Source organism: Sceloporus occidentalis, unplaced genomic scaffold (assembly GCF_023333645.1).
Source record: "Sceloporus occidentalis isolate IW3139 unplaced genomic scaffold, rSceOcc1.0.p SCAF_4, whole genome shotgun sequence".
NCBI classification, from domain to species: Eukaryota; Metazoa; Chordata; class Lepidosauria; order Squamata; family Phrynosomatidae; genus Sceloporus; species Sceloporus occidentalis.
This window is the reverse complement of record NW_028316984.1, coordinates 199,574,130-199,690,149: the sequence shown is the minus strand read 5'-3', so window position 1 is coordinate 199,690,149 and position 116,020 is coordinate 199,574,130. Positions and strand designations below refer to the sequence as shown.

The 116,020-nt window shown below is 42.5% G+C and overlaps 1 protein-coding gene across 2 annotated transcripts; it reads right to left on the bottom strand.

The window, feature by feature from the left end:
* Positions 1-18,748: 18,748 nt before the first annotated feature.
* On the bottom strand, positions 18,749-104,829 carry LOC149315279 (FERM domain-containing protein 6). 2 transcript variants are annotated; one of them, XM_089523637.1, is made up of 14 exons: positions 104,718-104,829; positions 58,031-58,284; positions 52,304-52,394; positions 50,763-50,842; positions 47,316-47,392; positions 46,005-46,191; positions 36,370-36,525; positions 31,838-31,903; positions 30,871-30,939; positions 29,281-29,455; positions 24,724-25,062; positions 23,709-23,843; positions 22,501-22,592; positions 18,749-21,094 (listed from the first exon to the last, which is right to left on the bottom strand). In XM_089523637.1, the coding sequence occupies exons 2-14, from the start codon at positions 58,127-58,129 to the stop codon at positions 20,810-20,812; spliced, it is 1,851 nt and encodes a 616-aa protein (XP_089379763.1). In that variant the 5' UTR covers positions 58,130-58,284; positions 104,718-104,829; the 3' UTR covers positions 18,749-20,809. The 2 variants fall into 2 exon arrangements, with proteins under 2 accessions (XP_089379763.1, XP_089379764.1); XM_089523638.1 differs by lacking the exons at positions 46,005-46,191; positions 47,316-47,392; positions 50,763-50,842; ... (1 more) ...; positions 58,031-58,284; positions 104,718-104,829 and adding an exon at positions 43,157-43,199.
* Positions 104,830-116,020: the final 11,191 nt, after the last annotated feature.

The following is a 116,020-nucleotide window of genomic DNA, read 5'->3' as shown; positions in this document are numbered from 1 at the left end:
GGTCCAGGTAGAGTCACAGCTGGCATATCAACCGAAAAATTAGTCATGCCAGACTAATCTTATCTCTTTTCTATTATAATTACAAGCTTGGTAGATGAGGGGAATGTTGTGGATGTAGCGTATCTTGATTTTAGTAAGGCCTTTGACAAGGTCCTCCATGATATCCTTGCAAAAAAGCTAGTAAAATTTGGGCTAGACAGCTGTTAAGTGGATTTGTAATTGGTTTACAGGCTAAACCTAAAGGGTGCTCAGCAATGGCTCCTTTTCATCATGGAGAGAAGTGACCACAAGGGTCTGTCATGTGCACAGTTTGCATCTTTCAACATCTTTATCAATGACTTCTACAAAAAAATAGAGGTCCTGCTTATCAGATTTACAGATGACATTAAATTAGGATTAGTGGCTAATACTTCAGAGGAGAGGATCAAGATTCAAAATGACCTGAATAGATTAGAAAGCTGGGCCAAAGCTCCCAAAAATGAATTTCAACAGGGAGAAGTGTAGGATACTACACTTGGGCAGTAAAAAGGCACAGATATAAGGTGGAGGACATCTGGTTTGACAAAAGTACATGCGAATGGAATATGGGGATCAGAGGGTCAGAGCAGATGGGCAAGAAAAAGTGGCTCAATCTTGTCCCCCCCCCCCCCCCCCCGAAGTAGGTTGAAACCCTGCTGCCCACATGGCCCGCTTCCAAGGCTGGCCAAATATGCATGCCCCGACCACATGGGGTGGCATCAAGCCTTGCCACTGGGTAATTTTTTTGTTTCTTCCCCACCATGCATGTGCACTGTCACACAAACAAACCACCTGTGACCTCCAAATACCTCCTGCACCTGCCCAGATGCCATCCCATTTCCTTAAGACTGGAGCATGGCTTTGGCATGGCTTCTGGACTCTTAGGACGCATGCATCATTTTAACAGCATACTTCCAAAGTGACCTGAAGCAGCTTTATTTTGACCTGTCTGTATGGCGCACCACTTGTGGTTCACATTCACAAATGAATCGTTTCAAAATGGACCCACTCCAGTCGGCCGAAGGGCAAATTAAAATTGATTCTGATCCACATCTGGTTCACACTTGCGCAAAATCGATATATCCAAAAAGATGCGGAAAAAATCAGCATCAAGAAGATGCGGGTTAAATGGGTCTAGAGTGTAGCCCCCTCTCAAGTGGGAACCAGGGGCATTTGAACAGGTTCAAACCAATTTGTGATCTGATTTAAAACAGGGAATCAAGCCTCAGTATTATAGGTTAATAATAATAATAATAATAATAATAATAATAATAATAATAGTTTTTATTTATATATATCCCGCCTCTCCCTGCAGATTGAGGCAGGAGTACAACAAATTTAAAATTACAGTTAGTTAAAATACATTCTCATATCATAAAATCTTAAAAACACATCAAAAAACCTATACAGGTACAATATCAGCATCTAATTTCCCATACTTGCTCTGAATGAAGTGTCATCTTAAAGCTATTATAGCAGATCAGGGGGATAGGCTCGCCGGAAGAGATCCGTCTTGAGTGGTGATAAGACGGATCTCCTCCGGTAAGCCATTCCACAGTTTGGGGGCCATAGCAGTGAATGCCCTGTGGGAAGTAGACCTTAGTCTGGTCTTTGGATAATCCAATAGATTCTTCCCAGTTGTTCTGAGAGTGCGGGGCGGATTGTGTAGGGAGAAGCATTCCTTCAAGTAACTTGGGCCCAAGCCATGTAGAGCTTTAAAGGTAATAACCAACACTTTGTATTGCGCCCGGAAACTAATCGGCAGCCAGTAAAGGGATTTTAGAACTGGTGTTATATGGTCTGATCTAGATGTTCTGGTGACCAATCTGGCTGCCGCACTTTACACCAGTTGAAGTTTCCAAACTTGATACAAAAGTAGCCCCATGTAGAGCGCGTTACAGAAATCAAGACGAGAGTTTAAGGACTCATTGGCTGTACTAGACCACAATAAGGTAACTTTCTGGAGTATTCTTGGAGCTTGCTGGCTGGGAGAGTGCAGGAAATAGCTTTCCAAAGCTTGGCCCTAACCAGCTCCATCTATGCAGCTACATCCCTCTCTGAGCATCATGTTAATTAGATACCAATGACACTTACAGATGACCTATCATGGGGAGGTGACCACATCATTTTTAGACTGATTTTAGGAGGTTTTTCAAAAGAGTATTTTAATGTGTTTTAAAAATATTTCAGTTCAGTTCATCTTATTATAGTCAAAGACCAGCATAGTTTTTATTTTTGTATTGTTTTAATTGATTTTTATTTGTACAGGAGCCCTTGTCCTTGAATGTCATGGAGTGGGGTGAAGGAAGAGTTATTTATATGATGATCTGATGATTTCTTAAAATATTGATGTTCCTCCTTGTACCGTCAGATCTCTGGGCAGTCTGCCAGAAAATCAGTGTAAACCACTAAAAGTTTAAAGCCACAAGAATCATGGAAGGAGTCTTAAAAGCACACTGAGCAATGGAATCATTTTTCTTTAAAAGAACAATTAGGCAAGCATGCACAAGGAGAGGATGTCTGTCTGGAGTCCAGAGGGTTTTGGTTCCCCTTTCCCCCCAAGGGTCATACTCCAGGTTCTGGAAGCCTCATAGAATCCTAGAGTTGGAAGAGGCCCCAAGTCTCATCTGGTCCAACTTCCTTCAGCCATGCAGGAAGACACAATCCAAGCACTCCTGACAGATGGCCATCCAGCCTCTGCTTAAAAACCTCCAAAGAAGGAGACTCCATCACTCCAAGGCAGCGTCTGAAGTGTTTACTATCAGGAAGTTCCTCCTAATGTTGAGGTGGAATCTCTTTTCTTATAGCTTGCATCCATTGTTCCGTGTCCTAGTCTCTGGAGCAGCAGAAAACAATCTTGCTCCATCCTCAATGTGACACTCCTTCAAATCCTTAAACAGGGCTATCTTATCACCTCTTAAGCATCTCTTCTTCAGGTGAAACATACCCAGTTCCCTAAGTTGTTCCTCATAAAGCATGGTTTCCAGACCCTTCACCATTTTGGTCACCCTCCTCTGGACATGATCCAGCTTGTCAACATCCTTTTTGAACTGTGGTGCCCAGAACCGGACACAATGTTCCAGGTGTGCCCTGACCAAAGCAGAATAGAGTGGTACTATTACTTCCCTTGAATGTTTCAGTTACAAGCTGTAAGCAACTGTGGTTGGTACTTAAAGCATAATGCTTAAGGCCATTACCAGAGACATTACCAGGGACAGCTGGTCTTAAGGTGAGTTACCTTTCAGGCCTCCCTTCACAGCATCCTCTGAGCTCTGACTTGCTGGCACCAACCAGGGTTGCTCAAGTCCTTCTCAGAGGGCTTGGTTGGTCTTAGTTGGCCTTCAGACATCTGCTGAGTCTCTTCCACTGGTAAATCTGCTTCTTACTCTTAAGGTGAGAAGCATGACAGTCTGATCATTGGCCATTTAGTTTCAGTTTTGGTCCATTTTGTAGTGCAGGGCTTGACAGGGGTTTGGACATAATTCTTTCCCAGCCTGAGCTGGAAATCAGTAGCCTTCCATGTTGGTGGTCTCCCATCCAAGTTCTCACCAGACCTGATCTTGCTTACTTTCCAAAATCAGAGAAGATCCAGTTTGTTTAGAATGGTGGCATGGAGGTGCCAAACGGGGGACATTACCCAGGCATAATAATACCACCTTGGCCATGTATATGGGGGCTGGGGGCATTGTTAGGGGAGAGAAAAGCATAGAAAATGGTGGAGTCAGATATTAATGTATGCTGAGTGGGGGTGTAGTTTATAAGCTCCTTATTGAACCTAAAGGCTAAAAAGTCCTTGCTGCATTCTTAGGATTAGCCACTGCTGAGAAACTGCCTTCTTACAAGGAGTCTGCTCAGCATGGATTGGCTTGTGCCCCCCTCCCCTGCTGAATAAATTTAACACCCCCTTCCTTTGATCTGATGCTTCTCAGCAAACATATTCCTTCTGGAGCACAGCATGAGACCACTGTAGTTTGATGTGTCTCCAGTTCAAAGCTGTCGCAGCAAGACTGCTCTGGGCTGTGCCTCCACTGTTTCTTGCAGCAGAGGAGCTTTGCAAGGAAGGCAGGAGAAAAAACAGCAACGCGGACTATTCTTCAAATGGTTTGGGGGAGTTCTGAAATCTTTTTGCTACTCAGGCAGGTTTCACACTGAAGAACAGCTTCACTGCAATTTATGGGGTTAGATTGTTCCTGTTGGAGTTTATCACCTAACCATCTAGACAGCAGGCTTTTCTGTTTCAAAGCATGCCATTGAACACAGTGGCCAAAATCCTACATCAGATTTGTGTAGTATAAACTCAAAATATGGAGTTAGGTGTTACTTCTGCTATGGAATCCTTGTGTTTATCAGTAAGGTTGCACAACTGAACACACCCAGAGGAGGTAAGGGGCCCCTAGAGAAAGGAGCTGGGATCAGAAGTTCTAATGCAAACAACAGAACTACAGTTCTGTGCAATAATCCTCTATTTTCTGTGGAATGCACGTCTATTTCACTCCCATTCAGTGCAGTTTCACTCCTTTATTCACCATCTGGAAAACCGATTTCAACCCATTTAATCTTTTCCACCCTTGGAATCTGCCCCCAAGTGACATGTTTGGGTATAAATACTGACTCTAGACTGGCTGGTCTTTGGCTCAGTCTAGTAGCAGGCAAAATGTTGGTTTGCTTGGCTAAGCACCTCAGTACACTTGCCCATCGCACATGGTGCAGGAGCTATTGAGTCCTCTCTTCTAGAATCATAGAGTTGGAAGTGACCCCCAGGGCCATCCAGTCCAACCCCATTCTGACATGCAGGAAATCACAGTCAAAGCACCCCTGACAGATGGTTATCCAGCCTCTGTTTAAAGACCTCCAAGGAAGGAGACCCCACCACACTCCAAGGGAGTGTGTCTCCTTGTTGAACAACTCTTACTGCCAGAAAGTGCCTCCTAATGTTAAGGTGGAATCTCTGTACCTGGAGCTTGAATCCATTGTTTCTTGTCCTCATCCTGGACCCTCAGTGATCAGAACCAAGATGCGTCTAGATAAAGTGTCACCGTTAGAGAAGCCTCACCTCTGTTCCAGCCTCCTAGCTTTGATTTCATTAGTCCCTGTGTGTATGTGTGATCACTTGCATGAGTGTGTATATTTCCCTCAATAAAGTTAGAATTGTTATTTGAATATGCCTCTGGACTTCTGTGTGAATTTGGACCCCATAAAAGCTGGGATAGATCCCTAAGGCTATGTTAACCCAGGCAGTTAAGACTCTCTTTGAGCTAATTACAAATTCCCCTGTAATGAAGTACATTGGTTTTAGGGTGTCCTCCCAGGACCCTGAGCATGTAGGGTATCAGGCTGCATCCACATTGCAGACATAATCTATGTCAACACCACTTTAACTTCCATGGTTCAATGCCATGGAAATCTGGGAATTGTAGCTTATTGTGGCACCAGAACTCTCAGACAAAGAAGGCTAACTGTCTCACAAAATTACAGTTCCAACGGATTGAACTATGACAGTTAAAGTGGTGTCAACATGGAATATTTCTGCAGGGCAGATGCAGTCTAGGTGTGAAGAGAATGAAGGAATGAGAGAGGGTACATAAACAGAAAAAAAATCACCAAGGATTGCACACACATGCTGGGGAACATCAGAGCATGGGAAGCATTGTGCATGTATGTGCCTTCTAGTTACCTGTCTACTTATGGTGACATCATGAATTTCATAGGGTTTTCTTAGGCAAGGAATATTCAAGAGATGGTTTGCCAGTACCTTCCTCTGTGGCTGTCTCCCATCTGAGTACTAACCAGGGCTGACCCTGTTTGGCTTCCAATATCAGACAGGGTCTGGTCACTGGTGTCTTAAAGCTGGTGTAGACTCCTGGTCTGATATCGCCATCTAGGGGTCAATGGTGGAATTACAGACAATCTCAGAGAGATTTCCAAGATCAGAGTTTGCAGTAATAGGTGTTAAAAGCAGAACCAGATTTGTTCTTGCATGTTCACCTATTTTATTTTATTATTTTATTTAACAGGAGAGGACAATCAGACGCAAGAGGATAGAAATGTAAAGAACACTCACAAGTTTCCTCGATCTTTATGAGAAATGATATCTTGACACTTTGAGGCATCTGATAAGAAAATCATCAGCTGCCAGGGGATTGTTTTTGCATTTCAGAACTCCCCTTTTTGTGCAAAAAAATATCATTGCTGTTAAAAATACGAGCACCAACTGCATGGGGACATCGTGCAGAAAACAATGCATTTTGCTAAAAGAAATAAATGTGGTGTTCCCCCCGCAAAAAAATGACCTCCCTAGTTCATTGGAACAGAGGTGAGGTTTCACTAGCAGTGATACTTTACCTAAATGGATCTTGGTTCTGATCACTGAGGGTCCAGAATGAGGAGAGAGGACTCAATAACCGTTTGCACAATAAAGTCCCAAAGTATTGAAAGGTCACTGCAAATTTGCAAAACCTTCTGAGTCTTCCCTAGCAGGGGAGAACACTTTTGCAATTATTCATTTTTGCCTTCAAGAGTGGAGTAAGTGAAGATTTTCAACCCACTCAACCAAGAAAGGCTTTCTCTTGTGTTGCTCTGGAATGATGGCAGTCATACCTCTCAGAGTTGGTATCACCTTTCCCCCCTTCACTACATTTAACCTACCACTGGCCCTTTTAAAGTCTTTTGAGATTGTAGGGGATGGGGCCCCAGTCAGCAGGCAGATGGGTTTTAAAATCCTTCTCTGCACTGTGGCCAACCACTGAGAGATGCCTAGTAGTAGCAGAAGGTTTTAACCATCCCTGCTAGATGAAGTTCAGGCTACAGAGGCAGCTGAGAAGAGGCATGGGAGTAAACATACCATGTAGTAACTTGCCTGCACAGTTGGCCCTCCTTATTCACTGATTCGACCATCCACAGCTTGAAAATATTACACACACACACACACACACACACACTCCAAAAATCAAATATTGATTTTGCTATTTTATTTAAGGGTCACCATTTCACTGCACCGTTGTATTTAATGGGACTTGAGCATCCACAGATTTTGGTCCTGGAACCAAACCCCAGTGGATACCAAGGGCCTACTGTACTGTTATCATATCTGTTAAGGGTGGAGATGGGTCACACCTGCACAGTTCAGTTTCCTTGGTTTGTTTCTGCCCTTTCTATAACACGAGGGACCCATCTTCCAGTTGCTTTTCCCAGCAGGAGCTGTTCATCTCAGTCCAGGTGATCCTTTCTCAAGCCTTGGGGACCCACAACGCTGGCTCTGGAGTGCTCTGACTGGCTAGAAAATGTTTTCCCCTCTTACTTGCTGCAAGGGTAAGACTGGAAGGATTCCTTCTGCTGTGGACGGTGAGGTTCTGTTGTGGACTGTTATACCTCTGCTGCCACCTAGGACTTTTATCACACGGGGGAAAATTGGTAGTTTAAACTGTGATTATCCCATGAAAACCACGCAATCGCGATTAACATTTTCACACACAGCACGATAAAATAGCCATTATCCCGGGAATAACCAGCCAATAAACATCAACAAATGATTCACAGGATTTTCCTGTGAATAATTTCTTGCTGTTTATTGCCTGGTTATTTCCAGAGTAATGGCACTTTAACTGCAACATTGTGTGAAAACCTTTATCGCTATTGCATGATTTTCATGGGATATTGGCATTTTATGTGCGACATTGTGTGAAAATCTTAACTGTGAATGCGCTGTTTTCATGAGATAATCACCATTTATACTTCCAATTTTCCCTGTGTGATAAAGTCCCCAGTGTGAAGATTTCCATGGCATCTAATGCCAGATAAATTGTCAAGTTCATAGAATCATTGAGCTGGAAGAGACACCAAGGGGCATCAAGTCCAACCCTGTTCTGCCATGCAGGAAGACATCATCAAAGCACTCCCTGCGATATATGGCCATCCAGCCTCTGTTTAAAAACAGCCTCCAAGGAAGGATACTCCACTCCTCTTTGAGGAAGTGTCTTCCACTGTCAAATACCATCAGGACATTCTTCCTAACATTGAAAGGGAATCTCTTTCCCTGTACTTTGCAACCATTGCTCTATGTCTTATTCTCTGGAGCAGCAGAAAACAAGCTTGCTCCATCCTCAATATGACATCCCTTCAAATACTTAAACATGGTTATCATGTCCCCTCTTAAATTTCTCTTCTCCATGACTTATAGTGCTATGAAATAAATAGCACTACAGGTCCTGCTGTACAACGGGACACTGCGTGAAATGTCCCGCTGTGCATTGCCACCATTTTCTAGAGGAGTTGCACTTCATGTCAAGTATGTAGCTATGTTATTATGAAGTTATGTAGCCTCTTATACAGGATCTCAGCCTTTTGATTTCTCAGCAGCTTGTCAAAATGGTCTCCAAATAGTTTTCATGCCACCCAGCATGACTTCTCTCATTTATATCTGGCCACAAGATGGCAGCAGACACCCAAGTCTCCTCTTCCATTTATGCTTGGAACAAAGATGGGCAAAATGGAAAGCCTACCAGATGTGGTTGGACTCAACTCCCAGTAGACCTAGACAGCATAGTTTATGGTGAGGAATGCTGGGAGTTATAGTTCAATACCATCTGGCTGGCCTTTACCTACCCCAACATACCATGTGGCTAAGGCTGGGTGAGGATTTCATTTCAAGGTTGTTGTAAAATTGAGTATTTTTGAGCATGGTGAAGGTGTGTAATGCACCAGTCTACTTATGGTGATTCCAGGAATTCTTTCTTAGGCAAGGAATGCATAGGCCAGGTGGTTTTGCGAAATATAGCCTACAACACCTGCTACATTGGTGATCTCCCATCCAAGTACTAACCAGGGCTGATCCAAGATCAGATGGAATCTGATGCCTTTAGCCATCCAGCATGGACTACCACAGCATAAATAAATACAAATGCTGACTTCTTTGGTGGATCTGGAAACCACTGTTGACTTTTTAAGGAAGAAATTCCAAGCAGCGATGGTTCTCATGTCACTGAAATGGTGACTCTGCCCTGGGCTTTAGTTTGGACTTTTCAAGGACTAGCTGAGAATCTGAACTATATCCCCCCAAAGAAGTCCAGCCTTTTGAATCAGTCCAGCACTTAAAATCCACAGCACTCTCGCTCATGGACAAAAGTCACCTGCTGCTGCCACCACTGACTGTAGCTAGTTGGGCCACTCTATTCCACTTTGGCTAGGCCTCACCTGGAGTCCTGTGTTCAGTTTTGGACATCACAGTTCAGGAAGGATGTGTACAAGCTGTTGCGCATCCAGAAGAGGATGAGTAAAATGGTGAAAGGTCTGAAACTATGCCCTATGTGTAATGACTTATGGAGCTGAGTATGTTTAGCCTGGGGAAGAGGTTAGGTGGTGATATGAAAGCCTTGAATATTTCAAAAGATGTCATACCAAGGATGGAACAAGCTTGTTTTCTGCTGCTCCAGAGACTAGGACTCGGAACAATGGATATAAGCTACAGGAAAAGAGATTCCACCTAAATATTAGGAAGAACCTCTTGACAGAAAGGGCTGTTCAACAGTGGAAGACACTGCCTCGGAGAGTGGTGGAGTGTCCTTAGGCTGGATGGCCATCCATTAGGAATGCTTTGTGTATTCTTGCCTGGCAGAATGGGGTTGGACTGGATGACCCTTGGGGTCTCTTCCTACTCTGCAATTCTATGCCTAAACTAAGGTGTTGTACTTTGGACATATCACTGGAAAAACATAATGCTCAGCAAATACAATAGGAAAAGAGGGTGACTGCAATAAAGGTGGATGGACTGTCAAGAAAAGTACAGCCCTACATTTCTAATACCTGAGCGGGGCTACTGGCAACCAAGGTGTCTTGAAGGGCTCTTTATTAATTCTGCAGATGCAGCTGAAGTCTTTTATGCCCTGGTGCCCATCACTAGAAGGACTGCTTAAAGAATCAGCATGAGAGGTGGTCTGGCTGAGCACAAACAGGTGTAATGGAGTAAACTCCTCCAGCAGGGAATTCCAACGTTTAGACAGTGGATGTTAAAATTGTCAGAAGCCAGGACCCTGTACAGATGGTACTTCCAGCTGCCCTGTGGGTTGGTTATGGCAGGGATGGGCCACTTTCCTTGGCCCACCAATTGCTCCTATGCTCCCAGCTCCTTGTTTCCTCCACAGTCCAGATTTTTGCCTCCCCTTTAACCTATTGTTGAATTGCTACTCCTGAAGATGTCCAGAAAAACCAATTCATCTTTTCTTGAGTCAGAAAAAAATGGCAACGTCCTAGAGGCATCAAGGAGCACAAAAATTTCTTTGGCATCACAGGTAGGCCACATCTGGCCCACTCCCCTACTTCACATGTTTATAGATCAGATCAGTGGCATTATTAGAGTTGGCATCACTTGGTGCAGTGGATGTAATCCACGGTATCACGCTGTACTTAACAGTGACTCATAAATTGTAATTCCCATATACCACTGAATGTAAGGGCAATAGTTGTGATGTAAACAATTAACAAAATGAAAATTAGACCTTTAAATTGCAATACCATGCACACAATCTAAATGTATTTACATATACAGCTTCATGTACTTGAAATGAAAATTTTATAAGGTATGGTGTTTTTAAAGAAAAATTATTTCAAAAGAACCTGGAGCCTCTTCTTTCTCTTCCTGCTGAGCCTCACTCTACTCACCCATCTCTTCCACTGAGCTCCAGCATTTTAAAGTGATGCAAGTGAATGCAACAGCCCCTTTCTGCCCAAAGGCAGTTGTCCAGGGATCAGTGATGTCACCCCCTCTTAGGGGGTCAACGGATGCCGCCTTCACCCCCCACAACCGCCTAGTGATGCCCCTGGCTCAGATTCCTTTCCAGGTGAACCCACTGCCTGAGATGAACAGCATTTCTAGCATTTATGTGACTTTCATTCACTGAAGGCAGGAGAGAGACATTACTCAAATGAAGACCAAACAGAATACGGTAATGTAAACAGAGACTTTTATTTTGTCATTTCTCCGAACTGTACCACAATGAATGGGGAGCCACAAATGTTTTTGGTGTTTGCAAGAGAAACCAGGGGCACCCCTTTTGAAGCGCTCCTTCGGTTGCTCTGGACACTGCTGCTCTGCCGACAGGAAAGGCCTTTCACAGAAAGGAGATGTCGGTGCTTTAAGTGGGCCACGGGCCACTCGTGGCTAGCAGCAAAAAACATGAGCCCACGGCAACAAGCAGCCAGAGACACCCCGGATCAGCTAAGAGTTCCCAGAAATGCCAAAAAAGAGAGATTATATAATATATTTATATTTATGTATATAAAAATACAGCCTCATATCATACTGCCTCCTTGGACAACATCCACAATACAAAAAGATCCACTTTTTTAAAAACTCCTGCTTCACTTAAAACTAAAGCTTTGGGGAAGTTCTTTTTTTGAACTAGAACTCCCAGAATCCCTCTGACAGACCTCCCCCGAAGCTTTGCTGGTTAAAACACACCTGGCAAGAGCTACCTGCACGTCACCAAGGTCTACTACAAGGTGCAGGGCCATTTTAAGATGGCAAGGACTCACTCCATCCCATGCTACCAGGCCTGAACTGCAAGGACAGTTAGTCCATGCATAAAAAGACAGGGTCTGCTTTCACAACAAAAGAGATGCACAAGTGAGTGAGTGAAACAATCTCCTTTCCTTGCTTCCATTTTACTCAGTTTTTAGATGGTGCCTTCTACGTCACATGGGGCCAGCAACTCTATTCTTGGGTTTGGTCCAAACTTTAACGGTGCAGCACCTCTCTGCCATCCATAGGTCCCTCAACGTGGAAAGCTAATTTCAAGTTCTAGCTAAAGCCAGGCAAAGACTCGCAACCTCCACTGATATGGTAGCCAACAGCCGCCATGGCTTTGCTCTTCTTTTGCTTTTAGTGTGTTGAGAGGGAGAGTACAGTGGGTCCTCCAAATTTCCTGGGGTTAGGGATGAGGATCCCCATGAAAATGGAAAAAAACACAAATTTACAAACACATTTTTTAAAAAACCTGAGAGAACACCTCTCTTGGAATCACTAGGTCCTCCAGTGCAACTCTATGGTCTACATCTGCGAGAAGCTGACTATAGAATAGCGCTGGAGAACGTACAGACGCCTAGACAAGTATTTTCTCCAGAAATCTCTAGGTCCTCCAGCACAACATCTGGTGGAAGTTGGCCTTAGGGTCACACTGGGGGACCTAGATATTCCTAGAGAATATAGTAATCCAACCCGCAAATAATCAAATCTGCAAAAGTCAAAGCCGCAAATGTGGAGGGCCAACTGTAGAAGGAAAGTGACTGAAGAGAGAGGGTGAGGTAAGGCAAGAGCACACGGACCTTTGCTGCTGTCAAGAGAAAAACCAGACTATCATGCTTTGTATATTAATATGGCGGACAACATGGATAGTCTTCTCTCTTCTGACAGCTGATGGCTCTACCTAGCTGTTTTCTTACCTCATCATATGGGCTCCCTCACTTTTCTTTTAGACATGACATCCTGCAGCACTGGGCTATGAATCATGGGGCTCTATTGAGGTCACTGAACTGCAACTCCTAGCATCTACCACCCTTGTCTATGTTGGCTCAGGCTGCTAGAAATTGCAGTCCAATATCTGGAGGGCCCCAGGTTTCCCACCTTTGCTTTTGCAGTGCGACAGGGATGGTTCCTATTAATCTTCTGACATCCCGCTTTTTTCAAAAGCTTTAAAAATGTCCCATGACTCCATGCATCTCAGGATAGAGTCTATGAACGCTTGTGCTACAACTTCTTTCACTCATTCTCAAAGGTGCTACAATATTCCTTTGCATACAGATATTCCAGATTAACACAGCTAGGACTCCGAATTAAAATATCTTGGTTTCTCTCTCTTCCTCCACCCATCTCCTGCTTTTGTCCTCAACTTACTTCAGTTGCTGCAGATTGATGTCCAAAACACACTGCAAAAATAATCTAGTCTGAGATCGCTTTAAGTGCCCTGGCTCAGTGCTAGGGAATCCTGGGAATTGTTTATTGGGGTACCAGAGCTCTCTGACAGAGAAGACTAAATGGCTCACAAAGCTACAGTTTCCAGAATGCCCTAGCATTGAGCCAAGGCATTTAAAGCAGCCTCAAACTGGGTTATTTCTGCAGTGTGTTTTGGACCTGAGTTCAAAGAGCAAAAGTAGTTTGCATCACTTAACTCAGTAAAAGGTAGGAGAAAACAGGGAGTGAAATATTGCCCTTCTCACTAAGCTCAGGCAAAAGCAAACCGCTGTTTTCACTTTCTCATTCATAGCTTCTGCCACCTTGACCACAGTCTGATGTTTATAGGCCACATATGTCCTGGTTTTCATCTGTGAAATGTTGGGTAGTATGGAGATGTCTGGATTTGAAACTACTAAAGGGCAGAACTCCAAATCCTTTACCTGGTTCAGCTTTGGTAAAATGTGCAAGCAATAGCCTTCCTATCAACAGCTGGACCAGCGAAAAATCAAACATTTTAACATCCAGATTGGAAATGACCAAAACTACATTTCCTCACATTTGCAAACAATCTACACTAGTGTTTGTAAATCCAAACCAGCACCCCAAGCCCATCCCTTGAAAATAAAACCTGGATTTGTTGTGATCACGTTTTTCTGTTTCACTGCATTTCACTTGTGTCTTCTGTTATCCCTTCCTGATGGGATTTGTATTGGAATTCCTTTATCTTTGCTGCTTACAATCCTGACAACTAGCCTCTAAACTTTATCTACAAAAATATGACACACTCTTTGTCCAAGAAATGTTATCACAACCATTATTTCCTTGTGAAGTGAGGAGGCTTAATGGTGGCAACTACACATGAGCTGCACGTTCGAGGTCTTGGTTCTGTGCAACTATGAAAAATGGCTTCTCGGTTTCCTCACAAGGCACTGCACACACAACAGGCCTATGGCTGTATCTACACTGCAGAATTAATATGATTTGACACTGTTCTAATTGCCATGGCACAATACTACAGAACTCTGAGATTTGTAATTTTGGGGGGGCATTTCGCTTTCTCTGTCTGAGAGCTCTGGTGCCACAACTACAAATCCCAAAATTACACAGGATGGAGCCAGGATTCTGGAGAACAGGGTTCGAATCCCTGCTCAGTCCTAAAATCCATTGGGTGACCGTGGGCAAGTCACACTATCTTAGCCCCAGAGATGGCAATGCCAAACCTCTTCTGAAGAAACTTGCCAAGAAAATCCCTTGATGGGTTCGCCATAAGTCGGAAATGACTTGAAGGCACACAACAACAACACCTTTCATCTGTGCTGCTTACAAACTGGACAAAATATCCACACAACCTGGTTCAACATAATCCTACTATCATTTATAAAATGCAAACTGGCTTACTGATAAGAGTAACCTTATCAGCAACTCACACCAAGGTGCTAACAAGAGAAATCACCCAAAAGAAATTCATTCTAAAGATTTGAGATGGAATCACAGGCTTGGGGACATCTGCACTCATTTTTATTGCATGTCTCATATTTATGACCCACTTTTTTTCCTGGACAGGAAACAAAAGGTTGTGTAAACTTGGAAAGCCAACGTGCAATAATGCGATGCCATGGAATGCACAAGTCTTAAGAAAGGACTGACTGGTTTCACTCCTTCTTTGTGACACAGAAGAAACTCTGAATAAACTGCCACAGCAGTATAGCTATCATCTCCTGTCTTGGTCTACAAAGGCCCTTTGCTAAAGCAGAGTGCATCCACATTGCAGAAATAATGCAATTTGACACCACCTAACCTGCCATGGGAAGTATAGTTTGTTGCGGTGCAGACAAAGAGGCAGCCCTTCTGATGTGTGAGCCAAAGGAGGAAACAAAGGTCTGAGACACACTGGCCAAAAGTGACGTGCCGGCACCAAAACTAGTGTTCCAGAGCACGTGGCAACTGCATGCTCCAGAACTCTAGTCTGTATGGGCGGTGGCATCATGGTGGTGTCCTGTCCACATGTGCGCCACCATGATGATGCTGCCGCCGCACAGCATCTGCACGTTGATGCACGTTGCATACGTCACGAGTGTGCCAATGGCACCACAAAAAGAACCCGGAAGAACCAGGTTCTTTTTACCGCGGAGGGACGCTGCGTGGTTTGGCAGCTGCAGCATCCTTTTGCACTTAAAACAGGCGACTCCAGAAAGCCATTTCAATCTGTACTGCCCCTAAGACTGGAAAAACAGGCTTCTCACTTTTTGCATAAAATATCTTATCAAGAATACCTCCCAGGCCACAGATATGGACAAAGCACTCTTGAGAGTGTTCCAAAACATGTGAAGCAAAGGTAACAAGCAAAGAGGACAAGACCACAAATTGCTTTATTGCTCAATTTCAGGGCTTAGAAGCCACCTAGCTTAGCACGGGGTGCATCTACACTGCAGATATAATGCAGTTTGACACCACTTTAACTGCCATGGTGCCATTTTACAGAATTCTGGGATTCGTAATTTTGTGAAGCATCAGGACTCTCTGGCAGAGAAAGACTTTTAAAACTTCAAATCCTAGAATTCCATAGGATGGAGCTTCAGAGGTTGAAGTGGTTTGAAACTGCATTATTTCTGCAGAGTAGATACACCTCTGGTCTGCTGTCCATGCATTACGACCTGTCAGATGGTCAAACACAACTGTTTATGAAGCCCCCGGTTAGTTGTTACAACTCACAAGATGCCAAGGTTTGTTCTACTCCAAGGGTCTTTTCATACTCCACAGTTACAACACTGTGATTCCATTTTAAGAGTCAACACAGTGAAATGGTTTGAGTGCTGTACTCGGACTCTGAGAGACCAGGATTCGAATCTCTCCTTGGCCATGGATACCACTGGGGGATTGTAGGCAAGTTACAGTCTCTCAGACTCAGAGGGAGGCAATTTCAAACCTGCTCTAAATACATCTCACCAAGAACATCATGTGATAGGTTTACCTTAGGGCCAGTGTAAGTCTGAAACGACCTGAGGGCACACTACATCACTCAATTTCATTTTAATTGCTATGGCTGCATCCTACAAAATCATGTCTTTTGTAGTTTGGTGACACACTGGAGTTGTCTGGCTGAGAATTCTACATAGCTCAGGAAGCTACAAATCCCAAGAATCCAAAGTATAGAACTATGGCAGTCCAAATGTAATCATAATGCTATTATTATGTCGTGTGGAAAGGCCCTAGATGCTACAGAAAGGAGCTGATGCCAAACTGGACAAGACTAGTAGTGCCATGTGAGAGCCAACAGTGAAACATCCCACAAAGACTATCCCTGCAAAATTCTTGTACAAAACATACACACTGACACTCCCACTTGTGTAAAAATATTCAATCTGTTTCAGCAAAAAGAGATATAAAGAAATCCTACAACACCTGCCTGGTATTTTCTCCCTCTCTTCATAATTAGGGGAAAAAAACATTTTTAACATAAATCTTTCATAGAGTCCAGTGCTTCTGATGAAGACTGGAATTTGACGCTAGAAATTTCTTTTTCTTGTCTTGTCTCACAGATGCCACAAGATTCCCTTGTATCTTTTTAACTGTGTAACAAGATGGATTTTGTCTGCTGCCACACTGCAGAATTAATGCTGTTGACACCGCTTTAACTGTCGTGTCTCCATCCTATGGAATCCTAGGATTTTTAGTTTGTTGTTGCAGCAAAGCTCTCCGACAGAAAATGCTAAATACAGTCAGCCCTCTATATCCACAGATTCTTTACCCACAGATCAACTATCCAAGGATTGAAAATATTCCAAAAATATATAATTTCCAAAAAGCAAACCTTAATTTTGACATTTATATAAGGGATACCATTTTACTACTCCAATGTATATAAGAAGATTTGAGCATCCATGGATTTTGGTTTCCACAGCAGGTCCTGGAACCAGACCCCACTGGATAACAAGGGCCCACTGTATCTCACAAAACTACAAATCCCAGGATTCCATAGCAATGAACCAAGGCAGGTTGCACAGCAGTTAGGAACACAAGATAAGCCCTCGAAGATAGATCATGCCAAAAGCCTCTCTTCCAACATTCAAGTGACACATTCCACACTTAGGCACAGTCCAGAACATGTTAAATGCATTAAACATGGATTTAAAAAACCAAGCAATGATTTGCAAACCCTCATCTCTCTCTTTGGTTCTTTCACACCGAGATTCCTCACCCAACAAAAACAATGATCCATTGATGTTCCCCTTTGAGACTTCCTCCCATGCATACCATTTGATAAAAAAATATCCCCATGCTTTTGACTTTTTCATATATGTGTATACATTTTAATATATATCTACATATGTGTGTGTGTATTCTTTTAAGAAAGTCTCCCATTAGAAAAAGATGGGTGTATCAAAATATGGCAACGGTTATGGCTGTGAATACAAAATCCCTCAAAAATATTTCTCTATTGTATTTTTTAAAGGCTCTGTGCTGCAATTTTTTTTGGTGGGGAGTAAATGTCCCCCCCCCCCCCCCCCCGCCATACAATGGCTTGGAAGTATTATTCAGAAACCAAAAATGTTTCCATACAGGGGACAATCCTTACCCATTGAAAGAAAACACCAAGTAAGTCATGGCTAATCTCCTGCAAATAAAACCCTAGAGTAAGGGTGGGTATTATTTGGTCTGGGGGATACATGTAGACCCTCCTGTGGGGGAATCAATTTATTTCAATTCCCCAAGTTCCTACTCAAACATTCTCTAGGGGGGATTTTTCACCATGTTTTTAACCACTTGGTTCACTTTAGCCCCTGGAGGCTAAAATGGACAGAGCCGCCACAAACGTACAATAAAATTGTTCCCAGCTTCCCAAAATGAGTATTTAGGAGCATTTGTGGGGGACATAAATATATATGTATATATTTGCAGGGGTATATCCAGGTCTCCTGGAGGACTAAATTCACTCCCCCAGATTCTGACAGTTGCCCATCCTTACCCTACAGTAGTGATTCCCAACTCTGGCCTTCCAGGTGTTTTGGATTTTACTTCCCTGAATCCCAGACAATTGGTCAAGATGGCTGAGGCTTCTGGGAGCTGAGATCCAGATTTTGGGAATCACTGTCCTAGAGTAATGCTTACCCCCTAAAAATAACTGGGGAACAATTATGGAAGGGTGGACCGGACCCATAGGGGCCTGTCTATGCTTGGATTCCAGAGTTTAATAAGCTTGGCCACTTAATATCTTGGTTGTCCACCAGAATGGCAAGACAGCTAGGTTATGAGCCACACCAGATTATTATTCAGCAGCCAGTGCATTTTGACCATCATCAAAGTTCCCCAAAGGAGGAAGCTTTGGCCAATTCCAGCTCTCTACCATAAGTACAGGTTGATTTTCATTTATATCTGGAATTCCAAAATCCAAAATAGTCCACAAATCAAAATCTTTTTTTCATGGGTGGCTGAAAAAGTGACACCTTTGTTCTATGATGGTTAAATATTTACAAACTTTCTTCATGCACAAAATTATTTAAAACATTGTATAAAAATACCTTCAGGCTCTGTATACAAGGTGTGTATGAAACATAAATGGATTTTGTATTTAGACTTGGGTCCCATCTCCAAGATATCTCATTATGTATATGTAAATATTCCAAAATCCAAACCACTTCTGGTCCGAAGCATTTTGGATCAGGGAGACTCAACCAGTACCTGTCTGATGTTCCTCCCACTAAGACAGCACAAATAAATAGTTGTATTTGGAAAAAAGAAGATCAAAATGTGTGCTTGTTGCATACTATTATTACAGTCTGAGAAAGTGGGAGGGAAGATTTTAAAGGACTATCATGGGAAAAGCATGGTGGTGAGTATGCAAGAAACCCTACTTGTATACTGGTAAAGGCTGAAAACCCCACGTTGGCATGCCGTTTGCTAGAGAGAAGCAAGAATTGTAGAAAATACGTTGATTCTTCTGCAGTGTCAACCTCCTCCAACCTGGCATCCTCTGGATGTGTGACAGTCCAATTCCCATCATCCCCACAGTCAGCTCTGTAGCAAACAGGCATCCTCCTTTTTCAGGACATGTTCAACCTTATGTCCAGGAAGAATTTCAAAATGTCTTCCATTTTGAGCACGGCTAGGAAGCATGAATTTATATTTCTATGAGTGTTTTTAGCTTTTATTTGGGAATGCCCTACATTTTTCTTGACGGTCCAGCCTTTTGCAGTGCCTTGTCCTCCTTTGTGGTTAGGACATCTAGTCACCCTGAGCAAACTACAGTCAACTTGGGGCTTTCAGCCTTTTCCAGAACTGAGAATTGTAGTCCAGCACATCGGGAGGATGCCAGATTGGAAGAAGCCGAGCTACATATTTCTGACAGTTTCCCCTCCTGATGTGAGCTAAGCTGGGCAAAATGGTGCCCACATATGAAGCCAGCGAATACTTAATGCATTGGCACCTCTTGTGTAAGCACAAAATCAGCCCTTCCTTCCTTGAGGTGCACATAGAGAGAGATGCATAAAACCTTGCTAGTGTGCCCTTTAGTGGTTGGATGGCAGCTGGCACAACTTTTGCTTCAGCCACATGCCTTCCTCCTTCAAAGTTGGAACCTCTCTCACTCTTTACAGAAGGAGAGAAGGGATATCTCAAAACGCAAGGAAGATCCACTTTCAAACATAACTCTATCGCCCTTCAGAGGGGAAGCCATATTGAACAGTGCAGCAGCAAAACGCCTTACTATCAAATAATAAAGGAGACATTTTGCCTCACCAGTGGGCCACGCGAGAGCTTATACGGTTGTCTGCTTGTGTCCTGTGAACGCAAGGATGCATGAGTTAACTTTTTCTACAAAAAGGCATTTAAAACAGAAGAAAAACAAAAACATAAAATGGGTTCGTAAATTAAAACATAAAAGATATACTCCTCTTTATAGACTTATATATGTATTTTTTATATCCTCTGTCTCTAACTTAAGGTACTTTGGTCAGCAAATCTTATTGCTACATCCTCAGATTTTTTTTGTCCTTCAGGGTTTGCTCCCCCCCCCCCCCCACAGGAGAAATTAAAAAGCTTCCAGAAGCTTTCTGAATTCAATTTTTGCAACACCGATTTCTGTTGTCTTCTTTTTTTGGTAAACTTTTACAAATCATCAAACAGAAACTCCTCTCGAGCTTCTTTTTTCTCCTCCAAGAGGTGGAAAATACACAAGATTATTGTCATCCTCACACAGTCATTTCAACATGCAAAGTCTTCTCCTCATGGTTCTTTATTGCTGACATCTTTGTCTTGATGTCGTCCACTTGGGATGTGTGTATTTCTTTGGCTTGACATGGTGCAGCAAGTGGAGGAAATAAAATAAAAATAAAATTAAAAGAAACAGAAAGGATGTTCTTACTTGGAGCATCTATATCATGACGACGGAAACTGAGTTGCCAAAACTGATGCATGAAGTCTATGCTAAGTGTAGCCTGGAAGACTTTCAGATGCTTCCAGGAGGTGCAGAAGGCAGAAATAAAATGAAGAAATTAAATCAGGTTGTGCATCCCTTTTCTTTTTGTCAAACGAAGAGCAAATAAAATATCCTCAGGGTGGGATGCTTACAAAAACGAAGACATCGTGTCTCCTAAGTCCAACTGATTTAAACTCAGACCAAATCCTGCCATGGGGCACAAATACGAACGCCACAGATTTCACCTTTGGGACGGGCATTTGTAAATAGTGCAACAGTTTACAAGGCCATTTTTAAGTATCCAAGAAAAGACATTGAAGAGAGGGGGGAAATTCCCTACATGGCACCAAAAAACAAAAACAAGAGTTCTTGGAAGCAATGGCACCTTATTGGGTTCTCTCTCTCTCTCTCGTGTACCCAGAGATGCAGCTGCATCAGACAACGAACTCTGGCACTTCTTCGTGGGCAAGATCCAAGGAGAAGTATTTGCTGGCCCTTTTGACAGGGAAAGCCTCTTGGATGTTGATGCACTGCTGAGCCAAGCAGCCATTGCAGTAGAGCCCTTCTTCAGCCAGCGCATGGCCGCACCCAAATGTGTAGCTTTGAGCTGTCTCCTGGCAGAGGCTGGCCAAGCGCAGAAAGTCTTTTTGGTAGAGCCGGATGTCGTCCAGGCTCAAGCTGTGCCGGTCAGTGGAAGTCTTTGGCTTTCTACAGACTGTCTGGAAGGAAGACATTTAAGAAAATGCTTGTTATTGTTTATTCATCAATCCTCAAGGGAAGGTATTGGTAAAATTCTTCTGAACAGATCTTGCCAAGAAAACCCCATGATAGGTTCGCCTTTGCTGTTGTTGTGTGCATTCAAGTAATTTTCAACTTACAGCAGCCCTAAGGTGACAATAGCACGTGGTTTTCTTGGCTGGATCTGTTCAGAGGGTCCATGTACTGGCAGGAAGGCAGGATATAAATAAACAGGATAATAATAATAATAATAATAATAATAATAATAAGGGGGTTTGCCACTGCCATCCTTTGAGGCTGAGAGAGAGTGACTTGCCCAACCAAACTGGGATTCAAACCCTAGTTTCCAGAGTCATAGTCCGACTCTCAAACCAGTATGCCACATTTACCTTAGGGTCACCAAAAGTTGGAAATAGCTTGAAGGCACAAATCCTCCCTCCCACCCCACAGATTTCTGCATTGCCTCCCAGCCCACAAGAACTCCTTAGGTGGTGAACAAATCAATACCACTACCAACAATAATGTACCAAGGCTTGAGGCAAGGTACAACATAGATTAGTGATTCCCAAACTTTGGTCCTCCAGGTGTTTTGGACTTTAGCTCCCAGAATTACTAACTTAAGATGGTAGAATAAGATGTCATCTTGACCATACCAATAAAAGCCTCTGTCTACGGAGGCTGGGGCATCTTGGGAGTTGAAGTCCAAAGAAGTACCAAAGTCTGGGAATCACTAGCATTGATCAAAACACTTGAAATGATTTAAACACCTAGGTTAAAATTCATAAACATAGGACACCTTAAAAGCATCCAGACACAAAATTTAAAATTCATAGTTCAAAATCAGCTGGGTAGGCCTGCTGGAAGATAGAAGATAGGTCTTTAATACCATTTTAACTTCAGACAGCATTTTTAGATGTCAAATCTCTCCCAGCAGGTCATTCCACAGCCTTGAGGAGGCTGATGAAAAAGTTCTCTGGGTGACAGCTGCCAGTCTAGTCCTGGCTGGGTGAAGTAAATGCCCCCAGAGGATCTGAGTGTATGGGGTGGATTATATGGGAGAAGGCAATCCAAAAGGTAACCTGGACCCACATTAAGCAACAGTCCAATGTTTTTTCTGCATTTCTTGTCTTTTGGACTGCTGTAAATGGGGATGGAGGATATACCTTGGGAAAAGAGATCCACGTGTAACAGAATGCTTTAAAATGCAGCAAGTGGATGAAGACAGATGGAGGAGAGGTTCAGTCAAGGACATCCACTTTATCCCTGTCCTTGTACAAGTGGAATATTTAGCTGCCATGCCCTGAGAAACACCCAGCCACCCATCCAACAACACAGTGGCTGGACTGTCACATCACATGACTCAGTTTCCCTGCTGTAAGTCACAAACCTGTGGCAATGAATCGATGCTCTGGCCATGAAGCCTGACCACTGTCTCTGAAGAGCTGGAAGTGGACGAACTGACCTCTTTGACGACTAAGCCTGTATAAGGAGGAAAGCATGCAGGAAAAAAACAACAACCCAAAGAAATTAGATTAATCACTGTTTGAGAACAGTTCAGGTTACTTTTTTTTAAAAAAAATATATTGCTCACAGCAAGTTACATTAGAAGTTCACTTTTTGCTTTGCACTGGAAAAATCCCATTACTTTATCACCATCTTGCTGGTTTTACAGAATATGGGATGTGTCGGTTATGGCTCAAGACAGAGAACTTCATTTTGTGCAGAGATGGACAACACTGTGGCTGAGAATCTACACTGTAATTGTATAGTCCACATCTCTGCACATGGAGATATTATTGGTTGTGTTATGCAACTCTTGCGCTCAGTCATGCAACCAAGATACCAAAAGTGGAACTGAATGCACAACCAAACATGTGCATATACACCTAAATGAGCAATAGCACTGCACACATAACTCTGCTTTCATGTCTCTAAACTGAATGTGGATGTTGTGTATCACTAAAAAATTCTCCAACGGCTTCTACAGGGAAACTTTGCTTGTGTAGCTACAGCAACAGAATTCCAACCCCCTTGTAGTTTGGAACCACAAATGTCAAAATGACAACAGCAGACTCACACACAGTTGTACTACGTAGCTCTGGTCCATTACTGAATCATTGGAAATCTTAACTTTGAATGTACTGCTTATTCACTGAACATGAATACTGCTGTTTAATCAACTCCTTATATGTACAGTATATTTTTAAAAACAGGTTTGCTGAATTTCTTAAAACAATATAAGCAGCTTACTTTTCATAGAGTTGGCCACAGAGCTCAACCCCTTGCTAAGTGCAGGGTTTCCAGCTAAAACATCCGCAGCAGATAGCTGTTCAGCCTCTTTCTGAAGAAATCCAGAGAAGGAGGCCCCACCACCCTTGTAGACAACTGGTCCCTTTGCTGGGTTGCTCTCACTATCAAGACGTTCTTCCTAATGTTCAATTGGCATCTAATCTATTAAAACTTCAAATCATTGGACCTGGTCCTACCCTGTGAAGCATCAGAGAACAAGCCTACCTCCTCCTCTCTGTGACAGCCCTTGAGGTATTTAAAGAGTAGTTTATTTGTTCCTTGCTTATACTGATCTCTACAATTTACCTGAGTGTCCATTGAACTTCCTGGCCATCAGCATGTCCTCAGTGATGTAAATGCATACATCAGGACTAACATCATCCAGGGAGGTTTCGCTCGCTGGCTCAAGGTCTCGGGGGTCATCAACCAGCATCTCGATTTCTGAATTGGGGGGGGGGGGGGAGAAAGAGTAAGAAATAGCTTGCAGAGTAGGAAAGCATCAGGAAAATGACTTTGGATGCAGCATGTCATCTGCAAGATTGCATAAACAGGGATCTGGAAAATAAAAGCAGATGCATTCCCTAATTTGATTCAAATGCTTCTAGGGCCAAAGTAGGTAAAACATGAGCACAAATCTCCTAGAATCACAGAGCTGGAAGGGATCTCAAGGGCCATCCAGTCCATCTCCCTGCCATGCAAGAATACACAAATAAAGCACTCCTATGGCTATCTAACCTCTGTTTGAAAACCTCCACAGGAGGAGGCTCCATTATCCCATGGGGCAGGCTATTCCACTATTGAACAGCTCTTACAGTAAAGACGTTCTCCAGCTACAACAGTAAGAAAATATTTGAGGGGAGGCAACAACTGAAAGCAGAAAAACAGCAAGCGAAGTCAATGCTTAATTCCTTTTCCTGGAAAGCTCTTTGTTGACTCTCCTCTCCCTCAAGTCCATGTGAGCATGAGGCCAAAATGGAAAGGATTAAAAAAACCTCCCCGCATCTTCTGAAGTTCCTTCACTCCAAATCTTTTCTTTGTTGAAGATACATTTCAATCCATGAGTGGGGTGCAAAAAGGGACTCTTCCACACTGCACATCTAAAATTATATGACTCCATTTTAACTGCTATAGCTATATCCTATGGAAATCCAGAGCTTGTAGTTTGGGGAGGCACTAAAATTCTAAACACTTGTTCCTAAACTGCCAATTACAGGATTGCATACAATGTTGCTGCAGCATTAAATCATAGTGTCACACCTGTACATTGTGATAGGACCCCAGCTGTGATGTGGTAGTGAAGCTTTGCTGTTAATGGACTTACCATCCTCCTGTGAAGAGTCCTCTTCCAGACGCTCCTTCTCTCCACTCTCCACGCCAGAGGTGTGTGAGCTGCCATGACTGGTCATGGAGCTGCAGGCCCTCAGCTTTCGGTGGACAGCTGCCACCAAGAAGTCGTCTTCTGCCCCTCGATCCCTTGGCTTGGGGTCAGCCTCAATCCCAGAGGTGTGGGAGCTGCTGTGGCTGGCGGTGGAGTGGCGGGAAAGGCGCTTGTGTTTGACGCTTCCTGAGCTACTCCCGCTGGCTCGGGAACGCTTCTCAAGTTGGTCCATGTCAAGGTCCAGAGCATCGCTGATGTAGGACTCCCGGTACTGCTTCTTCTCTAGAAGGAAAAGCCAAGAACAAAATCCATGAAAGAAGATTCTTGTTTCTATTCTTCCAAAAGTGAGCTCAGGAAGGTATTACAAGTAAGTGAGTTATGGACCACAGAATCATAGAATAGAATTATAGAGTTGGAAGAGAGCACAAGGGCCATAAAGCCCAACCCTTTGCCATGCAGGAACTCACAATCAAAGCACCCCTGACAAATGGCCATCCAGCCTCTGTTTAAAGACCTCCAAAGAAGGAGACTCCACCACACACTGAGGGAGTGTGTTTCACTGTCAAATAGCTCCTACTGTCACGACACTCCTCCTAACATTTAGTTGGAATCTCTTTTCCTGTAGTTTACATCCATTGTTCCTCAGCAATTTTTTTATGGAATGACTGGTTTTAATAATGTAAACAGTTTGATTCTATTTTAAAGCTCTCTTTTTGTATGTTCTGTTTGTATTGTATTATAACAATAATTGTATTGTTCTGTTAAATCATGAGATGCTTTGAATCCTAATTTTGGGAGGAAAGCAGGATATTATAATTATTAATAATAATTATTGTAGCATCTTATCTCCTGAAATTCATTTTGTTAGTTTTGGCCCAGCTTTCTAATCTATTAAGGTCATTTTGAATTTTGTTCCTGTCCTCTGGGGTATTAACTTCTTCTCCTAATTTGGTGTCATCTGCAAATTTGATAAGCATGCCTTCTATTCCTTCATCCAAGTCATTGATTAAGATGTTGAATAACACTGGGCCCAGGACAGAGCCTTGTGGGACCCAACTGGTCACTTCTCTCCAGGAGGAAAAGGAGCCATTGCAGAGAACCCTTCAGATTCAGCCAGTCATCCAGTTACAAATCCACCTAACAGAAGCCTTGTCTAGCCCACATTTTACAAGCTTGCTTGCAAGAATATCGCGGGGGATGTTGTCAAAGGCCTTACTGAAATCAAGCCCCAGTTCTTAAGCCCATCTGCCTAATCTAAGGTCATTTTGAATTTTGATCCTGTCCTCATGAGTATTAACTACTACTTTGGAGTCATCTGCAAATTTGATAAACATGCCCTCTATTCTTTCATCCAAGTCATTGATAAAGATGTTGCACAGAACCACATCAAGAAGGATATTGATAAACTGGATAAGCTACTTAGAAGCACTCTACCAGTCACTTCAGAAACATCAGGCTCTTCTCAACCTGCCGCCCCAGTTAGCTGGCCTAATGGAGGATTTTGGGAACTGCAAAAAAGAAACTTCCCCCTCATCTTGGCATTATCACCATTTTTCATCTTATTTACATCTCTCCTTTCCTTCCCACACCTGTGATTCAAAGCAGCCTGAAAATACAATATTGCTAACATGAACAAAAGGTTAGAACAAAAATGCAATTAAACTGCCAATAACAATAAATCAATTTAAAGCATACATTTTAAATAATTAAAAGCAATTTAAAAACAGAAGTGTTATTACGTTACGGATGGATTATTTCCATATCCCTCCCCCCCCCCCCCCCCCCCGTTCCTGGAGGGAAAAACAAGTTTTGGGATTAGAGCCATGGGAACCATGGAAATCTGTATTTGAGTTAGACTTAAAAGTGATTACATATGTATACAGTTCTAAGAAGGGATTACAATCAGAGGGTGACTAGGATTGCAAGAAAGAAGAAAAATAAGTGGAGGTTAATGGGGAATGAATAGAGAGTTAAAGAGCCAGTCTTCTCCACATTCCTCCATTTTAGGAGAGGACCTTCTTTTGGTCCCACCACCATCGCAAGCATGGTTGGTGGGGACAGAAGAGAGTACCTTCTTGGTGGCTGCCTCAGACTCTTGACCTCCCTGCCCAGGGAGACCAGAACAGATGCATCCTTCAGGTCGTTCTGTCGGCAGGCAGAGACATTTTCATTCCAACAAACTTTTAAAATTTAAACAAATGGGCTGAAGATGCTCTCTACAGTTCCCCCCCCCCCCCCCGCTTTTAATGGTATTTTATCTTTTTAAAGTATATAGTGGGTGCTTGGTATCCACTGGGATTTGGTTCCAGGACCCCTCTGTGGATAGCAAAATCCATGGCTGTTCAAGTTACACTAGATACAGTAGTGTAGTAAAATGGTGTTCCTGTATATAAAATAACAAAATAAAGATTTGGCTTGAGGAAACACACACACACACACACACACACACACACACACACACTTGGCCCTCCTTATCCACAGATTTTTTTATCCATGGATTCAAGCATCCATAGCTTCAAAATGTTTTAAAAAGTATAAATTCCAAATAGCCAAGCTTGATTTTGCCATTTTATATAAGGAACACCATTTTGCTGTGCCGTTGTATTTAATGGGACTTGAGCATCCATGGAATTTGTTATGCACAGGTGTTCTTGGAACCAAACCACAGTGGATAACAAGGACCTACTGTATATATTTTCAAACTGTGGATGTTTGAATCTGTAGATGCAGAGGACCGACTGTAGTTTTGAATCATGTTAATATGGCCAACAGTTTAATTCCATTTCAATGTTATGTTTATGTATTGTTTTAACTATTAATGTTTTTAGAATTGTAACCCTCCATTGTGTGGCACAGTGGTTTGCGAGTTGGAGTGTGACTTGGGAGACGAGGGTTTATTTCTCCTCTTGGCCATGAAACTCATTGGGTGACCCTGGGCAAGTCACATGCTCTCAGCCTCAGGAGAAGCCACTGGCAAACCTCCTTTGAACAAATCTTGCCAAGAAAACCCCACAACAGGTTCGCCTTAGGGTCACCATAAGTTGTAAATGACTTGAAGGCAAACAACAACAAAGAATCCATGTGTCCAAATTTTGGGGGGATATGAGATGATTGATTATGATGATGACAATCATAATTCAGTGGGGCCTTGGTATTTCCAGCGGTTTGGAAAATAAGAAAATCTGTGGATGTACAAGTCTCATTAAATACATAGAAATATAATGGCAAAATTGAGGTTTGGTTTTTTAAAAATTTATTTATTTATTGTATTTATAGCCCACCGAATCCGTGAAAAAAGAATATGCACATATGGAGGGCTGAGTGTAATAACAACAATAGAATCCTAGAATCATAGAAGCATAGAGTTGGAAGAGACTGCAAGGGCCATCCAGTCTTCCCCATTCTGCCATGCAGGAAATCTAAATCAAAGCATCCCCAACAGATGGCCATCCAGCCTCTTTTTAAAGACCTCCAAAGAAAGAGACTCCACTACACTCCGAGGGAGTTTGTTCCACTGTTGAACAGCCCTTACTGTCAGGAAGTTCCTCCTAATGTTGAGCTGGAATCATTTTTCCTGTAGCTTGCATCCATTGTTCCAGGTCCTAGTCTCCGGAGCAGCAGATAATAATGTGAAAAGATTTCGTAGCACCTTTGAGACTAACTGAAAGACAGAAATTGGCAGCATGAGCTTTTGTAGCCTTAAGCCTGCTTTCTCTGTTGCATTTGGTCATCTGCATCTGAGGAAGTAGACTGAAGTCTACAAAAGCTCATGCTGCCAACTTCTTTCTTTCAGTTAGTCTCAAAGGTGCTACAAGATCTCTTCACATACTGATTTTTCAGACTAATGCATCTATTTCTTTGGATGATGATGATGATGATGATGATGATGATAGAAAAAGAAAATGGCACATGGGAAAGAGAGATAGATTTCCACAGCACCACCTACACTCTTCCTAGTTCAGTGAGGCTGCACATTGATTTTTAAATAACCACGTACCTGGAAAAAACAGAAAGAGATGGGTTTTCCTCTTCTCTTGGTTCCACAGCAACAAACAGTTGAGAGCTGGGGTGGGGTGGGCAGAGGAGAGCAGACTGGATATACAAAATGTTGTAGACTAATAATTTAGACATGCTTACTGGTACCAAATGTGAATGGTGGGGAAAACAGGACCAAGACAAGCTAATCTCGGGATGCATCCACACTGCAGAAATAATCCAGGTTGACACCATTTTAACACTTTAACATGACTCAGTGCTATGGATTTCTGTGATCTGTAGTAGTTCTGTGAGACATTTAACTTTCTTTATCAGAGAAATCTGGTGCCACAAAAAACTACAAGTTCTGGAATTCCACAGCATTAAGCCATAGAAATTAAAAGTGGTGTCAGCCTGGATTATTTCTGCTGTGTGGATGCAGCCTAAGAATGAGTGCTGAATGTGAGAAGAGGGCAAGAAATGTAGGCCAAAGCAAAACTATGTCCAAGATAAAGGGGCATCTACCTTCATTCTCTTCCAGTTTCCTAATCTGCCGCAGGACCGGCTGCAGATTCATGTAGAGGCGATGGCTGCTGCTCAGCAGCTGCAGGAGGTGGCGAGAACGCATGGGGCAGCCTGTGTAGTATGTGAGTTTGCGGGCTGATGGCAGTCCATCTGGCAGGATCTCGAACCTCTTGCCCTGAGAAGACAAGCAGCGTGTGAGGAAACCAGCTGGTATGCAAAGGCTGCCAGATTAATCCATTTGATGTCCCTTGCTTCCCCCAAACCGCCAACCTCCACCCCTTGTATACCACCAGAATCTCCCATAATAGTCCTGCTATATACCACCCTAGTCTTGTAAGACAGGGGATATTTTGCTTAGCAGCTGTACATCTCAAAAGGACCTTGCAATTCATGTTCATTATAAGGTGAACATGAGGTAGCAGCGTGATGCTGCAGCAAAAAAGGGCAAATGTTATCTTTGTGATTGCCATTGTGTGCCTTCAAGTCTTTCTGACTTATGGCAACCCTACCACAGGATTTTCCTAGGCAGAGAATGTGTGACTTGTCTGGTCTCCTAGTGGGTTTCCATGGCTGAGCAGGGAATCGAACCCTGGTCTACACTACTGCACTACACCAGCTCTCAAACACTATTTTAGCTTGCATTAACAGAAGCCTAGCTTCAAGTAATAGTCCCACTGTTTTCTGCACTGGTCAGGCCTCACCTGGAGTATTGCTTTCAGTTCTGAGCTCCTCATTTTAAGAAGGATATAGACAAGTAAGTTCAACGAAGGGGAAGAATGATGATAAGAAAGATGGAGAACAAGACCTATGAGGAAAGGGTGAAGGAGCCGGACATATTTAGCCTAGTGAAAAGAAGTCTGAGGGGTGACATGACTGCAGTCTTTAAATATCTCAAGGGCTGTTCTAGAGAGAAGGTGGCAGGTTTCTTCTCTGCTGCTCCAGAGGGAGGACCAGGGCTGAGCCCGCATTGCAGAAATAATTCAGTTTGACACTACTTTAACTGTCATGGCTCAATGTTAGGGAATTCTGGGAGCTATAGTTTGTTCTGGCACCAGAGCTCTCTGCCAGAGAAGGCTAAGTGTCTCAACTTGGGCCAAAAGTATGATTTTTCTTTCTCTACCCAGGTTCTCAAGTCTCTCCACTGCTCTTATTTTGGAAATTGGGTGATGTCTTCCTCTTCTGTTGCTAGCTATTATTTCATGGAGGGGTGAGGTCTGCAATTCCCACACCTGGGGTAAATCCAGTTGTTCATCACAACTAGAATTGACATGTTTCCTTTAGTACTGCAGAAAGGATGCAGTTTGACACTGCTTTAACTGTCATGGCTCATTGCTATGAAATTCTGGGATCTGTAGTTTTGTGAGATATTTAGCCTTCTCTGCCAGTGTGACAACAAACTACTGATGCCAGGATTCCACAGCATTGAGACACAGCAGTTAAAGCAGCGTCAAACTGCATTATTGCTGCAGTGCAGATGCAGCCAATGGGAACTTGGGAAGCCAACACTTGTGTGTAAGTTACCCTGAAACAATGGGTCTACTCCAGTTGGGTCTATTCCAGAGGGGCTGATTGTGAGTGCTTTCTACTCACCACAAACACAAGTTTTCCAACATTCGTCCAAGGGAAGTCATAAAGCAAGTGCCTTTCGCTGTTAACATTCTGAGAGGGAGAGAGAAAAAAGGAGAATTAGTTGACTGTGAGTTTTTCAAGGTGGAATAAGTATATCATTCAAAGCAAACATGACTTCAACAATATTTCTCTCACCACACATACAAGTTCCTGCACATTGGAAGGATGTACACCATTCTCTCTCTCTATACACACACACACACACACACACCCCAAATCTCAAAACTTGGAAAAGCTTGGAGTACAACTCCCAGACTTCTTGAGCCAGTATTGGGAGATTCTGAAGATTATAATTCAACAAAGGAACTTTTCCAAGCTCTGCTCCTGATGACACTTTTTCTAGGGTTTCTGCATTGACACCGTGCTCACACTGTACATGGGATTGGAGGGAGAGAAACTGTGGTGGGACCAGGGTCCATGATACTGGAGACCAGGGTTTGAATCCCAGCTCAGCCATGGGAACCCTCAAAGAATGGAAATGGCAGAAACTTGGGATTGCAAAATTCCCAAATCCAAAATTGTTTGCATGGGTGGCTGAGAGAATAACACCTTTCCTTTAGTCAGAGTCACTATACACAAATTTTGTTTCATGAACAAATTGATTAAAAATATTATGCATAAAACTTCCTTCGGATTATGTGTACAAGGTTTATACAGAACATAAATGAATGTTATGTTTAGGGTTGTGTTCCATTTCCAAGGTATCTCACTATCTATATGCAAATATTCCAAAATCCAAAATACTCCTGGTCCCAAGCATTTTGGATAAGGGAGACTCAACATGCACTTTGTCATAAGCTGTCCTGGATCCTGTGGCAGAAGAAAGGTGGGAATAATAATAAACAAAAGATGGAATGAGAGAGAGAGAGAGAGAGAGAGAGAGAGAGAGAGATGGTTTGACACTTATGTAATATAAAGGGATACATACTTGAAAGATCTGGATCCCCCGTGTGGTCAGCCCAAGTGTCAAGGAGGCCTCAATTTCTTTCTTGTCCTACATAAAAGGAAACACAAGGAAATATTTTCACATCTTCTAAAACACCTGCAGAATCCTCCCCATGCCAAATGAGGAGCATTCGTTTGCAGCAGCTGATGGAGAAAAGAATGCAAGACAAAGAGATTTTGCTTCCTCCTAGGCTTGGTTTTAGTGTTGGGGTATGAATCTTGAGACCAGGGTTTGATTCACACACACGCAGCATGGTGTGAGCACTGGGTCTGAATCCCTGTTTGGCCACAGAAACCCAAAAGGTGATCTTGGGAAAGTCATGAACTCTCAGCCTCAGAGGAAGGCAATGATACACCCCCTCTGAAGAAACTTGCCAAGGAAACCCCATGATATAGGGTCGCCCTAAGTCAAAAATGACTTGGAGGCACACATCAGCAACCAACAGATGCACAGACATAAAACTGATTAATATAAAACTGTTAATACCAACACATAACTATCACATTAACTCTATGTTAATATTCTCATATGTTATAACCCATATGTTAATATTCTCTCTCCTATAACCTATCCTCCCACTCCCTTGGGGAACAAAGTTATCATTTATTCAAAATCCGCTTCCTTTGGGGAAAAAATTTAAATAAGTTTTTAGTCAAGCTTTGCTTTAATTTTTTCTAAGATGATTTGGCTCCGCAGGCTGGGAGGAAGATGGGCTTTAAGCACTCAATTAAAAAAAAAACAATTAATAAATAAATAGGCTGAGTGTCCACTTAAAACATTACAAGGAGGCCTTGCAACCAGATTAAAAGGTGAATTGCCACACCTTGAGGCTTCCAGGCACAGCAATTCACCCTCTCTGTTTGGCCACTAAAAGCTTGTTTTGGGGATTCTGGAGGTCTCAGGAGCCAGAAAAATGTTCTTGTGGGTGCCACATGTAGTCCAAGGTATACTCTTGATCCACAGGCAATCTGCAATGCAGCATTAATCCAGTTTGACACCACTTTAACTGCCATGGCTAAATACAATGGAATTCTGGGGGCTGGAGTTTTATGAGATATTTAGCCTTCTCTGTCAGAGAACTCTGGTGCCACAATTAACTACAACTCCCAGAATCCCACAGCAGTAAGCCATGATAGTTAAAGTGGTGTCAAACCAGATTATTTCTGCCATGAAGATGCAGCCACTCTTGCACTAGACACTGCCTGTTAAGAAAGACACGGTTTGGTGTTGGGATAGTTCATAAGCGTCTGACTTGAGCTGTTAGGAAATATTTGACAAAAGTATGAGGCTTGGAAACTGTAGTGAGGCTGAAAAATGTCACTTTTTGGACTGCAACTCCAGAATCCCCCAGCCAGAATTGCTGGGGCATGTGTGTCTTTCCAAGAAGCCAGGTCTGTGTATGGTAGAGCTGCCTGGAGGATTCTGGCAGTTGTGTTCCCTAAAAATGGGAGCAATGTTTCTGAACTTTGGACACTGTGATGTCAAGTCCCAAAGTAGCAGAAGCATCCCTTGCTGATGCTTGTCCTCAAATGCACTTCTTGGTTGACTGGCACTGCGCCCAACTCCCTGAAGAATCCATTTCTGCCTTTTGTTTTGCAGAAAGGCTTCAAAGGTGTGAAAGCCAAGTGCCAGCTTACTGCTGGCTGCCTCCAATGGATCCTGTGCCAGGTGGAATCACAGCCTTCCTGAAACTCAGATGCCAGACAATATCCACGCTGCCACAACCACTCACAAACATGCAACACACATACAACACAGCTTTGTCCTGCAAAGAGACATGAAAAACGTTGCAGCTATTTGAAACCCAGCATTCAAAGACACCATTGGGACTGCATCTACTTATGCTGTTTGACACCACTTTAACTGCTCCATATTGTAGAGATCTGAGATTTGCAGTTTTGTGAGATATTTAAGAGTCAGGATGGTACAGTGGTTTGAGTGTTGAACGATGACTTTGTATAACAGGGTCTGATTCCCGTTTGACCATGAAAACCATTGGTTAACCTTGGGTGAGTCACATGCTGTCAGCCTCAAGGGAAGTCCTCTGAACAAACTATGCCAAGAAAAGCCGATAATAGGTTTGCCATTGGAAATGACTTGAAGGCATATAACAACAACAATAACAACGAGATATTTAGCCGCCTCTGTCAGAGATCTCTGGTGCCACAACAAACTACAAATCCCAGGATGCCATAGGATGGAGCCATGACAGTTAAAGCGGCGTCAAACTGCATTAATTTCATTGGCAAGCAAAAATAATAGAATCATAGTTGGAAGAGACCGCACGGGCCATCCAGTCCAACCCTCTTCTGCCATGCAGGAAATCTAAATCAAAGCATCCCTGGCAGATGGCCATCCAGCCTCTGCTTAAAGACCTCCAAGGAAGGAGACTCCACTACACTCCGAGGAAGGAGTTTGTTCCACTGTCGAACAGCCCTTACTGTCAGGAAGTTCCTCCTAATGTTGAAGTGGAATCTCTTTTCCTGCAACTTGCATCCATTGCTCTGGGTCCTAGTCTCTGGAGCAGCAGAAAACAAGCTGGCTCCCTCCTCAATATGACATCCCTTCAAGTATTTAAACAGGGCTATCATATCACCTCTTAACCTTCTTTTCTCCAGGCTAAACATCCCCAGCTCCCTGAGTCGTTCCTCATAGGGCATGGTTTCCAGACCTTTCACCATTTTGGTCGCCCTCCTTTGGACACACTCCAGTTTCTCAACATCCTTTTTGAATTGTGGTGCCCAGAACTGGACACAATATTCCAGGTGGGGCCTGATCAGAGCAGAATACAGTGGCACTGTTACTTCTCTTGATCTAGACATTATACTTCTATTGATGCAGCCTAAAATCACATTGGCTTTGTTAGCTGCCGCATCGCACTGTTGACTCATGTTCAAATTGTGGTCTACTTGGACTCCCAGATCCCTTTCACACACAGTGGTTTTATTTAGACAGTCTTTTAATACATAAGCCATGGAATGGCTTTTCTATGGGGTTTTTGTTATATGGGGTGTGTATAGTAGTTTTTAATGTTTGCAATTTTATACTGTTTTTATCTGATGTTTTTATTCTTCTCTGTTTTAAAGTCTTTCAAATGAAAGTTCTCCCTTCTACTATTTTATCAAGATCATTACACTTTGTTTCAATTCCTTTTTGTTTTTGATCATTTTAAAATCTCTCTATAACTTGTTTGTAAAAGTAGACAATCTATTTTTGATCTAAATTTCTTATTTCCTCTTGTTTTTCGATTCCAACCTATGGTTTTATTTTATGTAAGGATATCTTTGTATCTTAACCAATTATCTATTTTAGTCCATGTTCTAAAGAATGCTTCCTGAGGCAATACCCAAATGGGAATTCCTAAATAAAAGTCTTCTAATTTGTAGCAAGTTCTTTATTATGGCTTTACACAGGAAGTGATGTTTGAATTCTTTATGAACCTTGGTTTTATCGTATCAAAGGTAAGCATGCCAACCAAAAACGGAGGTTCAATCTCTCCAGATTAGTAGATTAACATCGTCCAGATTTATCCACTCTATCTACCAATTTAAGCTATTAGCCTGATAGTAAAGATCCAAATCCAGAAGGGTACAGCCAAAATGATATATTAAAATGATAGCTTTTCTATAAAGAGACCATGGCCACTTGCAAAGACACGCTTGCTGCCGCTACCTCTGTACCTGTTGCTTGTTTCTGGGCACAATTTTAAGTTATGATCTATAAACCCTGTTTCAGGTCCAGCCTAACTGAAAGACTTTATCTCTCTATTAGGGTTGCCACTTCCAGTTATCATAGCTCCTCCCCAGAGGAGACAAGGGTGCAAATTCTCCACTTTTGAGAGGCTGAGCTCCAGGCAAGAAGAAAGGCTGTGTGCAAATCTCCAGCTCAGCTAGGTGACAATTTGCAAGGATAAATTTGATAGGTTGCTGCAACTTGTAAAGGAGGTTGATGCATTTTCAGTGGGTCCTTGGTATCCACTGGTGTATGGTTCCAGGACCCTCCATGGATATCAAAATCTGTGGAAGCTCAGGTTCCATTAAGTACAGTAGCATAGTAAAATGGTGTCCCTTATAAAAGTGGAAAAATCAAAGTTTGCTTTTGGGAATTTATATATTTTTGGAATATTTTGAAGCCATGGATGGTTGGATCCATGGATACTGAGGACTGACTGTACTTGGTTAGCTTTCTCTTTCCCTCTCAGTCACTGTGGTGCCAGTATTCAGCCTTTGCTTTGCTCTGCCTCCACCTTCCACCCAGACGGTAAAGACCTCTATTCACAGGTTAACTGCTTGTGGAAAGTTTTTTTATGGTGCATGCTGTATCTTTAATGCAATGTATTTAAACAATTTCACAGCTCTTAAAATTAGGATGTATTTGATATATCCTGTTTTATTGTATTTTAACTATTTTATCACCGGGATCTTATGTTTATTTTGTTTTAGCCTACTTGCAAATCCCCTTGGGCCCCATGTCAGGAGCAAGATACGACATAAAATACACAGAGACACACGTACCTTGTATAATCTGTAGTAATGCACAGCAACATCATCCAGCCGCACAGCCTCCTTGATGTACTTCAGATGGGCTTCTGAGGCGGTCAGAGCACATTGGTCCTTGTGCATGATAGGGATGTGTTTGAGGATGTAGTCCTTCCCTCTCTTTGCGACCACCTGTCCAGAGACAGAGAAGATATAACTAATGTTGGTGGAAAGTCAGGAGAAGCAATTGTCGCAAGGAACTGACCAAGGGCCATACAAATCCCACAATTTCGATCCATGATTTAAAGAGCTTCCACCATCACTGCTTCAACACAGATGGAACCAATGCATCATGTATATATGCCACCCACAACCACCCAGAACAGCTGTTGTTGTTACTTTGCATTACAACGCCCACAATTTTCTGTCATCGTTTTAAAAAACCTTGGGTAACAGAAATGGGAAAGAAAATCAATGGAGAGTTGCTGTTGGTTGTAACAGACAATACTGGGCAAGAAATAAACCCATGATCCTGCACTGTACACAGCAGCTTCCTATATCAAATGCTGACATTTTTTCCATGAAATATCTTGGCTTTGCCTGTTGTGGGTTTGTTAAGGGCACTGAAACCAACCCCACTTGCTTACTGGCCCGTGAACCAGTGGGATCCTATACATTTTCCCCAACAGCCAGGTCAATTCACCAGAATCCCTTGGCTTCTGACATTACTAAGGAACGGGAGAGGCAATCTATCCCAACATGTCATAATACTTCTCCTCTCAAGATTGCTGTTTTCTCTTGCTATCAGATGTGGCTTTCAAGAACAAAAAGATTGCATATCCTAGCTAACAAGCCATATTCCTCGCAGCCATAAAGATCTGAAATTTTGTGTTTTTTAAAAACTATTGCATAGTTTTAAAGCTTTATTCTATGAACCACTCACAGAGCTTTGGCTGTATGGCTATATAGAAATAACAACAACAACGACAACATGTTGGAAAGGACTTGAAGGCACACAACAACAACAACATGTTGTTGTTGTGTGCCTTCAAGTCCTTTCCAACATATGACAAACCTAATATGGAGTTTGCTTCAAAGATATAGCTGTGTTAGTCTGTAGAATCAGTATATATTGAGATCTTGTAGCACCTTTGAGACTAACTGAAAAAAAGAAACTGGCAACATAAGCTTTCGAAAGTTTGAGTTTACTTCCACTTTTTGGATCTACAGATCCAAAAGCATTAAATTAGCAGTGGTCAAACCCCTGCTAAAGAAGCCCTCCTTAGACCCCCTGATTCATAACAACTATCGGCCCATCTCGCTGCTGCCTTTTTTGGGGAAGGTGATCGAGAGAGCAGTCGCTTTCCAGCTTCAATCGATCTTGGATGACACCGATTTTCTGGACCCATTTCAAACCGGCTTCCGGGCGGGCTATGGAGTTGAGACTGCCATGGTCGCCTTAGTTGATGACCTCCGTCTGGGCATGGACAGGGGGAGCGTGTCCCTGTTAGTGCTCTTGGACATCTCAGCGGCCTTCGATACCATCGACCATGGTATCCTTCTGGGACGCCTGAGGGAGTTGGGAATTGGGGGCACTGCTTTGCGGTGGTTCCGTTCCTACCTCTCGGGCAGATCCCAGATGGTGGAGCTGGGGGACTGTCGCTCCGACAGGAGGGACCTGACATCTGGTGTCCCTCAGGGAGCGATTTTGTCCCCTATGCTATTTAACATTTACATGAAGCCGCTGGGAGAGATCATCCGGAGACATGGGGCGAGGTGTTATCAGTACGCTGATGACACCCAGATAGTTTTCTCTATGTCTCCGACTGATGCAGTAACTAAGGATGGCATCTCTCCTCTTGATGCCTGCTTGGCGTCGGTAATGGGCTGGATGAGGGAGAACAAACTCAGTGTGAATCCAGGGAAAACGGAAGTACTAGTGATAGGTTCCCCGGCTTCGGGTAGTGAGATCTGTCACCCGGTCCTGAACGGCGTCACGCTCCCCCTGAAGGACTCGGTGCGCAGCTTGGGTGTACTCCTTGACTCGTCGCTCCAGCTGACTTCTCAGGTGGATGCGACGGTCAGGAGTGCTTGTTATCAGCTTCGGCTGATACACCAGCTGCATCCCTACCTGGACCGTAAGGACCTTGAATCTGTTGTACATGCTTTGGTAACCTCTCGATTGGATTTCTGCAACGCGCTCTACATGGGGCAACCCTTGTACCAAACCCGGAAGCTGCAATTGGTGCAGAACATGGCAGCCAGACTGGTCGCTGGTAGTTCCAGGTCAGACCATATAACACCTATTCTAAAAGATCTTCACTGGCTGCCTATTCGCTTCCGAGCTCAATACAAGGTGTTGGTTTTGACCTATAAAGCCCTAAATGGCTTGGGCCCAGGGTACTTGGAGGACCGCCTCTCCCCATATAATCCGCCCCGCACACTCAGAACATCCGGGACAAACCTGTTGGAGGTCCCTAGGTCTAACCTTGTACGGACCTCTCAGAGGGCTTTTGCCATCGGCTTTTGCCATCGCTGCCCCTTCATCTTGGAATAAGCTCCCCGCAGAGCTTCGCTCCGCCGCCTCACCAGCTATCTTCAAGAAAAATCTGAAGACGTATTTATTTCGGTTGGCCTTCCCGCCTTAGTTAGATTGTTTTTTCCTGCCCCTTATTTTTCCCCTTTTGACCCCGGTTTGCTGTAAATTAACTCTTCTTTTTCTCTGCCCTTGACACGCGTATTTTATTAATCTCCTGTTCCTGTTTTTGTAGTAATGTTTTTAACTTTTATATTTGAATTTTTCTTTTCTATTGTACTGTTTTTAAACTTTGTAAGCCGCCCTGATCATATCTATGGAAGGGCGGGGTAGAAATAAATTTATTATTATTATTATTATTTGAGGAAGCAGACTTATGAAAGTTCATGCTGCCAATTTTCTTTCTTTCGGTTAGTCTCAAAAGTGCTACAAGTTCTCCCTACATGGGGTTTTCTTGTCAGTAGATTTCCAAGGCTGAGTGGTGATTCAGCCTCTGGTCTCCACAGTCATAATACATTCCTCAAACCACTACCATACTGGCTTACTATGATCACCATCACAATCATCATCATCAAGTGGAATAATAATGTACAATTAATTAATTAATAATTGTTAGTATCTATTAATAGTTATTAACAACCATTATAAATACACTATTAATAATTAATCACGATGTTCCTTGTGAGTCAAAACATTTTTCTTTAGGAAAGCTTTATTTAAAAATAGTCCTAGAGAGACAGCTGAGAGCTGCTTAGTATTAAATAGGCATTTTATTGTTCCTAGCTTTAAATTTCTGTTAGTTTTAAAATGTTGCATGGTTCATAAATGATACAGTGCTTTAATTCTGTTTTTATGTTTATTGCTTTGGGCATTTTTTATTTTATTTTAAGTCGAGCAAAGAATAAGCTTTACAACTAAACAAATTCTACCATCATTTTAATTTCTGAAAAGCAAGTTATGCATGCACACACACAATCAGCACCTCTCAGATGTAGACTTTGGAGTTTCATACTTGTGTTTTGATGGCACCAGGACAATTGAGAGATCCTATTATGTCTTATTTTCCCTGACCTATATGGCCACTGAGCCTGTGTAGTGTAGTGGTTTGAGGCCAGGATTTGATTCCCTTCTCTGCCATGGAATTCTACTAGGTGACCTTGGGAAAGTCACTCTCTCAGCCTCAAAGGAAGGTAAAGGAAACCCCCCTATGAACAGATCTTGTCAAGGAAACTCATGATAGGTTTGCATTAGTGTTGCCATAAGTCAGAAATGAATAGGGCTGCATCAGTACTGCAGAAATAATGCAGTTTGCACCACTTTAACAGTCATGGCTCAATGCTGTAGAGTTCAATGATTTGGAGTATGTTGTGGCACCAGAGCTCTCTGACAGAGAAGGCTGAATAGCTCATAAAACTGCAAATCCCAGAATTCTATAGCACTGAGTCATGGCAGTTAAAACGGTGTCAAACTGCATTAATTCTGCAGTATGGATGCAGCCATGGGGGCACACAACAACATAATGTCACTACTAAGACACAGGAGAGATGCCTATAGCATCCAAAATCCTAAACCTGGAGAAGGCTTCAGTTATGTTTTGATCCATTCCTACTACTTAGTGAGGTAAGGGCTGCATCTGCAATGCAGAAATAACCCAATTTGACACCACTTTAACAATGATGGTTCAATGGTACGGAATTCTGGGCACTGTAATTTTGTGAGTCATTTAGCCTCCTCTGTCAGAGAGCCCTGGTGCCACAACATGTAAGTTAAAGTGGTCTCAAACTGGATTGTTTCTGCAATGCGGATGCAGCCAAGGCACTGAAAACAGAGTTTATCCTTTCACCAGGGGGCAGTTTTCAGCTTCAGAATCATTTTGTTTGTTTCACAATGAGTGTACAATTCAAGGCATTGTATATAATATCGGAAGTCTGTGTGGCCTGGAAGAACAACCCCAAACAGAAGAGATGTTAAACACTCCTGGGAAGAGGAGCTTAAAATGGAAACGGTGAGTCAACATTGCTGTGAGCATCTAATCCTCTTACCTGGCAGGTTTGCACTGACAGTTACCTTGGGAGTTGGTTGAACCTAAAGCAATAAGCGCTGAGACAGGTCCCTCAGATCAGAGCTTGGAAACGTCACTTCTTTGGATAACTCCCAGCATCCCCATGCCAACATGGCTAGTGGATTTGAACTTTTCCAAGTTCTGTATCAAGGCCACAAGAAAATCCAACCACTTGCTCTTTTCCCTTGAGGTGACATCCGAAAGATTAGCCCAGAAACATCCACCCCATGCAACACTCAGTGGGATCATTAATTGGTATGACAGTCTTTAAAATGTGAAATCTGTTTTAATATTGCAATAATTTTATTTTATTTTAATGTGTCACTTCTGTATGTTTTTAATGGTACTGTTTTTTTTAATATTGTAAGCTGCTCTGAGTCCCAGTTTTGGCAAGCAAAAACATTTTTATTTAGCAGGCATTTTAACATATAATCAGGACAGGCTGCTTTTTTATATGGAAGCATTCAGATATAGTTATGTTTTTAACTTTTGCATGTTTTTGTATTTTGTGCTATTTTAACTAAATGCTTTTAATTGTTTTGGAATTTTTATTGTGATGTTAGAATAATGTTTTATCTTGTGAGCCACCTTGGGTCCCATCCTTGGGAGAAAGGCGATACACAAAAGTGAAATGAAACAAAATAATATAAAAAATAAAATAAAATATAACCGCCACCAACATCATCCTCATCAGTCCATTTATTGCAATATGTTCTCCTGCCAGTTTGTTTTTAACTCTCCAGGCTTTCTAGACTCTCCCACATTCCTGTTTTTATCTAGCAATAGAAAAAGAAAAAAAGAAAAGAAAAAAGAATAAAATAAAATAAACTTATGTTGCCGGACGCCTCTAGGAATTCCTCCTTCAGACATTGCTTCCCTCCACTGCTTTGCATTGCTTTAAACCAGCTCCCTCTAGATTCCTTTTTTGCTTGGTTTGGCATTTTTAGCCATCTATACAATCTCTGGGGGGATCTAAGAGGCCAAAAATCAGCACCTAGACCTGAAGCAGTTGTCCATCTTAATCTACCGAGAGGGGCAGAGGTCTTTCCAACATAAGTGTTTATTGGAAGAGAGAACATGGGAGAAACCCTTGGCTAAGGAAAACTTTCCCAAGGGTAACTCAGTTGGCCCTTGCTCTGCAATTTTATTTTATTTATATGCTGCCTTTCTTGCATCCAAGGTGGCTCACAAAAGATGCTTAAAAACGATGACAATAAAACAACTGGGGGTGGGCAGAAGGATGTTCAACGGGGATGCTGTATCATTTGCCACTACAATCCAACTTTCCTTCGGCGTAGCATAAAGATCTGCATGCAGAGGTAACCCTGCAGCAGCACAACTCCCATGCAGCATGGCACCACTGCGTCACACACTGCTGAGTTGGCCTCCTTTTTCAGAAATGCAATCTTGACAAATTGCCTATAATTTAATTTTTAAAAACCTAACTTTGTGCTAGTCTTTTCTAGTTATTGAAATGCCAACCCTATCTCCATTTTTCTTCATCTATTAAAGCTGACTTGAGACTTGATTTTAAAGTATCTTGGAAGGATTTGAGACGTGTCTTGAAACTTGAAGGCAGAGACTTCAGACTTGGAGTAAAAGACTTGAATACATCACTGCCCCAAAGTAACTTTCCCAAATTCTGTTTCTCAACTGCTTCCAGGTCTCTGACAGTGGAACACATTCCCTCGGAGTGTGATAGTATCTCCTTCTTTGAAGGTTTTTAAACAGAGGCTGGATGGCAATTTGTTGAGGTTGCTTCGATTGTGTGTTCCTGCATGGCAGAATAGGGTTGAACTGGATGGTCCTTGTGGTCTCTTCCAACTGATTCTATGAGACCACATATTTTATCCATGTGTATGGCTGAATAATATTGTTCCATTTGAAATCTACTGTGCGCTGAAAATGTGGGTGTATATTCCTTGTCATATAGCTGGCAATGGATGAGAGTCCCAAGGGAAATGGGGTATACCCAACACTTCAGCCTGGAGAAACTGATAGTCATAAGGCTGCCTTTGGAGCGTGTCTGGAAATTCAACCAGTCCAAGGAGCTGCAGCCAACTACAATTGGGGACCTTTCAGAGACCATACTATGTCACTGTTGAAATAGCTCCACTGGTTGCCCATCCATTTCTGGGTACAGTTCAAAGTGCAGGTACTGAACTACAAAGCTCTATATGGATTAGTTCCAGGTTATCTTAAGAACTGTATTCTCCTTTACAAACCTGCCCCTGCTTAGAGATCTTCTGAGGAGGTCCTTTTCTTTGTGCCATTACCCTCACAGTTTCAGGGGAGGCGTTCCTCTTGATCCCACCACTGTTACAGGTGGGACAGTGCCATAAAACAATATCCATATTGTTTTGCATCCACATGAGCAACGGCGACCATGCCTATGTCCACAGAGAAAGGGGGAGAGCTAGCGTAGGTATAAGTGTTGGACAAGGATTTGGAAGAGCGAGCTTCTAAAAGTCCCTGCTGCACCTTCAAAACTAACTGGGTGATCTTGGGCCTTTCTTTGATTCTCACTCTCACCTGCTTCACAGGATTGTTGTGATGAGAAGGAAGACAAGACAGGCACATTGCAGGAAGTTCACTGATGGAAAGGCAAGATATACATGCAAATTACAAAAATAATCTATGAAATAAATAAGTGAGGTGCATGAGAGGCTAAGAACATGGACACAGCTAGTTTTGTTCCTCTTGGCTCAAGCAGCTTCACCATCAAAGGGCAGTGAAAGATCTAATGGTCACACTGGCACCCCTCTCCACTTTCACCCATGCGGCCCCACAGATCACACAACAGCAACGAAAGGAGCATGAATGCCTCTGTTATGCATTCTCCATGACATCACCCGCTCTTTATAACTCACAAGCTATTCTGGGGATGCCCAACAGCTGCTGTGGCAGCTATTATGTACTAGAAATTCTGCCCCCCCCCCCTCACACACACTCACACCACAGTGCAGTCAGAAAGAGATCCCTAACAAGCTAAGCCAATCACCCCCAAATCCTTCAGGACTGCTTAAATTAAAATTGGAAGTCAACCTCTGGTCACTTCTGCTTGCATAGATATCCCTACACAGAACAACACCCCAAGACCTCAAGAAAACGCAGGCCTGTGACTACTACTGTCATATTTCCCCCCCTCATATATGATTTTTAACACCTTTGTGCAATGAAGAAGTTAGTGGAGCTTTGAAAGCTTGCAATGTGTATTTTGTGCATTTTGGTTGGGCAACTAAAGGTATCACTGTTTTGTGGATTTTGAATGCTGTGGTACTCTGGTCACTTCTAGTACTTATTTATGGCTTAGTTTTAGGGCTAGCATGGCCTGCCAAGCGTTTTGGGGACAGAAAACTCTCCTCATCCACTGGGTAGTCTGATGTTATTTATAGAGCATTATATAAAACTTGAAATGCTGTATTGTGTGTGTTTGTGTTGTACTCAGGACCTCCTAATCTGAGGCCCTGAACTTTGTATATATGTATGTGTCTGTGCTTAACAGCTTTCTTTTATCAAAGCTACTAAAGAGAGGTGAAAAGGAAGGGACTTTTAATTTCTACTCCTTAAGTAGGCTTGAGAGTATCTGGGCAATTGTTACTTAGCTTGTGCAGAAATCCCACACTAGTCCCAGGGAGTCCTGATGCTCAAATGGGTTTTCTTTACTGTGCCCCCCCAGGTCACACAGAAACTGATGAGGACTTGGCTAAAGAATGCCACTCACAAGATGAATATGAACAGAGTTGCTAGATTGCAGGGCCTGGCCCACAGTCTCTTGCTTTCATGGGTCAATTTCAGGTGGGAGACTAGGGTGCAAATTCTCCAGTTTTTTGGGGGGAGGGAGGCTCAACTCCAAATCAAAAGGGTTGGGGCCAAATCTCCAGCTCAACTAACAGAGCAGCTGATTGCTACAATTTGCAAGGATTAATTGGCACCAGATCCGTCTGATCTTGCAAGTTAAGCAAGATCAGCCCTGGTTAGTACTAGGATGGGAGACCACCAATGACTATCAGGCGCTATAGCTTATATTTCAGGAGGAGGAACTGGCAAAATGGCCTCTGAGGATTCCTTGCCTAGGAAATTCACCAGGGTTGCCATATGTCAAAAGGTGACTTAAAGGCACATACTTATGAAACGAATTGCATTTTGGGAGAAAGACAGGATATAAATTCCATATTAAAAATCTGTTGATTTTCTTCCCTTCAGCTTTCACCATTATACACAGAAACGGGAAATATGATGGCATGGACAATCCTTACAATCCTAGAAGTAGGTAGGCTAGGCTAAATCTTCCTTATCTTATTTCCCACGTAAGTGAGAAAAAATAATCCCCTCACTTCCCCTTGATCTGGAAATAACCCCTTTTGTTATAATTTCCCCCTTAATTTCCAATCAGGAAAATACGTTCTCTGTTTGTGTGTGTTTGAATGACAACAGTGAGCAACTGTGGTTGATGTTTGATGCATATCACTTAACAACCTTACTAGGGGTCATCCCTAGGTCTCAGGTTTTGGCCCTGAAACCTCAGGGCCTGAGACAATCCTGAACTGGCAATCCTAGAAGTGGACATCAGAAAGGACCCCCTGTTTCTCAGTCCCATTCCTAGGGAGACATGACACTCTGAAAAGGCAATTCAAAGCCAGTTTCAAGAATGCATATCACTTTCCTGGCACATCACAGGTGTTCCAAAACAACACTGTCACACAATAAAAACATGGCGGGGGGGGGGGGGGGGAAGCAACTTGTAGCACCAGCATACAAAAATGAAAGCCCAAAAAGGAAGGAGACTCCAAGACCAGATTTCCACCATGGCTGACTTTGTTTGGGCCAAGCTAGAAAGCCCTCCCTTTGCCCAATCCTCTGCATTTTTTCCACTTGACGGGAAAACACAACACCAGCCCAGCCCAGCACTGACATGTCGGCTGCCAACTGGAACAGTTTGGGGCCCTTCCTGGCTATGACAAGGGAAACAGCTCATATTTCTGGGCCTTAAAAATAAAGAAAACAAACGAAGAAGGCGGCTGGCTGGCTGGAGAAAGGCGAGGAGAGAAGCCCTGCGGAAGGCATGCCTACCCAAGAGGGGAAGTAGGCTTCAGGCTCAAAGTATTTTCCGAAGTGTTTGGTCCTTTTGAAGTTGCCCAGGTCAGCTTGCAAGGCAAAGGCAGCCAGGAGGAAGTATGCTTCTTCCCGCAGCATGCACTGGGAGCGCAGGACCTGTTTCCTTAAGTGCCAGTAGTAATAGTAGCGGGCAGTTCGGTCGCTGGAAGGAGAAAAGGGGGAACGGAAGAAAAATGAAAACAATATCAGGAATCAGAAAAAGTTAGCCAGGGCAAAAAACTGTAACTCAGGTCTGGGAAGACTTGGGATCAGGTTGGTCATCTCTCCAGCTCAGAAACTGTTTTGATGCTAGATGCTAATTTATTTTCTGTATCTGCAGCCTTTTCATTGAGTTTTTTTTTTTTTTAAAAAATTGGCTAGAATCCTCTCTCACTCTGTTTAGATTACGTAACTTTACATATACTACAGCTGCATCTGCACTGCAGAAAGAATATAGATTGACATCATTTTAACTGTTATGGGTCAATCTATGGAACCCTAGGATTTGTAGTTTTGTGAGATATTTAGCCTTCTCTGTCAGAGAGTGTTGGTGCCACAACAAACTACAGATCTCAGGATTCCACAGGATGAAGCCATAACTGTTAAAGCGTTGTCCAGCTGCATTATTTCTGCAGTGTAAATGAAGCTTTAGTAACATAGCATAGGTGCTAAAAAACCCTGTTACTGAATTGCAAACATGTGTAATGGGATGCTGGCAAGAGTGTCCTGATGCCCATTGGGCTCTGTCCATGTATATCGGTGCACTCCAGCTAGTGTCCCAATGCACAATGGGACTGATGCATATTGGTCTTGTTCTGAATTGATCCCATTGCTCATCAGTTACTTCGCCAGCTCTCCTACTTAATAACGTAACATCAGCCTTTTACTAGATATGGCCATTACATAACTGCCCAATTCTAATTCCCCCAGATATAAGTCCACTTACAAAGAAGTAACTCTATAAAAGCTCATGCTGCCAACTTCTTTTTGTCAGTTAGTCTCAAAGGTGCTACAAGTCCCTCAACATATGATTCTATAGACTTATCACTATATAACATTCTGTAACAAAGTCCATACTAGTTAAAATGTACATGACTTAGTTCCAGATTATCTGAAAGGCTGGATTGACTAAGACCTTAAACCTTAAGTCCAGTTTATCCAGTTTATCTGAAAGACTGTGCTCCTAGACGTTAGCAACTATTCCTTGCTATCTTTTAAACTGAGGTTTTGGATGAAACCATCCCATGTTCCTTTTCTTCCCTAACCTAGGATGTCCAGCTTCCTTACCTGATCAGGCGGCCATTTTCCACATAATACTGCACTCGAAAGTGAATGATCATTGGAGGACCAAACTGGTCTATTCCCTGTGGCCAAAGAAAGAAATAAAGAAAGAGTCAGTCTTCTATAAAGAGACAATGTGATGTTGTGGTTTGAGTGTTGGACTAGAGGCGCATTTATACTGTAGAAATAATGCTGTTCGGTTTTAAATGCTGTAGCTCTGTCCTATGGAATCCCAGGATATGTAGTGTGAGAAGGCCATTAGCCTTCTCTGTCAAATTGTGCTGGTGCCTCATAAAACTACAAATCCCAAGAATCTATAAAATGGATTAAGTGCTGTCAAACTGCATTATATGTACAATGTAGATGCACTCAAAGACTCCAGAAAACCAGAGTCTGGAACCCCACTCAGCCATAGAGATGTACTCAATGACCTCGGGAAAGTCACATTCTCTTAGCCTCAAAGGAAGGCCAATTGCCTCTGAAGGAAACCCTATCTAAGGTTATCATAAACTGGGGTCAGTCTGAAGGTACAAAACAGCAGCAACAGTCTTCTGGTTGAGGACAGGCTCATGGGGTGGGGAAGTGTTTGCCAAAGAAGAGCGCTGCTGGATGGGACCCAAAATCTACTCATTCTATCATTCTCTATCCAACAGTGATCATTCATATGATTCCAGGAAGGTCAGAACCAGGACCTGAATGTAATGGCAACCTTGCATTCATGTTCTCAAAGACCAGCTGGAAGAGGTTGAATCTCCCTTATTTGAAATGCTTGGGGATTTTCAATTTTTTTATTTTTTGCATTTTGGAATATTTGCATATACATAATGAGATATCTTGGAGATGAGGCCCAAGTCTAAACATGAAATTAATTTATGTTTCATATGCACATAGTCTGAAGGTAATTTTATACGTAATATTTTAATTAGTTTTGTGCATGAAACAAGGTTTGTGTACACTGAATCATCAGAAAGGAAAGGCATCACTCTCTCAGCAAACCCATGTGGACAATTTTGGAATATTTTGGAATTCCAGATAAGGGCAACTTAACCAGAAGCCTTACTGCATTCACCCGGAGCAAACTATCTGCACAGATTTTTAAAATAAAAATACAGACTCCCTCCTTCCCTAAGCCCCAATGACAAAAATACTATCCAACATGGACATGAGTAGCCAGAAAGTATCTACTACCAAGCAAGGAACAAGGAGGAGAAAGAGACATGTGAACAGATTTTGACAACTCTTTTGCTCTTAGTCCAAGCATGTCTGGTGTATCAAATGACACACTTTTCTCCTGTCTGCTTTGCTTGGTTGTTTTAAGCTGACAGGCCTCTGTGTATCAGGGCCATTTTAAAATGAGCAGAACAAGTGTGCATTTTATGGTTTGATCATGCCTTGAGCAGAGATATTGGAAACATCACTTTTTGGGACTTTAAGGGACCAGCATGATCTCGTGGTTTGAGCATTGGACTAGGATATTGAGAGACCAAATCCTGTCTTGGCCATGGAAACCCACTGGGTGAACCTGGACAAGTCACACTCTTTCAGCCTCAGAGGATGGCAATGGCAACCCCTCCCTTAATTAACCTGCTAAGAAAACCCAACGATAGGTTTGCCTTAGGGTCACCATAAGTAGGAAACGACTTGAAGGCACACAGAAACAAACAACAACTCTTAAAAAACCTGGCCACTATGCCGGTTGGGGGATTCTGGGAGTGACAGTCCCCCAAATAAATAAATAAGCTCACAGTTTTCCAAGGTATGTGCTCACAATCATCTGCTGAGCCTCCTGGTAGGGACAGTAGCCTATGCTTAAGCTTCACTTCTAAGTCATTTCAAATTTGGTGCCCTCTTCTTGGCTACCAGAGAACAAACCCTGACTTTTTGCTGTCTTGACATAAAATCCATCTGTCTGGATTTAGCTGATGGAGGTGGGTAATGATCTGATTTGGAGGGGAGGCAAAATTATCTCCCAGGGGTCTTGACAGGGAACCTCTGAGACATCTCTCACATGTCTCCAATTTATCTTAACGCCAAGCCAGCCATGTCCGCAAAGACTGGATGGCACCTCATCTTTTCAAATTGCCCAGCATTAAATCACTGAGCAACATAAAGCTTTCAGCCCCTTTTTCTTACAGACAGGGAGAAGATACCTTTCATTTTCACACATATGAAATTCATTGCAGATTTAGCATCAAATGACATCTCCTCCTCTTTGAGAAAAGGCATTTATTTATGGAAGTTGTCATGTTTGTCAGTCCAAAACTGTCTCAGAGGTCCAATACACACTGCAGAAACAATCCAGTTTGAGACTGTTTTAACTGCCCCTGGCTAAGTGCTAGGGAATCCTGGGAATTATAGTATATTGTGGCACCAGAGCTCTCTGACAGAGAAGGATAAATATCTCACAAATCTACAGTTCTCAGAAGTCTCTAGCAATGGAGCCAGGGTAGTTAAAGTGGTCTCAAACTGGATTATTTCTTCAGCGTGGACTGAACCAGAGGAAAAAATTAAGTCTAGGATTCTTGATCCTGGTACAAGCAGCAGAGGGTGGAAAAGTTACTTTTGGGGGTGACAATTTCCAGAATTCCTCAGTCAGCAGGAGCCATACTAGCTGGGGAATCAGGGGGCTATCCATAAAGAAATAACCTTTTTGGCTCTGACCATAAGATAATCCTAATGCTTCTAGAGGCAGTTGTCACAAAAGAAACATACTGAGAACTTGTGGCAAGTGTCAGTTTCAGGGTGGGGAAGAGCTGCTTGTAATCTCCTCCTAATATTGCTAGTTGCTGTATCTTCTGCCCTGTCTCTGGCTGCACACGCAGTACAGAATAAATGCAGTCTGACACTACTTTGGGGTCGTTCACACTATGTTATAAACTGGTTTGCAAACTGGTTTAAAAGGGGGTTGTTCACACTTACGCCAGTTTTTCCTGACACAAATTCCTGGGGGGGCGGTGGCGGCGGACATTGCAAATTCCCCTTAATCCAGTTTGGAACTGGGAATTTCCCCACGTCTTTTCAAATGAAAGTAGGGAGGGAGAGAGGAAAGTATTGTACTTGATTAGACACTACTCCAACTTCTAGAAGTCATAGAATAGAATCCTAGAATCTTAGAGTTGGAAGACACCACAAGGGCCATCCAGTACAACTCCCTGCCATGCAGGAAATCACAATCAAAGCATCCCTGACAGATGGCCATCCAGCCTCTGCTTAAAGAAGGAAAAGCCCACAGCAGGACAGGGGGGCAACTGTACCCTCTTGCACTCTTTAGCAATCTATACACAGACATGCTACCTGAGTCTGGAGGTGATTTACTGATAACCATTGATGCCTACAGCCTCAATGATTACATCCAATCTCCCTTTAATGACTTCTGAGCTTGCAGCCATAACGGCATCTTGTGGCATTGAGTTCCGCAGTTTAACTCCGTGCCGCACAGAAAGGTGCTCCTACCTTGCTTGCTTCCTTCTTCCATTCTTTTGGGCAGTATTTGTAGAGCTTCTGGGATAATTCCATGTACACATGCTCATTGTCTGCCAAGAGAAAGAACAGGGGAAGGCTGACTGAGACAGCAGGCTAGGCAAAGAGTTCTCTGAAATTCCTTTAAAAACAGTAACAATGACACACTTGCCGACTAAAGCAGCTACATTTTTCAAAGCTGCCTTTATGAATTAGCTTAACTGCCTCTGCTGAGTACAGGGAGAGCAGGAAAGAAGGACTGACTCACACATTCCTCTTCAGGATACTGACATTAAATATATATATGTATTAGCCAAAATCGTATATCAGGGAGACCAAGTGTAACTCACAGAGTAATGTGATGATTATGCATTCATGAACAGCAAGACTGAGCAACTGAATGTGTGGATAAATGTGAACTGCATGACTGCAATGCAGAGGAGACATGCGATGCTCAAAAAAGTTATGTTTTAAACTTTTGTATGTTTTTTGTGTTGATTTTATACTATTTTAACTAGATAAATTAATTTAAAATTCTTATTCTACAGTTTTTAAAAGTGTTTTCATCTTATGAGCTGCCTTGAGTCATGGGAGAAAGATGGCACAGAAATGAAATAAATAAAAAATAAAATAAATGCAGAATGAACATCAGTAAAGCAAACTGGCACCGTGTGCACTATGGGACCACATGTTCAATTCTGCTTCTGCAAACTTCAACTGAATACATACATTACATTACAGCCCCCCTCCCCCAAATACAACCACATGCATGCATGCATGCCTAAGTCACTAATAAGCTGCCAATAATGTTTTATACTTTACTGATTTGTTATTAGCTTGCCAACTTGAAAAAAATTATTAATATGCTAGCTGCAGAAAAAAGAATCCATATTCTGAATGTGAAGATCGCCAGGAGAGAAGGCTAATGAAATGCCTTTGTTCATTTACGGCTATGTGAAATGTTCCATTCTTTAAATAGAATCCTGACATCAGCTTCTTCTTATGTTCATGATTTGATGCTCATGCGCTCAACACCCAGGACAGTGTGATGCTATCCGATCTCCTTTCCACGGGCACAGAATTCCCTTCCCTCTTATTTTTTCAATTCCCTCTACCGTCTATTTTAACAGCAAGACATGGATCATCATGTCTGTCTTCAAAGATGTTAATGTCAACCACAGTTAATGGCACACCAACTTCTAAACTTGGTTCAGAAGGTGGAAGTCTGATTTTTTGGATTCCTATTCCTAGAATCCTCCAGCCAGTATTCAGGCTGGGAGACTCTGGGAGCTATAGTCCAAAAAAGTGACTTTTCCATAAAGTGACCTTTCTGTAGTTGATGGCTACAAATGATGCTTTATGTGAATTATTGTTAGCAAACATGCAGATGCAGCCCCCTCCAAATTTGAAAGAGTGCCCAGTAGAAACTAAGTGGAAAAAGTCACATAATAAGAGAGGCACAAATACAAATAGTGATGAATATAGATGCAAAAGCAATCCCAGTGTAAAGGCAAATCACTCCATTTGGCACTTACTCTGTATGACACTGAGTCCAAAGAGGTGACAGTCCTTCAGTCGCAACAGGTCACACACCTGGACAAGTAACTCGTGGCACAATATTTTAACCTGTAGTATACGGTAGGGGAAAAAGAGCATTATATTCTCCGATTATTTTAGGAACAATTTTTGCAGAGGCAGCATAGTTCAGGTTCAATTACCAAAACAAGCCATGCTTTTTTTAAAAAAACAAACTAATTGAGGTTGGGCTTTTAATACGACACAGTGTTGTTTTTATGTGTTTAAAGGGTTTGTACAACCAGCCCTCCATATCCACAGATTCTTTATCATGGATTCAATCATCCACGGGTAGAAAATATTCCAAAAAAGAAAAATTCCAAAAGCAAACTCCATTTGGCTAAATTTAGTGCTTTCCACAGAATTCAAAGAAATAGCTGTGTTAGTCTGTAGAATCAGTATGTAGAGAGATCTTGTAGCTGAGGAAAGCATCTGAGGAAGTAGACTGAAGTCTACGACAGCTCATGATGCCAACTTCTTTCTTTCAGTTAGTCTCAAAGGTGCTACATGATCACTGTACATACTGATTCTACAGCCTAACACGGCTATATCCTTGATTTTGCCATTTTATATATGCCACTGAATTTAATGAGACTGATTATCCATGGATTTTGGTATCCCCGGGTGTCCTGGAACCAAACCTCAGTGGATACCAAGGGCCTACTGTATATAATGTTTAATGCATTTTAATATTTTAAACTTTTAACTCACAATGCTTATTTTTTAAAAATCTTGTACAGTCAGCACTGCATATCCCTGGATTCTACATCCCTGGATTCAACCATCGACAGCATAATAATAATAATAATAATAATAATAAAAAGAGGCAAACCTTTATTTTGAGATTCTATACAAGGGACATCATTTTACTATCCCACTGTATATAAGGGACTTAAGGAGCCATGGATTTTTTTTGGTGGGGGGTGGGTCCTAGAACCAAACCCCAGTGGAGACCAAGGGCTCATTGCATTTATAGTTTGACTTTTGTATGGTTTTTAATTTGTATTGTTTTAAATAGGCTGTTAGCCTCTCCAGGAATCCCAGTATAGGAGAGAGGTGAAATATAAATGTTAAAAATAAATAAATATATATTTTTAAAAAATTGTTCCTCAATTGTATAATTGACTGGGTTTTGTTAAAGCTATTTTCTGTTTTTAACGTATGTCTTAAGTGGCCTTGGGTTCTGCACTGGTAGAAAGCTGGGATATAAAACAAATGAAGGGAGGGAGCGAGAAAGGGAGGTATTGTTCTGGATTAGACACTACCCCAACTTCTAGAAGTTTGAAATAAGTACAGTACTGCAAAGTCTACTTGCTCAAAGACCTTATAATTTATGGACTGCATTAGACGTTGACAACAAGGCTATGTCTCACCTTGCCTGCGTCTGTGTCCCTCTGTTTCATGTTATTCCCAATTAATTCGCCAGTGGATTTCAGCAATAAAGAACCAAAAATTGGGATGGGGGACAAGTATTATTGTTGCTGTGTGCTTTCAAGTCCTTTCCAACTTATGGAAACCTTAAGGTGAGGCTATTGTGGGATTTTCTTGGCAAGGTTTGTTCAGAGAGGGTTTCCCTTTGCTGAGAGTGTGTGTCTTGCCCAAGGTCTCACAATGAGTTTCTAGGGCTCAGCAGGGATTTAAACACTGGTCTCCAGAGTTGTCATCCAATGCTCAAACCACTACACTACATTGTCTCGGACAAGTATATATTTTGCATTTAAAAAGCACTGCACTCCCAGGAGTCTCCTTCTAAATGTTAACAGTGTGACTACAAATTTGGCAGCATGAAAACAGCAAAGTTTGGCTTGGAAGAAGGCAATGTGTCCCCTCTACTTTCAGTGGTCCCACCTCTGGGGTACATGGATTATGCAAATGCTTTTCATCAGTCCACTAGTATTCTGTTTAGCAGAAGTCATGGTCATCCATGTATTTCTATTGCATAGACAGTGAAGAACATCTGACAAGAAGAGAAACAAATCACTGGAAATGTGGTTCTGGAGAAGAATTCTGTGGAAAAACCATGGACTGCCAGAAAGACAAATAAATGGGTGAACGCTGAAATGACTAAACCGAGAGTGTCATATTTTGGATTTATCATGAGAAAACCTGACTCATTGGAAAATCTGATAATGCTTGGTAAAGTAAAAGGCAGTAGGAAAAGAAGGAGACCACATTACAGATGGAATGCCCTGGCTATGCAAGGCCTGAGGTCCTGAAGGTAACTTAGGGCCTGTACAAACAGGCCAAAATAAAGCTGCTTCGAGTTACTTTGGAAGTATGCTATTTAAATGATGTATGCGTCCTAAGAGGCCAGATGTCGTTCCAAAGCCACACTCTAGTCCTAAGGACTGAACCACAGCTTTGAAACAGCTTCTGGCCTCTTAGGACACATGCATCATTTAAATAGCATACCTCCAAAGCAACCTGAAGCAGGTTTATTTTGACCTGTCTATACGGGCCCTTATTCACTGGGTGGCCATAAGTTGAAGCTGACCTGACAGCAATTAACAATTACAATCTAAAGGAGGACTGAGAAACTTTGAACTGAATATTTAAAAAGTTTTCTTCCATTTACTTAGTTTATGAATAAAAAGCCACCAATCTTGGAAGACTTTATGATCAGAGAAACCATTATCTGTCAGTTACAAACTGACTCAGAGGATGGTTGTGACTTGTGATGGCTCTGGTGTGGTGTGGGCCACAAAATAGTGCTGGGAACTGCAATAGTTCACTGTGGCCATGGCTGATTTAAAGTGCAGTTCTGTCTTGTGTTTTCCAAAAAAATCACAAAATTTGATATGCTGCAGCTCTCTCTCTCTCTCTCTCTCTCGACCTTTCTGTTCATCTGTGTGCATGTATTTAAAGTAAGTTTCTAGTCCTTATCTTTTTTAACGTGGATTTTGCAGAATTCCAATAAGGCAGACAAGGCACAGAGTGCAATAAATGTTAAATCATGCATTGCTTAGTTCTGTATAAATGTAATGAAAAGCTCAAACCCCAACTATGTACCTCACAATCAAGAAAATGTCTAATCAAAGACCCCTTATGAAGATTTTGGAGAAGAAAAATCAGAGCACAAGATCTAAAAAGTCTCTAGCAGACATCCTACCTATGGAATGAGTATCATAAATCTTTGAATGCTGAGTTATGCATTGATTGTGCTATGCAACCCTTCTGCTAAATGGCAAAATTATGAAACAGCAAAGGTGCAACCAAACTCCCAATGAAAAGTGTATGCATGAATAAAGTGCATGTTCATCCATGTGCAATGCACATTCATCTTCAATGGTTCCACAAGTGCAACTCTACTTCCACAACCTTGAATTGGATGTGGGCATTCTACACTGGATAAAAATGTCCAATTGTTTCAAGGAAGAAACTTATTTTATATATTAATTCAACCTAAATAAATATATCTATTTGTTTATAGACTCTAGGATCATAGACTCATAGAGTTGGAGGAGAGCCCAAGGGCCATCCAGTACAACCCTCTGCCATGCAGGAACTCTCAATCAAAGCATTCCCAACAGATGGCCATCCAGCCTCTATTTAAAGACCACCAGACTCCATCACACTCCAAGCGAGTTTTTATTTATTTATTTATTTATTTATTTATTTATCTATCTATCTATCTATCTATCTTTCTAAACCTTGCTCCTAACATGGGACCCAAGGCAACTTTTTAAAACAAAGTGGAACTCAATGCCTGATGATGAAACATCTGGGGGAAGGAATGATTATATTAGCCATCTATAGCACCAACAATTTAAAGCAGTACAAAATTGTTTTTAAAATGGAAACAACAAAGATAAAAGTGCAACACACACAGAAGCCAAAAAAAAACCTTGATGCATAAGTAATCAGTCACCTGGTGCCCATACAACCAAAAGATTCCTGCTGGTAGAACAAGAGGAAAGAGGCAAGCAGTGTAGTGAGGTGGGCCTCTGCCACCAGGAAGATGGGTTTTAAGAGTCCTTAGTAGCATCATGGCCAAGCATCCAGTTGTGTGAAAGTGTTAATTTGTATCAGTGACTTTGTTGGATACTTTTCGCATTCACTTTGCAAACTGAACCTAGGAAGATACGTAGTCGGAGTATTAACTGGGGAAGTGAATTTTCCTCTTGCTGCTAACCTGCTTACACTCTTCCCATTGCTATGGGAGGGGGAGATAGGTCACACTTGTGAACTTTTTATTTCTTTGCTTCTACGTAACCCATGGAAGTCCACCTTCCATTGGCTTCATATGCGTGAGTGTGGGGGAGGATGGATGGTTGCATGCCAGCCCAAAGGCTCCTGATATGTCCAGATATGTGGACTTTGGTTACTGGCTGAGGATAGACTTGGGGCCCAATTCTACTTTTGGCGGTGATGGGATGCTGAATCCCACCAGTGAAAGCAGTGGCATGCTTCTCTGCTGTGTGTCATCTTCTGTATCATTTCATAGATTTTTAAGAGTTGGAAGAGACACCAAGGGCAATCCAGTCTAACCCCCTGCTGTGCAGTGATACACAACTAAGACATGCCTGAAGGATGCCAACTCTTTTTAGAGAACCCCAAAGATGGAGAGTCCACCACACTCTGAGGCAGGCTATTCCACTGCTGAACAGCTCTTACAGTAAAGTAGTAGTAGTAATAGTCCTTCCTAATGTTTAGGTGGAATCTCTTTTCTTGTAATTTGAATTCAATGCTCTGTGACCTAGTCACTAGAGCAGCAGAAGACAAGCTTGATCCATGTTCTACATCCTCCAAATATTTAAAGATGACTATTACATCACCTGAGAGCCAGTATGATATAGTGGTTTGAGCACTGGAACAGGAATCTGGAGATCAGGCTTTGAATCCCCACTTGGCCATAGAAACTCCATGGGTGAACTTGGGCAAGTCACAATCTCTCAGCCTTGAAGGATAGCAATGGCAAATCCCCTCTCAAGTAATGTGCCAAGAAAACCCTGTGATAGTTCAGTTGAGGGTTGCAACGAGTAAGAAAATATCTTGAAGGCAAACAACACCATCTCAGTCTTTTCTTCTCCAAGTTAAATAGATCCAGCTCCCTAAGCTATTCAGTAGCAAAAGCTTTATTGAAGTAATGTATGTGTCAGTAAGTGCATCTACATTGTAGAAGTAAATAACTTTGGCACCACTTTAACTGTCATGGTTCCATCTTACAGCATCTTGGGATTTGTAGTTTGGTGAGGCACCAGCAGTCTTAGGCAGAGAAGACTAAAGACTTTGTAAAACTTCAGACACCAGGATTCCACAGAATGGAGCTACAGCACTTAAGGTGGTGTTAACTGCATTATTTCTACAATGCCAGTGCTTGGCACTGAAAGAACCTCTTGGAGAGGCCTGGAGCTACATAAAGTGCTGGCACCAGAGAGCCAGTCTATCATATGGGAAGGAAGTCATAGATTCATAGAGTTGGAAGAGACCTCAAGGGCTATCCAGTTCAATCCCATTCTGCCATACAGGAAGTCCACAGTCTGGGAGCAGTCACCAAGAAAGCTCTGCTCTGTGTTCTCATCAGATGGCCCTGTGACAACAGTGGGAGTAGGAGTCAACCTTCTCCCAAGGATTTTAAGAGATCTAGTCTTTCATCAGCATGCATAGTATGCCAACAGGAATTCAGTTTCCATCTGCAACCAGTCCCTGGGAAAGAAAGTACCCTCTTGGGGTTCCACCAGACTTACATTGATGATGATGTTGAGGGAATCATCATTTGGGAGGAAAATGCAAACGCTGCGTCGGTCCTGCATGACTCTGTTATTGTGGAAGTTCAATTTGTTCATTGTGTTCCGGGCTCTCCCCGTGGATCTGTGTGTGAGTCGCTCCAAGACCAGGTAGAAATGTCAGGATAAGAGCTTTCAGCAGGCAATGGCTCCTCTCCATCATCCAAGGCACAGTGGGCAGGGCATCCTGGCATTTCTTCCTCTGGGTACCATCTCTGGGAAGAAAAGGAGGCAGAGATATTAAGATGTTATGCACTGCCAGAATAACATGGTCAAACTTCACCAGACAGTTGAAAATGACAATAATGGTGATGATGAATGACAATAATGATGAAGGTAAGACATTTGACAGTGTAGTGTAGCAGTTATAGCAGGGATGGAAACTGTGCAGCCCTCTAGATGTTGAAAGACAGCTCCCAGGATTCCTAACCATTGACTTTGCTGGCTGGGGCTGATGGGAGCCCAGTTCAACAATATCTGGGGAGCCATACAATTCCCACTTTGTGAGGAGGGGTTTTAGAAAATCAGGGAGATTTAATGTATGGCAGGGGGTTGGACTGGATGGCCCTTGTGGTCTCTTCCAACTTTATGATTCTATGAACACTAAATCAATGAAAAAATAGGTTATGAAACAGGGTGGAGGTCAAGACTTTATTTCAACTTTAACAAAAGTACTGTACTTTTTTCTAGTTATAATGGAACCAAGGCCATAACAAAGCATTAGAGACTTAGCAAGTCATTTTATTATGTTTGTATTATTGTGTTTTGTAAATATGTTATTGTTCTTAATGTTGTTAGTGTGTTTTCTATTATTTTTATGTTAAATGTTGGTCTGTCTGAATTTATTATTATAAATATGTTACAAAAAAATAAAAAAGAAATTTGGAGAGATTTAAGTGCCTCACATAGGAAATAAGCTTACTGGGTCACTCACTTTCTCATACTGGTCAACCTCATGGGTTTGCAGTGAAAATAAAGTGAAGAAAAGAACCATGTGAATCATCTTTTGTGCTCACCCACAGGCCGTATGTTCACTGGTTTTGTTTTAGATTTAGAAAGAGCATCTTGACATGGTCTTCCAGTGGTGGTGGAACTGGTGGTGTCAAACCCCATTATTTCTACAGTGTAGATGTACCCAGTGCTTGGCATTGAAAGAACCTCTTGGAGAGGCCTGCAGCTAGACCCAGTTCTGGCAACAGAGAGCCAGTCTATCCTATGGGAGGGAAGTCATAGACCCCACCGCTCTTTATTTTCCTAACTCTACCGTGCCGTGTGCATACAAGTTTTTATTCTATTTTATTATTTTTTTATTCTGGCAGTCTCTGATTTTGCTGCAGAGAACACTGGATTTCTTTTTTTTTTTTAGGGCAATTTTAAATATTTAATTGTTTTAATTTAAATGTTAATGATTGAATTTTAAATGATTATTGTCAGCCATGGCACATGCTTCTATTGAGCGACGAGATATAAATTATAAATAAATAAATCACAAACCATGCCTGCCATCATAGCACCCTTACAGAGCTATGGAGGCAAAAGAATTGGCAGGGCTCAACTTGCAAAGTCTAAAACTGAAAATGGAGCCCAAAGACCAAGGAAAGGATGGAGGAAAGTACCACTATGTGTATTATTTATTAATCTCAACCTTAATCTGAGACTCAAGGTAATTCAGAACAGATTCAAAATGAATGCAAGTAAAAACAGATGCAAATAAAAACCAAGATGAAGTTAGAAGACAAAGACCAAAATCCTGCTTGGTCACTATGCTGGTGTTTACTCTTAAGTTATGTTGGTGGTTATATTTTTTACACACTTGCCTAAAGAGGTATCTAGTATCCCTTTACGCAAACAGTTCCCTATTTGCCTACAGCACAAGGGTCCCATTTAAAGGCTGGTTTAGCATTCCTGCACACAGTCGCACCTTCATGACCCAGAACAGACATCAAAATTGCCACCAGAATGTTGCCCAGAATGTTGCCATTATGTAGAGCAGGGGTAGGCAATCTTTTTGAGCCGGGGGCCGGGTTGCTGTCCCTCAGACAACTGGAGGGCCGAAGCCAAAAAATAAATAATTAAATAATTTTTTAAAAAATTAAATATATAAATAAACCAGGACAAATGTAGGACAAAATTTTCAAATGGAAGATGCTTTTTTAAAAAAAATGGAGGACATGCGGAAAAAATTGCTGATTTTAAAAAAAATGTTAATGTAAATGCATGTTTCTGAGGCTTCTATAGACAATTGCCCCCCAAAGGCCCCGGCGGCAATCGGCAGCAGGACTGGGCTGGGGCCGGTCCCAAGGCCTTGCCGGGCCGCATCCGGCCCGCAGGCCGCAGGTTGCCTACCCCTGATGTAGAGCTTTCACTGCTGGTGTTGAGAGCAAGATCTCAGCTTAAAACTTTAGTTTTAAATAATTATAGCATTAATTTTTTTTTAAAAAAAAATCCACTTGAATAACACATCAAGGGAAAAAAAGTATGGCTCTGTTCTGTTAAGAACTGTTTCTCCATAGCTAAAAGCCTACCTGCATTTTAACTAGGTCCCAGGCAGAAATAAGAATTAAAGGGAATCACAGAGTTGGAAGGGACCCCAAAGGCCACCCAGCCTCAGTTTAAAAGCCTCCAAAGAAGGAGGCTCTCCCACTCTCCAGGGAAGCATCTTCCACTGTCAAACAGCTCTTACTATCAGGATGTTCTCTTTAAGGTCTGGGTGGAATTTCTTTTTCTGTAATTTGAATCCATTGCTCTGGTTACTATTCCCCGGATCTGCAGAAAACAAGTTTGATCCACCAGCAATATGACATTCTAAATATTTGAAAGAGTATTGAAGATGAAGTGAGCTTGTTTTCCGCTGCTCCAGAGACCAGGACACGGAGCAACGGATTCAAGCTACAGGAAAAGAAATCCCACCTAAACATTAGGTAAACACAAAGCTACATGTAAAAAAACTGTTGAGAGGAAAAGAAGACAAAAGGAAGAAGCATTTCTTTATTAGGACATAAAGTTTTAGGAGGCCTTATGACTTGAGCAAAGGCACCAAAATGGTCTCTGCAACATTTGCCCTCGTTGTTTTATTTGTGGCTCTCTGACCAAGCCACAGCCTTTTCTCCAAAAACTCAATAAAGGGATCCACCCAATAAAAATTCCACAGACTTGGACAAGGCCGTTGTTTAAACTGAGGGCTCTTTGTCCTGAGAAACCTTGAAGCCCATCACAGCTTCTATAAAAGCAACCAAATATGCAAAGGAAGCAATAGTCTGGTCCCACAGAGTTGGAGGGGAAAAGTGGTGAGGTGTATTTTAAAATTTTCTGTCAAGATCCTATTGATTTACACTACTGGCACCATGGGCCACAATGTGAGAGGTTTGGCCTTTTCATCGCTTGCACAATAAGGCAACCAGGAGATCAGTTTGCACACAGAAGATGCAGCTCCCGAGTAGATGTCTGCATGCACAACGGCAAGCAGTGGTAATTTTATTTTTATTTATTAAAATATTAAACGAAGGACACCCAGGTGCATACCTAAGACATGAAAAGAGATCCATGGGGCCGAGCTGTTGTTTTTCTCACTAGCCTTATTAGCAATATTGCAAGACAGATCTCTTAAATTTCCTCATCTTTGTCAAAAACTTCAGGCGCAGTGCCTTAGTCCTCTCCTGTTTTCTTTCCCTTTTTTCACCATTCCTCAGATGTCTTGACATCAGGCATCTTCAGATGCCAGCCACAGGTGCTGGTGAAACGTCAGGAAGAAACTCTTCTAGAACATGGTCACATAGCCCGAAAAACCCACAAAAATCTATGGATGCTGGCCATGAAAGCCTTCGACTTCACATAAGAGGGTAGTTGTATGCCAGTTCAGAGGTTGTTCAGCAAGTCAGTAGTCCAGATAAACAAAGCCAGCAAGAGGTGAAACTGAGTCATAAATTGAAGCCGGTCCAAGGTCAATGAAATATACGGAGACTACTGATAGCCACCAAGAAAGGAGGTTGATAGCAACCAGCAGGCAGGGAATGGCGTGGAGATTTATAGGCAGCTGCTGCAAGACCCCAGATGCCTAATTAGGTCAGTGTCTCCTACTTAATAACTACAGGGAGAAGCACAATCTTTCTTTGTCCCCTCCTCGCTAGATGAATGATGACAATTGATCTTCAGCCTCTGCAGCCTCTGATTCAACCTCTGGCTCTTTGACCTCAGATAAAGCCTCAGGAGCTGCAGATTCCTAGCAATCTGCCTCCTCTTCTCTCTCTGAATTGTCTGGTTCTAGCAGTTAAGTTATAACATCTTAGTGTAAAACAATTTATTTTGCACATCTGTTACTTTATCAACAGAGGTTGAAGCTGCCCATCAGCAGCTGTACCTCACTGGTTGAGAGACCTTTCTATCAGTCCTACATCACCACCATTATATTCATTGATATCCCTGCCTTTCTCCCAATAATGTGACTCAAAATGGTTAACAACATCTTTAAAAAACAATATAGATTAATTTATTTCCTAAAACTTCATTAAATATAGAAGTTATTTAAAAAAATAAATGAACAATTTATAAAATCACAGAATCATAGAGTTGGAAGAGACCACAAGGGCCATCCAGTCCAACCCCTGCCATGCAGGAAATCTATCAAAGCATCCCCGGCAGATGGCCATCCAGCCTCTGTAAAACACAAATTAAAGAGCTTTACACTAACCATAAAAACAACAGCTTAAAAGCCTAACCCAGTCAGGTTCTAAAAGCCTGACAGCATAAAAAATGTAACTTGGTGACGGAAGGTGAGCAAGGATGGAGCCATTCCGGCTTTCCTAGGGAGGGAGTCCCAAAGTCTGGGAGCAGCCACTGAGAATGCCCTCTCTCTTGTTTCCACCAAAGGTGCCAGGGAAGATGGTGGGACAGAAAGGAGGAGCTCTCAGAAAGATGGCATCTGCCATCTAAAAGGCAGACCTTGCCTTCCTGAAGGCTTTCTAGATCTGTGCTTCTCAGCACAGCCTATCTGTTGTGGGAAGCCAGCTATGACCCCTAGCACTAAATTTGTGCCCACTGGGTACAACTGTTTCTTTCCTGGAAACTCACCAGGGACTGGCAGCCTGCGTGGCTCGGGGACTGGCACTAATCCAGGGACCACCACTTTGAGCAATGGTGCTCTAGACCTCTTGGTTTTTATATGGTGCCATACCTGAACCCGCAAGGCCTCTTTTAAAATCTGACAACCTCAGCCATTTACCTAAGAGGATGGCAGCCAAAACTGTTTTTGCTGCTCTGTGTTTTTCAGTTCCTTAATCACTCTCAGGCATTCTTGTGACGAACTGCATTCTCATGAGGTTTCACTGCCTAGCATGCAGTTCTCCTCACACTATTCTCTTTCTCTCTCTCTCTCTCTCTCTCTCTCACACACACACACACACACACACACTGGCTGGCATCCTGTTAGCAACACAGGCATGCATAAGTGGTGGAAATGAAGCTGTACATGCAGTAATGTTATGCATTGCAGCTGCACACTGATCACTTTACACTGAAGTTCCATACTGAGCACTGTGACTGTGCACTGCACACTGAGGCTTCACAATGAAGTAGCCCATTGCACATCATAGTTGCATGTTGCAGTTGCACATTTTGCAACGAGGTTGCTTATTATTACTGTTGCATACCAAGTTTGCATACCAAGTACCTTAACTGTGCTTTGCATGCTGTGGTTTCACACTGTGCACTACAACTGCTCATTATACATTGCAGTTGTGTGTTTCACATCAGGACTATCATTGATGTGTTGCACAATGTTGCTATACTGCACGGGGATTGCATATGGCTGATGGAATATAATTCTGCATGCAGATATGTACACTATGCTGAGGTAATGTTGGGTTATTGGAAGATAGGAACAGGATTCAAAAGAACTTTGATAAACTAGACAATGAGCTGAAATTAATAAAATGAAATCCAATTGAGACAAATGCAACATTCTATATTTAGGCCACAAAGACCAACAGCACAGGTATAAGATGGGGGATACATAGCTTAGCTGTGAAAGAGATGCTGGTATTATTGTGGATCTTACATTGAACATGAACCAGCAGTGTGATGCTGCAGCAAAGAAGACAAATACTATTTTAGCCAGCATTATTGGAGGCACTTTACAGACCGCCCAAAAAGGGCGGTCTGCCGGCGCTGCTGGTTGCTGCGTCCGGGAACTGCAGCGGACAACCTGCGCAATTCCTGGACGCAACAAAAAAGAAGCTGCAAAATGCAGCTTCTTCTTGCGGTGTAGAAATGGCGCTGCAAGCCACCAATTGCGCACTCACGGAGTCATTTCCGCCGCACAATGTGCGGACGCTAGGCGTCTGCGACGTCAAAATGGCGGTGCCCGTGTAGAATGGGCGCTGCCATTTTGTATGCGCTGAGTGCATACTAGGATTAGGGGCGTCCGGAAAGGACGCCCCTTTCTAACCCTAGTACGTGCGCAGCATGTACTTTTTGCCCATTTGTAACGGGCCATAGTTTCCAAGTCAAGGGAAGCAAAAGCATCACTATATTCTGCACTGGTCAGGCCTCAACTGGAGTACTGTTCTGGACACCTTATTTTAATTCTATGATTACACAGCCTTTATTGAGCTTGGAAAGGTTCCATTTTTGGACTATAGCTCCCAGAATCTCCCAGTCACCTCAAAACCTCACGGGGGAGAACAGAGCAAGCAAGGGGATGCACAGTCATGGTTATTTAGATATATATAATCATGCATCTGCTGCCTCCCATGCCAGTGAGGCCAGTGAATCCACTCTGGGGTTTAATCCACAATTTCCAAGGAGTGATTTGGGATGCTGGGCCTCTGTAAGAGACAATCCAATTGCCAGAGTTTTGAATTTACAGACTTTCCAGAGAGACAGAATTTCCACAGTTTTGGGAAGAACAAGAAGTGGAGGGGAAATCAAAGCACTAATCAAGGTTTCTGAACAGGCTTTTGTCTCCCTTTCCCCTTTTAAATAAAGGAATAACCATTCCTTTCATATTTGTGCATCTCAGCTGGCCTCAGTAAGAGCTTTCAGACTCCTCATTGCACTGTGTGTCTGATAAAATTATTACAGCTATCCTGAGAGCAAAAGAGTGAGAGTGAGCAAAGTAGCAAAGTGGGGTATTCTGTTTTGTAAGCCAGAATGGCCTCCGTAAGAAATGCCTTTGCAACATGTGTTCCCTGCACTCCACCAACAAAGGCAAAGCAGCCCTTGATCAATCCCACATGAAGGAGATACCGAGAGAACAGAAGGCGATTCATCTCATACAAGTGGCCTCGGAGGCAACTAGACATTTTCTCGGTCCATGCAACAGCACAGTGGCACAGTGCAGTAATTTAGCACTTGTGTGATGGCAGGTCTTGAAAAGCATCCTGTTTTGTCACAACTACACATCCTTTACTATGTGTATGGGAAGGGCAGAGAGATCACATGCATTGCATTTACTTTCTAATGAAGAATCCCAAATCAAAGCGTGCCATGGACAAATACACCAGGGAGGAGGACCGTCACGTGTTAGGACAAGCAGGCATCTCCTGCTTATAGTTTTATGCTAGAGTTTGTTACTGTTGTGTGCCTTCAGGATGGTTCTGACATGGCAACCCTAAAGCAAACCTAAAGCTTTTCTTGGCAAGATTTGTTCAGAAAGGTTTGCCATTGCCTTCCCCTGAGGCTGAGAGAGTGTGACTTGTCCAAGGTCCCCCAGTGGAGTTCCACAACCAAGCTGGGAATCAAACCCTGGTCTCCAGAGTCATAGTCCAACACTCAAATTACTATGTCATACTAGATTGCCTTAAATGTGCAAACCTACTGCTATCTCTTTTGCCCTAAGGGAAAAATAACTGAGGCAGGATACAGACCGCCCAAAAAGGGTGGTCTCCCACCGCCCTGGTTTGCTCCGCGAGAGAGCCGCAGCGGACAAACTGCACGGCTCCGTTGTGGAACAAAAAGAACGCGCAAAAAGCATGTTCTTCTTGTGGAGCCTTTGTGATGCTGCAAGGCGCCAATGGCACACTCGCAGCATCACAAAGGTGCCTGGACATGCAGACGCTATGCGTCTGCCGCGTCAAAATGGCAGCATCTGTGTGTACTGGATGCCGCCATTTTTACGCCCCTGTCACATGCTGGGGTGAGGCCGGTATGGATGCTACGTCCTTGGCCAATCCCTAGCACGTGACGGGGGCAGCGCAAAGGCCCATTTAAATCGGGCCTGAGATACTCTAAGCTTTATTTTGTAGAATGGAGCTATGACAGTTAAAGTGGTGTCAAACTGCATTATTTCTACAGTATGGCAGCAGCCCAAGTTGAATACCTTAGGGCTTAAGATATTCAACTTGGGCTGCTGCCACACCGTGGAAATAATGCAGTTTGACACCACTTTAACTGCCATAGCTCCATCCTACAGAATCCTGGGATTTGTAGTTTGGTGAGGCCCCAGCACTCTTTGGCAGAGACAGCTGAAGACCTTGTAAAGCTGCAGATCCCAGGATTCCATAAGACAGAGCTACAGCACTTAAAGTGGTGTCAAACTGCATTACTTCTAGAGTGTAGGTGCACTCCAGGAAAAGTTAATTTCTGGACTACAACTTCCTGAAGTTGCCAGCATGCACCACCTACACCTCAAAATACGTTATTTCACTAGATACGTCTCAGAAAGCGCTGCGCCATTCCTGCAACTTGCACTGACGACACCCGCTGCCTTCTGCGAGGGGATACAAATTCTCACAACGTTTTGCTCTATGCAATGATTATTTTATTTATATCCTGCCATTCTCCTAACATGTGATCCAAGGTGGCTTGTGACTCCTATTAAAAGAAACTAGAGCGCAAATCCAAGCATAATTCTGCAAACAATTTTAAAACTACAAAATAAATTGTCCTCTTAAGAACTTTCCCTAGAAGCCAGGATGAATAAACTGAGGCAGTATCGTGAAACGGCATGACTCACTAGAAAAGACAATAATGCTTAGAAAGGTAGAAGGCAGAAAGAAAAGAGGAAGACCACATTCCAGCTGGATAGACTCAACTGAGGAAGCTGTGGCTGCCTTGAATCTGCAAGAACTCAACAGGGTTGTTGAAGATATGGTGACTTGGAGGTCTCTCATTCATAGGGTCTCCTTAAGTCAAAGTTGACTGTACAGCAATTAAGAACAACAATTAAAAACAGCATAGAATCACAGCATCCTGAAGTTGGAAGACACCTCAAGTGCAATCCAGTACAACCAGATTCTGCCATGCAGGAACACATGGTCAAAGCATTAGGAAGAATTTCCTGATGGTAAGAACTGTGTGACAGTGGAATACACTGCTTTGGAAAGTAGTGGAGTCTCCTTCTTTGGAGGTTTTTAACAGAGGCTGGATGGCCATCTGTCCAGGGTGCTTTGATAATTTATTCCTGCATGGGAAGAGTTGGACTGGATGACCCTTGGAGTCTCTTCAAATTCTATGATCATGACAGTCCCTATGGTAACACCTCCCTGGATAATCAAAATATGCAGACAGGTATGTTGCCTGTTGTTATTTTTAAAATTCTTGCAGATTTTACTTGCTCCTACTGCGAGCAAGTTTTTTGTTTATTTGTTTGTTTTGGTAAAGCTAACAGGTCTTGACTATGCAAGATCAAGCCACTCCAGAATATTTCAGATTAAAACAGGGACAGCTCATACACAATTGATAGGGGAAATCCATTTTCCCTTCCAGCTGTTTTGGGGACTGCAGGGAGGAGGGACAGTGGAAGCCAAAGGAATGGAGTGGTGGATGGTATCATAATTCCTGATCATATAAACAAGGTCCTGGGCTTTTGACCCCATGAGTCTACTGCACCGCTGCAACTGGTATAAGACAGTTTCTGCCAGGAGCTGAACGGAGCACCAGTGTTCCTTGGAAGGGGTGTGTGTATTTTGAGAGGAAGGGTGAGAGAGCTGTCACAAGCAGCCTGCCAAATACCTGCAGTTGTAGCACCTCAGGCTGCGTTCCTGTCATGTCTGATTAGCTTAAGCCAGCCTAGCAATTTGGGTAAGTTAAAAATAGAGGCAGCTGCAGAGGAGGCAGGTGAGAGACAAGAGTTGGCTCAGGGACCAAAAGAAGGTGCCAACTCTGGATTATTATTTTTTTCTGAATGAAGAGATGAGCCATAACACTACTCTATGTGTTTGGACTCCATGTAAACACAAACATGGATTGACAATCCATTGCAATCAATTTCAGAATACTTTCATGTGTTGCAGGTTTAAGAATTCTTAGTGGGTTTTCCCACAAAGGTGAGCATGTGTGTGACACATTTTCATTTCGTCTCTTTGGGTTCTTGCTCCTTCCTTGTCCCTTTAGTGCAGTGATTTCCAAACTTTGGTCCTCCAGATGTTTTGGACTTCAGCTTGCAGAGTTCCTGACTGTTGGCTAAGTTGACAGGGACATATGGGAAATGAATTCCATAACATGTGGAGGACCAAAGTTTGGAAACCAGTGCTTTAGTGTTTCCCTCTTCACTGTACTGGAATGAGCGACACCTAGCTTGACAGCTGCATGTGTGGAGAGAGATCGAGGAGTCTTAATAGGCCATGAATCATGAGCCAAAAATATGATGCAGCGGCCAAAACAGCCAATGCCATTCTAGGCTGCATCAACAGGAGAACAGTGTCCAGGTGGAAGGAGGTACTAGTGCCACTCTGGTCAGACCTCATCTGGACTACTGCATTCAGTTCTACGCCAGATGAAGAATGTGTGAAAGAGATGGGGATGCTTAGCCTAAAGGAGATAAAGAGAGAGAGGCAATATTATTAACTCTATAAGAATGATTTAGATGTTGGAATAGATGACACACTTATCAAATGTGCATATGACACTGATTTAGGAAAAGTACCTCTGTGTCAAATCAGTGTCAGATTTGCATGTGACACTGATTTGGGAGGAATCTGTATCCCAGAGAACAGGATTAAAGTTCAAAAAGACCTTGACAGAGTGGAGAGCTGGGCCAAAACTTGCAAAAGGAACTGCAACATGAAAAATAGTAAGGTATTACATTTAGGTAGCAAAAATTAAATGCACACACACAAGATGGTGACACCTGGCTTGTGAAAAGGATCTAGGAGTCTTAGTAGATGACAAGCTAAATATGAGTCAACAGTGTGATGTGGTTGCCAAAGAAAGGTCAATGCATCAGCAGGAGTATAGTGTTCACATCATGGAAAGGTGTCGTCCCATCTGATTCTGCTTTGGTCAGACCTCACTGGGAATATGGCACCATAGTTCAAGAATAATATTGACAAGCTGGAGTCTGTCTAGAGGAGGGGAGGATGAAGATGGTCAAAGGTCTGGAAACCAAGTCTTACAAGGAACACGGGAGGGAGCTGTCTATGCTTAGCTTGGAGAAGAGAGAGCTTAGAGGTGACATAACAGCCACTCCGAAATACTCAGATACTATGTAGAAGTTGGACAAAGCTTGTCTTCTGCTGCTCTAGACACTAAATTTTGAATCAATGGATTCAAATGACAAGAAACATAATTCCACCTAAATATTAGTAAGCACTTCTTTACTTATTGCAGCCCTTCCAACTCTATATGATACTAGGATTATATGATCTGTCTTCAAAGATTAGAGGAGCTGCCATGCGGAGGATGGAGTGAGTTTGTTTTCTGCTGTTCCAGGGGACAGGAAGTGGAAACAATGGGTTTGAGATACAACACAGGACATTCTGACTAAATATTAAGAAGGATTCAGAGACATAGCTGTTTGAGTCTGGACTATCAGTATCCCAAGTGATCCTGTAGTACCTAGGAGACTGGGTGAAAGAAGTTGTAGCATAAACTTTCACAGATTTGGTCTATTTCCTGAGATGCATAGAAAGCTTATGCTACAACTTTGTTGCACAGTTAGTTTGAAAGGTGCTACAAAATACCTTTGCATTGAGAAGAAATTTCTGATGGCAAGAATTATTCAACAATTGTAGATTTCTTGCAGCTGCACAGGGTTGCACTAGATGACCCTTGGCACCCCTTCCAACCCACTAATCGTATTATCTGTGCAGAAGTGTCACAGCCTAGAATCTCCTAACCCAAAAGGAACCCCCAAAGAGTAAATTTTACAAGCTCTGTCTATACTCCTCATTGCTTTTTGCTCAGGATCAGAAGTGTGTTTGAATGCCAAAATGTCCCCAAACGCCACACAATTCCTACTTGTTTTAAAATGGCTCTGATAAACAGAGGCCTGTCAGCTTAAACTACCAGGCAAAGTAAAGCCAGCGAGAGGGTAGAAAAAAAGTTGTGTCATTTGATGCATTTCTAGCAATTCATACCCAAGGGTGTGTGTGTGTAGAAGAAGAAGAAGAAAAGTGCTGGAGTCAGGGAAAATTCTTTTCAACCATCTGCTTCTCATTTCCACAAAGAAATCTTTGATTCCCTCACACAGAGAACAGGCCAGGCAGCCAAACTCTCCCCCTTAGCGCTGTGCAAAATTCTCGGCAAATGCAACTTCACTCCAAAAATTCCTACTATTGGGCCACAAAAGAAGAAAACTGCGAGTTTAAATGCTCCTCAGGCCATCCTGATGATATTTCTGCAGCCCTACTTTGCAGAACTATTCAGGGAAAACAGCCAAAATCACAAAATGGGCAACATGTCAACCCAAGCCTTAACTGGGCTCCCAAAAATGGCCCTTCAAGCCCAGAGTGGCTTCATCCTGTTCAAAGGAGGATGACGCCAATAAGTCTCCTTCCACCCCACAAGCAGCGACAGAGGATTTTGGCCAAGAAAATACATTCCCTTTTTAATATTCTTTTTCTAGGAGTGGGTCTAGAAGGGAAAAAAGCAGAATTTCTTAAGCAGAAATGTGGACCACTCCTCAGCTGGACCAACTAAGGTGTATACCAGGAGGCTTATCCACCCTATTGTCACCTATCGATAATTCTTAGGAAGCAGGGTAAACATGGAAAGAAAAGGGCTATGCATTTTATTTATTTAAACTTCTTTATCCTGCCAGAAATCACTTCCTGTTTTGATTTATTTGATTTTTGGCATAGCTATTTTTTGACGTTAAAATTGAGGGAGTCATGGAATTTAGTGGGGTCTTGTGTACATGTCTTCACGTTGCCGACTCAAGATTTGAGCAAGATTATAGATGACAAGTAATTAACAGAAATAAGGTTCTGAACTAGGGCAGCAAGGAGGGTTCTTTGTAGTGGCATCACTTGGGGGTGCGGACCACACTACGTCACACGACTGCTCCTCAGACATCTGTTTTAGCATAAATGAGCTGCCACATTTGCCTGTGTCCCTTTAAAATGCTTTATGAGATGTTGGGAATGGGGCTAAGCCCAGTGGGAGAAAAAAAGAGAGCCTCCAGGAGATTTTTAATTAAAATTGCAAATTGCAAAAATTTATTTATTTATTTTAAAAAAAGTTTTTCTTTAAAAACATCACATTTTGTCAAATCTCCACTATGTATGTAAATACATTTAGGTTGTGCACATGATACTGTAATTTGAAGGTATGTTTTTAGTTTTGCTAGTAGTTTACATCATAACTATTACCATGATGTTCAGTGATATAGGGGAATTACAATTTACGAGTAAATTAGTGCAAAAAACATTCTGTAGCATGTGGTATGGGAGGTGGTCAATGGGGGGGAGTGACACCATGAGTGACCGCACCGCATAATGCCAACTCTAGTGATGCCACTGGTTCTTGGATGCCACATCTATTTCTGGACCCTAGTTCCCATCAGTCCAAGTCACAGCGGGCAATGGTCTGAAATAATGAGAACTAGAGTACAACAATATCTGAATGACAACCCAGCCTGAAACAATGCAGAGATAGCAACTCATGCATGTAATATAACACCAATGGATAGCTCTGCTTCAAAAGAGACAAACCTCAATGAAACCAAAATCCATCAGTGATACCATCAGGTATCACTGATGGATTTTTGTTTGCATTTGTTAAATGGCCAACACAGCTACGGCTGCATGTTTTCTCCATGAAACCAGTACTGTAACAAAGAGAAGTTGATGATTTCTAGAAAAACTGTGCTGGATGAGAGATTCTGAGATTTCTATTCCAAAAATGTAACCTTTTCCAAGCTCTGATGGGTAAGGAGCATATGGCTCTTTAGCTGTTGGACTGCAATCCCCAATAGAGTTGGCTTAACTGGACAGTGCTGAAGGATCATGGAAGCGGCAGTAACATCTGGAGAGTCATACATCACCCAGAAGTGGTATATAATTTGCAACATCCCAGTTTAATTGAGCTACTGAGCTCTCAAGGGAAGAAGATGTCTGGGATCTTGATAATGCATCTTTTAAATCTGGTTATAAAGAGGATTGGGCCCAAGAGGCTACTATATAAAGAACCCCTGCAAATTGGCTTTGTGGTCCAGCTGCGTTAAGAGAAAGGTTGCCCTTTTTTATGGAATGACTTGTAGCTTCCGCTTTATGCATACACTCATGGAAGAAGGAGAAGGAAAACAAAGAACGTGTTATTTTTAACTCCAGTGCTCCAAGACCAGCCTCAACATTAAGACACCTGGACGGCAGACGCATGACGTTCACTGCAAGAATGAGTAAAATGAAACACGCTGGAGCAAAAAATAGTAAAAATAATAACTTGCACACAAATCAGAAGGGGGTCCAAATAGGGTAGCAACTAACCAGGCAAGAGAAACCTGGTATCAAAGAAAGACAGTGAAAAGGTGATCCCTGAAGGAGGAGGAAAAGTGAACAAGGCAAACACCAGGGATAGGGATTATAAAGAAAGGGACTGAAAATATGCTGATACGTTTGTATTAATCTGCAATATAACAACACTTGGGGCACACTTTACAAAATAGATGTGTCCGAGTACTTCAGTTCTTTAACAAAATATCTGGTACCAAAGGGAGAAATAACACAGAAAGAATAGAGATAAGTTTGTACACTACCCTAAAGAAAAATAGTTCAACAGGTTTCAGAAAATTTTTCATGTAAAACTAACAACATGCATATATGAAATGAAACACCTGGGTCAGGTAAGCCTTGAGTAAAGGAACAAAAACATTTTGAACCTAGAGACATCCTGAAAGCTATATCCAAAATGCATCAAGGGATGATTTCCTCCCTATCACTTGCCTCAAGTTTTATAAATAATCTCCATTTTTGTAGCCAAAGTTATATACTTTGTGTTCCCCCTTTCTCTCTGTTTTGCTCTTCATGTTGGCATAGTAAGGGCCTCTCAGGGCAACTACTGTTTGCTTTGCCTGTTGTAGGCAGGTACACACATCTATAGTAGGAACAGCAGAATAACATCCCATTCTTTCCTAGCTCAAGCTTTGTTGCACTGTTTACTGCAGACAGACTGCTGCAACTCAGTACCCAAAGTCTGTGTTCCTAGCCTTTCTACGCCACCCTCCCAATGGTGATATTATTTAAAAACATCCAGCTAGACAGAGGATGAGAAGGGGGCTGGGCATGCATAAAAAGACTTTATAGAAAGGAGCTTGTTTGTCAGAGGTTTCGTTAACTGAGACATACCTGTATACTGTATAACTGCGGTTAACACACACCAAAAAGGATGCAGGTTAACTCTCCCTTATTCGGGATTCTGAAATCCAAAATACTCCAAAAATAAAAACTTTTTTTCATGGGTGCTGAGATAGTGATACCTTTGCTTTCAATGTACACAAACTTTGCTTCATGCACAAAATTATTTAAAATATTGTATAAAATATGTGTCAAAGGTGTATACGAAACATAAATTAATTTTGTGTTTAGGCTTTGGTTCCATCTCCAAAATATCCCAATATGTACGTCTATGCAAATACAAGAAAATAAAAGCAAAAATTCCCAGATCCAAAACACTTCTGGTCCCAAGCATTTTGAATAAGGGAGGCTCAACCTGTACTGTAGACCTAGGTCCAAAACACAGTGTAGAAATAATCCAGTCTGAGACCACTTTAACTGCCCTGGCTCAGTACTAGGGAATTCTGGGAACTGTACTTTACTGTGGCACCATAGCTCTCTGACAGAGACAGCTAAATGTCTTACAAAACTACAGTTCCCAAAATTCCCTAGCATTGAGCCAGGGCAGTTAAAGTGGTCTCAAACTGGATTATTTCTGCAGTGTGTTTTGAATCCTAGAAATGGGACAGAAAACAGCGGTCAAAACAATGCAAGGGACTGGGGCAACTGCCATGCAAGGATGAGAGAAATACAAAGCAATATTTCAATTTCTTCTATTATCATAATCATCATCATCCACTAACTTTATGCTCAGACTTTCCCCCAAAACTGGGACTCAAGGAAGATTAGAATTTAAAACAAGTGTAATATAGATAAGTGTAATGTAGATAAGGCAAAAATCCACAATGAAATAAAAATACAGTAACTATGCACAATGTTACAATTTTAAAATACATCTAAAAAGGACAAGAAAGACTTGTTTAAACAATCATTCTGTTCTAAAAGCCTATTGGGGATGATGATGATGATGATGATGATGATGATAATAATAATAATGTATTTCCTCGGTGAGGGAAGAAAAGCAAGAAAGGGGCTATTCTGGCCTCCTTGGGCAGTTCCAGAGTTCAGGGACAACCACTGAGATGGCCCTAAATCACCTCCCTACCAACTGGGCCCATGAAGGTGGTAGGGCTGATAGAAGGGCTTGTTCTGGAGATCCTAGGACTCAAGCTGGTCACAGGTTCACTCGATACATCTAAGAAAGTTGACCAGGTCTACAGAAGTGTATGCTACAACATCTTTCACTCAGGTAGTCTCAAAGATGCTACAAGATCCCTTTGCATGCAGAGAGATACAGTGTGTTAGACAGCTTGGACAGATGCAATTTCTACACAAACAGCTTCATTTATATACCACTTCATACTGAACTAACAGTGTCTAAGTGGTTTACAACTGTAAGCTAATTGCCCCCAACAAGCTAGGTACTCATTTTAGCGACCTCGGAAGGATGGAAGCCTGAGTCAAGCTTGAGCCCTTTCGCTGGTATTGAACTCGCAACCTTATGGTTTTGAGTGAGTGGCTGCAGTACAGGCATTTAACCACTGCACCACTAGGGCTCTACAGAACTCACTGTCACAAGATATGACTGGCACCTTAGAGAGCCAGTGTGGCACAGTGGTTTGAGCATTGGACTATGACTCTGGAGACTAATAGCAATAGCAATAATGAGTACATTTCTATAACGCTTCTTAGTGAACTCAGCACTCTCTAAGTAGTTTAAAATCTGTAAGCCAATTGCCCCCAACAAGCTGGGTACTCATTTTAGTGACCTGCAGAAAGATGCAAGGCTGAGTGGACCTTGGAGCCCCTGGGATGAAACTCACAACCTTGTGGCTACAGTACAGACATTTAACCACTGTGCAACCAGAGCTTCTTATAACCAGGGTTCGAATCCCTGTTCAGCCATGAAACCCTCGGGTGATCTTGGGCAAGTCACATTCTCTCAGCCTCAGGGAAAGGCAAACCTCCTCTGATCAAATGTTGCCAAGAAAGCCCTATGATAGGTTGGCTTTAGGGTCACCACAAGTCAGAAATGTCTTGAAGGCACACAATACACACACCCCAACTTGGACAGCTTTAAAAAGAAATCTGAAAATTTTCTGATGGCTAAGACTATCAGTGGCTACTAGTGAGAAGAGATATGTGTCACCTCAGGTCTCAGAGGCAGCGTACCTTCATGTACAGTGGACCCTTGCTATCTGCTGGAGTTTGGTTCCAGGAACCCCCGTGAATAACAAAATCTGTGTATGCTCAAGTCCCATTAAATACAATGGCATAGCAAAATGTTGTCCCTTAAATAAAATGGGAAAATCAAGGTTTGATACTTGAAATTTATACTTTTTTTGAATATTTTCAAGCCATGGATGCTTGAATCCGTGTATAAATAATCGGTGTATAAGATGGGCCAACTGTATTAGTTGTTACAAGTGTGAGATGCAGAGTGTTTCATACTCATCCCCTGCTGGTATCCTTTTTTGATTGGTAAATGTGACAGCCAGTATGGTGTACTGGTTTGAGAGTTGGATTACAATTCTAGAGACTTGGGTTTGATTCCCAGTTCAGGCATGAAACCCACTGGGTGACCTTGCGCAAGTCACCTGCTATCAGCTTCAGACGAAGTAATGGCAATCCTCTGGACAATTCTTGCAGAGAAAACCCCATGATAGGTTTGCCTTAGGGTCGTCATATGTTGGAAATGACTTGATGGGACACAACAACAGCAGCAAGAAATGTATGAACAAAATGCTGGTCTAGAGAGGACTATCTGAAAGGGCTACCTTTGGGGATTTTTAGTCCAGAGAAAAGTTGACTAAAGAGCAAGGACCATGATAGATTATATGTGGGGTTGAGAGTGCACCTAACATAGGTATATGACAGCAGACAAATGTAAGACAAATCCTAGCAGATCAGACCAAACGTCTTGGTTAGCATTCCTGCAACATGATGTTTTGCTGGAGAATGACTGAATGTATTGTCCAACGTATCTGGAAAGTACCAATTCAGGAAAAGCTGGACTATGTACTCCAGCATCCTGCTTCCTGCAGCAGTCAGCCAAAACTGTAAAACGCTACTTATTCCCACATCAAAAATACTTATTCTAAGCAAAATCCAAGGAGTACTTCTCAATGTAATTTCTTGTCACAAAATGTAAAGATGGCCACTGTGATTATGTCAATTCTAACTTATTGCAACCCTATGAATGCAAGACCTCCAAGTCACTGTGTTATCATCTGCTCTGGTCAGGGGCTGAACAGAATTCATGGAAAAGGAACATATTTATTCTATCAATAATTTTATCATCCATGAGAGTTCTATGAAACATTTAGGTCAGAGGCAGTCTATCCCTCAATAGACTGCTGGGAAACCATGGCAGGGAAGAGCCACTGCCTTCATCATTTGCTTATGGTCTTCTTGAAGGCAGGACTGGCTATTCTTTTGGTCCAAGTCTGATTCTTCTAACGTTTGGTGCATTACAGAGTGCCCAAAATGGGCGCTCTGCCAGCGCTGCTGGTTGCTGCGTCCGGGAACCGCAGCGGTCAAACCGCGTGGTTCCCGGAAGCACCAAAAAGAAGCCGCAAAAAGCGGCTTCTTTTTGGGCCCCGGAAGTGGCGCTGCAAGTGCCAATGGCACACTGGCGACGTCACTTCCATTGCGGGACGTGTGGACGCTATGCATCCACAATGTCAAGATGGCGGCGCCCGTGTAGAATGGGCGCTGCCGTTTTGTACGCCCCTAGGACGTACTAGGGTTAGGGGCATGCGTAAAGCACGCCCTTTCCTAACCCTAGTACATCCTGGGGACGTACTTTACTTCCTGACTTCCTGTTTTGCATTTTCTATGCACAAGATTTGCTCTGTTCTGCTTCAACGTGACATCTTGACTGAAACCACTGTTAAGAGAATCTGCAAATCTTCAAACAAGGGGGGTTTCAGTCCTCCTTCTTTCGTGATCTGCCTCTCTTTGTTGTGCAAAGCTCCTTTGATTCATTAATTCCTAATTACCTAATTACAACTCCTCCTCGGTATTAACTCGAGCTTGGGGATCCCACTTCAGCACTTTTGATCCACTGATCTCAAAATGAAAAGCTTGGAACGTGTAATTTAAGAATGTGTGGGCTGCAGCTAATCACCCCGCGAGTCTCTGCGCTGGCAGTCTTGAAGGTACCAGCAAAATATGGTGGAAAAACAGAGCTTTCCTGGGACTGTATCGTGTTCAAAGGCAGGTGAAGTGGATTTCTAGTTTTGTTGTCACTGATTTTCTTCCTGGTTTTGAGAACAAGGGGACATATGTCAATTGACACTTCAACAAGGCTATTCTAAGCAAGATACAATTCAGTGGCTCTGCTCTGCAGTCTCCTTTCAGCTTCTAGATCTTTTAGACTTCAGCTCCCATCATCCCCAATGTAGGCCCACGCATGGAGGTAGACAGGCAGGGCCACAAGGCAGCCATTAGAGCAGGGATGGGAATCATGTGGATGATGCTGGACTGCAACTCCCAGCATTGACTGCCATTGGCTATGTTGACTAGGGATGCTGAGGGATGCAGTCCAAGATGACTGTAAAATGTCTAGCTCTTCCTCCTGATGTCTGGGGATACAATTCCACAATGCCATACCACTTGCTATGTGGAGTACAACTGATGGGGACTCGAAGTTCAGCAAGTGAAGTCCCAAAAGTACCCCAGCCCTGCAGAACTGAATCTTGATTTCCATTTTATATAGAATAGACCTGTTGGAAAAAGTAACTAATGTATATTCCACTGCTACAATTCAGATTATGGACTAAACGACCTGGGCTGAGATGGATTAACTTTTTAGCTCCAATTTATCTTACCATTACTACTACTGCTACTACTATAAATATTTTAAATCATAAGTTCTTTTCTCCCCAAATATGGAAATGCCTGTGAGCTGTGGGAATATTTTTTTAAATCAAAAACAAATGGAAGCAAAACTCTGTTCATTTCCTAATGCCCACAAGAGCTAAAACATAGTTGTGCTACACATTACACTTGGTCTGTAGTCTGGTGAAGCATTAGAGCTCTTGGGGAAAGAATTCTAAGTACCTCTCCCTGAACTGTAAATCCTAGAACTCCACAGAATGGAACCATGCCACATGTTGAGCCACCCTTATCCAGAATTCCCAAGTATTCCAAAAACCAAAACTCTTTTTTGTGGGTGACTGAGAAAGTGACACCTTTGCTTTCCGATGGTTCAGTGTACACAAACCTTGTTTCATGCACCAAATTATTACAAATATTGTATAAAAATACCTTCAAGCTATGTGTAGAAGGTGTATATGAAACATAAATGAGTTTTGTGTTTAGACTGTACATGTATGCAAATACAGGTGTTCCAAAGTCCCCCCCCCCCCCCCCGAAATCCCAAACACTTCTGGTCCCAAGCATTTTGGATAAGGGAGACTATAGTTAAAGTGCAATAATTGTGTGATGCAAAAGGACTTGTAGTCTGTAACTTTTCTAAGCTCAACCTCTACAGATGGGAGAAGCAAGGCCCAGCTCTTAAGGAACACCACCCAAAGGCTTTCCCTTCCTCACCCTTTCCTTGGGACCACCTGAAATAACCCCCAAAGAGTCTTGTTTTCTCTTTGTTCTCAGCCCTCTGCCCTTTCTCTGCCATGGAGGCCTCAAGACAAAATGAAATCGGAAAACATTTCTCCTCTGCCTTGGTTGCAAGCTGTTCTGATTTATTTTCTTAAGGGGAAGCTGGGCTTCTCATTACCACATGCAATACACATACAAAAAACATTTTGCTCTCTCCATGGAAAAAAAGCCAGCCTGATCCCTGGGGATTACAGAGGAATCTGGTTAAGGACTTCCAGTTTGCAGAGGCCCTTAACCGCAGACGCATGAGTGCCAAAAGTTGTGCTTTTCTGCTTCCTGTTTCAGGTTAAATTTAGGAGTCTTGATTCTCCATGATTTAAAGTAGGTGTAGCGAAGAGCAGCAGCATACACCATGTTGGGTGTAATTAAGCAAAGCTTAGGAAAGTTCATTTTTTTGTATAACAACACCCAGAATCCTCCAGCTTAGCCATTTCCAAGCTCTGAATCCCAATGGCCAGGGGCAAGTGAGAAAATTTGGGAAGCTGAAGTCTATTTTTCCAAGGGATATGGATGGAGGCTCATAGAGATTTTGGAAAGCTGGGGAATTCTGTTTGACCCTCATTGTTTCTAGAATGCAACATTTCCAATTGCAGACCTGTACTCCTTTTGCTGACCAGAACGCTGTTCCTATCCATGTTAATTGTCAATCAACTTATTTTTGCTCGTATGTGGCTGATTCCCCTGAGCTCACACTGATCTGAAGTTATACATTTTTTGCTGTAATCAGTTAAATGGTCCCTCTTAGAAATGACAAGCACCTGATGTGTCCATGCTTCTTTTGGGAGCCCATCCCCCCCCCCCCCCGAGAAAAGGCAATAATGCTTGGTAAAAGGTAGAAGACTGTACGAGAAAGAGAAAGACCGAATTGCTGGTGGATGCACTCCATTAAAGAAGCCAGAGGTGCCCTGCATTTGCAAGACCTTAGCAGGGCTGTCAATAATAGGGTGACTTGGAGTTCTTCTATTCAAAGGGTTGCCATAAGTTGAAGTCAACTTGACAGCAACTAACAACAGTAAAGGAACCTATGCCAACCCTTTCTGTGTGATTTCTGCCACTGGTTCCAAATGTTTGTTAAAGTAGTAATGCCCAGGAACACCTATACTTTGTTAGAATTCAGTGCCATAGCTTCCAACTTTATGATTCTATTATTCTAAACGATAATGAAATGTGATGCCAGGGGAGAATTTTAGGGATACCATGGTCTGTCAAAAAGACAGGGCCTGGCATCGAATCAAGGCTGAACCCTGATTAGGAGCCCGAACGACTACACTAAAGCTATCACATTTTGCGCATGACTTGCTGATAAAGACAATGCTCAGTACGTTAGAAGGCAGTAGGAAAAAAGGAAGACAGTATTACAGAAGGATTGGTTCAATCAAGGAAGACACAGTTGCCCACATGTTGAAAGATCTGAGCAGGGCTGTTGATACCTAAGGCTCTTCAAAGACACTCGTGCATTACTGAATTTCAATTCAAGGTGCTGGTGTTGACCTACAAAGCCCTAAATAACTTAGAATCATGGAATCATAGAGTTGGAAGAGACCCCTATCCAGTCCAACCTCATTCTGCCATGTCAGCAGACACTATCAAAGCACCTTTGACAAATGGCTATCCAGCCTCTGTTTAAAAACCTCCAAAGAAGGAAACCTCTCCACTCTTTAAGGCGGCAAAGTCTTCCACTGTCAAACAGCTCTTACTGTCCAGAATTTCTCTCTACGGTTTAGGTGGAATATCTTCTCCTGTAGTTTGAATCCATTGCTCTGTGTCCTGGTCTCTGGAGCAGCAGAAACAAGCTTGCTCCACCCTCAATACGACATCCCTTCAAATATTTACATTTGGAACCAGGGCATCTCAAAGAGCCCTTCCCATATGATCTTGTCAGAAATGTGAGATCTCCAGAACAGACCCTGTTGTATGTCCCAACACTTCGTGAAAGTTCAGGTTAGACAAGGTTAGTAGGTTACACATAATGGGCCTTTATCTAACAGCATCACCTTGACTATGGAACTCCCTGCCCAAGGAAGTTAACTTGGCTCAACTCTTTAAGCTTTTGGCAGGCAGCCAAAACATTACCTTTCCACCTAGTATTCAATCTTTGAAACTGGTGCTTTAACTGTTTCAAAATCAAAGAGCAACACATCTGGAGGGCCTCAAGTCAGGAAAAGCTGCAAAGTATTTATAAAGGGGGAGGGAGAGAGGGAAGAAGACACACACATGTGTACGAATGCATGCACAAAGATTCAACACAGACATCTGGGTTGTAAATGTCAGTGACCAAAAGGGAAAAAACATTAAAATAAAAGAGCAGAGAAAATGTGCTGCAGAGGAATTTGGTTCTGAGTTCCCGGGAATGTTCTTTAGAAAAAAAATCTTTCTGAAGGAGATTGTCCAAAGCAAGGATTCTGCACTACACTTTCAAACTCAAAATGTTTGCAGTTCACTTCTCTGACCCGGCAAAAACAAAAATGCAACTGCAAAATAACACCATACTAAATGGTCAGGCCTGGTCAGGAATTGGATGGGAGACCCTAGGGGACAGAACATCAGAGTTCTAGGAAAGAATCTGGCCTGAAACTGCACAGACATGGCTGCCAGTCAGAGTTGACAGTTCTGGTCTAGAATGATGGACCATCTGATTTAACATGAGGCAGCTTCTCATGTTTTTCCTTGTCAGCTCAATGTGTGACACTTGTCTCAGGCTTTGTCAGGTATCACCTTCAAACACAGAGATACTTGGGTTTTACCTCCTGCGAGCACCATGCTTTTTTGAACTTATTTATTTATTGAATTTATACCTCACCTTACTGTATGGGATATCCCTTATTTAAGTATCACAAAGTATGTGCCATATGAGCATTAAAGAGGATGCCCTAAATCCTGTATCGTTCAGGTTTGCCAGCAGTTTAGGGATTCCCAAAAGATCTGGTGCCTCCCAGGAGTACCAAAGTCTCATTGGAGACTTGAGATGGACCTTATATAGGCTTGCCTCACATATTCTGACCAGTTATGTCTTATTGCTACGTTGAACTCTTGGCAAACCTAAGCATGTGCCCATCTCTGCCCTAGGTCAAACAAGCCTGCCTCTATCTCCAAACCACACAGATTAAGAGGATCCGCTTGTTTTCTGCTGCTCCAGAGAACAGGACTCGGAACAATGGATGCAAGCTACAGGAAAAGAAATACTACCTTAAGAACTTCCTGACAGTAAGGGCTGTTCGACAGTGGAACACACTCCCTCGGAGTGCGGTAGAGTCTCCGTCCTTGGAGGTCTTTAAACAGACGCTGGATGGCCATCTGTCAGGTATGCTTTGATTGTGAGTTCCTGTATGGCAGGGGGCTGGACTGGATGGCTTTTGTGGTCTCTTCCAACTCTACGATTCTATGATCTATCTGTGGAGCCAGTGGGATGTAGTGGTTTGAGTGATGGACTATGAGCCTGAAGACCAGGGTTTTATTCCTACCTCGGCCATGAAACCCACTGGGTAACCTGGGTAAGACACACTCTCAGCCTCAGGGGAAGGCAATGGCAAATCTCCTTTGAACAAATTTGCCAAGAAGAACCCATGGTAAGTTTGCCTTAGGGTCACCACAAATTGGAAACAACTTGAAGGCACACAACATCCATCCATCCATCCATCCATCCATCCATCCATCCATCCATCGTATTGGCATAGAAAGTACATTTCTATACTGCTTATCAGTGCACTTAAGCAGTTGTCCCGAACAAGCTGGGTACTCATTTTAGCAACCTATGGAAGGATGCAACTCTGAGCCCCTGGCTGGTATTGAATTCACAACCTTGTGGTTTGTGAGTGAGTGGCTGCAGTACAGGCATTTATCTACTGTGCCACCATGGAAACACATTAAAGCAATTTTTAAAAGCTCCTAAAATCTGTCTAAAAACAATACGAAGAATCCAGTTTCAACAGTTAAAACAGCAGTTCCAAATACCAAACGCCATGGGGCAAAGCAGTGTTTTGGCTACCTCTCTGGATTTGCTATAGCTTTCTTCAAGAAAAGCCTGGAGTTGTTACCACCATTTAGTTCATGCAGCCCACCCACTCATACCTCCAGCCTCCCATGTCCTTCTGGACACTCACAGATGCCCCTGCTGAAACTTATATATATACATCAACTGAAACATGTTTTTGAATACAAAAAGCAATTGTCATTCTTGGCAACCTCCAGGAGTAGCGATTCTCCTCTAAATCAAGATGCAGCTCCTAACCGCAAAGGAAGACAATACATGGTAAAAACTTGGTTTCATGTGCAAAGGTATTGTGAATATTGTGTATAAAGTTACCCTTAGAATATGTGTATAAGATGTATACAAAACATAAATGACTTTCTTGTTTAGAGTCATCTCCAAGGGATTTCAGTTTGTATACAGAAATATTCCAAAATCCAAAAAAATAAAAAATGAACATCTAAAACATTGCTGGTCCCAAGCATTTTGGATAAGGAAGACACAACCTATCTTTTTACTTTTTGTATGATAGAAATTTTAAAGCTGTATCGGTTTGAGCCTTGAGCCCCAGGAGGGTAAAAAGATGGGATGCTGTTGCTGCTGCTATTCTGTGCTTTATCCATCTCCAAAGAGCAGAGCAGACCAAACTCCACCCTATATGTGTCCATGCCACCTGGGGATGATGGGAGATGCAGTCCAACTGAACAATGCAGTGGCACAGAGGAAAGATATTTTCACAGAATGGCCTGTCTCTGGTGGAGAGAATGAAATGACCGCTGAAAGCAGAGATACGTCCTAAGAGGGAATTTTTAAAATTGCTGCTGTAGGGCCTATTCCTAGATTAGTTGAGCTTTTCTGATTGAATCATGTTGCATAAAAACATTGAGCATGATGTGCCCTCTCATAGCCATACTTTGAGGTATGGGGACAGTTATGTGGCCAATGCAATTAATTCAGAACCTTTTGCCAGCTTGCAAACATGGTTGACCTTGCCCCCAAAAGGAAGAGAAAAATTAAATCATATGACTCCAATTTCTCAGGAGACAATGTTTGCTGGAAAAGTTTTGACTTAGCTCCAGCTGGCCCAGGAGGGGGAGAATCACTCTTAAACCAATCTCATACAGTTGCTTGGACAACAAGCTATAAACATGCTATGACTGATTTATAATGGTTTGCTTTGTTTTTCCCCAAAGGCAGTATGACTTTTAGAAGTGCTGGACAGCCACCAAAACAAACAAACCAAACAACCCACAGTCACAGACCTGGAAGGGACTCCAAAGGCCACCTAGTCCAATCATCACTATGCAGGATTCCTTTGCTAAAGTAGCCCTGATGGGTGGGCATCCAAAGTGTTTAAAAATCTCCAAAGAAAAGAGAGTCCACCACCCTGAAAGTTCTTCTCTTCCATTGTTGCAACAGCTCTCACCATTAGACACTTCATCCTAAAAAGTTTTGTCTTTGGAATCCAATGATTCAGGCCCTATCCTGTGCAGGAGCAGAAAATGACAGGTTGTTCCCCATATCCAAAAGGAATATTTGCCAGGACTTATTGATTATAAATGACACCACAGGTAATATGAAACCAACACCATAACATTGTGCTGGAGGACTTAAAAATGCCTAGAGGGGATGCCTCTCCGGGCACCTAGAGGTCTGCCAGAGTAACTCTTTAGTCAACTTCTGCCAGAAGTTGACTACACAATCATGCAGAAGGACCACTAGATGTCTAAAAAGACTCTCCAGCTGCCAAGAGAGATCTTTATCCTCCTAACCATTGCTAAGTGAAACTGGGAAAACGGGGGCCAACCTGTACCTCACTTCAACACAGGGCAGCAGAAAAGCAACAAAGGGATGAGAGAGCCTGAAAACCAAGCACCCTTTGTAAAAAAGCCAAGCCTGCTCCATCCTCAACATGACACCCCTTCAAATATTTAAACAGGGCTATCATATCACCCCTTAACCTTCTCTTCCCCAGGCCAAGCATATCCAGCTACTTAAGCTGCTCCTTATAATGCATGGTTTCTAGAACTTTCACCACTTTGGTCACCCTCCTCTGACACTTTCCAGTTGATGCAGCTTAGAATCGCATTGGCTTTTTAAGCTGCCGCATCACACTGTTAACTCATGTTCAACTTGTGGGCTACTAGGGATCCCAGATACCTTTTGCATGTACTGTCATTAAACCAGGCATCATTCATCCTATATCTGTGCATTTAATTTTTTTTTTCTGCCGAAGTGTAGTACCTTACGTTTCTCCCTGTTGAAATTCATTTTGTTAGATTTGGCCCAGCTCTCCAAGCTGTGGAGCTGTAGAGTTGTTGGTCAAAAGGGAACATTTCCAGGGCCTTTAATATTTTATAAGTAGAAACAAATAGCAAGACTTTGTTCTGCTTCCATGCTTTGCATCATGGCCAGTGAAAAGGAGGGGATGGGGAGACTTGGGAGAGCAATGGCAATGCATCCAACATGTATACTTGGAAGCTTAACAGCAGGGAAAGAGACATGTGATGGAGTTCACAATGTCACTTGTGGCCGCTTCCAACACCACCCCTCTTCAAAGTAATCAACATCCACAAAGAAATCCAACCCCATCTGTACTTTTTCCAGCCTTTTTCCTACTTTCCCTTGGGAAACAGGGCCATCTTCAACAACTTTCCCTAATTCAGCTTTAGACTTCAGAAAAGGAATGGTACAATTCAGGCTTTCAATCAAATTTCCTAAAACTAGTGCCTTCCAGAGGGGTGGGCCAATAGCCTCCATCACCCACAGTCAGCAGGGATTGTATCTGTGGATAATGGGTGTTGCTGTCCAACATCTCCAGAGACTGCTAGATTGGGGAAGACTGCATTCATTCCATTTCCTCCTCTTCATTTTCTTTAATGAAAGAGAAGCCCTGCTGGATCAGGCCAAAGGTCTATTTAGTACAGCATCCTGCTTCACACAGCAGTCTACTTCTACACCTCTAAGAAAACTACAGACAAAAATAATAATGATACCTTGCAGGGAAAAAATAATAAGGATACCCCACTTGGTTGCCTGAAGGGAGCTCTGTGCTCACTGTAGGAGACTAGTCAAGTGGCAGTGTTCGTGCCTGGGATAAATCACCTGTGTTAAAGGTAGGCACACTGACTTAACTTCATGAAAGTAACCTTGTTAGACCCTGAGTGCATCAGTTCCACAAACCAGCTTCCTGTGGAGGCCAGTCAGGCATTTCTAGAAAGTTCAGAGCAGGGCTTAAAACCAACAGCATTTCTGGGTGGGCTCTTAAGAATTACATGTGGTCTTTGGTATCCACTGGGGTTTGGTTCCTAGAACTCCCATGGATACCAAAATCTGTTGTTGCTGAAGTCCCATTAAATACAATGGCATAGTTAAATGGTTCCTCTTGTATAAAATCAAGGTTTTCTATTTGGAATTTAGATATCTGTATATTGTTTTGTGCCTTCAATTCTTTTCTGACTTATAGCAACCCTAATGGGGTTTTCTTGGCAAGATTTGTTCAGAGGTGGTTTGCCGTTGCCTTCCCCCGTAGCTGAGAGAGTGTGACTTGCTCAAGGTCACCCGGTTGGTTTCATGCCCAAGCTGGGAATCTAACCCTGGTTTCCAGAGTCACAGTCCAACACTCAAACCACTAAGCCACACTGGAGCTTACCCCCTCCCCTCTCTATATACAAATATTTTTAAGTCATGGATCGTAGAATCTGTGGATAAAGAATCCAAGGATATGGTGGGCTGACTGTAGTATTCAATGGCATATGGCCTCCAGCCACAGATATTTCATTTGTTATGATGACTGATTGGCATCATTACATCCTCTTTCCTTTCTATTGATTCAGTCAAGCTCCAAGTGGCAAGTCTAGTGGCCAATTTTTTTGGCTTCATGATCCCTCCAAGGCAGTAGTAGCTGAGAGCTCCCATGTCAGTAAGGCAGTAAATCCACCTCAGGTTTTCACCAAGGCTTTATAGTAATACAGTACAGCTTGTACTGTATTACAGGTTGTTAGATCAAACAAAGATAGACAGATGGCACCATAATAGTAGCAGAAAACCTTCCAGACCTGGAACAACTACTAAGAAAGATCAAGGAAGAAAGTGCAAAGGCAGGACTACTGTTGAACATAAAGAAAAATAATGACCATGAGTATCTGCACAAATTCAACCTAGACAATGAGGAAATAGAAATAATAAAAGATTGATAGGAATGAGGGCTATAGCCAGGAAATCAGAAGAAGATTAAGAATGGACGGGGGGGGGGGGGGGAATGAAAGAACTAGAAAATATCCTAAAATGCAAGGATATACTACTGAGTACAAAAGTTAGAATCATACAAGCCATTGAATTCCCTATTACCATGTATAGATATCACAGCAGGACACTTACGAAAAAAGATAGGAAGAAATCAATTCATTTGAGATGTAGTGCTGAAGAAGAGTGCTGGATGGCCAAAAGGCCAAACAAATGGGTCCTTGAGCAGATCAAGCCAGAAATCTCCCATGAAGCCAAGATGACTAAACTGAGGCTGTTGTACTTTAGACACATCATGAGAAGGCACAACTCATTAGAAAAAACAATAATGCTATGAAAGGTGGAAGGAAGCAGAAAGAGAAGAGGGCTGCATGCTAGATAGATGGACCGTATTAAAGAGGTTGTGGGTATGAATTTGCAGGAATTAGCAGAACAATGGAGTACAGGGAGTTTATATAATAATAATAATAATAATAATAATAATAATAATAATAATTATTTATATACCACTTTTCCATTGATTATCCATCCACAGGATTGCCTTTACAATTTACCCTTTACAATTCTGTGGTTCTATGCAAAAGCAATCTTTCCCAGCTTTGTCATAGACACTGACCTATGAGCATGAATAACATATGTGAAGTCAAAAGCTTTCATGGCCACATAGCCCAAAAAACCCACAAAAAACTATGAATAACATACTTTGCTTGTACCATCTGTGGGAACACATTTAAATGTGGCTCTTTCCCTCCTAAACCAACGAACACTCTTGGAAGTTGCTGGTGTTAATATTGTGTCATCGACGTACATGGCACCACTCAAAAACAAAACTGTAAAACAGACAGGCAGCCTAGCAAAAGGCATACAATCTCATATTTTTTTAAAGAACACCGCGGAAGGAAGGGACTAATACAAACATAAACACTGATGCAACTACAAAAACATGCTATCCAAATAGATATAATCAGAATATCATCATTATTAATAATAATATTGAGATTATAAATGCCCACTTGGGGCTTAACAGGGAAGGGGGGTTATATTCACTTGGGGGTTCAAAGTATATGTGCCCATGTGTTGGAGGGGTCAACAAAAGCTTGAAGAAGTTTCTTTTGCCTGCTGGTTCCTTTAAAGGCCTCATCATGCACATAGCTCTGGCTTCCTGGCTATGTCCCTGACCTCTGTGGGTTTTTCCTTTTGTTTGGATTCCATTCCCCCAACACAGATGTTAACCATTCACTCTCCTGACCATGTTGTTCCCTGCTGGAATTCAACCAAACTGACAGTGAATGTACCCGGTTAGCCAATGCATGGAAGCAGTGGCTTTAACATGTGCATCCTTCCAGTCAGAGAGATTTGACCCAAACAAAGAAAAAGATTTAGGGCCTTCCGTTCTGAAAGCTATAGCAGAGACAACATTGGAAGAGGAATGCACCGTCTGCCCAATGGGAGCATTTGGGAGGGGTGTCTATCTTCATACAAAAAGGTTCCTCCAACCCCGAGCTTGCAAATGGTCAAGCCGGCTGGGGAATTCTGTGAGCTGTCATCCAAAAACAGTAACAGCAAACCACCCACTTCTTGGGACCAGTTTAGCCCCTTCCTTATTTCCTGTATAAGTGGTCAAGGTCAAAGTATTCTTTATTGAGTAAGTCTCCAGACCATTTCAAAGTAACAAAAGCAAGCAAACAGTTAAAATGATAAAATACCAGAAATTATATACAATTAAAACAAATAAACATAAAAAGGTAATTCAGTTCCTCTGTGCAAAATAACCCCTAGGCTACCCTTTTCTACTTTTTGATTCCTCAGGGCAGCTGCTTTGACAACAAAAAGGGCAACTCTACAAGAGTTTAAATGGTGGCTGATTGTGATAGAGCATCACTTCCCAGAGGTTTCAACGTGTTGTAACTGTGTAGTATAGATATACTGCTAGAGACCCATGGTATTTTGTATGAAGGAGCCAGTGTGACATAGTGGTTTGAGTGTTGAACTACGACTCTCTAGAGACCAGGATTCAATTCCATGCTTGGCCATGAAACCCACTGAGTGACCTTGGGAAAGTCACACTCTCTCAGACTCAGGAGAAGGCAGTGGCAAACCTTCTTAAACAAATCTTGCCAAGAAATACCCATGACAGCGTGGCCTTAGGGCTGTTGTAAGTAGGAAATGACTTGACACACAGCACATAAACACAGACAGAAACCTCTTCCAAATGCTACCAGGAGGCAGATGGTGCATCCAAAGAGAACAAAAAATGATCAATTTCTCCAACAGGCCTACAAAGCATGCTCTCCAGCTTAGGATATTTCTTCTGCTTATATCATGTTATCCATACTTTGTGCTCTATTTGGAAAAAGAGATAGCGCAATGCCAGTATTTTGGATCAGGATGCAAGGGAAAAGGGCTTTGCAAAAGAGAGCAGATCTTGGCAAAAAGTCTGCTAAAAGCAGGCAGACACCAGAGCTGTGGTCAAAAGCGAGTGCCGAAAACAGTGCGCCACGTCGCCTTCCCACAAGGGACTGCATGTCGTCACAGTTCTTAAATAACCCTCTATTAATTATTTAAGACTCAATTTAAGGTCCATGCGCTCCAAGCTACATGACAGACTGCTTTTATGGGCTTCCCCCCACAACACACACCCAGCCCAAATTTGGACAAAAGTAGCATAGAACCCAAATTCTATGTTTCAGCTTACATTTCTATACTGAAAGTACTCAGGAAAACAAAATGGCAGGCAGGCAAAGGGAGGGTTTTTTAAAAAGAGAGAACAGTATCAAAGGCTGTTACAAATATTTCCCAAACCACCGCTTTCCAGGAAGTGCATGGAAACAGATCTGCATTCTAAAGAAAAGACACATTTAAAAAACCAACATCTTCATAATCTGTATATCCCTCCCATTTCCAAGCCCATTTGGAAAATAAAATGGGGAGGAAGAAGTTGAGATCATCTGAAATTTGCATGTATTTTCAACATCTGGTCTGAATTATGCTTTTCATAGCGCTGCCTTGGATGTAATACGATAATTGCTTACAGATTTGGGTTTTTCTCCTCCCTCTTCAGTATGTTCTCTCAAAAACATTGTTTTGGGGGGCAGGAGGAAGAAGGACACCACGTTACCCAAAGTCCTCCTGCGTTGCCAGAGAATATCAGGGGGGAAAGTAAAAAAGGAATTAATCTCCGCACAGCAGTATTCCATAAAACCTCAACTAAACAGGAGGTAAAAAAAGGAAGATAACTAACAAACCATGGCCATTTCTCAGTTCAGTAGTCAAGACACATGCACAGCACCATACTGCCCCAAACGCACTCCATTTTATTTATCTCAAAAGCTGATCAGGGCTCGACTGGGTTACGACTTTTAGGGGAAACCACCAGGCAGAAATACCACAGGTCTACAGCAATACATCTCTATTGCACAATGATAGCACATTGGGTGGCCTCATGGTTTGAGTGTTGGAGCGACACTCTGAAGACCAGGGAAAGGCAATGGCAAATCTCCTCTGAACAAATCTTGTCAAGAAAACCCCAAGATGTCTGGCCTTAGGATCGCAATACATCAGAAATGACTTGAAGGCACACAACAAGAAGAAAATACATTGGAACCATTTTAGCCATCACGGTTCCATCGTATGAAATCCTGGCAGCTGTCTTAGAATTCTCTGTAGACAGGAACTAGAGTTCTCTAGGATTCTAAGGCTGCATCCACACAGTAGCACCACTTTAACTGCCATGGTTCAATGCTATAGAATTCTGGGATTTGTAGCTTTGTGAGACATTGAGCCTTCTCTGTCTGAGAACTCTGGTGCCACAAGAAACTACAAACCCCAGGATTCCACAGCCTTGAGCTATGGTACTTAAAGTGGTGCTAACATGGGTTATTTCTGCAGTGTGGATGCTGCCTTAGTCTTCCATCAAACTACAAACTTCTGTAGGCTGCTGCCAAAGACTTTTCCACACTACACAATTATAGCATTAAGATTCCACTGTAACTGCCAAGGCTGTATCCTAGGGAATCCTGGAGTTGTAATTTGGGGAGGAACTACAGCTTGCTGGCTATGAATTACAAGTACCCCTGCATAAACTGCAAGTCTCAGGACTCCATAATATGTAACCATACCAGTTAAACTGCAATCACATTGTTGTAATTGTGTAGTGTGAACATGTCCCTGGGTGGTTAAAGCTGTATTAAAATGATATAATTGTGCTGTGTGGATACACCCCAGACAGACCCAGGAGAGAATCCTGATTGAAACATTAGACAGCTGTTTCTGCCAGTCAGAGCTGACCATACCAGGCTTGATGGCCAAAAGGACCAACTCAACACAAGGTGGATTTCTATGTTCTCATATATACATGCATATGCCACAATTAAAGTGGGTAATGAATACGCTGAAATACCTGTAGTTAAAGATTTCCTATACCTTGGCTGAGTCATTAACCAAAGCTGAATCTGCACTGCTGAACTAATGAAGTTTGACACCGCTTTAAATACCATAACTCCATCCTATGGAATTCTGGGATTTGTATTCTGTTGTGGCACCAGAGCTCTATGACAGAGAAGGCTAACTATCTCAAAAAACTACAAACTCCAGAATTCCATATCATTGAGCCATACCAGTTAAAACAGTGTCAAATTGCTAATTTGGTCCAGCCCAAAATGGAGACTACAGTCAAGAAATTAGACGTCTAAAAGCCAGCTAATCAACTAATCTACAGATAACAGGGACTGATAAAAAGACAAATTATTCGGTCTTAGGGCAAATCAAGCCTGAACTCTCACTAGAAGCAAAGATGACTAAACTGAGACTGTTGGATATATCATGGGAAGACATAACTCACTAGAAAAAAGAACAGTGTTTTCAAGGTAGAAGGCAGCAGAAAAAGAAGATTGCTTTACAGGTGGATAAAATCGATCAAGGAAGCCATGGCTGCCCTGACTTTGCAAGACATAAGTTGGTTTGTTGATAACAGGGTGACTTGGAGCTCTCGTTCATAGTTGCCATAAGCTGCAGTCAACTTTACAGCAAATACAGTCATCCCTCCGTATCCACGGATCCAACCATCCACAACTTGAAAATATTTTTAAAAGGTATCAGTTCCCAAAAGCAAACCTGGTTTTTGCAATTCTGTATAAAGGGGACTGTTTTACTTCAATTTGTATTAAATAAGACTTGAGCACCCATGGATTTTGTTAGCCATGGGGGGTTGGTGGGCTCTGGAACCAAATCCCAGCAAATATCAAGGGCCCACTGTATAATGCCACAATCATGAAGATAAACAATGAAGGAAACCATACACCCTTGTTTCTTTGATCAACACAGACTCTTTTTGGATGCAAAGGCAGGAGGCTGCCTTGCAGTGCAAGCTTTTCTTTGCATTCCTAAATCCACATGTGCAGAGACTCTCGACTTGTGCAGTACGGGCAGAAAATACGTTCGCGGTTTGTACTGCAACAGAACAGTTTTGCTGCACGACCCGCCAGCCTGGCTGCAAAGCTACGATTACAGCAGAAAGCGTGCTGATCTCCTCCTGCAATACTGCTGGGGGATCGCTCCACGTTCTGTAGGTTAGCGATGTTAAAAGATGCCAAATCAATTAAGAAACACGTACATTGCCGGCTCTTGAACATTTGGCTGGCGGGCTTTAGATGGTGCATCCTGCTGGTAAAATAACTAGATATTAACTCTTCTCTATAGGAAATCTTTCCTTTTCATTAATCAAGGGCTCTTTTTACCATGATCTACTCATCCAATAAAAACATGCAATCCTCAGGCAGATGCCTCTGGGACATCACTGTCATTTAGAATGAGAAAAGGAACAGTTTTGAGACCGCAGCATCTGGACATGTACTAATGCTAAGAGATTGTTGTTGCATGTCTTCAAGTTGTTTCCAATTTATGGTGACCCTAACTAAGGTGACTGCTTCACAGGGTTTTCTTGGAACAATTTGTTCAGAGGAGGTTTGCCTCTGCCTTCCTGTGAGGCTGAGAGAGAGTAACCTGCCCTGGGGCACCCAGAGGGTTCCCATAGCTGATCTCCTGGGCTTTAAAATAAAGCCCAGAACAGCTCCACTGCTCCACTGACATCGAAGTGACTAGGCAGCACTGACTAGGCACCTTAAAGGCTAACACAGTTCATTTTGTATACATATTTGTAGGCTCCAGCCAACTTCATCAGATACACTACACTCATACAGCAACACATCACTCACATGTGTGACATCCGCAATCCCTTACAGCACCTCCATAAGGGAAGGCTTAAATGTTACCCTGCCTCCCTAGGCTTGGAAACCAAAAGGGGGGAAAAGAGAGAGAGAGAGAGATATGAGATGAGAAATCCAGCATAGCTACCACTGAAAAGCTCAATGCAGGGGTCAACACCACATAGTCCCTCAACTGCTTTTTTAAAAAACAAAACCAGTCTAGGTGGAGGAAAAGATTCGAGGAGAATTTCCATTCCATTATCCCCTTCTTTAAAGAGGCACAGGTCTTTCCTCTAGTACACTGATGGGGATTGCATGGCCGCAAAGGAAGCCTCTCAAGACATTTTTAAGGCCCCTAATAGGCACACCTTTGTCACATTTCCTATCCCTTGGCAATATTTAAGTCAGGAGAGGCCTGTTTTTCAAATACAGGTTGAGCCTTCTTTATCTGGTTTTCATGGATGGCTGAGACAGTGACACTTTTGCTTTATGATAGTTCATTGCACTCAAACTTTTTTCATGCACAAAAGTATTTAAAATACAGTATTATCCATAGAATTGCCTTCAGGCTATGTGTTTAAAGTGGATATGAAACGTAAAGGAATTCTGTGTTGATTTGGATTCCATTTCTTAAGATTATGTATGCATATGCAAATACAGGTATTCCTCCCCTCAATAGAATAAATAAAAATAAAATCAAATCCAAAACACTTCTGGTCCCAAGCATTTTGGATATAGGAGACTAAACCTGTACAGAAAGTTGATTTCCAGGTCACTTCCATTTAAAAAAAAAACAAAACACTTTGCCTAAGTTCAAAATTTGTTGTGCAAGTATAAAAATTTCCTCTTTTTAGAAGGCATTGGCTCTACTTTTTTTCAAATGGGGGATTGGTGGGGTGTGTGTAGCTTTCCAAGGTACCATGAGAGACAACTTTGATGCCCACCACCTGATTTAGTATATGCGTGGAAAGGGAAAGGATCTTTCCTTTGGATTTATTTTTGAAAGAAACTGGAAATTTCTTGTTTGATCACTTCTTTGCAAGAAGAATATGAAAAACATATTAGAGGAGGGACACTATAGGCCCACCAAAGTTATCCACCCCCTGTTGACTAAATCAATGCTGCAGCAACTAAGAAAACCAAAGCAGAATTTCCCACTGCGCTGTTCCATTTTTCTTTGCTGTGTGTTTACAACACTTTTCACTATTTTTTCCCCATTCCTCTGTTTACATCATTCCTCTTTTCCCCACAGTACCCTCGTTGCACTGAGCTACTTTTAGTCATCTGGTTTCATTGGTGAGGCATGATGGCTACCTCTGGAGATTTCTCGTTGTTTGAATCGCAACATCAGCACAGAAGAATTTTTGTTGTTCTCATGTGCTGTCAAGAACATTTTAACTTATCACAAGCCTATGAATGAGAGAATTCCATGAACCCCAGCCATCAATAGCTCTACCCGGGTCTTACAAACCCAGGGTTGAAGCTTCCTAAAGTAAATTGATGTCAAAAGTATGAGAGCCTCTGTTTCTTCATTTTGGCTCCTAGTTCAGGTTTAATTTGCTCTTGGATCCCTTATCCAGAATTCTAAAATCAGAAATATTCTAAAATTATCCACATGAGGGGCTGAGGTAGTGACACCATTGCCTTCTGATTGTTTAATGTACACAAACTTTGTTTCATGCACAAATATACTGAAAAATATTGTGTATAAAATTAACTTCTGGATGTGTATATAAGGTGTATACAAAAAATAAACGAATTTCATGTTTAGGCCCCATTTCCAAGACATTCCAAAATCCCTATCACTAAAGTGCCAAGGAGGTCTATATCCACTTTGCAAGTAAAGTGGTTTTCATCCAGCCCAGCAGCCAATTCTCAGGGAATTACACAGAATCCTAGAGTTGGAAGAGACCCCAAGGACCATCCAATCCGACCCCCTTCGGCCATGCAAGAATATACAATCAAAGCACCTTTGATAGATGGCCATCCAGCCTCTGTTTAAAAACCTCCAAAGAAAACTCCACCACACTCGGGAGTGTGATCCACTGTTGAACAGCCCTTACGGTCTGGAGGTTCCTCTCATGTTTAGGTGGAATCTCTTTTCCTGTAGTTTGCATCTGTTGCTCCATGTCCTAGTCTCTGGAGCAGCAGAAAACAAGCTTGTTCCATCCTTGTTATGATATCCCTTCAAATCTTTAAACAGGGCATTCATATCACTTCTTAACCTTCTCTTCTCCAGGCTAAACACACCCAGCTCCCTAAGTCACTCCTCAAAAGGCATGGTTTCCAGACATTCCACCATTTTTGTTGCCCTCCTCTGGACACACTCCAGCTTCTCCACATGCTTTTTGAATTGTGATGCCGAGAACTGTACACAGTATTCCAGGTGAGGCCTAACATAGAAGCCATTTGCTGCTCTCTTACCCAAAATTCTTATGAATGATGGTGCTTGAACTCACATCCATCTGCTCTTCTCCTCTAAAACACAAGTTCTCCTTCAATAAAGATGGCTTATTATCCTCTCTGGAGATATCCATTCATCTATTGTGGCTTAAGAGCATGGATGTGATTTCTTGTTTCACAACCAACATCCACAGCATCAAAAAGCAGACACTGCAAATAATACTAGTCATTCATAATTTAGGTTCACTGAGACACAAGACCATAACAAGCTTGGTCTGGAGGTTTGAGGAGAGAAGGAAAGGATGTGTAGTTAAGAAGAAGTAAAGCCATGGACTCAATTGGCCCCTGAAAGACATTAATGCCACCCTAGGGATTTGTGGAAGAGCAAAGTATAAATGCTTACAATAAACACTTGCCTAATGAAAGCCGATGTTACGATAGAGCAGTTTGTTGGTCTCTCAGGGACCTCTTCACACTTTGCTGCAAGCAAAATACACAGGTCTCGCTTCTTTTCTACAAGTGAAAAACTGCAAACACAGACTTTTTCAAAAGTTGCATTTTGTCCTTTAGATGTTCCACTTAGCGTCCCCTGTGCCTCTTCCGAAGTTAATTAATGTATCTGTCAGTTCTCTGTATACACACCACACAATTATAGCAGGGTAACACAACTTTTAACTGCTGTGATTCCATTCTAAGGAGTTTTGTAGGTTGGGGAAGGATTGCAGAGAGGATTCCAAGTTCCTTGCCAAACTACAGATCCCACAAGCACACAGAATGAAACAGGTATTATTGTGCAGGCTTCTTTCAATGGAGACTGTAGTCAAAAAAATCAACAGACTAAGACTTGGAAGGGCATCTATGAAAGAAATGAAAGAACTGGACAAGATACATCTCTCATGTTCTGACACTCCACCCCATCCAGTGTGCTGGGGCGCGGGGGGTACTGTGAGCTCCAATCCCAAAAGGCAGGCTGGCACTTGTGTTTCTACAGAACATGAATGCTTATCTTAGGCTTATCTTTACATAACTAGTAAGTGACAGCATGGTGTAGTGGTTTGAGCACTGGACAATGACTCTGGAAACCTAGGTTCAAATTCTCACTCAGCTATGCAAGCCCAGTGGGCAAACTTGGGCAAGTCACACTCTCTTGGGCTCACAGAAAGGTAAAGGTAAAAACCTCTCTAGCGAAATCTTGCCAAGAAAATCCTGTGACAACAAATAGCAATAACACTAACAGAGCATGAATTGTAATTCAAATGTGCTACTTTGGGTCCTAATTTCTCTGAATCAGCAGAACACAAGATTACAGGGCTCTAGAGGCCACCACCTGGATGGCTGCAGCCACATAAGGGACCATGTCCCCACTTTAAATGTCATGGCTGCATCCTAGGGAATCCTGAGATTACTAGTTTGGTGGGACACTGGCTGAAAATGCTAAATTTGTTATTGTGTGTCTTCAAGCCATCTCTGACTTACAGAGACCCTAAGGTGAGCCTATCCTGGGGTTTCTTGGCAAGTTTCTTCAGAGGGGGGGTTGCCACGGCCTTCCTCTTAGACTGAGAATGTGTGACTTGCCCAAGGTCACCCAGGGGGTCTATATGGCCAAAATGGGATTCGAGACCATTATGCTGTGTGTATTGTGTGTAGTGTGTTAGTTTAGCTTTGGGACACATTTGAAGGTGATATATAGTATGTTATTTATGCTTTTAGTGACCAAAATGCAAGTTAAAAAAAAATGCCTGAGATTCCACTTTTTCAGCCAATTCCACTTTCTGACAGTCCTCCAGTCCCTAACCCATCAGATAAGTGGGGGCTTCCAGTACTTTAATTTCTGCATGATGTGTACATCTGCTTGCACCTGTTCCAACTTCTGTAGTTTGCCTCGAGTTCTAGGGCTGGGGGGAAAGGGGGGATATAAATCATATTATATTAAATAATATTCCAACAAAATAATGGCTACCAAGGGGAACCATCTAGCTAAAAGGTGAGCAATGTTTTGAGACTCCATGGGCCCACCCATCATAGCACAGTTGGCCCTCTACATTTGTGGCTTTGATTTTTGATTATTTGCAGTTTTGATTAATATGTTCTTTCTAGGAATCTCGAAGTCTCCAGTGCAACTCTGCCAGAGGCTGACCATAGAGGTGTGCTGGAGAACATAAATGTTCAGGGAACACACTTTTCTAGGCATTTGTAGGTCCTCCAGCATGATTCTATGATAAAGTTCTGGCAGTTGTTGCGCACAGAGTTGCACTGGAGGCCCTAGAGATTCTTAGAGTGGTGTTCTCTTAGGTAAAAAGAATAGTGTTCTTTTTAATTGGTGTTTTTGCTACATTCACAGGGGTCCTTCACCCCTAACTCCAGCAAATGTGGAGGGACCATAGAATCATAGAATTGGAAGAGACCGCAAGGGCCATCTAGTCCAACCCCATTCTGCCATGCAGGAAATCTCAATCATAGCATCCCCGACAGATGGCCATCCAGCCTCTGTTTGAAGATCTCCAAGGAGGGAGACTCCACTGCACTCCTAGGGAATTTGTTCCACTGTCGAACAGCCTTTACTGTCAGGAAGTTCCTTCTAAAGTTGAGGTGGAATCTCTTTTCCTGTAGCTTGCATCCATTGTTCCAGGTCCTAGTCTCTGGAACAGCAGAAAACAAGCTTGCTCCCTCCTCAATGTGACATCCGTTCAAGTATTTAAACAGGACTATCATATCACCTCTTAACCTTCTCTTCTCCAGGCTAAACATCCCCAGCTTCCTAAGTCGCTCCTCATAGGGCATGGTTTCCAGACCCTTCACCATTTTAGTCGCCCTCCTTTGGACACGCTCCGATAAGAGCAATACAGCATCCAGTGAGAGGCAAAAAGATTTTGATGATCCAGAGTTCACTTTGTCAGATGCATGAAACGTTTTCCATTGTTTGAAGCAAGCACATGCAGAAGGAAAAATATATGCAAAAATGCAAATAGCAGCATTCACCAGCAATGAAACCTCAAAGTTTGTGACAACTCAATTAAAATGCAAGGGTGTGTAAAACCAGTCCAGTAACCTTTCCTGACAGCAGTAACTTGTGTTAAGATAGGTTTGGTAGCACCAGCTCATTAACACTTCCAAAGGCGTCAGGTGATGCTTTAGTATAGTTTTTGCTGCAGCAGATTGAGGTGGCACTTGCAGGACAGATGAAAATAATGAACTAGAAAGTCAGATCTATGGGGGAATTTGCATAGATTTCCCACTCTGCACAATGGTTTCAATGAGAGCAACATTGCACCATTAATGCACCCCGTTTCCAAAGATCATAAAATGTCTATCACTACTACTTTGTTGCTGTTCTGTGCTTTCAGGTCATCTCTGACTTCTGGTGACCCTATTCTAGTGTTTTCTTGGTAGGATATAGGCTAACACTTACACTACAGAAATAATGCAGTTTGACACCACTTTAATTCCCATGGCTGCATCCTACAGAATCCTGTGATCTGTAGTTTGGTGAGGCACCAGCACTCTTTGGTAGAAAAGAGGAAAGGCCTTGCAAAACTACAGATCCAAGGATTCTATAGGATGGAGCTACAGCAATTAAAGTGGGGTCAAACTGCATTACTTCTACAGTGTAAATGCATCCTTATTATGTAGAGCTGGTCTGCCACTGTTTTCCTCTGAGGCTGTGTTTTTCATTGGGTTTCCATGGCTAAGTGAAAACTTGATTTCCTTGACTCTTAGAGAGCATCTACACTTCAGAAATAAAGCAGTTTCACAGCACTTTAATTGTTGGAGTGCCATCCTATGGTAGTTTTACAAGGTCTTTAGCATTCTCTCCAAAGAGTGCTGATGCCTCACAAAACTACAAATCCCAGGATTCTGTGAGCTACAGCACTTAAAGTGGTGTCAAACCGTATTATTTTTTCAGCATAGATGCACCCTTAATTAAATATTCAAACCACTACATCATGCAGTTTCCACCACAAATTAACAATAGTGTACATCACTACAGCCAGTCAGCATAATGTAGTGGTTTGGGCACTGGACTACAACTCTAGAGAACAGGGTTCAAATCCCCATTCAGTCATGGAAACCCACTGAGTAACCATGGACAAGCCACACTCTCTCAGCATCAGAGGAATGCAACAAATATTGCCAAGAAAACCCTCTGCCATAAGGTCACCATAAGTCAAAAATAACTTGAAGTCACACAACAGTAACAACACCATTGCAACAATGGGCCCTTGTATCTGCTGAGGTTTGGTTCCAGGACTCCCACCACACCCCACAATGGACACCAACATCCAGGGATGCTCAAATCTCATTGAATATAGTGGCGTAGTAACAGAGTGCCCTTATATAAAATGGCAAAATCAAGGTTTGCTTTTTTGAAATATGTTTACACACACACACTTAGTATTTTCAAGCCATGGATGGTTGAATTAATGGATAAAGACTCCATGAACATGAAGGGCTAACTGTACAATGATTCTCACTTGTACTTTTAGATTCATGCAGAAAATTTACTTATTTTTATAAACTTCCTTTATGTGGTCAATTTGCTGAACATGTTTGCAAATGATATAAATGTTGTTTTTTGCATTATAATCTCTCTCTAAAAATGCTGTGCATCAGTCAGAAATCTCCAAAGATACCTACAAATAAACAAATAAGATATTTCTCTATTTCATAAGGCCTTGAAAACATGTCCCACGTGCTAAATACTCTTCATAACAATCATGCAAAGAAAGGTCTAGGTGAAGCGGAGACACTGCACTTTGTCCAAAAGCATTTAGCAAATCTACAGCAGATTATAGCAATTTGGTTATTCAAGCCTCCAATCCTCAATTCAGGTGTACCTCCATTTCCCCACCTTGATAATGCATGGAAATGTCTTTAAAATCTGATCTACAGAGTGACAGAAGCAATCGGTTCCAATAAGCAAAATTCTCTCTTATTTTTCAAAGGGTGCATCTACACTGTAGAAATAATGCAGTTTCACATCATTTGAAATGCTAAAGTTCCATTTTATGGAATCCTGGATTTGCAGTTTTACTTTTGCCTTCTCTGCCAAAGAGTGCTGGTGCCTCACCAGATTACAAATCCCAGGATTCTGTAGGATGGAGCCATGGCAGTGAAAGTGGTGTCAAACTGCAGTATTTCTATAATGAAAGTCCTCCAGATGCTTTGGACTTCACCTCCCAGAATTCCTGACTGTTGACCAAATCAGTTAGAGAGAGCTTCTGAAGTCCAAAAACCCAGAGGATCAAAGTTTGAGAATCACTAGTGTAGATGTCCTCAAAGACTCCAGAACTCAACTGCTGTATGAAATGCAGAATCAACAGATTCAATGCCAAAATCTAAAGGTAAAGCAAGCTCCAGAGGAGTCTACAGAGAAACCCAACTTTCACTGCTGAAATGGAATCTATTTCCCCATTAAATATGGAACTTTGAAAGTGGAAATCAGTTCTCTTATCTCTTCTGCCACCGCTGCCAAGAGGACCAGTTTCAGAGGGACTACTAATCCCTAAAGACCCAAACCACAACCTCATTCATCTCCCTTGTTTTTGCTGTGTACCTTCAAGTCATTGCCGACTTATGGCAATCCTAAGGCAAACCTATCATGTTTTTTCTTGGCACGTTTCTTCAGAGGAGGTTTGCCACTGCCATCCTCTGGGTCTGAGAGAGTGTGACTTAAGGTCACCCATAGGTTTCCATGGCCAAGTTGGGAAGGACTTCCAGGTCCCCATTCAGGATATCCCAGCAGAAAGGCCTGGTGAGCCACCAAGACTCAAGACTTTTTTTTTTTTTGGGGGGGGAGTAGTTTATAAATACAGTAATAATAATTTTAACGGAAGACTGAAAATGAGCAGAAGGCAACACAAACAGAACTGGTGACCTGATGTGCTTTGTCCATAAACAGAAAAATATTCAGAGCCACTCAAGTTAAGCCTGGGCTCACAAAACAACTACAATCATACAAAGAAAGAGACAAGAGTGCCTCTGAGCATGCAAAGGCCCTTTCCAACCCAGCTGAGCCAAGCTTCAGGCTCTGGGAGGAGAGTTTCCCAAAATTAGAAGCAATGAGAATAATTGTAACCAAGGCTCAACCTAGAGCTAATCCACACTGCAGAGACTTAGGCCTGTTACAGACAGCCAAAATAAAGCTGCTTCGAGTCACAGTGGAGGTATGGTATTTCAATGATGCATGCATCCTAAAAGTCCAGAAGCCACACCAAAGCCATGCTCCAGTCTGGAGCGTGGCTTTGGTGTGACTTCTGGACTCTTAGGATGCATGCATCATTGAAACACCATACCTCCACTGTGACTCGAAGCAGCTTTATTTTGGCTGTCTGTAACAGGCCTAAAGCACTTTGAGATCACTTTGGCCTGTTACAGACTGCCAAAATAAAGCTGCTTCGGGTCTCTTTGGAGGTATGCTATTTAAATGATGCATGCATCCTGAGAATCCAGAAGCTGCACCAAAGCTGCCCTCCAGTGCTTAGGAATGGAGTGTGGCTTTGGCGCGACCTCCGGACTCTTAGGACCCAGGCATCATTTAAATAGCATACCTCCAAAGAGACCTGAAGCAGCTTTATTTTGGCAGTCTGTAACAGGCCTTTAATTGTCAAGGTTCCATCATGTGGAGCCCTGGGATTTGGAGTTCAGCGAGGTACTCCGCCTGGTCTGTCAGAGCACTCCAGTGCCTCACCAGACTACAAATCCCAATAGGAGGATAGAGTCGTAGCAGTTAAAAGTGGTATCAAAGTACTTTATTTCTGCAGTGTGGATATTCCCACATTCCGGGAACCCTGAGGGTGATTTCTGCCCTGGTAAGGGGTTGACCGAAATGACTAATGGTTCAAGTGTTGGACTACAACTCCAGGGTTCAAATCCCTGCTCAGTTGTGAAGCCCCACTGGGTTACCATAGGTGAGTCACACTCTCTCAGCTTCAGGGGAAAGCCATGGCAAATCCCCTCAGAGGAAACTTGCCAAGAAAAGCCCATGATAGAGATGCTTTGAGAACCAGTGTGGTGAAGTAGTTTAACTGCTGACTGCAACTCTGGAAATAAGGGGTCCAATTCCCAGCTCAGCCATGAAACCCACTGGGTGTCCTTGGGCAAGTCACACTCTCTCAGCCTCAGAGGAAGGTAGTGGCAAACCCCCTCTGAACAAAACTTGCAAAGAAAATCCTATCATTATAATGAATGAATAAATAAAAATCATGATAGGCTCACCTTATGGCTCACACACAAACTGGAAATGACTTGAAGGTACACCAACAAGGAGTTGGCTTAAATGACCCCAGAAGAACCAGTGTGACAAAGTGGTTTGCGTGTTGGGACTACGACTGTGGAGACCAGGGTTCAATTCCCAGCTCGGCCATGAAAGCCACTGGGTGCGCCTGGGCAAGTCACACTCTCTCAGCCTCAGAGGATGGCAATGGCAAACCCCCTCTGAACAAATCTTGCCAAGGAAACCCCATCATAATAGGGTCGCTGTAATTCAAAAACAACTTGAAGGCACACAAAAACAACAACAAGGGTTTGGTGGAGTGGGAGCCATGTACCGACATATATATGTCACTGATATGTGAGGACACCAGTGGCATATATATGTCTGTCCCTGGTTCCACTGCATCAAATGCATCTGAGGAAGTAGACTGAAGTCTAGGAAAGCTCATGCTGCCAACTTCTTTCTTTCAGTAAGTCTTAAAGATGCTACAAGAACTGATTCTACAGACCAACACGGCTATACCTTGAATTCAACAACAAGAAGGGATTCGTTTAGATGACCCTGGAGAACCCTTTCCCAGCTCTATGGAGAGCTCCTGCCAGAAAGAAGCCACTGGGTCAGGCTGGGCAAGCCACACTCTCTCAGCCTCAGAAGAAGGCCATGACAAGCCCCTTCTGAACAACAACAGCAAGGGCTTAGGCTAGATGACCCTGGAGACCCTTTCCCAACTCTGCTTAGAGTTCCTGCCCCTTTTCTTCACCCACAGAAAGACCCCCCTAGAAACCCCCCCCCACATTTCCCCCCAAAGTCCCCCCAAAGGAAGGAGCAACTCTTCTGGGGACCAGCATCCATCCCAGGCCAGCTACTTTTCCCATGCCCAAGTTCTTTCTTTCCTTTCCTGGCCGCCTTTCTCCCCCCAAAAGGGCTCGAAGGCGGCTCACAAGATAAAAAGCCTTTTTTAAAAACCACACATTTTTTATGGTTAAGTTTTTTTTCCTCTCAAAAGGAAAACAAACCAGACCCCCTCCCCTCCTCCTCCTCCTCCTCGTAAAGGAAAACTCGCTCCTAGACCCCAAGGCGGCTCACAAGAGAAAATCAAAACATACAACAACTCCATACTTTTTATGGTTAAAAACGCTTTTTTAAAAACAATACAAAGGAAACCAAAAACCAAAGCCAAGCAACCCAGCCCCCTCTCGTCCTCTTCGTAAAGGAAAACTCGCTCCTGGAACCCAAGGCGGCTCACAAGAGAAAAAATAAACACTTCCAAAATAAAATAAAACAACACACAATTGTTACTTGTTTATATATATATATACATATATCTATATATCTCGTTTCCCTCTCCAAAGGAAAGCAAAAGAAAACCCAGCCCACTCCGGTCCCCTTCCTAAAGGCAAAGCAAAGCCACTCGCTCGCCAAGAAAGAGGAATCCGGGTCCAAAAGCGGAGTTCCCCGCATCCCAGGGTCCGTGTGAACGGGATAAAAAGAAAGCCACGGCTCTCACCTCTGTCCGGGCAAAAGGAGAGGGAGGCGAGTGGGTCGGTGTCCCCCTGGGAGCCCCTCAAGGCTGGCCACTGCAGCCCTCCCTGCCTTGCTTCCCTGCTGCTCCCGATCCTCCTCCTTCGCTGCCCAGGAGCAGACTGAGCCCCACTCGCCACACATGGTCAGTGCCCAGCTCAGGGCCGTACCATTCTGGGACGGAGGGGGGCTCTGCGGACACTCCGGACCCCAGACTCAGGCAACCCTGCGGTGGAGGGGAGAGCCAAACCCCTGGAACCTCCCCGTCTTCCAAAAGAGATCCCTGGACCCAGAAGAGCCCAATCCAGGGCGAGGAGGGGGTGGAACAAAGGCAATTTTGGTCCTCCCTTCCCCCCCTCTGAGTCTCTTCCTTTGGTATGGCCCCCTTCCCAAGCATCATATAAGGGAGGATGCAGTTTTGGGGAGGAAAGAGCATTCCCAATCTAGTGATTGCTTTTACTTTATTTTATTTGTGCGCCGCCTTTCTGCCAGGCTGGTACTCAAGGCGGATTCCACAGTTTTTTTTAATTGAATTAAAAAAAAAACAATTTAAAAAGCACCATATTAAAATATATAGCATCATATAGGGGAGGATGCAGTTTTGGGGGAAGAAGGAGCATCCACAATCTATTGACTGGTTTTATTTTTATTATGAGCCGCCTTTTCCCCAGGCGGGGACCCAAGGCAGCTTCCACGATTTTTTAAAAATGCATTAAAAAAAAAAACAATTTAAAAGTACCACATTTATTTATTTAACCAATAATAAATAAATAAATAAATATGGTAAGTTTAAATTGATTTTTAAATGCATTAAAAAACCCCGCGCAGAACCCGCATTGGGTCCCAGTACCATATTCAAATATAAAATAAAAGTAGCATATTAAAATTAAAATTTAAAATTTAGAAGTTGATATTGATTTATTGATCCAATAATAAATAACTAATAAATAAAAGGTACCATATTAAAATATATAGCCTCCTTTCCCTCTATATCATACAGGGGAGGATGCAGTTTTTTGGGGAGGAAGGAGCATCGATTTATTGATTTATTTTATTTTTATTTATGTGCCGCCTTTCTCCCAGGCTGGGACCCAAGGCGGCTTCCACAATTTTAAAATTAAAAAATGCAATAAATAAATAAATAAATAAATAAAAAATTAAAACCCAATTTAAAATATATAGCCTCTGTTCCCTCCAGCATCATATAGGGGAGGAAGCAGGGGGGGGGGGTTGGGGGGGAAGGAACTTGCCTGAAGTCACCCAGTGGGTTTCCCTGGCCAAGCTGAGGTTCGAACCCTAGTCTCCAGAGTCATCCAGTGCTCAGACCAATGCATCAGACTGCCATTTACTAGAATCCAAAGACCTAGCCATGTTAGTCTGGAAAATCCATATGCAAAGAGATTTTGGAGCACCTTAGAGACTCACTGAAAGAAAAAAGCTGACAGCATGAGATACATCTGAGGAAGTTGACACAAGCCTATGGAAGCCCATGCTATCAACTTCTTTCATGCTATTTACTAGTTAAATAAAGGTAAGCCTAAGAGGAGCATTGGTGCAGAAACACTAGTCCCAGCCAGCCTTTTGGGATTGCAGCTCCCAGAATCTCCCAGCCAGCATCCATGCTCCGTTAGGCCTCATTCCCACTTACAAATAAATCACTTTGTGATCCAAATCGATGGATCAGTTCGGTTCGGTAGCACAGTGCGGTTCACACTACATTTGCGCCAATCGCATTTTCTTGCTGTAAAATAAAATAAATGTGTGGTTCACATTTGACGAATGAATCAATTCAGTTTAAACCATTTTCTGTGGGAGTCTCTCAAAATAACCCACTTGTATTTTACATTGTCAATGAATTGGTTCAATTTGAAGTGTTTACAGCAGGATTTATCCATCACTGCAATTGCATTTACGTACTTCCATACGAAAGTCAATGGGTGAGCGAACACAGCTTGTTAATTTCCACTTCCCCACCAGATGACCCCTTATCACATTGTAGTAAAGCGATTCCGATCCGCATCTCATTCATACTGACACTTAATCAATTCATGAATTCAATTCTTCAAATCAATTCCAATCCGCATCTGGTTCACACTTGCTTGGAATCAATTTATCCCAAAAGACGCAGAAAAAAATCAGCATCAAAAAGATATGGGTTAAATGCATCTTCCGCATGGTCCCCCTCTCCGAATTGCTTTAACGATTCGGTTCAAGTGCAAACCAGGGTCATTTAAACCGCTTCAAACCAATTTGCAAAATGGTTTAAAATGTAGTGGGAATGAGGCCTTAATGTTATTGCCATTAATTGGCAGGGTTTTGTTGGCACAGGATTTTCTTGGCAAGATTTCCTTAGAAGGGGTCTTGCCTTTGCCTTCTTATGAGGCTGAGAGAGTGTGACTTGCCCAGCTCCACCCACTGGCTTCCATGTCTGAGTGGGGATTTGAACCCTGGTCTCCAGAGTTGTTGTCCAGTGCTCAGACCACTACACCATACTGTCATTTATTACATAAATTAAGATAAACCTAAGGTAAGCACTGATGTTCTATAGAAACACAAATCCCAATTAGCCTTTGGGAATTGCAGCTCCCAGAATCCCTCAGCCAGCACATTGGATGGGAGATTCTGGGTTTGTAGTCCAAAAGGTATTTCCCCAGCAATCCCTGCAGACTTGGTGTGTAAAAGGTGCAAGAAGAGACAAAAAGAGAGGGAGAGGATTCAAACCCTGGTCTCCAGAGTCATAGTCCAACACTCAAACCACTACACCATACTGCCTTTCATAGTGTGAAGAAAATGCATTATGCTGAATCCTCAATGAGAGCAGAGATTGCAATCAGGAAATCAGAAGAAGACTTGGAGTTAGAAGGGCAGTTATGAAGGAAAAAGACAAGATCCTGAAGTGTCAAGATTGGTCCAAAACACACTGCAGAAATAATCCAGTCTGAGACTGCTTTAACAGCCCTGGCTGAATACAAGGGAATTCTAGTAACTGTAGTTTAGTGAAACACTTAGCCTTCCCTGTCAGAGAGTGCCGATGCTACAATAAACTACAATTCCCGGGATTCCCTAGCACTGAGCCAGGGCAGTTAAAGTGGTCTCAAGCTTGATTATTTCTGCAGTATGTTTTGGACCCGAGTTGAACATGCATAAGATACACAGCACCTGGAGAAGTTCCATTTTTGGACACATGCTGGATGGGGAATTCTGAGTGTTGCAATCCCAACAGTATTTTCCCCAAACTCTTATTCTCCTGTACTTGTAGTTAAGACCCTTTCAGCTACATGCAAGCTCCTTTCAACTATACAAGACATATTTCTGAGTAAACCCACCCTTCCAGGGCTTCCTGGGGTGACATCTGAACCTGGGAATTTTGAGGTCAAGAGCTCGCAGAGTCCAAAGATGAGAATTTCCACCATACCCCAGGGCTATGTATGTTTGTTCTGAGATAAGACCAAAGGAAACCAGTTACTCTTGGGCAATGCCCTTGCTGCAGGAGGGAGGGAAGGGGAAGCCAAAGGCTCTTTAGCTAGAAAATGTAATATAAGAGCCAGTGTGGTGTAGTGGTTTCAGCATCGGACTACGACTCTTGAGACCAGGGTTGGAATCCCCACTTGGTCTTGGAAAGCCACTGGGTTACCTTGATCAAGTCACATGCTCTCAGCCTCAGGGCAAAGCAATGGCAAGCCTCCTCTGAACAAATCCTGCCAAGAAAACCTTGTGACAGCTTCACCTTAGGGCCGCTGTAAAATGACTTCAAGGCACACAACAATAACATTATCATATCATATAATAATATATAAACTCACGTGTCTTTTATTTATTTCTTAATTCTATTTATATCCTAATTCTCCTCCAACAAGTTGAAAGTTTGAGTTCCTCATCTCCCTCCTCCCCACTTCATCCTCACAACAATCCTGTGAGGTTGTTCAAGATGAGAAACAGATTGTGGTGCAAAGTCGAAGGCTTTCATGGCCGACATCCATAGTTTTTTGTGGGTTTTTCGGGCTCTGTGGCCATGTTCTAGAAGAGTTTCTTCCTGACGTTTCGCCAGCATCTGTGACTGGCATCGCCAACATCTGTGGGATGTCTCTTCTAGAACATGGCCACATAGCCCAAAAACCCCACAAAAAACTATAGATTGTGGTGGATTTCATGGCTGAGCAGACATTTGTACATCTACATGGTAGAATAAATGCACTTTGATGTAGTGCTGTAGCTCCATCCTATTGAATCCTGGGGTTTGTAATTTTACCAGGTCTTTGGCTTTCCCTGCTAAAGAGTGTTGGTGCCTCCCAAAACTACAAAGCCCATGATTCTGTAGGTTGAAGCCATGACAGTTAAAGTGGGGTCAAACTGCATTATTTATAAAGTGTAGATGCACCTCCCAGTCCAGTACTATAACCACTACACACACTGCCTTGAGCAGCGCACAAACTAATTTGCCAGTGGAGCATTTGGGAGTTTTGCCTTCGCTCTTTCAGTCCTTGGCTCTTTTACCTGACCAGAGATCTACAACAAGTACAGTACATCTTTTTTTTCCCACTCAGAGGGTGACAAAATGATGGGAAACCTTCTCCTGTTGAACTTCTGTCTGTCACATAGGCATTAAAGGCTCTCCAGCGACTTTACTTGCCCTTACCTTGTACGCAAGAGTAGGAAGAGGCCCTGTATTTATTCACAGGTGAAACCTGGGACATGTGTGGACAAAATGATGCAATAGATTAATGAGGAAGCAGAGGCAAGCTGGGAAAATCTGCAGCAGCCTGCTTTCTCCTGAGCCTACAGGGAAGGGAAGGATTCTCCTCCAGCCTGCCCTTGAATTCAGTGAGTGACAGCTACTTTTGTATTTTGATCTCAGTTTGCAGCAAGTAAAGGAAGCAGAGGACGGAGGGGGGAAGTGGGAGAAGGAGAGAGAAACTGGCACATTTTAAAAGCAGCTGGAAAGTGAGTGACAGATGATGAATTGGGACTGTCTTTATCAAATCAAGATGGTTGGAGGGTATGAGTTAGTGATGGAGGAATAAAAGTCATAGTATTCAATGGGACTGGCTTTTGAGTGAAGACATAAAACTGAGCCGCACATAGGTATAGGAATCTGGAAGGCAAGAAGTGGCATTGTGTTTATAGGAAGGAAGGTTTGTTTTAAAATTAGAACAAACAGGGAGGAAAAAAGCCCTCAGCTGAAATCCAGCATGCCACATTTTGTATATGTAAGTTTTAAGCATGCACTGCAGAGCCTCTCTCCAATTCCCCCAAGCTTCTTCCTGTGTGTGTTGGGCTGTGGTTGTTGTCGTGTTCCTTCCAGTCATTTCCAACTTATGACGACCATAAGGCAACCCTGTGGTAGGTTTTTCTTCACAGGATTTACTCAGAGGAGGTTTGCTATTGCCTTCCCCTGGGGCTGAGAGAGTGTGACTTACCTAAGGTCACCCAGTGGGTTTCATGGCTGAATGAAAAATAACTTGTGGTGCCTTTGGGAAATCCAAACTCTTAAAAGGGAAAGAAATGCACCCACATGTATGGTGAATGCATGGGTCTTACCATGCTATCAGAGGCTGTGTGATATCCCAGTTGTTATTGGACTGTATCTCCCATCAGCCATAGCCAGCAGAGCCAATGGTAAGGGATACTGGGCACTGTAGTCCAACAACATCTGGGAAGCCAGATGTTGCCCACTCCTGATCTACTAGAGTGTACGTCTGGACATTTTTGGATATCATACGTTCCAGGAATTTATTATGGTGCAGAGTCGAGGGAAGAAATGTTAAAAACTTAGAAATGATTTGGTATGGGTTAAAATTATGTATTTCATGGCTGTTAAGGGCTTGTGATCATATGTATGTGCAGCAAATGGACTGAGAATGGTATTCGGTGTTGGCGAGAGAGAAGTAATGGGGAAGGGCAAGGAGAGCATGCAGCCAGTATTTGGCAATGTGACAATTCAATGTTATGTGTGTTTACATTCCCCAGCAAAGTTCCATTACAATCAAAGGAGCCAAGGAAGAAAAGAAGACAGAACCTAGCAGTCAACTGGAGTCCAGAATGCTTGAAATACATATCTGAGCAAGAGATATGACTTTAGATCATCCTTGCCTGCATTAAAAAGAGATGTTATCCGTACAATCCTTTAGGAAATAAGAGAATATAGATATGGGTTTGAGTATATGCTCTTCTGTGCCTTCAAGTCAAACCCCTAAAGGATTTTCTTGGCAAGATTTGTTCAGAGGAGATTTACCTTTCCTTTCCTCTGAGGCTGAGAGAGTGTGACATGCCCAAGGCCAGCCAGTTGGTTTCCGTCCGTGGCTGAACTGGGATTTGAACTCTGGCCTCCAGAAGAAAATTAGTGAAGAGTGAGATCCCATGTCTCTCTCTCTCTCTCTCTCTCTCTCTCTCTCTCTGTGTGTGTTTGTGTAAAATAGCTGAAAAAAGCAACTGGATTGCAATGATTTCAGGTAGAACTAGGATCTCAGTAGAATGGTGGAATTTAATTCTATTTTAATGTTTCACTTTTGTATGCTTTGTACTGTTTGGTTTTTTTAATTGTAAGCCACTCTGAGTCCAATTTTGGGGAAAGGGAGAGATACAAATTAATAATACAGTAATAATAATAATACTGTAGTGGATTTAATAAAACTATTGGAAAAAAGTTGCATGTGTATGCATTTGGGGGCATATATATATATATATATATATATATATATATATATGCTGTATATACTCATGTATAAGTCTAGAAATTTAGGTTAAAAAAATCCCTAAAACCTGACACAGGTCAATGTAAGTACTGTATCTTAACCTGTATTTTAAAAAAGGAATGGATTCCGATGAAAGGCACATACACTCCTCACATCCATCCATTGGAAGCACAAAAAGTTACGCCTGCTGGAATTTTGTAAATTCTTTGGCTTTGTTTTCTTTTGCTTCATCCTTTACATCCTATGCTCTATGCTCCTAAGTTTTGCCCTCAAATTATCCATGGATCACATCAAAATCCAGAATTTTAGCCCCAAAACATGCCCTCCATTTATACATGAGGTCAACTTATAGTCGAGTATATATGGTATATAAAAGGTGTGAATATCTATCTATCTGTATGTGTGTGTTTTACTGTGATTGGAAACCCATCAGGAAACTGGTAGAGTTTATCTCAAAGAATGAAAAAATGGAGTTAAATCTGCCGTTTGAAATGCAGTTTTTCTCTCTTTTCCTGCCACTCAATCCCTCCCTCCCTCCTTCTCTGAGTTCTGCAAAAGCATGAAGTCCCTTTTCTGCCAGAGTGAGCAGCTGCTGACTATAATTTTGGGGCCGTGTGTCACTCTCGCATTCCTACCGCCATGGCATTTCTGTCCCAGCAGGAATGGAGACACAAAAGCAAACACACACCAGAGAGGAGGGAGAACCTTCCCCCATAGTCTTCCCACCACTGCCATTTTGATTTTCCTCAGTAGTGCTGAAATCATTGCTATTACACTAGGAGCCCTCAGGCAAAAGGTTGGGTTGGTTATCAGTCCCTCTTTGCCTTTTCAGCTTTGTGGTTCTATGGTCTTGGGATTCTTCCTTGCTCTTTTGCCTCTCTGCATTTGTCTGCCCCATCTCTTCTTCAGCGTTGCAGTGGGGTCAGCAAACCAGGGTGCTATCTATCATAGAATCATAGAATTGGAAGAGACTCCAAGGGTCATCCAGTCCAACCTCATTATCAGAGAATCATAGAATGTTAGAATCGTAGAGTTGGAAGAGACCCCAAGGACCATCCAATCCAACTCCCTGCCATGCAGGAACTCTCAGTCAAAGCATATCTGACAGATGGCCATCCACCCTCTGTTTAAAGACTTCCAAAGAAGGAGACTCCACTACACTCCAAGGGATTGTGTTCCACTGTCGAACAGCCCTTACTGTCAGGAAGTTACTCCTAATGTTGAGCTGGAATCTCTTTTCCTGGAGCTTGCATCCATTGTTCCTTGTTTTAGTCTCTGGAGCAGCAGAAAACAAGCTTGCTCCATCCTCAATGTGACACTCCTTCAAATACTTAAACAGGGCTATCATATCACCTCCAGGCTGAACATACCAACCTCCCTAAGTCTTTCTTCATAAGGAATGGTTTCCAGGCCTTCCACCATTTTAGTCGCCCTCGTTTGAACATGCTCCAGTTTCTCAATGTCCTTTTAAAATTGTGGTGCCCGGAACTGGACGCAATAGTCCAGGTGGGACCTGACCAAAGCAGAATAGAATGGCACTATTACTTCCCTTGATCTAGATGCTATACATCTATTGATGCAGCTTAGAATCGCATTGGCTTTTTTAGCTGCCACATCACACTGTTGACTCATGTTCAGCTTGTGGTCTGCTGGACTCTTAGATCCCTTTCACATGTAGTCTTGTTCATCCAGGTGTCCCCCATCGTATAGATCTGCATTTCATTTTTCCATCCGAAGTGCAGTACCTTACATTTCTCCATGATGAAATTTATTTTGTTAGCTTTGGCCCAGCTTTCTAGTATATTCAGTTCATTTTTAATGTTGATCCTGTCCTGTGGGGTATTGGCTACTACTCCTCATTTAGTGTCATCTGCAAATTTGATAAGCATGCTCTTTATTCTGTCCTCCAAGTCATTGATAAAGATGTTAAATAGCACTGGGCCCAGGGCAGAACCCTGTGGGACCCCACTGGTCACTTCTCTCCAGGATGAAGAGGAACCATTGCTGAACATCCTTTGGGTTTGGACAGTAAACTAATTACAAACCCATCTAATAGTCACATTGTCTATCCCACATTTTACTAGCTTGTTTGTCAAAAGCCTTACTGAAATCAAGATATAATATATCCACAGCATTCCCTTCATCTAACAAGATGGTAATTTTATCAAAGAAAGAGATTAGATTTGTCTGGCATGACTTGTTTCTCTGAGACCCATGTTGACTTTTTGTGATTATGGCATTGCTTTCTAAATGTTCACAGACTCTCTGTTTAATTATCTGCTCTAGAATCTGTCTTGGTATTGATGTCAGGAAGGACATGCCATGCAGGAAGACACAATCAAAGCATCCCCATCAGATGGCCATCTACCCTCTGTTTGAAGACCTCCCAAGAAGGAGACTCCACCACTCTCCAAGGCAGCATTTTCCACTGTCAAACATCTCTTCTAGGAAAGGAAGAACAGCTCCAAACAGATTTTAACTTGCAAATTCTTTCTCTGGAGTACCTAGAGACCCTCATTGGATACACACCCTATTATTAACAGCCAGGGTGAGCAACATATTGCCCATGAGCTATGTGTCTCCCCCACAGTGATCTTGTTCTTTCAGCAATCAGAGGATGAGTGAATGACCTTTCCATTATATTGGGGGGGGGGGGGGGGTCAGGCCAGAAGAGATTACTTAGTTAAGTATAATTACATTGGGCCCTTAGTATCCTCTGGGCTTTGGTTTCAGGACCCCTCGTGAATGCCAAAATCCATTGATGCTCCAGTCCCAGTATATACAATGGTGTAGTAAAATGGTGTGCATTATATAAAATAGGAAAATCAAGGACTGCTGTTTGGAATTTATTTTTTTAAAGAAAATATTTAAAAGCTGTGGCTGCTTAAATCTGTAGATACAGAATGACGGCTGACTGGAACTACGTAGCTGTATGCAGAGGAATCTTGTAGCACCTTTGACACCAACTGAATGGAAAACATTGCAGCATAAGCTTTTGTAAATTTGGAAACCTTATGCTACAATGTCTTTTGCTCAAAGATGCTACAAGATCCCCTTGCATACTGATATTCCAGATGAACATGGCTATGTCTCTGAAACTGATATAGAATAATGGCCAAGGGTTTTCCTCCCCAAACTTTTCATTGTTTTTATGAGTAGTAGTTTTTGCATGGGGGGGGGGGAAACTATAGATTGCCCTCTAGCCTTAACTCTACCCGCACTTTCCAAACAAAAGCAAGGCCCTTTTCACACTGCATAATTATAGCACTTTGATCCCCTTTAACTGTCATGGTGCCATCCTATGCATTCCTGGGATTTGCCATTTTGCTAGGAATGTAGAATCCTCTGTCAGTTAACGCTATTGCCTTGAATCCCATTTTTGGAGAAAGGTGGGATATAAACCCCATAAATAAAATAAAATGAACTACAAACCCCAGGATTCCACAGGATGGAGTCAAAGGGCTATAACTGGTGAAAGGGGAAGAAGTTGAAGTTCAGTCACATCTGGATTTGACTTTTTCCCTCTGATTTTTAAAGTGCTTCTCGGCCTGGTGAGGCCAGAGGTGACTGTTTGGGGGGTGGAAATATGTGCCCCAGCTTTGCAAAGTTACCCAACTCTGTAGTTTTTTATGGGTTTTTGGGACTATGTGGCTGTATTCTAGAAGAGTTTATTCCTGACATTTCACCAGCAACTGTGGCTGGCAGCTTTCTCTGAAGATGCCAGCTACAGATGCAGACAAAATGTCAGGAATAAACTCTTGTAGAGCACTGCCATATAGCCTGAAAAACCCACAAAAAATGATGGATGTCAGCTGTGTAAACCTTTGACTTCACATTACCCAACTCTCTTAAAAGGAATTAAATAGACTATGTATGACTGAGTAGGGGAAGTTTGCTCTGGGAATGCTGAAAGAAAAGGGAGTTGGGACCAGTCGTGGACCTAGTATATTTGTCATCCAGTGAGGATCATGTTTAATATTCCCCACTCCTCTCTTTAACAGTTTTTTCTGTAGTTTTTTGTGGGTTTTTTGGGCTATGTGGCCATGTTCTAGAAGAGTTTCTTCCTGACGTTTCGCCAGCATCTGTGGCTGGCATCTTCAGAAGTGTCACCTAGTGTAACCCACACTCTTTACACCCTCTAGTGACACTGCTGTTTCAGCCAAAGGAAACCTCAGTCCATTTTAGGAATGTGGATGGGTGTCTGGAATACAGTGACAAGGTATGTAGGGAGGGAATTTGATGTGGGATGTTTAATTAATTAATCAGTTGCTTTAAAAGTTATATGCTGCCCTGTAGCCAAAGATCTCAGCTGGGAAACTGAGAAGATCCTCTCCGAAAGTGGAGTAGGTAATAGGATCCAGCAAAGACATGCATTGAAAGGCAGAGAAGACTCTGAAATACCTCAGTGGAAGGAAGAGGTGGTGGTGGAATCCAATGTCTGAAAACTTGTTATTTGATGCATGGCACATTAAGGTGCAGAAAACTGTGGAAAGTTGTGCCTTTTTTTAAAAAAAAATTCTTTTGAAGGATGAGGAGGGATATGGTCAGTGATATAGACATCAGTGGACTGAAGGTTAGGGAAGTAGTTGTGTATGTG

What these genes read in the sequence shown, in the direction of transcription:
- LOC149315279 (XM_089523637.1), bottom strand. Translation starts at nt 58,129, where the DNA reads ATGAACAAATTGAACTTCCACAATAACAGAGTCATGCAGGACCGACGC. An exon ending in TGGACTCAGTGTCATACAGA is followed by an intron (nt 50,843 to 52,303) that starts GTAAGTGCCAAA and finishes TTCTCTTGGCAG; the next exon opens with ACAATGAGCATGTGTACATG. An exon ending in AAGCCTACTTCCCCTCTTGG is followed by an intron (nt 36,526 to 46,004) that starts GTAGGCATGCCT and finishes GTCTCTGGACAG; the next exon opens with GTGGTCGCAAAGAGAGGGAA.